The 140,000-nt window shown below is 41.1% G+C and overlaps 6 protein-coding genes and 2 pseudogenes across 11 annotated transcripts in view; 2 read left to right on the top strand and 6 right to left on the bottom strand.

The window, feature by feature from the left end:
• Window positions 1-481, bottom strand: part of nacad (NAC alpha domain containing) — a 19,216-nt gene extending 18,735 nt beyond the window's left edge. Inside the window, exon 1 of the mRNA XM_048261971.1 lies at window positions 1-481. This exon is cut by the window's left edge and continues 8 nt beyond it. Coding sequence (XP_048117928.1) covers window positions 1-83 — 83 coding nt within the window. The 5' untranslated portion in view covers window positions 84-481.
• A 4,463-nt stretch (window positions 482-4,944) lies between these two features.
• Window positions 4,945-19,866, bottom strand: tbrg4 (transforming growth factor beta regulator 4). 5 transcript variants are annotated; one of them, XM_048261970.1, is made up of 11 exons: window positions 19,776-19,866; window positions 18,500-19,043; window positions 17,828-18,181; window positions 17,062-17,236; window positions 15,506-15,663; window positions 14,824-14,934; window positions 14,082-14,226; window positions 10,463-10,690; window positions 9,766-9,877; window positions 9,364-9,478; window positions 4,945-5,980 (listed from the first exon to the last, which is right to left on the bottom strand). In XM_048261970.1, exons 2-11 carry the CDS (start codon window positions 18,914-18,916, stop codon window positions 5,879-5,881), a joined length of 1,917 nt encoding a protein of 638 aa, XP_048117927.1. In that variant the 5' UTR covers window positions 18,917-19,043; window positions 19,776-19,866; the 3' UTR covers window positions 4,945-5,878. The 5 variants fall into 5 exon arrangements, with proteins under 5 accessions (XP_048117927.1, XP_048117922.1, XP_048117925.1 ...); XM_048261965.1 differs by having other exon boundaries at window positions 10,463-10,693; window positions 19,776-19,865; XM_048261968.1 differs by having other exon boundaries at window positions 10,463-10,693; window positions 18,500-18,984; window positions 19,776-19,849.
• Window positions 19,867-22,338: 2,472 nt separating this feature from the next.
• LOC125305702 lies at window positions 22,339-33,729 on the bottom strand (annotated as a pseudogene).
• Window positions 33,730-36,338: 2,609 nt separating this feature from the next.
• On the bottom strand, window positions 36,339-43,767 carry LOC125306549 (annotated as a pseudogene).
• A 5,793-nt stretch (window positions 43,768-49,560) lies between these two features.
• Window positions 49,561-85,096, bottom strand: ces2b (carboxylesterase 2b). The gene is made up of 25 exons (XM_048260611.1): window positions 84,915-85,096; window positions 79,116-79,305; window positions 70,088-70,226; window positions 69,790-69,923; window positions 69,300-69,453; window positions 69,044-69,148; window positions 68,847-68,945; window positions 68,054-68,197; window positions 67,794-67,871; window positions 67,448-67,595; window positions 64,818-64,967; window positions 64,635-64,707; window positions 61,724-61,882; window positions 59,884-60,075; window positions 58,802-58,940; window positions 58,571-58,704; window positions 58,192-58,345; window positions 53,405-53,509; window positions 53,206-53,304; window positions 52,925-53,068; window positions 52,310-52,387; window positions 51,640-51,784; window positions 51,121-51,270; window positions 49,950-50,025; window positions 49,561-49,750 (listed from the first exon to the last, which is right to left on the bottom strand). Exons 1-25 carry the CDS (start codon window positions 85,021-85,023, stop codon window positions 49,561-49,563), a joined length of 3,288 nt encoding a protein of 1,095 aa, XP_048116568.1. The 5' UTR covers window positions 85,024-85,096.
• A 4,971-nt stretch (window positions 85,097-90,067) lies between these two features.
• LOC125306548 (fatty acyl-CoA hydrolase precursor, medium chain-like) lies at window positions 90,068-100,700 on the bottom strand. The gene is made up of 13 exons (XM_048261964.1): window positions 100,417-100,700; window positions 99,370-99,559; window positions 96,915-97,053; window positions 96,648-96,781; window positions 96,190-96,343; window positions 95,791-95,892; window positions 95,593-95,691; window positions 94,537-94,680; window positions 94,027-94,104; window positions 93,793-93,937; window positions 92,727-92,876; window positions 92,535-92,607; window positions 90,068-90,811 (listed from the first exon to the last, which is right to left on the bottom strand). The coding sequence occupies exons 1-13, from the start codon at window positions 100,481-100,483 to the stop codon at window positions 90,631-90,633; spliced, it is 1,656 nt and encodes a 551-aa protein (XP_048117921.1). The 5' UTR covers window positions 100,484-100,700; the 3' UTR covers window positions 90,068-90,630.
• Window positions 100,701-106,595: 5,895 nt separating this feature from the next.
• Window positions 106,596-114,991, top strand: LOC125306543 (metalloreductase STEAP4-like). Of its 2 annotated transcripts, none has more exons than XM_048261960.1 (5): window positions 106,596-106,774; window positions 107,601-108,057; window positions 111,590-112,117; window positions 113,720-113,884; window positions 114,342-114,991. In XM_048261960.1, exons 2-5 carry the CDS (start codon window positions 107,602-107,604, stop codon window positions 114,615-114,617), a joined length of 1,425 nt encoding a protein of 474 aa, XP_048117917.1. In that variant the 5' UTR covers window positions 106,596-106,774; window position 107,601; the 3' UTR covers window positions 114,618-114,991. The 2 variants fall into 2 exon arrangements, with proteins under 2 accessions (XP_048117917.1, XP_048117916.1); XM_048261959.1 differs by having other exon boundaries at window positions 106,597-106,790.
• A 21,798-nt stretch (window positions 114,992-136,789) lies between these two features.
• Window positions 136,790-140,000, top strand: part of LOC125306546 (metalloreductase STEAP4-like) — a 6,335-nt gene continuing 3,124 nt past the window's right edge. The window contains exons 1-2 of the mRNA XM_048261963.1: window positions 136,790-137,969; window positions 139,595-140,000. The exon at window positions 139,595-140,000 is cut by the window's right edge and continues 122 nt beyond it. Coding sequence (XP_048117920.1) covers window positions 137,550-137,969; window positions 139,595-140,000 — 826 coding nt within the window. The 5' untranslated portion in view covers window positions 136,790-137,549. The remainder of the gene's footprint in view (window positions 137,970-139,594) is intronic.

Genomic DNA, 140,000 nt, shown 5'->3' with positions numbered 1-140,000 from the left:
GGCAACCCCGTGTGTGTGTCCGTGTGTGTGTTGTGCAGAAGTCCAGTAGACGGGCTGTCTCTATGTGCCGTTTCCCCCGGCATGGCACCGTCTCCTCCCAAACAAGGACAAATATCACCGGCAGAAAAACAAGGGATGGAAAAACAGAGCCACGCAGAGGAACAAAGGAGAGCGCATTAATGAAGGTCCCTCAGATAGCATGTGCCTCTCTCTCTCTCTCTTCTGCGGAGTATCTCAGTGGCACTGCACTCAGCTCAGCAAGTGCGTGTGTGTGTGTGTGTGTGAGGCGTGCGCGCGTCTATGTGTGTGTGTAAGGCGTGCCGCTGACAGCGTGTGGAATCTGAGAGAGAGCTGCAGTATGCACTCTCATTACAGGACCTCTTGCCTCTGCCTCTCCTTCTCTCTCCTTCTCTCTCTCTCTCTCTCTCTCTCTCTTTCGTTCTCTCCCCTCCCTCTTTTGCCCTTTCTACATGTCTTTCTTTTTCTCTCTCTTCCCCCAGACTCTTGCCTCTTCTCTCCCTCACTCCCTCTCTTCCCCTCCCTTATATTGCTCCCTGCTCTGTCATTGGCCTGCTTCCTTTCTTTTCTCCTGCTTCCACTCTCCTCTCTCTCTCTCCCTCCCTCCCTCCATCCTCTCTTCCTCCCTGCATCCTCTCTCTCTCCCTCCCTCCTCTCTCCCTCCCTCGCTCCCTCCCTCCCTCGCTCCCTCCCTCCTCTCTCTCTCCCTCTCTTCCTCTCTTCCTCCTCTCTCTCTCTCTCTCTCTCTCCTGCCTCCTCCCTCTTCCTCTTTCGTTCTCAGGCAGTGAGAGGCTTCAGGAGATGATGTCAGCAGATTTCATGCTGTATCTCCGTGCTGCCCCTTTAATTGCAGCAGCTCCAGCACTCCTGCGGGGTGATGAGGGGAGGGGAGGGGAGGGGAGGGGAGCAGAGGATATAAGTATAAGTATATATACTCTTTTGATCCCGTGAGGGAAATTTGGTCTCTGTATTTATCCCAATCCGTGAATTAGTGAAACACACTCAGCACACAGTGAAGTGAAGCACACACTAATCCCGACGCAGTGAGCTGCCTGCTTCAACAGCGGTGCTCGGGGAGCAGTGAGGGGTTAGGTGCCTTGCTCAAGGGCACTTCAGCCGTGCCTACTGGTCGGGGTTTGAACCGGCAACCCTCCGGTTACAAGTCCGAATCGCTAACCAGTAGGCCACGGCTGCCCTAAGGAGGATGGGGGGTGAGGAGGGTGCACCATGCACACTAGCTAGCTGCTAAATAAAATAGTTAGGTGCTTGCTGCACTGCTGAGTCAGAGATGGAATCAGAGAGCACAAAAGAGAAAGATAAAATCTCCCTTTCTCTTTCTCTCCATCTTTCACTCTGTATAGTCTTATGGCCTGGCCATTAGCCTTGGAAATGAACAGACACACAACAGCTACAAACAAAAACAATAGAAAAGCTTGTTCAAATCAATCTTTGTTATCTTTACCAACCTTTCTCTCCTGCATCCACCTGTACAGTGTTTGGGCTTCTGTACAGTAGGTTAAATACCATATAAATAATAATAAATAGCATATGTTCTGAATTGCAAAAAAAAAAAAAATGACTACCTTCTAATCAACATTCACTATACTTATGCTTGAGATTTACTTGACGTGCTAGAGAGAGAGAAACAGACAGTAGCCTACCAACACTGCAGTGCAGGAGGGGACTGCTTAAGTTTGTCACAGGACCCAAGGAGAGGTTTCCCTGGCAACGGCTCCAGGGAACAATTAGATGTGGATTCGATTCAGCAAGGTTTCCATTCCTGGCAACAGTCGCGGCTTTCCTCTCACTCTCCTTTCCTCTCACTCTCCTTTCCTCTCACTCTTTCCTTTCCTCTCACTCTCCCTCTTTCTCTTTCAGTTCTTACTGTCATTTTCATTGTTCTGCAACTCATGCCCAAATGCAAGGTACTTTCACAGTAAGGCGATTAAACTGCACTTGTATGTTATTAAAGCATCATGACGCCATTAGAAATGAGACTAAATTGTTTAGATATGAGGCAATATGTTAAAGTTAACATCTTCATGGATGGTTTTTCAGTCTACCTGCATACATCAATCAATGTTGACATGGTATTTTAAATATGAAATTCAAATATTACAGGAAATAAATGAACAACTGTACCCAAACTGTCTTGTCTACCCCTAGCCTGGGAATACCCATACTGTGCGAACATTCGGCAAATTTGGGATTTGCTCTGCAGGTCCATCTGGCAGAGGCCTAAAATACGGGCATGTAAATCCAATCGCTAATCTGGCATGGAAGTGTATTTCTTTGGAATTGAACAATTGTGATGGTCTGGGTGTTTTCAGGCTAGTTTACCCCAGCTGTCAGTGGCAGGTGTTATCATGGGCAACAGAAGCAATTTCCACATTTGTAAAGGGGGCAATGTTGAATAATGCATTGACAATGCTGGAGTGGGGGTTTAGTGCGCTGGGTAAGCCTGGACCACCACGCTCGTCTGGATCAGTCTGGATCAGTATAGCCATCTCTAGTTAAGAGGTCATGGTAGGGGGTTGGTAGTGAATTAGTTCATGGGCAGACACTCTTAAGCTCAATGGCTTGGATTTAATTGTCTGACCATCGTGGTCCCTAGCATGTCTGAGAAAGGACTTTGTTATGTGGCTCTAATCACTTAGGCAATGATCCAATTCTGTTTGTCCCATACAGAAACCACTTGCCATTAGCAAGTCATCTTTTGAGGTGTTTGTACTTCAAACAGTATTGTATTGAGAGAGGCTACAAGTCCATCGCCAAAAAAAAAAGACCTCTTCGTCCCCACAAAACTTGCTTTAAAGTGAGGGTCAGTGTTATCTAGTGTGCCCCAGCATTTAGAAAAGCAGTGAGAAATAACAGCAATCAGGAAGAGATCTGAAGAACAAAGGAGACCCTAAAAAGACAAAAGCGGACAGTCTACCCCTCATTCACCTGCCTGTATCAGAGAGAAGCAAGCTCTCTCTTCTCTCTCCCTTTTGTTCATGGAGGCGTTGGCCAGGGCCGCTCAGCAGAGGTTATATAATTAAGCAATATAGCACGAGTGAGAGTGGGGTTGGTCATGGATATTCCCACGGGTGTTGTTCGGCCGTAGCCACGAGGAACGTCTCTCGGCCAATCAGAAACAAATAAATAGTTCCATAGAACCCAATTGTTGTATAATTGTGTCTAGCTATGCTGGTCACTGTTGTCTCCCGCTACAATGGGGACTCATGCAGCCTCAGGACCAGATGAACTCCTCTAAACCCAGCCAGTCTGCGTTTCCCTTAGGACAGCAATATGTGACGCACTTACCTAGGAATAGAATAGAAATGCAGTGAAACCCCTAATGGGACATCTGAGGTCAGGGAGGGTGCCCTTGACAAATGGTTTCACACCTAACTGAGCCTTCAGTGAAGAGGGTCAGATCAAGGGGTGGTCATCTTGAATGTTTCAATCACAAACAGATGGACATGTTTTACAACAGATAACTTATGAAAACCTCTGCAGTGGCTCTTAACAATTATAAAAGTTTTAAATCACAAATGGCAAGTTAGAGTTGAGAAGCAATCAGCTCATTTCCTATTCAAAAAGCAGTAAGTACATAATCACAAGCTTTTATTGTACTTCATCGACATCTTGCAGCCATTTGCTTACTTGAAAAAGCACACAGCAGCCACAGCAACTCAATGCCTACTCCTGTAGCAGCCTCTTAAATCAATTATCACAAGCCAGAGGCACAGACTGCATTATGTTTCAGGCCATATACATTACATCATGATCAGATTAAATACCCACGAGATCACGCTCATACACTAAAACGTTGAAAAAAAAACACCTGTAGAAAAGCCACACATCTCAGTTGTTGAGTTATCCACAAATACAAACTCATGCCATTCAAGGCATTCAATATGTATTCTCTAGGTCAACAGTCTGTGTAGGATTCTTTGATGACAAGATATTTCTTTCCCTCTTTCCACATGTTAGCAGTTCTCCAGAGAGGAGTATTAAGATGGTGATGGATGGCATAGGTTAGGCAGCTGACTGGGAACGCATTTCAGCTTTTGGAAATTCCCAATCCAAATTATCATGACCAAATTATTATTCTTTTTAAACTATGGCCACAGCCATGCATACACCTCAGGGTTAGTCTGTTATGTATCTAAGACAAAAAAGGCAACATAAAAAAAGTTTTGACTCACTCAGAGACCCTGAAGTTCAGAATGGCTTTTGTACCCTGACAGTAAAACTAGCGCTGTATGCTAATCTGGCCCCTTGGTCCTGACAGTACCGGTAATGAGGATGTGAATGTCAAGCCGAGCATACTAGAACCTAGAGTTCCCTGCTGGACATCAGGCCTCAGAAATCAGAAAATGAATTTTAATTTGCTTTCATTTCATTTTCATGACAGATTGAAATGAGACTTTCTTTCATCATCGCCGCTCTACTGGTCATCTGTGATATGCTCAATGTGGGATAGTGCAAGTGTGGGTGGGGTAATTCCTTAAACGTCAATATTAAAGAGAGAAGCTTCTTTCCTTACATATATGCGCGCAGTCGCGCACACACACACACACACACACACACACACATTGGATTTTATACTGCAACAATACTGGTGCACAAGGCTTCTATGGTCACATAACTTGAGTCTTCAAAACACTAACAAAACTCATTACTTTATCCTCAATTTAATAGGCTAGACCAGTTTTGCCAAACAGCCCTGAAACAGACTGTAAGCTCAAGGCTACAGAGAGCGACTTTAGAGTGCTAAAATTCTGCCCGTCAAACCAATTCTGCCTTTTCAGACAAAATTACCTTAAACTACTGAACACACCATCCAATATTGTCTAGTTCTGCATTCAGACCACCACATCCACATCCAACACATGTTAATTTACGCATGTTATCCAACAAATGAGATGAAGGAAAACCTAATGATAAACATTTTATTTACTCTAATTTCCATGTATCATTTTCAGTGAGTAAAATGTCAACATTTTTTTTTAAATACCAAGTACCACAGAGCGCATCCCAATATGAGCATGTGCTGCAGGCCACCAATGCTATTAATTACATATATTCAAATAAAACTGATGGGCACATCGACAGGATGACCAGGCACAACTGCTACCTGTGTAACCAGAACAGGTGCAGTATAAGCCAAAATAGTTCTTGTTCTGCATCAAAATTGTGTGTCCAGTTTAAAAGTCATGTTTCCAACTTTATATTTTCAGAGACCAAAAGCCAGAAGCATCTGACTTTCTCCTCTCCCCAGTCCTCTTCAGTAGTTCTGTTTTTTGTTTTCAGCTCAGTTTCTCCCTGTCTTTGGGTATCCCAACATCCTTCAGCATCTTCATCGAAAGCTTTACAGCAGTCTCCTTGGTAACAGGGAAAGCCCCAGAAGTGTTGTCAAGGCAACAAGATTGAAAAATATATAAGGAGCCTTGTGTGTATCTGAACATTTCTAGAAATGTCTCTGAAATATGAATAACGGCTGTTAGAGCTTTGATAAAGCTGCTTGGGGTGTCCAATAACTTGATTTGTTGATGATAATTTAGAGGCTCTTGGCTCTGATGAGGCTTATGACTGGAATGGTCTCACAGTTATGGTGGTTTGGTTCAATGGGTACATTAATGATGTAACACACAAAAAAAGTCCTGCTTCTGCTTCAGTGCTGTAGTATTTGGCATTCTGTTTGCTTTGTTTTTTAAAAAAAAGAAAGGTTTCTGATGAAACACTGTGGGGTCTTGTGGGCCCCTTCTGTAGATGGGGGCCTTTGATGGCGGTGCTCAGGGTCACTCCTCCGTGCTGAAGCCCTCGGGTCTGATCCCTGGTCAGGTGAAGCAGGCTCTGCGGTCACGTCCGCTCACTTGGCCATCTCTTCAGCCACGGCCTTGCCCATCTTGTCCCTCAGGTAGGCCACCCTCTGCCAATCACTTTTCAACTCCAGCCATTCATAGTATGGCACCTGCAAAATTACAAAAAAGACCCCAGTATAAGTATATATACTCTTTTGATCCCGTGAGGGAAATTTGGTCTCTGCATTTATCCCAATCAGTGAATTAGTGAAACACACTCAGTACACAGTGAACACACAGTGAGGTGAAGCACACTAATCCCGGCGCAGTGAGCTGCCTGCTACAACAGCGGCGCTTGGGGAGCAGTGAGGGGTTAGATGCCTTGCTCAAGGGCACTTCAGCTGCTTCCTACTGGTCGGGGTTCGAACCGGCAACCCTCTGGTTACAAGTCCGAAGCGCTAACCAGTAGGCTACAGCTGCCCCGCATCTCATTTGACAGGATATCCATAACCATCATTTCCACTGATAGAAATCTCCAAACTCTCAACTATCTTGAAATATTCAGTCATCAGATTTAACAACTAATCCTCATAATTCACTTCCTAATCCACTCAATTTAGTTCTTTATTCCGCCACATTTGATAAATGGAATGGTGCGTGTGCGGCACCATGTCTGATGTTTACTGACCCAATCAGCCCTGATGTGGGAAGGGTTTGGGAATTAGCCACGTTTGGGAAATTACAGGCAGTTCTTTCTAAGTGGCCCTGGCTGGGCCCACAGCGTAAGGAGATTGGCCTACTTACAGCAGCAGACATCACAGGGCCCTGCGCAAAAACTGGCTATATATACACACAAGCTCGCCACCAAAATGAGTGTGGGGAAAAAAGCGTCTCGTTTTAGCATGGCTCACGGCTCATCTGCATTAGCAGCAGGGCTAACCAAGCCGGATTAGCAACACAGATCACTAGCATGCAGACAACTCTCCGTGGCTGGCTAAGCTCTTTTGACTATTAACCTAACTAGTAACCAACCAGAGACAGGGAAAAAGTGAAAAAAAATTAGGTGATTGAAACAAATTGCCCAGTAAACATACATTCATCACAAAACAAAAATAGCAACCTCTCCACCTACAGACGACAAATACAAACTGTGGGCAATCACTAACAGATACATAATGCCTGTGTTTGTTAGGTGTATGGTTTGCACTGTTTTTGCTTGACAAAACTTAGTGACTAAGTGCAGTCTTCTCATACCAGCAGTTTTAGAGTATTTAGAACATACTATGGACTGACTAAGCATTAGTGAGACTAAGCTTCTAAGAATACCTGGGCTGCCATCTCAAGAATTAAAGACACTGAGGACTTAAGCCACTCAATTTGATTAACTTAGGAATAACAACACCATGGGGGACAATTGGAAAGTTTCCATTTGCTTAAACGTGCAGTCTACAGAGAAAGCCTATGTGCTGTCTACAGAGAATGCGTTCTTGCATGTTGCGTGCGTCACGCATGTTGTGTGCGTCACGTGTGTGCCGTTATTTTGAGCATTTTCAGCATGCCAGCTCATTGCTAGTGATCTGTGAGCCTTGCAAATTTAAAGGAGAAGTCAGCGATTGCACAAGAAGTCGCAATTGTTTATGTTTATATTTAAATGTATTAGTATACTGCAAAAACTGACGAGACTCCTTAAAATAAATCAAACTCTTCTTAAATGAGGTCAAAATTATCTTTCGAGAGAGCGCTTGGTAAGACTTTTTGTACAAAAAGCAATACCAAATAGATTTTTTTTAAAAATCTTAATGAGATTAATAACACTTAGTTAGATTTGATCTTTTGCAGCGTAGACACTTTAATCCAAAACATACATTATATTTTAACCAAGGACCAAACAAAACACACCAGAGGTAGCTCACCCCTCCCTTCAGTATTCCCAGAGACACTTCACACAGGGTTTTGTTTTTGTTTGGGGGACAGGCTGCCCCCACTTTATTTGTTTCCAGTTTTCGGAGCCTGGGCTGCCTACAGAGACCGTTTTTTTTTTTTTTTGTAGTGTACTCACGGAATGGGAAGCTAGCGAATTGTGAGGAGATGCCATAGTTGCTACCTCCAGTTAACACTATTTCTCACTATTTTTACTCAAACCTATCTCGTCCAGCTCAGAGGACACACAGAGAAGCATTCGATTTAAAGCCTTACTTATGTTCCCCTTTTGTATGAAAATGAGTTTGGGTTTGTTTCAAGCGTTGCTCCATTTTGACCTTATCTGCAGGCTTTCAGAAAACCTAAATACAAGCAAAAATTTGTACCGTAATACTAATAACCAAGGTTTATTAGACTGATTTTTTGCTATACATGGGAATGCATTTCTTTTATTCATGCTTCTTTATGATTAAAGCACAACCTGATTCTAATTCATTGGGCTGTCGGGCACTGTGGTTAAATATTGTTTTTTTTTTCATATTTTAATAAAACAGTGTTCTGCTATTTATACACAATGCGGCTAATACACAGGACATTACTGTATGTACAAAAGGCATTGTCTGTGTCTGTATTTAACATTGGGAATAACGAGTCTTTCGCCATGATGTCATCACACACACACACACACACACACACACACAAGCCAAAAAGAGGTTAGCAAAGACTTATCTCGGTATCTTCTGCAGGTCTCTTTATGTGCGTCTCATCAACAGGAAAGTGTTGATTGTGTGCTAAGTGCAGGCTGTAATAGGCTGTTAAGCTAATTCTATGGACAATCTACTACAGTGCTAACAACATTCGCATAATCAGCATGTCCTGCAATGCACTGAGATCTGCTCCTACTGCTAGCAGCTAATGGGTGAAGAAGCGCAAGCATATATATCATCATATATATATATATATATATATATATATATATATATATATATATATATATATATATATATATATATATATATATACACACACACACACACACACACACACACACACACACACACACACACACACACAACAGCACAGCTGTGGTCTTAAGGTGAAAATGAAAGTCACAGCAGGATACTGACCGCCAGGTGGAAATCAGTGCCCAGTGCTCCCTATAACTTTGAGATCGTAGAAAACAGGCAGCCGCACTAAAAATCTAACTGCAGGCAAAGAATAAGCAAAACTGTGCTGCACAGCAAAGACTGGGTACAATAAACGCAACAGCACTCTGGATCCAAAACAAGGCCTCAGGCTACTTTTTATGACTTTTGTCATTTTTTTTTTTTCACACTAAGGGCCTCCGTGTAACACTGTGGTACTGTGGATGCTACAATGTTGTACTCACTGAAAAATCATTTGCCCACGGGGACAATAAAGAATCTATTATTTTCGGTTAGTATGTGTACAAGTTCCATTGATTAAAGAGGTCATTTAGTGGCACTACAATCCTTCCCATTTTACTATTGCACCATCACCTTCCTATCTGCCCTGGCTGTTTTTAACCCACTCTCTCTTTCTCAATGTTCTATTAAGCCTCCTTCCTCATCTCTTCTTCAATCTGTCATTCTCCCCTCTTCCCCCTACATACCTCGACAACAAGGAAACCCGCTAGCTGGAGGTGTCGTTTCTGCATCGCAAAGCGCCCAAGGAGTTCTTTGCTTCTCAGAATGAAGTTAGGGAACTCCCACGCCACAAACCCCATCCTGTATACATTGACACGAGAACAGACACAGACACAGAAACACACACACACCAAAATTTTTTAAATAACATATGTCATAACATCCCTGTTAATTTCTCATAGAAGAAAGGAGCAACACTATGCACATACAGTTTGTATGAGCAGGATGTGCTTTCATTCACATTACTTTTAAATCTTCATACAGAAAGGATGAAAACAAAAAACATGATGCACGTGTAGTATGTGCCTATTCTGTACTTGCGTTCGTGTGTGTGTGTGTGTTTACTAATTACGATGTGAGCCTCTCACCTTCGTGCTCCATCAGGTAAGGGCTTATCCCCGCCTCCTCCAGGTAAGTGTGGGGCAGTGAGAGCATTCAGCTCGATCGGCTTATTCTCAGAATCTAAAATCAGCTCACCATCTGATCAACACACATAAACACAAACAAGAGGACGTCTTAGTCAAGAGCTAGCATCCATACAACTACACTGTGTTAGCATACACTGTGTTAGCATTATTTGTGATGGCCTACTAGCATCTATAAACGTACTGTACACTGTGTTAACATTATTTGTGATGGCCTACTATTGGGCGCTCCAAGACTGCAGATGAACACAGTCGGTACACTAATGCAGATATCACACTATGACTAACAGGGAGCAGTGATGAGAATCAGTTTGGCAATAATTAATTAATCAAGTAATTTTTACAACAACCAATATACACCTCATTGAAACAAACAAATAGATGTGCTATGTCACATGTCCTATGTTGTCACATCTCATAGGCCAAGCAGACTAGCTACCTTTAAACAAATCCTACACCATAGATACAGACATCCCCCTGACAACTGGATAATATTGCGATATGAATTTAGAGGAGATTTCAAGATGAGCTGCCTATTAAGGCAGAAAAATTACATCTTGAAATGAGACATCCCCATCCATCCTGAGCTTGGCCACTGCCACGATATACCATTGACCTAATTAAATCAAATGACTCTAACCTAGAGTCCAGCCATAGCAGGTGGCGACGGAGGTGCGCAGGGTGTTGGGCTTGGAGTCGGTCAGGCTTGTGAGTGCGGCGTGGAGGGCCGTCTGTAGCGGTGACGGCGGTGACGTGCGGGCGGGCTCAGAGGACGCGGTGGGGACGCAGCAGCCCAGTCCACCCAGGCTCCCCTCCATCATGATGTGCAGCAGCTTCACGCGGTAGCTCTCCACACGGGCCGCACTGCCTTCTGGTGTGTGTGTGTGTGTGTGTGTGTGTGTGTGTGTACACATGTTGAGGGGAGATGCGACAAATGTGGGATGAGTGAAAAAGAGAAAAAAGAATGGGGTCAAAAAATATGTTAAAACAGAATCTGTTGCCATCTGTATACTTATTTTCAGCTAATCTTAAAATGGCTTATCCACAAGATCGGGAAAAACAAAAAATTAAATGGGTTTCATCTACCCAGGCCCACTGAAAACAGATTTATTCAGTTGTGTATTCCTAGGTGTATATTAGACACAATACTGCCGCCCTCTGCTTGACTGATGTACTGCAGATAAAACCTAAAATCTTTTATGACGGCATGCATGTGCTCTCCATCCTTACAAACCACCACATATACTGTATATGAAGGAACATTACTACATTTGTTTTATAAAATATAATTCAAGGAAAGGATTAAGATACATTGTCACAAGGACACAGATATAATGTCACACGCACACATTACTGATGCAAAGGTACAATGTCCACGGTTTGGTCTGTATCACAAACAGTTTTTGGGCCAAGGTAATGGCTTGGTTTCAGTATCTTATTTTTTTATTTTAAATTATAAATTAAATTAACAAAATAAATAAATGCATCTAAAAATTACAACAACATATTTTCCCTATTCAATTATGAAATGAGCTATATGTAAGGGATAATGTATAGAACGCCGGTCATTATGGGGAAAATAAGTCCGACAGGCCGAACCCGGACCCCCGGCACGACCAGCGGAGGGTCTTGTTTCGCCCTGAAGGGACTTATTTTCCCCATGATGACCGGGCGCTCTATACATTATCCCCCACTTATTATGGCTACTTGTCAAAACGAAAAAATAAACTCCATGATATGTCTCCTTACACTTATTTGTTACCGTTTCGTCGTGGCTTTTGCTGAGAAACAAATAGTTCGCAACACACGCTGAACTTGAATCAAACATTCGACGACACAAATGTATCAGTTCAATTTCCATGAAACTTGGGAAGTGGGAAGTAGAATTGTTTCAGTTTTGCTAACTTTATCAAACATGTGGCCTTGGTAGAGGACAAAGTTCCCTTGATTTGTTTTTTGTCACAAATTGTTGATGGAAAGCAGCAGGGAGAGGTTGGAGTGTTTTCTCTGAGTGGACACTCCCTGATGGATACAGTGAATAAAGCTGGACGATAGCTGCATATGAGACATTATGTTAGAAGCTTCCACTTGAGCCGACTGCAGTAGTAATGCTAACTATACTTCATTTGTTTACAGTCTTCTTAGCCTCAGCATTGTAGCACTGAAATCCAAAATGTTGCCTTATAGCAGATAAAGAAGACAGCGGTACCTTTTCAACATTTGCTTTTGTCTCGCTAGTCGCTAAGCTTACGTTGAAGCTTTCAGTCAGCTGTGTTTTAGTTTGTTTTAACTGCTTTTATCTGCTTCTCTAACTCCTGTTAGCAGACAGAGTGCTGATAGGGTGCAGGGAAATGCTAATTGGCTCCAGCGGCGGTCTGTGAATGTAGACCTACAACGTGCATGCAGCTTGCAGCGCAATAACCACGTTTTGACAATAATAAATTAGTGCTGTATTACGGCAATTCACGCCTACGTATCAAACCGTAGGGGGTGTGCCGTTTGGTTCGAGAGTGTACCATGGTGCAATGACATCCCCAACACACACCTAAAAGTTTCTCCTGAAAGGCTGGGCTGTGTGAGGGCGGTGATGTACTCCGGTCTGGCCTGCTGCACCACACCACATCCACACACACACACACACACCAGTGTTTCCCCTACAGTGTATTTAACAGCGGCGCAGCGCCACAGCTGGATTTTCAGCGCCGCTGCAACATAATATCACGAGATTCACTTAACACACTGTAAAAGCACAACGGCCAACGTCATCTCGAAATTGTTTTCTGAAAGTCTTGACTAAGTTAAGTGCATGAAATCCGCACTTAGCCTCTCATTATTCAGGACATATATGCGGCATGATGTGTCAGGTGATTACAAGCCCAAAGACAAGTCTGCAGCCCATATGGCTAGCCTACGTTCTGAACACGGTTACATTGTTTAGCTATCCGACTGATGGGGTCTTGCTCCGCCACAGTGTAGCCTATGGTGTCATCGTTCACTTGTAGGTTACACAATAAATAGCCTACTTATAGGCCTGGTGACAATAAAAATGATATTAGTTATATTTCATCACGGCTGTTTGTATGCCGCGGAATTAAACTTGTAGCCTATGCCATATGTTAAGCTTGAGCAATTCCTCTGATCCAAAGCCTGCTTTGACACATTGACACTAATGTGAAACATGCATCCTCCTCCTAGCCTACATCAAATAAAAGAAACCAATTCATGATTACCCAAAATGAATTTAAGATGGGGGGGAAAAAAAGTTTGTTGCGATTTAGCCTACTGTTGTGATGCGGTTCTTTCTGCTGATTGATTTACGTCCGGTGTCGTCAACTCTGAGAACTCTTGCTCCGGCTGACAATTTTATCCAGAGAGCTGATTTCCCAAAGATGAGCCTCCATCAACATTCAACGACAAATTATTAAAAAACGTAAGTAATGCAATAGAGTAAACCAATGTGCTACAAGGTGTATGGTCTTAACGCTAATTGTAGCCTAGACTTGTAACGTTAGCGTAGGGCTACATGTAATGTTTGCATGGGAAAGCTAGGCGAACACAGTCTAGGCCTGTTTAAACTTTCTGATAGTTAAAGGAAATATGAGCATATGTTGGCATATACATTATAGCCTAAATTCTGTCCACTTAGCTATAATAGGCTATCACAAACAGACCTTTTCTACGCTTGCGGCATTAGACATAGGAGCCTACATTCTCTTATCAGAAAGACGGTTCTCATAACTTCAGCGTTCTCTTGACGGTGAGAGACGACGGTCACACTTCAATCAAGTAGCCTAGGTCCTTTTCGAGTTAATTGTGAGTGAGTTGTATGGTAACTGTGGGAGTGATGTAGAAGAAAAGTGAGTATTTACTTTTTTTTATATTGGGTTTGTTGTTTTGGGACTGAGAAATAGACTACAAGGAGAGCATCTGGCTACGTGCATGCGTGTCAGCATTATTGGCCCCCCAACAATTCAATTACCAAAGAGCCTTAGAGATGTTCTTTGAAAAGCCCAGAAAAATTAAGTGCTCGTAGATTGGTGTGGCCTTTGCCATTAAGACAAATTTAAATAAATTGTAAATAATCTTTTTTTCTGGGTTGTGCCATTTCATTTTTCTTCTATCATTTTTAACCAATAATGTAAAAGAAAGCTGAAAATGTCCACAAAAGAAACACGAAGGTATGATATAAAAAAATAAATTAACCCCAAGTAATAGCACCGCTGCTGGAAAAATTTCTAGGGGAAACACTGCACACACACCTGGTAGTTTCTCCTGGAGGCTGGTCTGTGTGAGGGCGGTGATGTACTCCGGTCTGGCCTGCTGCATCACACACAGGGACCACACCACGTCCACCTGCAGGAAGGGCTCCAGACGGGGCAGGGTCGCCTTCAGAGCAGAGTGCACCTGCACCCACAAACACAAATAAATAAACACAAACATACTCGTACACACTAGAGTTGGGAAAGTGAAATATTACAATCAAGTAGAAGCGATAGGAAAGAACTGGAACCAGGACCGATAAGCAGAACACAAAACTGAAAAGAAAAAAAAAAAAATCTATACAAAAATAACAGAAATTGCAAACAAGGACAAGTAGTTTGCCACCTACATCATACAACAAGGCCTAGCAGTTAACCAGCTGCTCTACAGTATATTGATCTGTACAGTATATGTTAAAGCCTTCATATTTTATTGCACTTCATCAGATCAATACTTCAACTAAATGTTCTCTTTCTGAATTTCCAGTTAAGTCTTAAGAGCATTGACTATTCCTGGAATAAAAAATAAAATATATATTTAACATTGTTGCTTTTACACTCTGGAATCAAAATGAGGAATCAATAGGAACCGGATTCAATACACAGAATCAGAACTGAAATCAGAATTGTAAAACATTTAATGATGCCCATCCCTAACACACACACACCTCAATATTATCACATGATGAAAGAAACGTGCGTAAGAAAGTAACTTGATCCAAGTTTAGAAGTAGACTCTGACCTTGCTGAAGAAGGCCTCTCCTTTGCTTGGCTGGAAGTTGAGCTTCGCTAGAGACATGAGTAGGTTACATAGCTGCAGTGTGCTGTACTTCTCACTGTTGGCCACGTAGTGCTGCAGCAGTGGATAGAAATCAGGAAATAAAGAGCAGGGAAAGATAAGAAAAAACAAAGGAAAATGTTATGACCAACAGATACCAATTTACTCACCACCAAAAAATATTATTGCATATCTTCAACATCTTCACATACATGTACTTATTACTTATAATAATAGTGATGCAATCACACAAATATGACTCTTTTGCTGAAGCTGCTACTCCCTACATTAAATGTCTGTTAGGGTCAATCTTGGGAAAAGTGGTTTATGAACAAACATTCCAACACTATGAGTTTACTTCCTGTTGTATTCTCAGCACACGGTCAGGCCCGGGCTACACCGGGCCTGCAACTGAAGCGCTCCATTCGCATAGCGTAAAAAAAATGTTTTGAGGTCTAGTTTTTTTAGAACGTGCGTGCCGCCATCACACCTGGTGTAGCCAGTTCTTTTGATTACAGTGGACGCTAATTGTTGCAGCAGACACTACGCAAATGGAACACTTCAGTTACATGCCCGCTATAGCCTTTCTATCATAGTGTAGTCTTAGTATCATAGTGTAAATCATGAACAAACATCTGTGAGTCACCTCTGTGAAGGCTTCAAAGAGTGCCAGGTGGAGCCACTTCAGGAAGGCAAAGGACTTGGCGCAGCGTGTCACATCAGTTGAGCTCAGGTCAGGTGTCCTAGGCAACAGCTCGGCCGCAATGCGTTGGAATACCTGAGTTTGGTGAAAGTTGAGTTTACCTGAGACAAGACAAGACAAGACCAGTCAAATTTAGCATACTGCTATTACTGAATAGCACATTACTATTACTGAAATCAAATTTACAAATAAATTATGTTGGGTCCACATTCCACATGCTAAAGTGTATAAAATATCTACAGCTCTGGAACAAATTAAGAGACCACTGCACATTTTTCTATTTCATTCAGCGACCATAGGATGACATCAAAAGAATGTGCAGTGGTCTGGTCTGTTTTTTTTCCAGAGCAGCATGTCTATTTAATTTCATTATTTATTTTGTTTGTTTGTTTATTTATTTGGCTACTTGCTAGTTTATGAAATTAAGCACAGACAAGTTGGAATGCATTAATCAACACTAGAAGTTTCAGCCATCAATCTAAAAGCAGACCAGAACATCCAACAACAACAGTGCAAGAATGACACACATCCAATAATCCCACACATTGTTTGTAACAAAAATGATGGAGATTCTAAAAATAAATCTAGAGGGGAAAGATGGCACTTTCACATTCTGTGAGTATGAGCATAATTAAAAGGTGTATACCTACTCACTTATTGCATTTTATTGAGCAAACTGTTCAGCATTGCAATGATATTAAACGGCAACTACTGTAATAGCCTGGAGACCAGACGAACCATTTGACTTTGCTCTGGTTAGGCCTTCTAGCCACCTCCCCATTCAGGACAATTTCTCGATCACTAAAAACGCCGGAATCAATCACAACCACTTACCCAGCATGGAGTGGGCTTTATACAACAACAGTTGGTAACGCTTTGTACACAACCAATGTCTGACTCTTTGAAATTGATTAAACAACTGGATTTGAAATAAGTATTTGTTTGCTATACTTCTGAAAGGATTCTGTAGTAAATGAAGAGAGAAGGTCCAGACATGGTGTCATTTTAAAATTGGTTCAAATGCCAGCCAGGCTAGTCAGCAAAGTTTAGACGACTATTTCATAAAAGCTGTGAAAATCATTCGACCCCCATGTGTGCACACTCCAGGTGAGAATGTGAAATGCATGTTGGCGTGCGTAGAATCGCTGGCTATACCGTAAGCGTAAGAGAATGTGAAATGCATGTTGGCGTGCGTAGAATCGCTGGCTATACCGTAAGCGTAAGAGAATGTGAAATGCATGTTGGCGTGCGTAGAATCGCTGGCTATACCGTAAGCGTAAGAGAATGTGAAATGCATGTTGGCGTGCGTAGAATCGCTGGCTATACCGTGGTAGTTTGAGAATGTGAAATGCATGTTGGCGTCATTGAGAATCGCTGGCTATACCGTAAAGCGTGAGAGAATGTGAAATGCATGTTGGCGTCATGTGAATCGCTGGCTATACCGTAAGCGTAAGAGAATGTGAAATGCATGTTGGCGTGCGTAGAATCGCTGGCTATACCGTAAGCGTAAGCCGCGTCCAGCAGCAGGGGGGTGCTGAGCTCCTTGGAGGGTCTCTGCAGCAGGTGGTAGGAGAGTGCCCTGAGCAAGGGCACCGTCCGACGGTTCTGAGACGCCAGCGCCTGTGCCACCCTGCGGATGTCCTCCGCCACAAAGTGCTCCGCCAGCTCCAGGGCCTGCCACACCATTGGGCAGGAAGGAAAGGAGTGTTACTCTCTAAACCTCTACTTTCCTTGTGCTTCACAAGACAACACCATTTTAGTAAGGTTCAAAATCCCTGTGCACAGCCCTTCTTCCTCCAGGTGCTGATGGTGTGCAGTATAACTATTGAAAAGTAAAAAAGTAGTATACATCGCACACTGGAGGGTATTTTGCTGACTTTATTTGGCGCCAAATAATGTCAGCAAAATACCCTCCAGTGTGCGATGTATACTACTTTTTAACAACATTTTAGTATCGTTATAGTATTGAGATGTATAGCTAATAAAGATAATAATGGGTTTACTCTTATAGAATTATGTGGATTAAGTGTAGAGGTTTTACTGTGAACATCAGGCAAAATCAGGCAATGGGTGGCATTTTGTCTGTTTGTGCAATGTGGATGTATGTGTGTGAATAAACGTAGTGCATAAATGTGTGCATACTTTTGTGTACATGCTTTCTCTGTGTGTGTGTGCTTCTGTGTGAGAGAGCATATGTGTGTGTGTGTGTGTGTGTGTGTGTGTGTGTGTGTGTGTGTGTGTGTGTGTGGGTGTGTGTGCGTGCACCTTATCCTCCAGTTTCTCGATAAGCGTTGGCGGTAGGTGGGCGGCCCTGCCCATCAGCATACTGACTGTCCTCGGCTCGCTCAGCTCCGTCCAGCGCAGCTCCAGCTGCTTGGCCAGCTCATTGGCCAGCCCCGGGGCCTCTCCCTGGCTCTGGCCCTGGCCCTGCCTCGCCAGCCGCGCCTGCTCCGACACCGCCCACTCCATCAGGAAGGCCAGCTGCTTGTAGGAGAAGCGGCGCACGCGCCACAGCGCCTCCATCTGGAGAGAGCGCAGCACAGCGTCTCCGGGGGGCACGTCCAGCTGGGAGGCGGCACGGAGCGCGCTCACCAGCGTTCCGTTCCACACTGATGGAACCTGATGTAGTCCAAAACCAAAGAAAGGTCAGCGCAGGAACGACAGTTTGACTATTAATATCAATCAACAATCTCCAATCAACAGCCGCTAATATTTACTTCAGATTACAAAATAAAATCAAAGCTACAGGCTAAACTACAAAAACCTTAAAAACGCCCATCGTCTCTTCATTGATTCCCTGATATATAGTTGCAGGTATCCTAACTTTTGAACAGGTTTCCAGATACAACACAATGTAATACAATGGTTGGCAGTAATTAGTGCTAGTGTGTTTGTTTCTCTATTAAAGATAGAGTGAGACGATTCTGAAGCGCTTACCTGAGTGCTAACTGTATTCAGGAGCGCGGCACAGCTAGGGTCATTCACCAGCTGCCTCCTCTCCTCAGCACTCTTCTCCAGAGCCAGCCGGCTAACTTGGGCCAGACACATTGCGGCCTGGTTGGCAGAGCCACTGTGTGCCTTCCACAGTCGCAGCACTTCCTCTGGTGATTTGGCGCTGCTGACCTGCTCGTCGAGCTGGGTGCGCTTGAACGTAAAGCCGCTTTCTTCCTCTCTGGCCAAGCCGTGTCGGTCACACAGGCCTCTTGCTGCCACCAGAGGCCTGGTTCCAGCCTGGGGGAACAGCAGCTCTGCAGGCTGGGCTGTAGAGGCCTGGACGAGGGCAGAGGCAACTGAGGAACCTCTGGAGGAGCGGGGCAATACCCAGGCCAAGCGACACAACATCCTCATTGTCATCTATGCAACCAGTCGGCCTAGCAAACCACTGTCAGCTCACAAGTCTTCAAGCGGCAACCACATCATCACTACTTATGAGAGAGAGAGAAATAGATAGAGCGAGAGAGTGAGTGAGAGAGAGAGAGAGCTAGAGAGAAAGAGAGAGGTTACAATTAGAGCATAAAATTATTTATCTTTCCAGCCTCTCAGAAATGCACATGAAAAAATGAATTATGCCTGAATAGTACTACAGCATCCTGTCTGAAGAAAGTGGTCTAGTTGCTAGGAGGGTAACAACAATCCCTGGCCAGTTGAAAAATTGAACACATATTTAATTTTATTTAACATTGAGTAAGACAATAGCTTTGTGACATCAGCATAGCTCCAGTCCGTGATATCGGTAGTCAACGTTGCAACATGCTCAGTAAATTAGGAATGTTTATTTATGTTTATGATTCTTGATTTATTCTTGAATTTCCCCTGGGGATCAATAAAGTATCTATCTATCTATGATATTTATGATTATGTTAACGTTACACACGCATAGCAAAAAACGCATGTGTTTAGTAACGACAAGATGGCATAGCACATACTCGCTCTTATTACTTATTTCATTTAACGGATAACATTTTTAGCAACATCTTTATACACGTTTCACACGGAAATAATGAAACTATAAATGACAAGTGACCAGCCGTACTGCCTATGACAAGCCTTTCCTGACCTTGCCCTGCAGCTTGAAGCTCTTATGAAACTGTCAACGTAAACATGCAATTCCAACAGTTTTGGCAGTTGATCATTCTATACCTAACTCTTTCCAGGTATCCACGTGGATTTGACTAATACATGCAAAATTCAGTGGATGCAAACATGGTATTACCTTTCAATATTATCTCGCAAGTTGAAAAAGGCGACATTCACATGGATAGCCGGTGGACGTCGCAGAGAATGTGCGTCATGGTCATGTGAGTAAAACAACTATAGTGATTGGCTGCTATTCTGCTCAATGACATTCATCGCTTTTATTTTAACATAACATAGCCTAACCAAGTTTATCTGTGAACAAATAATGTATTTAGGTAGAATAGTATTACTATTGATGTTGAAATACTACACGATGGCATGAATTAAAAACATTAAGAGCCATTGCCAGTGAGAGATAGACTGGCCTATTCAGACAAATGTCTTTTTCTTCATGCCTTTTTTGGTGAATGGCAAAGGAATAATAGAATAATAGAAAAACACACTCAGGGCTAGGCCTACTTCAACAGTGTAGGCCTACACCGTGTTCCAAATTATAATGCAAATTGGATTCAAGTGTCATTTATTTTTTTGTTTTTCAATTAAACTAATGGATGGTATTGTGTAGGGCTCTTTGGATCATTGAAATCAATCTCAGACACCTGTGATAATTAGTTTGCCAGGTGAGCCCAATCAAAGGAAAACTACTTAAGAAGGATGTTCCACATTATTAAGCATGCCACAGTATTCAGAGCACAGGTGGGGTTGTGCAGACAAAGACATAATAAGGAAGATTTCTGCCAGACAAATTCATAGAATTAAGAGCAGCTGCTAAAATGCCATTGCAAAGCAGCAAACAGGTATTTGAAGCTGCTGGTGCCTCTGGAGTCCCGCGAACCTCAAGATGTAAGATCCTCAAGAAGTATGCGTGGGCATAAACCCACTATTCGGCCACCCCTAAACAATGCTTACAAACAGAAACGGTGGCTCAGGAATAGGCCTACTTGAAGACTAATTTTCAAACGGATGAGTGTCATGCAACCTTAGATGGTCCAGTGATGGAGTAATGGATGGTTGGTGAATGGCCACCATGTCCCAACAAGTCTGAGACGTTAGCAAGGAGGTGGTGGAGTCATGTTTTGGGCCAGAATCATAGGGATAGAGCTGGTAGGGTCCCTGACTGTGTGACCCCGGCAAAGTATGTAGAGTTTCTGACTGACCACTTTCTTCCGTGAGGAACCGTCTTTAAGCATGACTATGCACCATCTCATGCTGCAAAGAATACCTCTGGGTCATTGGCTGCTATGGGCATAAAAGGAGAGAAACTCATGGCGTTGCCCCCCATCTTCCCCTGACCTCAACCCTATTGAGAACCTTTGGAGTATCATCAAGCAAAAGATCTATGAGGGTGGGAGGCAGTTCACATCCAAGCAGCAGGGAGGCTATTCTGCAAAGACATTAAAGCAGAAACTCTCCAAGAACTCACAAGTTAAATGGATGTGAGAATTGTGAAGGTGATGTCAATAACGGTGTCCTATGTTAATGTACCGTGGCCTGTTGGATGTTTTTGATTGAGATAAATTAAATCAAAAGTTATATCACCTCCTAATGCTGCAAATTCAACAAAGAGCATTTTTAGTTCTTTACAACCTATAAACTGTCTTGAAACTCTGTTGTTGCATAATAATTTGGAACAGTGCATTTTGAGTTTTTTATTTTTGAAACCAAAAAAAAAAAAATACTGTTATCATTGGGAGGTTTGTTCAATAAACTTTGAATTATACTCTTTTAACGGTTGATGGCTTGAAAATTATGCTGCCTGTCATTTGCATCAACTATTTAGGAAAATCTGAGAAAAATGTATTTTGCACAATTTGGAACGCAGTTTATATGCCCTCCCCACACACTACAACTATTTATGTTCACAATCGATTGTCTCTGTGTAGGCAAACAGTTAGCGACAAAATAGTGATGTCTGAATGTTTTTCTCCCCCAACAGTAACATGAAAGTGGCCACAAAACTATATGCCTAACAAAATGTATTTATCAATGTCATATTTATCATGCCATGATCAGATGACAAAGTTGAGTTACTTTATTCTTTCTTTTCAAGAATCCTTTGTCATAAAAAAAATAACACATTTACCCCTGACAGTAGCCTACCAGGCATATTTTTTCAGTATTCCTAAAAATACTACTGGAAATAGAAGCTGCTTTGATCACATGGTCAATATTTAATTCACTTACAGTATGATCCACATAGACTCTTTTTGGTTTTAGGGAGACTTGATTTCTGCTTTTCTCAGCTAGTATTTTAAATGTTGTGGACGGCATTTTAAAATTCCACCATTACCATTAATGGATTGAACTAAATGCAAGCCATAAATGCACCTCATGCTCATCTTGGATTTTATGTTGACTAAACACTGTTAGCCTGACTATATTGTGCAATGGAATTTGAATGCTAAGCAGATTCAAGGATTTCTGATTTTCAGTGTTAGGCCTACAGTTGACCAACAGGATGGAAATAGGTAGGCCTAGTGTAAAAATAATTGTAAACAGTGTAAACATACTTAAAAGTTAAAAAAGCTATTGAGTTGGAGTGCTGCCTGGAACGATAAGTCTTTCTTGTTGAGACGGTGCTCTTAGGTTGAGGGCTTGATCAATTGTAAAAATAAGAATATACCTAGGCACTCATCAAGTGAAAAAATGTAAAATCCCTTTATTTCATGGGCAGATCAATGTTAAAAAACACTTTAATGCGTTTCGGCTCAAAAGTCTTCGTCAGGAAGTACTTAAGTTATTTGATTAGGACATGTTTTTTTAAAATGTCAATGTTTTAAGATCAACAAACATCAAATAACATCAAATGTTTTAAGAAAATAAAAGTTTCTGAAGTGTTTAGCATTTGTCCACTGAAAAAAGTGCCTTCCTTTAGGCCTTCAAAAGGAGTGTTGATTATAAATAAAATAAATATTTGTTTGTATATTGAAAACTGTAGGCCTAAATTTTATTTTAAAACTTGCAGCTTTCATTTGAAACATTTTCAAGCACATACTGTATACAGTATATCAGACTGTTTAAATCACTAAAAGAGTACAGACTTTTTCATCATAGCAGCTGTTCATCGTACCCATGAACAGAAATCTTAAACAATTCTCTGTTATAAAATTGGTAGAAAAATTGTTGCTGGTTTAAAGTAACAAAGCCAGTCTTCATCATCATTCAACAAGACTGGATTTGATTTCTTTGAGAAGGGAACTGAGCTAAGGCTCAGCCTTCTACAGCTCATCACTGCGCTGCTGCTTCTGCTGTTGGATCTCCTGGATCTTCTTGGGAAGAGTCTCCGTCATGAAGGTGAAGTGGTTGGCCCTCAGGTGGCTTCCCACCTGCTGCTTCAACCCGATCCCCAAGTACTCTTCCCCAGCACCGTACATCGGCCAGTGGGTCAACCCTGGACCATTGGGAGATCTGAAAAAGGACAACACACACACAAACACACACACATAAACACCAGATAAGGTGTATCCAGGTTTCAAAAACTGAAAATGAACTGGGGAATAAATTCTACTAACTCACTGAAAAATACTTAATATTAGAGCTGTGTCAGAAATACCTATAAGCTGTGCTACACTTCACAGTCTCCTTCTCAAACGTGTTAAGTAACATTACCCAGTGCGGGCGAAGTTGCCCCAGTATGACATCATTGTTCTACAAAGCTCGTCTTCTTCCTCTGTGAAGGTGCCTGAATTTAAAGAGACATATGCATGTGTATACTGTAGGTTTACAACATTTTATGTTCCATGAAATAATCATTTTGCACTCAAACAAATAGATGTTTGTGTAAACAGAGCATCAGCATTGCAAATAACTTGACCACTCGTCTGGATTTTTTCCGGATGGTCCGGCTTTTACATGTGCCTGTATGACATGTACAACAGCGATTTTTCTTTTTGGGGGGAGATAGCAATCTTAGTAGGTTTTACATTGATGAAAAGCTCTTTAGCTTGGGTCATATGCATTACCGGTATTCTGAACCAATCAAATCAATTCTCCAACAACACCTTGCCCGATCTTATCATAAACGCTTTTTCACTTATATAGAGAAAAAGTGCCTCTCGTCTGAAAAACGTTATATTTAACGTCATAATTTAACAAAATAAATCTAATGAAAAAGACCTGAACATTTTTACAATATAGGAGTTTGTTAATATTACTTTAGTCACTTCCTCCATAGTATTCCGTAAAAAAACCTATCCTTTGAAGTCCCGAACCTGGCCCGGCTTTTTCTGCGTACGTCCGTACGTTTGAAATCTCCCTTCTCAGATTATCTCTGGTTATGGACACAAAACACTTACCATTAATCTTGACATGACTTTTCATGAATGGGCCTCCAAACACAAATGCAATTTCGTCTGCATGGTTCACCTTTACAAAGCTTGGACGCTTGTCCGTGAGTATGCTTGGAGGATGCTGCAACTCATACATGTAAACTGGTGCTCCAGAATCTGTGGGAGGGATTGTGATAGTCAGGGATTGTGATAGGTAAGTGTTTTGTGTGTGTGTGTGTGTGTGTGTGTGTGTGTGTGTGTGTGTGTGTATGTGTGTGTGTGTGTGAATGCATTGAAAGCACTGGTACTGCTCCAAGTCTGCATTCTCCTCTGGTAGTAGTTACTGTTAGGTAGCCCAGATCTACTTTGCAATGTAGGTTGAATGTTAATCTTCTTTTTGCAATTCCTTACGTTAAATAAAAATATCTGCTAAGTGAATAAATATTAATGTGAACAAAGAGGCTTTTATGTTCAGTATCTGTCACAGTTTAGCCAACAACTCGGTTCTTGCTGGCCTCTCGTCCACTTGATTCTTACTTCTGTGAGCCTTCGACAGCTTGATGGCAGGAATAAGGAAGATTAGATCTGCTAAGAGCTCTGTGAATCCATCTCTGTTTTTGATGCGGTCCTCCCCACTCCATGCCTCCATTCTCTCAAACAAATATAGTTGCACACGAGTCAACTTTGGCGAATTCGCTTCCTTTGAGTATATTGCCCTCACTCTGAAGGCTGACCCAGTTGTACTTCTATTAACCTTATACCGCCCTCCTAAACTATGGACTGGCTTTCTCGACCAGTTTTCTGAACTTATGTCGCTCATCATCACTAGCTATGATCGGATAATTGTAAATGGCGACTTCAATATTCATGTCAATAAGACAACTGATGCTAAAGCCAGTAAGTTCCTTAATGTGTTGGACAGTTTAGAGCTAAAGCAGCATGTTACAGGACCCACCCACAACCTTGGCAACACCCTCGATCTAGTCATTTCCAGAGGGATAGAAGTCACAGACTTATCAGTAAATGATATAAATATGTCTGATCATCATTGTGTATCTTTTAATATTGTACTACATACTCCAAAAATTCATCCCGAAATTGCAATCAAATCAAGACTCTTGGACATTAGAGCAGAACAGCAGTTCATAGCTCTTATAGACTCCATAAATTTAGATATTTTACATCATCCCATTGATCAAATGGTAGAGGCTCTTATTCGTGAATTAGGCGCTCTGCTTGACAGAGTGGCACCCTTAAAGACTAAAAAAAAAAAGGCCCTGTAGCAAACTGACACCTTGATGAACGAAAATATCCATGATCTAAAAAGATCATGTAGGAAAGCTGAGAGAACATGGAGAAAAACTAAGTTACAGGTTCACCGTGCCATTCTAAAAGAAAAAATTGCAAATTATAATAGAGCTATTCGAATGAGAGGAGGAACCACTTCTCTAAGGTAATTGCTGAAAACAGTGGAAACTCTAGGGTGTTGTTCTCTACCATTGATAGGCTATTGCATCAAACACCTTTTGATACACTCAGTCAGGCATCCTCTCTAAGATGCTAAGAATTTGCAGACTTCTTCAAAACAAAGTCATTTCTATAAGGGAGGCTATTGGTAACACAAGTAATATGTTTGATAGTACACCCAAAACAGCCCCCAAAATTAAGGTCCTTTAGCACTATTACTCAATCTGAGCTTGGTAAAATTATAACTCAAACCGCTCCTCAACATGTGTTTTAGATCCAATCCCTACTACATTCCTCAAAAAAGTATATGATGGCTTAGCTCCCTTTTTTCTCAAGGTAATAAATACCTCATTAGAAACAGGTATATTTCCAACTGCTTTTAAAACCGCTGTTGTGAAACCTTTACTTAAAAAAGTCAAAACTTGACCATACCAATCTGAGCAACTACAGGCCTATATCAAATCTATCGTTTTTGAGCAAAGTACTTGAAAAAGTTGTTTGCAATCAGTTAAATACCTTCCTCAACGAAAACAGTATCCTTGAAAAATTCCAATCAGGTTTTAGATCAAATCACAGCACAGAAACGGCTCTAGTAAAGATAGTCAATGATCTCAGACTAGCTACCGACTCAAACAAAGTCTCAATCCTTATTCTTCTGGATTTGAGTGCGGCATTTGACACCATTGATCATAGCATCCTAATTCACCGCCTTATGGTGGGTGGGTCTCTCTGATAATGCTCTAAACTGGTTTCAAACCTACATTACTGGCAGAGATTTTTATATCAGTCTAGGAGATCATGTATCTGAAAAACATGACTTGCCTTTTTGGTGTGGCCCAGGGGAGCTGCCTTGGTCCCCTGCTATTTTCTCTATATATGCTCCCATTGGGAAACGCCATAAGTCAGCATAATGTAAACTTCCACAGCTACGCAGATGATACCCAATTGTATCTTTCTGTGGAGCCAACTAACCCAGATGGCCTTTTGCTCCCTCACTGCATGCCTAACCTCCATTAATCAGTGGATGAGCAAAAAACTTTTGAAACTAAATGATGACAAAACAGAGGTACTTCTGGTTGGACCAAAACTAAAGCGAGATATTATTCTTAGTAATCTGGGGAACTTGGCACACCAGGTCAAACCAAAAGTAACAAGCCTCGTGTCATCTTAGATGCAGAGTTAAGTTTTAAGCCCCATATCAGTAAAGTTACTCAGACAGCCTATTTCCACTTGAGAAACATTGCCAAAGTGCGGCCCTTTTAACTCAACAAGATGCAGAAAAACTAATTCACGCCTTTATCACTAGCAGGTTAGACTACTGCAATGCACTTTTCACTGGTCTTCCCAAAAACATCTAAAGAAATTGGCACTCATACAGAACTCTGCGGCTAGACTTTTAACTAAGACTAAGAAGAGAGAACACATCACCCCTGTGTTGGCTGAACTGCACTGGCTCCCTATTTCCTATAGAATTGATTTTAAGGTTATGTTAATTACTTACAAAGCTCTGAATGGCATAGCACCTTCATATATCTCTGAGCTTTTAATATCTTATCAACCACAAAGGAAACTTAGATCATCCAATTCTAATCTTTTAATCGTACCCAAAGTGCTCCACAAACAAAGTGGAGAAGCTGCGCTTATCCATTATGCCCCAAACTATGGAACACCCTGCCTCTGTACATCAAGCAGGCGAAGTTCAGTAAATATTTTTAAAAAGATCTGAAAACATACCTGTACAGGAAAGCTTTTAGTTAACTCATCTTATCCTGTAGACTACATTTTCAGATTATTCTACATCTGCTGCCATTGGAGGCAGCCCAGCCAGAAGCAGATGGGCTCCCCTATTAAGTCAGGTTCTGCTCAAGGTTTCTTCCTGGAATATGGGAGTTTTTCCTTGCCACAGTTGCCATATGGCGTGCTTGTGGGGGTAAGAGGGTTAAGGCTGCCAGTCTTATGACGCCATTTTCTATATTTTTGATATGTTGCTGAGTATAACATAAACAGCAAAGAAAAGTGATTGATAATGACTGACTGACTATTATTGTGTTACATGCTTCAAATGTAAAGCACTTTGAGCTGCATTCTGTGTATGAAAGGTGCTATACAAATAAAGCTTTATTATTATTATTATTATTATTATTACTCCCCAGGTACTTATCCAAAACCAAGTCAATGGCCCAGTCTTCTGTCTAGAAACAGATATTTGTATCAAGCCCCAAACTATGACACATCAAGTCATTAATGTTCAACAAACAAAGCTGGTTGCATTGGATAATATATATATTGACTTTATACATTGACTTTATTCTTGCACTGTTGCACTGTTGGACTTACTCATTTGCACCATCACCATGACACTCACTCACACAGAGCACCTTACCTTACCTTACTATGCACAGAGAATCACAGGCTCAGTCCCTGCCTCAGTCATTGCAAGCGCCTCTTGATTGATTTAGAATTGATTTAGATTAAGTGTTATTTAGTATAATTTGTATTTTAGTATATTTAGTCTTCTTCTACTTATTCTACACTTCTACTGTCCTTATTGCTTAGTTGTGTTTTTTTCTGCTGTTAGTGAATGTGTGTGTGATGTCTGTATGCTACTGAGACCTTGAATTTCCCCTGGGGATCAATATCTATCTATCTATCTATCTATCTATCTATCTATCTATATATCTATCTATCTATCTATCTATCTAATGATGAGTATAACAAGTAAATGCTTACGTTTGGGAAGAAGGCGGCTATTAACTTTTGGACTGTCTCAAAATCCATTCCCTCTTCCCAACCAGGTGGAGCCATTGACTGATAAGAAAATACAATTACAAAACACAAATGACAACCTTAATTCAATCTACACATTAAAACAAGACAATATTCTCAATATAATGCAGATCAAAACAGACCAAATGATGCACATAGTTAAGCAATAAGCCCCGAGAGGCTCGCTTTGTGCCTAACAACACCCCTTAGCTGTGCTATATTCACCATATCGAACAGCCTCAAGGGGCTTAGTGTTTTTATAAAACGGCTACCACATATAGGACATTAAAATTTATACAAAATAAACAAATACCGGTACTCATGAAATTTAAAAGCCATTTCATCTACAAATGTCCATTCTTCCACGGAGTCCCCATATAATAGATTCTTATCGGAATTGTTGCTCAGCAACTTTGAACTTGCTGTTAACCGTTATGCATTCTAAACACATTAATATAGAACGAAATGCAGTCTCAGCCGTGCTATATCAGGGAAATATACAACGGCATTGAAAACGATTCAACCAATCATAATCAATGACCTATATCTGCAATGTAAAAGGTGTATATGCCTACTCACCGAAACCACTGACCACCCACATTCATCATTGTTGATACCATTAATTAATGGCACTTTGTTGAATTCCTGAGACTCAAAAATGTCCCCCACTTTCTTTGGTAAAAAATGTCCATCCAGGGCCGGCCCATAGATCCAACCTGTATTCTGAGTTTGGGTCATTGCAAACAATGTTTTAGAGGCATGTGGAGATTACAGCAAGATCTTGGTTTGTTCTAATTGACTGGAAGTGCCCAATGAAGTTAAAGAAAAATGCTCGAAAAAAAAGTGACTTAATGCTCACCATCGTAACATTTAAAACATCCTCAGTCGACATTTGCATTACACAGTCAACAATTTGCTGTGGTTTGGTGCCAATACAGTTCGATATGTCTGCCACAGTCTAAGGAAAAATAATCCAAAGTACATGGGTGAAATTTTAGTCAACTACCAAACACTTTGGCCTAATGCAAAACAGGGTGAAGATGGTGCAAGATGACAACCTTGGCTGTGCCCATAGGCTGAATGCCAGTGAGGAGATCCATGGCTGCAGTACCACTTTCTGCAATGGCACGGTGGAAAAGCCCAGTGCTCAGTGGGGAGAGAATCTAAATCAGAAGAGGACAGATAATGTTAAGGTCTTATTATGGTTATTAGTGTGAAATGTTTATATCCCATTTAGCATACATACATTTAAGCCTAGTCCTAGACTAGCTTTTTTCAAAGGAGATGTTCACTAAAGCTTTCTTTTACTCTAGGCCTAAGCTAAATCCATATGGGAAACCAGGTCGCTGAGTACACAGTTTACTAAAAGAAAGGTTTTGGACAACTCACTCACTGACTGGCAAGATGGCCGCGAGAGGAAAAATCAAATGAGCTGTTCTTTTCTTTTAGTAAACTCTGTGTACTCAGCGACCTGGTTTCCCGTATGGACAAACACACGGGAATACATGTTTCTAATGATATAATGTTTCTATAGTACAAAATGTTATTTTACTCTGTTTTACGTGGGTAAGGCCACCGCACATCCAAATAACTGCCCTTCATGACCCACAGGCCGTCACTCTAGGTTAACATGGCAAAACTCATTTTTCTAAAACTACACTTCCATGTCTCACCTGCAATAAGTATAGTAGGCTATAAACACAGATATGTGTGCATTTACTTAGAATACATAGAGTTGCCTGGTCAGGAGGACAGCTTCATTCGTCCCTAGACATTCAGCAATAGCCTAGGCTGTTTTGCATCCATTAGCCTACAAACAAACATGCAACGTGAAAGTCTGGGATTGGGGAGAGCACTTAGTTAGTAGCCTATAGTCTAGTGCATAAGCATGAATTTGAATCTTTAGATGAAAAACACTCTTTAATAATAGGCCTACAATAAATAAATAAACCGCTAATGATGTTTACTTTTGATCATCGCATTTATCGCCTGTAACTTGGCTGAGCAACGGAGTTTAATATGTTCTATGTTTTGTCCACATGCTGTAGGCCTACTGTATGTCTATCGTTGTTGCACTCGAAGAAAACTGAAATGTTTAATTCGTCCTCCTTTTCAATCGTCCCAAGCGGTCGTTCTCTCTCCAAACTAACTTTATTCTCAAAATGTTGAGTTTAATGTTGACATGGCAACTTTAAAATCGACACGTCGAGATTAAAGTCGACATGACATTTCAACTTTATTCTCGAAATGTCGAGTTTAATGTCGACATAGCGACTTTAAAGTTGACATGTCGAGTTTAATCTCGTCATGGCAAAAATATTTTTTTATTCATGTGTGGCCCTAATACTCGTAATCTTGCCAGTCAAAGAGTGAGTTGTCCAAAACCTTTCTTTTTAGTAAACTATGTGTACACAAACAAAGTTCTCAATGCTCGAGTTCATGTGTAGACACTGATGATACTTTGATCAAAGTTTAATGTTGTGTCGAGCCCTCTTAGTGTTTTAAATTTGCTTTAATTTAATTAAATTAAATTTAAATTTTAATGCTTGAATTTCCCCTTGGGGATCAATAAAGTATCTATCTATCTATCTATCTTCTAAAAACAGCGATTTTGACGCAATCATGTGTCAAAATAGTAGTGCCCCTAATGATTCTTATTCAAAGGCCATTTGACCTAAAAAAAAACAACACAGTCAAGCTTAAAAAGTGGCGCCCCGACGTAATTATGTTTTTAAACTAAAAGTTTGACTTCGGGTACATTTACACCCTATTATGCATTTTGGCGAGAGTTACGCTTTAAAGGCTCCTCTAAATGAGACTCAGGTTTTTGTTGCAAATACCGAACACTGGAATACAGAAGCCCACCTGCAGTGACACGCTCACCCCCCCCTACGGACTCTCCAAATATGGTGACAGACGAGGGGTCCCCTCCAAAGCTCTGGATGTTCTCCTGGACCCACCGCAGTGCAGCCACCTGGTCCAAGAGTCCCCAGTTTCCAGGGGCGTTATCATCCCCAGTGCTTACAGGAGACAGAAGTGGAAAACATGTTATGTCTGTGAAATAACTGCACAAATCATAGATCACAGCATTGTTATATTACATTAATGGTCTGGGATCTGTAGATTTTGTGGCACAAAGTGATCTGGGCTCTTTCAGATTCCTGGCAATTAATTGTATTCTGTGACAACAACAAAATGAAGGTACTGTATATCTATATGTCATAACTGCAATCTCACCTGAAGAAGCCTAGCAATCCAAGCCTGTACTGAATCAGCACCACCACCACATTCTGATAGGCTGCCAGGACAGATCCATCATAAAAAGGAGGCGGAGCCCATGACTAAGCTCCACCATGGATCCACACCATGACCTAATTGACGGTAAGCCATAGGCATAAAATATGGAGGTGTGGGTGGATTTGTACCGTAAAGCTATGGATTGTGTGTCCACGCCACACTGGAACTTACAGGTAATTTTGCATCATCAGCAGGTTTCGCTGGAGTGTAAACATTCAGATAGAGACAATCCTCAGACACCTCAGGAATCTCCATAACCATGTTGTATTCTTTTGCAAAGAACAGAGATATCTGTCGATCTTGTAGACACCTAAAAGACAACTGGATATTAGGCTGTGCTCATCATGGGCCAGTTTGGACATAATAAATAATAATAATAACAAAAGACTCTGTACGGCCAAATTAGAGTAAGAACTTAATACTGTATCATAGTTCCACACATAATTCAATGATCCCCCTTAGATTGTTCATTAGGTGTTTAGGCCTATGGCCCCACAGCTGACATGATGGACTTTAATAAAGGCATCCAGTGAAGTTTCGGGTTTTATGGGCTCCCCCTACAGTCACGGAGTACTTATAAGGTATATTTACATTTACCTTGCCATTTTAAATACTTTTAAATACTTCTTATGGCTTGAGCCATTCCCATAATACTTGTATTTGTTTTGGAGCCGAGTGACTATCAACAGGGGATGACAATCACCAAAGAGATATCTGACCAGGTAATGTTTCACGATTCTCACAGGATGTCACTGGCGCGCCAGGCAAAATCGCAAGGCTGGTTCTCTACCTGGGGGTGTTGCCAGCTATGCTAGGTGCACGATTCTCCCTTTTACAAGTGTGCTCACAGTCAAAATGACTTTAAAGCTGTTATATACAGTAAGGTCAGATATGTGCATGGGGCTGCATGACGCACAGGAAATTGCTTTTGTATGCACATTGCACTCCTGTAAAGGGATGTTTTTCTTCCGATTCTGATTCGTCTTCTCAAGCCATTGGATTAGTTTAGATGTCATTTCAATCTGGTCTCATGAGACCTTGTATTATAGATTCTTGTATTATATCTATAGATCTGCACCACTATTCCTGTTGCAACTAGGATTATGTCCTATACTGCATAGTTTATAAAGCTGTAATTAGAGGCAAAAACTTAGGGTCTAAAACATTAAAATAAAATCATTACAGGCAAAATTCAATACCCTACTTTGGCCCCTGAGAAGTAGGCTACTAAGAGTGTAACATGATGATCTTACATGGGTGGTTGCTTGGTGGCATCCCTGACTCCCTCCCATCCCTGGACAGGTTGGGGTGGGGCCAACCTGAGGGGTCCCACAGGTGGCTTAGCAAAGGGCACGCCCAGGTACGAGTGCACCACTGTCGTCTTTCCCCTCACTCGCAAGTACTCGCCTCTGAGGGCTCCCAGCTTGGTGTGGATCAGTGGTCCTGTAGTTGTCCAGACCACAACAGGGCAGGCAAATATCGGTTATACTCTCACAAACTACAAAGTTATATTATGATAAATATCAGAGAAATGATTTGCATGTATTATACACTTATTTGTAGAAATGGGTGCGCACATCCAAAATATGTTTTAACAGGTGCCAGACAAAACATCTCAGAGAGAGAGAAGGAGATGGTCTGCACACTGTGGACTTCAAGAAATACTTAATTTGCTCTCAAAAGGCAACGTTTCAATGTCAACAGATGACACATGACCATATAGGCCTATCAGACACCTGCCTTAGTCAGGCAGGGTGCACCCATGGGTGGCAATCAGCACAGACATTCAAGTCACTAGGCCCAAATATCTCATTACATTGAAAGCTTTTTTTTTGCAGAAACAACATTATACAAAATATGTGGAATAGCAATACAGAAACAACATTATGCAAAATACATGAAATAGCAATACTTAAAAACAGTTTCCCATACAGTGTGCAGACCATCTCCTTCTCTCATACTGTATATACACTTCCATCCTTTCTTTTTCTCTTTTAGGCTTAAATGAATGTGGCATGTTAGTCAGAGAAAGCAACACAATCTTGCTGTGGGGCCGTAATAAGCATTTTCAAAACAAATGCGATCAGAATTTCCTACAGTTTATTTTTTTTCTCCACCTTCCAGGCCACACTTACCATCATGAGCGGTCGATGAACTTGTATATACAACACTTGCAGAGAAAAGTAGTAGTAAGACGCATTTCAGCATGGTAACTAGCCTACCAAGCGTCAATGCACTGCAGTCGACGGTCGTACTGTAAGTGTGCTCGCCTAGGAAGTGGAAACATGAATAGTGCTCCGCCCTTTACTCTTTAACCTACATAATGTGCATTCAACTGTTGGGAAAATTCGACGTGCACAGTCATAGTGAATAAGGTTAAAACACCAATCGAAATCCCTTCAGTCCGATATGCGTCCGTCGGATTGCGGATTGGTCAAGTTCTCAAGCCAATTTGCGCACCACCTTTTTACGTACAACCACTGTCACTAACTGTAGCCTAGCCTATAACCTAAAAAAGCTTGTTGTATTCTACAAGCCTACGAATAACAGTTGCACTATTAGCTACATCAAAAGTTGTCAACCTGTTTACTTTCATTAATTTGTTTAGTCTTTTATTAATAGACTGAATCACTGAAATCTATAATAACTACACTAGAACAGTTACACTTTCATGTGACAGGCCTATCAAAATTGTCATTACAATATAAAAGCAAACCTGTAGGCCTAAAAGCGGTTCATGTATGATATTTTATGTGCTAGTATACCTCTCATAGGGAGCATAAGATATAAAAAAAATATGTTAATATATTAATTTATCATTAATCCAGTGGTTATGATTAGAAGTCTACAACTTGTTGTCAATATGTTTCAAGAAACTGTTTATCAACTATACAGCTGTTTAATCCTCAATAACATCACAAAATATTTTTTGTATATGATAGGTCTATTTTCTGAATATACAGAATGTAACTCCTTTAAAAACATACATCTTCATTAAATCATTCATCAGACACTGAAGACTAATGGAAGCATTGGTTTAATGTGAGGAGAGAGGGGATCTGAGGCTCAGCCTTCTACAGCTCATCACTGCGCTGCTGCTTCTGCTGTTGTATCTTCTTGGGAAGAGTCTCCGTCATGAAGGTGAAGCGGTTGGTCCTCAGGTGGCTTCCCACCTGCTGCTTCAGCCCGATCCCCAAGTACTCTTCCCCTGCACCGTACATCGGCCAGTGGGTCAACCCAGGACCATTGGGAGATCTGAAATAGGACAACACACGTACCAGAATAATTATACACATATCCATACAATCCAAAATTGTAATCCTTTTTTTTTTGTCAAATTCAGCAAATTACTCTTCATTACAGTTGCAATAGGAGCAAACAAGGGTCATTTCATGTCATGACTCTCATTGTGTTCTAGTCACCACCTCTTCTTTACTGGCTAATGCTTAGGTACAGATTCTATTTTTTCTCAGCGGTGACACCTAGGGCAAGTTCAAAATTAAAAGGTTTTGCACCATTTTGCTATGTTTTCCTGATTGAACAACATGTGGGGGTAGTTATCTCTTTATTGTCTAGGAGATATGCTGTCTCAATCACACTGAGTAGACTAGACAGAGACACTTGAGTTCTCTGTCTGGTTTGCAGTGTATCTATTCTATTCCATAGAAAGTAACTAAGGTTTGTCTAAAAAATAATTAGATTAGTTGCTAGCCAAAATGTAATAGAGGTCTTTACTGTTATACAAGGAATGTCCTCCTTAAACAGAGCAGAAACATTACCCAGTTCGAGCAAAGTTTCCCCAGTATGACATAACTCTTCTACAAAGCTCATCTTCCTCTTCCGTGAAGGTGGCTGCAAGAAAACAGAAATAACTACAAAGATACCAAAGAATCTTTACATACATAACTTAACTTAATAAACACATATTTAAATGTGGTACTGTTAAACAATGCTAAAGTAATTTACATTCACAATGATAAAGTCTGCTGTAAGCAATGTAGGCTACTGTATGCATGAAAATAATGGGATTATCTAAGAGCCAGTTAAGCATAGGGCAACAGCACTACATAGCTGTAGCTGTAATAGAGTATTACCGTTAATCTTGGCTTTTCATGAAGCAGCTCCCAAAGACATACACAATGTCATCTCCATGGTCCACTTTAACGAAACTTGGACGTCTGTCATACACTGTGCTTGGACGGTGCTGCAACTCGTACATGTAAACTGGTGCACCAGAGTCTTTGGGAAAAAATAAGAGATGAGTATGACATATATCTCTGTGTCTCTCACTGAGGCACAGATCCATCTCCAAATACTTAATTTCTTAAGAAACTGTCCCTTTCAAAATAAAGCCCTCTAATATTGAAATGAAGATGCAGCACAGCCCTTCACTGTTATCTGCCTTGATCATCCAGATTCGGGGAATGAATACAGCTCTTGCAATCCTTCTGTTAACTTCTTTGGAAAAGAAAAAGAAAACACAGCCCATAGACATGCTAAGAGGCTAGCACACATGGATGAGACATGCTAAGAGGCTAGCACACATGGATGAGAGTCTCATACCCGGTCTACACCGGCTCCTCGACTGAAGTGCTCCGTTTGCGTAGTGTGAAAGTAGTTTTAGAAGACTGGACAAATCCGCCGCTATTACGCCTGGTGTAGCCAGTTCTATTGGTTACAGTGGAAGCTAATTGTTGCAGCAGACGCGACGCTACGTCAGTTACGTGCCAGGTGTAGCACCCCTGTCAGTGATTGTATAGGATCCCTGTAAGCTGCCCAGGTCAGTACTCCCTGGCCTATATATTCCTTTATGTCTTACCTCTGTGAAAATTTGATAGCTTGATGATAGGAATGATGAAGAGAACTCCACAGAGCTCTAAGAATCCATCTCTGTTTTTGATCCGATTCTCTCCACTACCCAAATACTCATTTACAATCAAGTCGATAATCCAGTCTTCTGTCTGTAAACACAAATTTGCATTGTTCACAAAGCATCTAAGGACATCAGGGTAGAGTCACGGTGTCATCAATAATAGATTAGGCAAGTTGGTATCAGTGCGCTCACACTGGGGAAGAAGTGGCCACCTCACGATCCATTCCCTCCACCCACCCAGGTGGAGCATTAAACTGAGAACAAATATACAGTGTGCACAGTATATTCATTTTTAATTCATTAAATTCATTCAATTAATTTAATTCACTGATGAACACCCAGCCAACCCCACACACACAGACAGACTACACAATCCCTGTCTTAAAATGCACATACAGTTAAATATCACAGTGAGTTTACTCACAAAAGGCACCATCCAACCACACTCATCATTGGTCACACCACTGATTAATGGGACTTTGCTGAACTCATTAGACTCAAAAAGGTCCTTCACATTTTTTGGCATGAAATTTCCATCTTTAGTCACTCCAAAGAGCCATCCCTTAATCTGTGAAATAGAGAATATAATAAAATATATTTTGTAAATATATATTTTTTTCTGAATATGAATATATGAATGTTAGGTGTTCAGAGATGTAGGTGTTTATGGCTACACAATGTAAACCATAGTTCTGGTGTTGTTGTTGTTGCTGTTACTGCCTACACTTCTTATATTGTTTTAGTCTATTTGTCATCAAATCTCTCCTAAATACATCATGTCTATGTATCTGTAGCTAAGGTATTTAGCACCTGTGGACAAGTTTAAATCAACAATCAAGCAATATGTTGAGATCATCACTTGAAACGATGTGATTTTCAAAGTGCTTGAAAAATCCACTGGAGAAAAAAAATGAGATATGGATCTTCTGTCAGATACCTCTCAACCTGTCTCACCTCTGCAACCTTTAAGATGTCTTCTGTCGACATCTTCATCACACAGTCAGCAATCTGGTGTGGCTTGGTGCCAGTACATTTCACAGCATTGGCCACAATCTAACGGAACAGTGAAACACATCTAGGGGTATTATAACCACTCAACATTTCAGAATAGAAAACAGATGATATGATATAATGTGAGGAGATGACCTTAGCTGTTCGCATAGGCTCTAGGCTAACGAAGGTTTCTATTGTGGCGGCACCACTCCCTGTAATTGCACGGTGGAAAAGGCCATTGCTCAATGGTGAAAGGACCTATGGAATGACAATAAAGCATCGAGGTAATGAATCATGAGTTCAGTTAAATAGTACAGCTGCAGCATTGGCATACAGATGAGCAGAAATACAGTACAGTATAACAGTAAACAGTTGAGGAAAGCATCAGTTAAATGAAAAGGTTAACCAGCTTGTATGAAATGCAAGAGTTCACAGGAAAGACTGTGCTTCAAATTGGGGTGTGCCACTGCTCCCCCCAAAGTCTATGTTTTTGTTGTATGAAGTCTGTCCTCTTTTCGCACATGGCTGGGAATGATATTCCCTAGTATTAGGGTTAGCTCAGAACCCCACCTGCATTGAGACGCTCACTGCTCCTGCCGACTCTCCGAATATGGTGACAGAAGAGGGGTCCCCTCCAAAGCTCTGGATGTTCTCCTGGACCCACCGCAGTGCAGCCACCTGGTCCAGGAAACCCATGTTTCCAGGGGCGTCATCATCGCCAGTGCTTATAGGAGACAGAAGTGGAGAGCATAAAGAGTCTGGACAAGTCCCCAAGACTGCATACTATACACAGCTGACTATCACCAACATGCCTTTCTATTTATACTGTAGCATAGTTGGGTCTGCCCCTCTGATTGGTCAGTGTGGTGAGAGCAATTCGGTCCACATTTCCATAAACTTCACATTGATCATATTCATATTCACAATGAACACAATGTAAATAGTGAGTATGTCTTGTAAATCGCGATAAATAGCAATAGTAAGAGTGTCAGGGATGATGAAAGCACAAACCACAATCTAACCTGAAAAAGCCCATCAATCCCAGCCTATACTGAATCAGCACCACCACCAAGTTCTGATGGACAGATCCAGGACAGATCCATCATAGAAGGAGGCAGAGCCCATGATTAACGCTCCCCCATGGATCCACACCATGACCTGCATGACAGCAGCACATGACCTCAGACAAACTGAAAATCTGACTCATTTGCAATAGTGCAAAAACAAATTACACAGTCCAAACCACATGTAGCACATTTAAGCCAAACCTCCACAGATTTATTATTCAGATGGTATTCAGTACATCTCTTCTATGATTACTGTTTCTGCTTAGGATTGTGTTCCTCAGTTAAATTAAACTATAACTTTCCAGTAGGCCTGAAAGTAACAGTGGAGTGGTCTGTCAGTATACAGTGGAGTGGTCTGTCAGTAGTGGTCTGTACGTAACAGTCAAGTAAGTGGTTGAACTCACCGGTAACTTGGCATCTTCAGCAGGTTTGGCAGGAGTGTAAACATTCAGATAGAGACAGTCCTCAGACACTTCAGGAAGCTCCATAACCATGTTAAGCATTGCTGCAAAGTCTATAGATATCTGTCGATTCTGTAGACACCTAAAAACAAACAGGCTCATTACCTCAAACAGGCTGCACTCCCTCAGGGTGTTATGATGATAATAATATTGTACATAACTTTAGTTGCAACTTCACAGTTAGCACATGACTGTCCTATCATAAGCATTATAATGCACATACAGGTTAAATACTGTATATATCACACACCCTTATGGCAAGCCCACTTAGAGCATGTGCACTGATAGTAACACAAGTCTTTAAAGGTGCAATCAGGGATTTCGTAGGAAGTCACATTTGTTTGTGTTTATGTTTATATTTAAATTTATTAGCAGACGCTTTTGTGCAAAAACAAATTACATTATGCTTTAACCAAGGACCAAACTAAACACACCAGAGAGGCAACTCATCCCTTCCTTCAGTATTCCCAGAGAAATTCCACGCAGGGTTTCATTTTTGTTTGGGCCCCTGTAGGGTGCCTGCTGCCATATATATATATATATATATATATATATATATATATATATATATATATATAAAGGCTAGATGTCTCGTCCGTGCTGCTGGCCAATGCAGGTCTACGTCCGCACCTCGCGGCCATCTTGCCACCGTCAGCTCGCTAGTTCAACATTGTGTCAATGGTGCACTGTAATGACAGGTAGTGACCTGAAGGTGTCATTGTCATAGCGCGGGAGGAGAAGAGATATACCTTACATCAGGTACCACAGAACCCACCAGATGGCTTGCCTGTGACAAGATGGCAGCCGGTGATGCCGTTAGAGACTCCGCCATAAGACATCTAGCCTTTATTATGTATATCTATGCCTGCTGCCACTACTCGGTCTGTAGTGTTCCACCAGGCCACTAGGGGTCGCTGAGTTGCGTTGTGCTGCGTGTGTATGTCTTGCAGGGCTGCTTGCAGGGCTGCTTGCAGCAGTACTCAGCCGGATGGGTTACACCTAGGCCCGGTGTAACCTACCTTTAAGAACTCCACCTGTAGCAGCATTTTTTTCTCTCTTTTTGAGCTGGCTTGGAGCTCGGGGCACTTCCTGTGTACTCGTTCTGTCTGGCTGTTCACAGTTAAGAGCCAAACTGTGACATTTGTTTCAAGTTTTCGGAGCCTGGGCTGCCTACAGAGAGTTTTTTACAGTGTACTCACGGAAAGGGCAGCTAGCGGTTGTGATGAGATGATTGCTGAATGTGACAAAAAATGTTATGGACTTGAAACTGCATAAAATCCCTGACTGCACCTTTAACTCTGGTCTCATGGATGTTATACCCTTTGAGCATACATGCTGATACCCTTACACAACATGATATCATATCTGTTATCTTGCTATCACATGACTCTACTATGCATAAGAGTCAGTGTTATGGCTGGGTGATCTCATTAATCTGCTTATTAGACGTTTACACTCGGTTCACAATGGACACTGCAGTGGACTTTCTCACTTTGGGCCAAGACTACAAACAACATGGGCAAGACTTTGACCCTCCCAAACAAGTGTTGGCTGTTACTGTTTGCAGTTGACTCCTTCTCATAATGGATGTTACCCATTGAGCATACATCAGTGTTTCCCATACATTGACTTATTTGTGGCGGCCCACCACAATATCAACATTGACCACCACACAATGATTTAGGTTGTACTAAATTGTGCTTAAATCTGGTTAGTATCATAACCACGCTGCGGTAATTTGTTAAAAACTGTTGCATTCAAGTTAATTCTGCAAACTACCACCACAAATAGAATTCAATTTTGTGGGAAACACTGCTGATACCCTTACACAACATGATATCATATCTGTTATCTTGCTATCACATGACTCTACTATGCATAAGGGTCAGTTATGGCTGGGTGATCTCATTAATCTGCTTATTAGACATTTACACTCTCCTAGGTTCACAACGGACACTGCAGTGGACTGCAATGACCCAAGACTTTGACCCTCCCAAACAAGTATTGGCTACTGTTTGCAGTTGACTCCTACTCATAATTCAGTTTGCTTTATGCCACACCCCGAGTGAACCAGAGTGCTAAAGGTAACAATTACAGTTAAGTCAAATCAAGTTAAAGGTGCTCTAAGCGATGTCATACATTTTTTAGGCTTTTCAATGTGCTTTACATAAACAAAAGCAAACAGTAATAGCAAATAATCATAGAAGGGCAATAGTCAAAGAATAGTTTAAAAAGTAAAAATCATAATAAAAAAGAAAACATAAAATACACAAGGTAAAATCATTATTATTATCATTATAATATATTATAATTATAATCATTATTATTCAGATGTATAATGCCTCTATGATGGATTGTGCTCCTCAGTTGAATTGAACTACAATAACTTTCCAGTAGGAAAATTAGGGAGCATTTCAGAAGGAACTTTTTGCGCCTAATAATGATTGAGAGTATGACCTGATGATCTTACATAGGTGGTTGCTTGGTGGCATCCCTGACTCCCTCCAGGTTGGGGTGGGGCCAACCTGAAGAGTCCCACAGGTGGCTTAGCAAAGGGCACGCCCAGGTACGAGTGCACCACTGTCGTCTTTCCCCTCACTCGCAAGTACTCGCCTCTGAGGGCTCCCAGCTTGGTGTGGATCAGTGGTCCTGTAGTTGTCCAGACCACGAGATAGAGGTGTTTACTCATATGGGCATAAATCCATTATTCTAAAGCACACACAAGTTAATTCACTATTGAATGCTGTGGCAATAGATCTATTGCTGGTGCTGAGGTTTCCTTCACTTCCTTTTCTTCTATAGCCAACAAGTCACCTGCAGATCGCTCTAAAAACATCCTCCATTGTAATAGATATTTAATTGTAGACGAGGCGTCTTCATAAGTTAGGAAGGTGTTGGTGATTGCTACCTAATTGTCCACTGAAATCAGAACTTAAACAGCCTCTGAATTCTTAAAGGAATTATCCGGAGTAAAATGCACTTTAGATCAATTTACGGATGATTGGGAGTACATACGTTGAGTTGACATCCAAATCATGTTATTCGGATGTGTTTTGAGAAAGTTCGATTTTACCGTTTTTAGTCAAAACTCGTTAGCCTGGAAGTGACCGAGGCATGTCATTTCGCCGCTACAAAACGCTATTTTTATACCTCTTCTACAGTTCCAAACAACATTACACTTACGTGGTAGTGAGTAGAGGGTCCCTAAAGCCAAACCGAAGTATCCCTAAAAAAAAAAACATAGTCCAGTATTTCTTTCGAAATTGAAATTAAGTTGTATGGACTGGACTATGTTTAAAAAAAAAAAAAAAAAAAAAAACGGCGACGAAATTGTGAATTTCCAGAGCGTGTTACTCCACACTCAGCAATCGACTCCTACGGACTTTCCCCTGAAGATGCTCACTTCCAGGCTAACAAGTTTTGACTAAAAACGGTAAAATCGAACTTTCTCAAAACACATCCAAATAACATGATTTGGATGTCAACTCAACGTATGTACTCCCAATCATCCGTAAATTGATCTAAAGATAATTCCTTTAATGGTGGGTAATGCTTAAAATTGTAACCTAAATTATTAATTGCACATTTTTTTTTAACATAGATTAGATTCCCCATGCAAACTTTTAAATGAACAAACTGAACAAAAGTGTGTGTATTGCATATTGATATTGAAGTATTGAAGAATCAGACGACAATACCGTTGCTTAAAGGCTTGTAGGCCTACATAATATTGATAATTTAAATGTAAAAATCACATAGGCCTATTATTTAGGAGGATTACCCTCGGAAAAAAGGGGTGAGGGTCTGTTTCAAATGAGCAGCCTTCCATATGATTTCGGGTCCTTCAGGTAGCCCTCATTCCAAAAAAGGTTGGAGACCCCTGTTCCATAGCCTACATAAAATGTATGGGTTTTATGCATAATAGAACCATATATGTCCCATATAGGAAGATAATGATTCTGCATTGATTTGGAATCAGTAGGTCACACGTCAAAGCTATTGACCAAAAAAATACTTTTCTATACATAGGCTACTATTAAGGCAATTCAGAAACTAACTTCACCGCAAAAATAAAATTAACGTTTTGGTCACGTGTTTGGAACCATATGTAAGATTGTGGCCAAAACTGGTACTGCAATGACTTTCAAATTACTGTAGAGCGGTGTATCCCCTCCCCTCCCCCTGACTGGCAGAGCTGGCAACCCAGATGCCGAAACACTACTGACTTTGTGAGTAGATAGGTGGAGGGTGGCGCATCAGGCCAAAACATAACATGACAACATCAACATCAGTTGAGGGCTGCAACTTCACTTTTTAAATGACAATATCCTGGCCGGACTACTGTTGTCAGTGATAAAGGTATTTGAAATGAAAATGATTTCTTAATGTCTAGTGACATATCATGGCCATTTTATGATTAAATGAAATACATTTCTTACATACGGTTCCTTTAAGTAATATGTGCACATTTTATAGTCCCACATAGTGAACTCAAAACAAACAAACAAAACAACGTGCGCACATTTAGGCTACAGCCTAGGCTAACTTACTTGTGGGCTTGTAAACAATATGCCCAATACCCTGAGGTGAAGACTTGCAGCCTAATAACACGATATATTTCACCACACATGCAACAAGGAGTTAGCGCTGCCAGAGGCTACAATGAAGAAAGTTGAGCTTAACTTACCATCGTGCAAAGCAGACGAAGTTAAATAAGTAACACTTGCCACGAAAATGAGCTGAATCAAGGGTGCTGCCATTGTCCGTTATGGAATGACATTGCGCACCTGAATGGAAATGTATGGCTAAGGGAAACTTTATCAATCTCCTTACTTTTCCAGTAGCTGAGTGGTAGCATACGAATTAGCAGTGGACGAATTGGGGCTGAGCTGATGACAGTGAGATATTTGCTGCGCACTCTAGCAGTCTATTTTAATCATAGCCGTAATAATATTTAGCCGACCTGCCCATTGCCCACGGTCCCTCCTCACACAGCCCTGGAAATAAACTAGATGTACCGCATAGCGGTACAAAATATGACCGCCGCTCAGTCCTGTACATCCGTTCCGCGAAAAATAAATCACACTTCAATTTGTCTCCATATTTTACTCCATCCCCACTCTTGAAACTTTTGTGTATGCTTGTTTGGCATGCCTGAGTGTGTGTGTGCGGCTGCACAGAAAGTACCCTACTGGTGCTGAAAAGGTGAATAGATTGTAGAATAGCCAAAGAAGATGTAGAATTGTTATAAAACCTTTAAAATCTCTAAACAATCACAAGTAGGGCAGTTCATCACAGTTCATCCATTGCAACTGGATTGATGAAAGGTCACTTACACCTGTAGGCTACATTGTATTTGGGAAAAGCAAAAGGTATCAGCATAATGTTATTTATTTATTTATTTTTTATGTATTTATAAACAAAACCATCTCTGTCAGTTCCATGCCGTTTTCAACAGCTATCAAAAACAAAGGTCATTTTGGATGGATGGATTTTTTGTGAATGTTTCTTCTTCTACATAAGATTTTAGTCATCTTTAGTTCATGTAATACTTTATTGTCAATGCACAAATTAAGTAACAGTAGTCTGAAACGTTATTGTTAATGCACAAATTAAGTAACAGTAGCCTAGTCTGAAACGAAGTGCTGTTTTACATCTAACCAGTGGTGCAAATAACTGACATGTCCAAATGGGCCTTGATGAAATGCGTTAAGCTAGACTGTTCATACACATTTTAACGGGCCAACGTTGAAGAGCTTTTGTCCGTTATTGTTAGTGCAAATATAGGCTGATTCATGTTCCCTTGCATTGTTTAACTGAGGTCCATGGCTAGTCTGGCTTTCATCAGACCAAGCTCAATCTTTTAAGAAATCAAAAAATAAATAGCGGGCAGATCAGGCTGGGTTCACCCAGCCTAGTCCATAGGCACCCGATATTGTTTAATTTTCCGATTGAGATATACACGCTCTGGCTATTCTAAATGCAAAAATGCATCAGGGAGTTATGACAAAACGGTAACTAACAAACTAGATCCTAATAGAAAGTTGTTAGCTTCCCTAAGCTACAGGTAGGATTATAAGGTAGGCCTATTGACAACATAAATTGTCAATAGGCTATGCTAGCGACACAAATAAAATCTCCTTTGAAACCAATGGCTTACCTTACAGTATCAAGCCGGACTTAAACTGTCATATCGTGGCGAAAAGTTGTAATAACATTCACGCAGCTCCATGAGTCAATGAAAGCGCAAATGAAGTAGCCACTTCTAAATGGGACCTACTACACAGTAGCTTAAGGTGTTTTGCTAAAACAGCCATAATGAAATGAAGGTGTCATTGTTTGGATACTTCACACACACGTGCTTTTTAATTTCACAGACTACAACTACCAAGCTGTAATCAAAGCACATCGATTCCCCTCTCACACCCTGCACGCACTTAAAACAAAATAAACAGGCGCCTCAGTCTCACGCATGTATAGGCAAAACTGCATCAGACCGGGTGTAACGTTGGTAAATCTTCCATTGCACAGAATGATTTTGTAGCACGTGCAATAAATGACAGTCGAAAGATACAAACAGTGCTGCTATACATTTGCTTGGTATAACCGCATTTATAGTTTTCTACAAATGCAATAAATCAAATGCCTCCATCACTCAACCAACGCTAACGGTAACATTACCTAGGTCCTTATTGATATTACAAGATTAACGCATTCCTGCAGTAAAACCAAGCATGTCCGATAAACATCCTCAGATTTATTTCGGCTTCAAGAAGAAATGGGAATTACACTTCATGTGAACATCGTCCTATCCTTATTAGATGTTCGCTGCGGTAAATTACAGTCCTTGTATGAAGCGTCCATTGTTTTTCCAACCCCTTTTAACTTCCAACAAAATTACGCCTCACTGCAACGATCGCCATCTAGTGGACAAACGACTACTTCTCGCCAATACTGAAAATGCAGCCATGATGATGATGATGAATATTTATTTTGGCTTTCTTTTAATCCTACTGATTTTCATTTTTTTTTTACGGGGGAATCACAAATGAGTGATTATGAGCCAGGTTTATGTGGGCCCTTGAGACCAACATACCATAAAAGATTCACAGAGAACTGTGTCTGCCCTACCCTCCTTTCGGGGGGTCCAGTCCAGCGGGGGGGCTGCAGATGAAAACGAAAAATGACGGTTCCATGCTATCCATATGGGGGTACATGCTCACCAAGTTTTGTGTACCCGGTCTTTCAGTGTCCCGGGAATCCTTGTTGGTGTAATGCCACTAAATGTACACATAAATTATTTTATTGTAAGGCCCCCCATGAACGAAAGTACACAAAACTTGGCATGCATTCAGAGGGTGTCATAATGATCCTACACTTTTAATTTTGTGCAGTTTTGACCTTGTCAGCCAGAGATATTGAGATGAAAACACCTAATTTTATGCTTTTTAATTTTTAACTAGGTGGCGCTATACATGAAATAAGTGGTAATGGGATGGGTTGACATGCCCCCTTAAGACCAACATACAAAAAAAAAGGGACCTCCTAGGCCCTACACGGTTCTCGAGATATTCACAGAAAACTGTCTCCGGCCACCTACAGGCCAGTTGGTGTATAGTAACATAAATTAATTTATTGTGTGGCCCCCATGAACGGAATTCCACAAAACTTGGCGTGCATACAGAGGGTGTCATAATGATCCTACACTTCCAATTTTGTGCAGTTTTGACTATGTTAGGTCACAGATACCTTCAATTACACCACCTCATTTTTACTTTTTGTGTTTAACTAGGTGGCGCTATACATGAAATGAGTGGTTATGGAATGCGTTGACATGGCCCCTTGAGATCAACATACAAAAAATAATGGTCCTCCTAAACCTTACGGTTCTCGAGATATTCACAGAAAACTGTGTCTGCCCTACCCTCCTTTTTGGGTGCAGTCCAGCGTGGGGCTACAGATCAAAACGAAAAAACGATGGTTCCATGCTATCCATATGGGGTTACATGCCCACCAAGTTTTGTCTACCCCGGGTCTTTCAGTGTCCCGGGAATCATTGACGGAAATTTGGACATGCGAAAAAAAAAAAAAAAAAAAAAAAAAAAAAAAAAAAAAAAAAAAAAAATCTGACTAAACCTATATGACCGCCGCTTCGCTGCGCGGCGGTCATAATAACCTGACAAGCAGGACAAACACAAAGGAGGACAGTCTGCAGAGTCGTCACTATAATCACTTCGTTATTCCCAGTAAACTAATATCGTTTACAGTTGTATTTCTTTTTAAACAAACAGAACAGAAACGTGTGTAGCTGGACATCTTTTGTAATGTGCGGTGTAAAGTACGGAGCCCATGCAGGAGGTCGCAAGATATTTTTGTGTATTGAGAGAATGTGCGCTCATTTTAGTAAATTGTGCACTCATTTCACTAAATTGTGGTCTAATTTTAGGCTACTAGATTGTACGGAGCTCAGGAGGTGTCATTGCAAGATATTTTTGTGTATCGAGAGGATGTGCACTCATTTTACTCAATTGTGATCTCAAATTGTGATTTCACGTGATAGCACGTTTTACTAAATTGTGTTACATTTATAAGAATTAAAATGAGAGTACAATTTTGTAAAATGAGTGCACGATTTAGTAAAATGTGCACACATTTTAGTAAAATGAGCGCTGTTTTCTTGATATATACCAAAAAATATCTTGGAATGACCCCTCTAGGGTTCTATAGAGCTTTCAATTTAGTAAAACGTGCACACGTTTTACTAAATTGTGCGCTCAATTTACAACAATTAAAATGAGAGCACAATTTAGTAAAATGAGCGCACAATTTAGTAAAATGAGCACACAATTTAGTAAAATGAGTGCACATTTTCTGGATATACAGTATACCAAAAATATCTGCCAATTACCCCTCCAGGTTTTTGTAGTTATTGTACAAGGTTCATTTTAAAAAGTGGTTAGTAGTTAAAAACATTCACCATTAAATCCATTTTAAAACAATAACAACTGAATACATAATATATTCACTTATAATGCATATGTGCAATATATGTGCGATGATAAATATTTTTCTCATAAGTGATAAGTAGGCTAGTAATTTGAGGAATTAATTTGGTCACATTTAGAAGCTACATTTTATCCTCTTAACATTATGAATTTGTATTAATACATTGTCACACTTATTATTAAAATATTACATTCTTTCCACATGGTGCTACTTTATGAGACCACAGTGAGGCATGGTGAGAGGCCTGGTCTCTGATTACTACAGGTCAATGTAATGCTGGAATTAAATGTGATACAATCTTCTAAACAAGCAAACAAACAAACAAATAAATCTGTGGTTGGCATGACTTAGCAAGCCTGCCACGTTAATATTTACTATTCCCCATGGCAAATGCTGCTGCTTGAGTGTTTGTAGGCCTACTGATATTCAATTCAATTCAATTCAATTCAATTCAATTCAATTCACTTTAATCTTTATTTCAGACTCACAGGGGGGTCCATAGGATATACAATATTTAAGTAAATAGATAAAAATGAAATAAAATAAATCATCTCATTAAAGTGAAACATACATGATCGATGTATCAATCAATCAATCAATCATTCACTCAACAGTGTAGATTCTCCTGCCAGTGTTTTCTAAGCCTGGATGAGTACCACACACAGCTAGAACTGGTTAAGGCCTCTATGATACTGTTCTCAGATTCGTCCAGGTGACACATAAGCCCCTATTTTGCACCCTGGCGCATGGTGTAAAACTCGTTTTCCACCCAGCACAACATTTATTTTCTTTTTTGTTGCTACATATTGCCCTGCACTAGTGGCAGGTTCTGGCTGGCTTGTCATTGTTTATAATTGATAGCTACTTTTAAATATAAGAAACTTTTAAAAGGAAGTCACAAGGCAACAAAGACAAGGCTGGAGGAGATTGTGGAGTTATCCTTTTCACTTTAGCCCGTGGGCAAACTATGGCCCGCCACACACTTTAAACCAACTCACTGGGCATTTAATTAGGTTATCATAGGCTGCTCGCTCTTTTTTTCCTGCGATAGATGACGTTGTGGTTAGTTTTACTGCAAACTGGTTTTCACCCTTCCTAGAGAATGTTTACAATGTCAACATTAAAACAGCATGTTACATGAGGATGATACTTTTTTTACATGATTAGGCTACAATGGCTCCGCGCAGTTAAAGGGAATGACATATGTCATTCTCATTGGTTTAAATGATGTTACGCCCAAAACACACTCATGACTGATTAAGAAACATAAGGCCCACCTTCTTGTGACGTTTCATAACGTTTTATAACTAAACCACACCCAATATGGACTGGACAAACCCCGAAATTTGTTTAACCTATTCGCCAGTGACCATGCGCTTTAGACTGTCATGATAGGGCCCATAAACTTCTATATTTAAGGTTTCTGAGGGTGGCCTCACATTTACACACACACGAGAACACAAACCAGGCTGTGATAGAACTTTCATTCCATGATTTTTCATTCCATCCCTCCATCAATAGCACTAGATATTGGTTTCACTTTTATGATTCCATATAAATTCCTATGTCCATTAAAATAGTCTATCTAGTTCTAATAACATTAATCCATGCGGTGAATCAATGGGAGTGTTGTTCTCATGTGAAGAGAGATTGTAGTGTCCCTCTACAGCTCATCACTGCGCTGCTGCTTCTGCTGTTGTATCTCCTGGATCTTCTTGGGAAGAGTCTCCGTCATGAAGGTGAAGCGGTTGGCCCTCAGGTGGCTTCCCACCTGCTGCTTCAGCCCGATCCCCAAGTACTCTTCCCCAGCACCGTACATCGGCCAGTGGGTCAACCCTGGACCATTGGGGGATCTGAAAAAGGACAACACACAAACACACACACACATAAACACCAGATAAGGTGTATCCAGGTTTCAAAAACTGAAAATGAACTGGGGAATAAATTCTACTAACTCACTGAAAAATACTTAATATTAGAGCTGTGTCAGAAATACCTATAAGCTGTGCTACACTTCACAGTCTCCTTCTCAAACGTGTTAAGTAACATTACCCAGTCTTGGGGCTGAAGTTGCCCCAGTATGACATCATTGTTCTACAAAGCTCGTCTTCTTCCTCTGTGAAGGTGCCTGAATTTAAAGAGACATATGCATGTGTATACTGTAGGTTTACAACATTTTATGTTCCATGAAATAATCATTTTGCACTCAAACAAATAGATGTTTGTGTAAACAGAGCATCAGCATTGCAAATAACTTGACCACTCGTCTGGATTTTTTCCGGATGGTCCGGCTTTTACATGTGCCTGTATGACATGTACAACAGCGAACAACACCTAATTATGAATACATTGTTTTGTCCACTGGGTTTTAGAACAACATAAACTCTTAAAACAAATGTGTTGAATAAAACAGAACTCGCGTTGTTTTTATGTAACACATCTCCGTGTCCAGGAAGGGACAACACAGTATGTGTTGCTTCCTTTTTTCATTTGTTACACAATATGTGTTGAATAGAATTTCCGTTGTTTTTTTAACACATCTCTATGTCCAGAATCAGATAGGGATAACACATTCAATTTAAGAGTGTAGGCAACACTAAGCACCCAACAACCCCTCTGCCCCTCAACATCTTTTTGGAGAAATTGAGTTTGGGGTGTCCAGCTTTTTGCCCCTTTGCCCTCCTATTTTGGAGTCTCGTCCGTGATCAACTAACTACTAATGAACAATTTATATCATTTTCCAAAGAGGGGGCTACCCATTACATAACAGCAATATATTTCCAATGCCATGGCAGAGATTTTTCGTTTTGGGGGGAGATAGCAATCTTAGCAGGTTTTACATTGATGAAAAGCTCTTTAGCTTGGGTCATATGCATTACCGGTATTCTGAACCAATCAAATAATTTCTCCAACAACACCTTGCCCGATCTTATCATAAACGCTTATCATAAACGGCATTCACTTACATGGAGAAAAAGTGCCTCTCGTCTGAAAAACCTTATATTTAACGTCATAATTTAACAAAATAAATCTAATGAAAAGACCTGAACATTTTTACAATATAGGAGTTTGTTAATATTACTTTAGCCACTTCCTCCATAGTATTCCGTAAAAAAACCTATCCTTTGAAGTCCCGAACCTGGCCCGGCTTTTTCTGCGTACGTCCGTACGATTGAAATCTCCCTTCTCAGATTATCTCTGGTTATGGACACAAAACACTTACCATTAATCTTGACATGACTTTTCATGAATGGGCCTCCAAACACAAATGCAATATCGTCTCCATGGTTCACCTTTACAAAGCTTGGACGCTTGTCCGTGAGTATGCTTGGAGGATGCTGCAACTCATACATGTAAACTGGTGCTCCAGAATCTGTGGGAGGGATTGTGATAGTCAGGGATTGTGATAGGTAAGTGTTTTGTGTGTGTGTGTGTGTGTGTGTACGTACAGTATGTGTGTGTGTGTGTGTGTGTGTGTGTGTGTGTGTGTGAATGCATTGAAAGCACTGGTACTGCTCCAAGTCTGCATTCTCCTCTGGTAGTAGTTACTGTTAGGTAGCCCAGATCTACTTTGCAATGTAGGTTGAATGTTAATCTTCTTTTTGCAATTCCTTACGTCAAATAAAAATATCTGCTAAGTGAATAAATATTAATGTGAACAAAGAGGCTTTTATGTTCAGTATCTGTCACAGTTTAGCCAACAACTCGGTCCTTGCTGGCCTCTCGTCCACTTGATTCTTACCTCTGTGAGCCTTCGACAGCTTGATGGCAGGAATAAGGAAGATTAGATCTGCTAAGAGCTCTGTGAATCCATCTCTGTTTTTGATGCGGTCCTCCCCACTCCCCAGGTACTTATCCAAAACCAAGTCAATGGCCCAGTCTTCTGTCTAGAAACAGATATTTGTATCAAGCCCAAAACTATGACATCAAGTCATTAATGTTCAACAAACAAAGCTGGTTGCCTTGGATAATATATATATATTGACTTTATACATTGACTTTATTCTTGCACTGTTGCACTGTTGGACTTACTCATTTGCACCATCACCACGACACTCACTCACACAGAGCACCTTACCTTACCTTACTATGCACAGAGAATCACAGGCTCAGTCCCTGCCTCAGTCATTGCAAGCGCCTCATGATTGATTTAGAATTGATTTAGGTTAAGTTTTATTTAGTATAATTTGTATTTTAGTATATTTAGTATATTCTTTATCTTCTACTGTCCTTATTGCATAGTTGTGTTTTTTTCTGCTGTGAATGTGTGTGTGATGTCTGTATGCTACTGAGACCTTGAATTTCCCCTGGGGATCAATATCTATCTATCTATCTATCTATCTATCTATCTATCTATATATCTATCTATCTATCTATCTATCTAATGATGAGTATAACAAGTAAATGCTTACGTTTGGGAAGAAGGCGGCTATTAACTTTTGGACTGTCTCAAAATCCATTCCCTCTTCCCAACCAGGTGGAGCCATTGACTGATAAGAAAATACAATTACAAAACACAAATGACAACCTTAATTCAATCTACACATTAAAACAAGACAATATTCTCAATATAATGCAGATCAAAACAGACCAAATGATGCACATAGTTAAGCAATAAGCCCCGAGAGGCTCGCTTTGTGCCTAACAACACCCCTTAGCTGTGCTATATTCACCATATCGAACAGCCTCAAGGGGCTTAGTGTTTTTATAAAACGGCTACCACATATAGGACATTAAAATTTATACAAAATAAACAAATACCGGTACTCATGAAATTTAAAAGCCATTTCATCTACAAATGTCCATTCTTCCACGGAGTCCCCATATAATAGATTCTTATCGGAATTGTTGCTCAGCAACTTTGAACTTGCTGTTAACCGTTATGCATTCTAAACACATTAATATAGAACGAAATGCAGTCTCAGCCGTGCTATATCAGGGAAATATACAACGGCATTGAAAACGATTCAACCAATCATAATCAATGACCTATATCTGCAATGTAAAAGGTGTATATGCCTACTCACCGAAACCACTGACCACCCACATTCATCATTGTTGATACCATTAATTAATGGCACTTTGTTGAATTCCTGAGACTCAAAAATGTCCCCCACTTTCTTTGGTAAAAAATGTCCATCCAGGGCCGGCCCATAGATCCAACCTGTATTCTGAGTTTGGGTCATTGCAAACAATGTTTTAGAGGCATGTGGAGATTACAGCAAGATCTTGGTTTGTTCTAATTGACTGGAAGTGCCCAATGAAGTTAAAGAAAAAATGCTTTCGAAAAAAGTGACTTAATGCTCACCATCGTAACATTTAAAACATCCTCAGTCGACATTTGCATTACACAGTCAACAATTTGCTGTGGTTTGGTGCCAATACAGTTCGATATGTCTGCCACAGTCTAAGGAAAAATAATCCAAAGTACATGGGTGAAATTTTAGTCAACTACCAAACACTTTGGCCTAATGCAAAACAGGGTGAAGATGGTGCAAGATGACAACCTTGGCTGTGCCCATAGGCTGAATGCCAGTGAGGAGATCCATGGCTGCAGTACCACTTTCTGCAATGGCACGGTGGAAAAGCCCAGTGCTCAGTGGGGAGAGAATCTAAATCAGAAGAGGACAGATAATGTTAAGGTCTTATTATGGTTATTAGTGTGAAATGTTTATATCCCATTTAGCATACATACATTTAAGCCTAGTCCTAGACTAGCTTTTTTCAAAGGAGATGTTCACTAAAGCTTTCTTTTACTCTAGGCCTAAGCTAAATCCATATGGGAAACCAGGTCGCTGAGTACACAGTTTACTAAAAGAAAGGTTTTGGACAACTCACTCACTGACTGGCAAGATGGCCGCGAGAGGAAAAATCAAATGAGCTGTTCTTTTCTTTTAGTAAACTCTGTGTACTCAGCGACCTGGTTTCCTGTATGGATTTAGCTTAGCCCTAGAGTAAAAGAAAGATTTAGTGAACATCTCACTTGGTTTTTCTGCTCGCGGCCATCTTGTACGACGGAGTATTAGGGCCACACATGAAGATAAAAAATATTTTTGCCATGGCGAGATTAACCTCGACATGTTGACTTTAAAGTCGACATGCCGACATTAAACTCGAAATACAGTTTAAACATAGCCTACAGTTTAAGCTGTAGCCTACACTAACACACAATATGTGACATGAATGATAGGCCTACTTCAAATAGGTATTATTTCAGATAGATTGCTAGATTGCAGATATTCAGATAGATTGCATCTTCTGTTAACCCATTTTTCCCAGACATGCAAATATGCAAATCATGTGTTATTAGCAACTCTTTGAAGTAATCAATAATATTTTTTTTTTTTAAATGTAGAAAAGTAGATGAAAAAGTGAGTTTTATTACCGGTCACAATTGTGACCGGTGGGATAATATGCAAATACTCAATTAAAGGTTGCTCAAATTGCTTTTTTGTTAAAATAAAGGTATTCTGACAGGACTTTTCAAACTGATATGAACACTGAGACCAATGGCAATAATAAATATGAAAAATATGCAAACATTGTTTATTTACCAGGAGCTTCGGCTCGATAAAATAGAACCCTGGATGTGTATGTCTGTGTGTGCGTGTGTGATATACGCGCACAAACACACACACACACACACACACACACAATATGCACACTAACTCTTACACCCCATGCAGATACACACACAGACCATATACACTAACTCTCACAACTACATGCAGACACACACGCACGCACAGACATACACATTCAGGGTTCTATTTTAACGAGCCGAAGCTCCTGGTAAATAAACAACACACAGACACAAACACACTCACAGACATACACACTCACACACACACAGACATACACACTCACACATACACACACACACATATATATTAGGGCTGCCAAAATAACTGATTCATTTTGATTAATTAATGTGAGAAAAAATAACTGATTAAAAAAATTAGCGCAGATTAATCCCGAGCCGTTGTAGTCAGTAACCATTAGACTGTAAAATGAAGGAGAGAGAAGAAAACGTGCTGCCTGGATCCTTGATTGGAACATTTACTTTTAAAAAATGGCCTGATGGTGTTGATAAAAAATAAAGTGTTGAAAATAAAGTCCTCTACAAGGAATTGGCATATCACCGGAGTTCATCAACTCTATAGTCTCACATCAATGCAAAGAAATAAATGTTGACATTGAGGGTGAGTGTTAATTCATTTTCATTGTGTCCCCTAGGTTATATCTGTGGCCTGAAATGCCTTGTATGTGAAAAAAAAAACTTCTTCCCGAAGCACATTTGAATTTATTTCCTCAGCATTATTAATGTCACTAATGCTGATTATTCAATGATTCATTTGAATTTAAATATTTAAAATACCTTCACAGCAAAAATTATATATGCGATTAATTTAGAATAATTAATCACAGAGTATGTAATTAATTAGATTCTTTTTTTTAATCGATTGACAGCCCTACTTTTGAATTTATTTCCTCAGCATATTAGGTCATATCATAGATTATTATGGCCATTATTAAAATAATAATAAAGAGTTTTTGAACTTTAATGTCACTAATGCTGATTATTCAATGATTCATTTGAATTTAAATATTTAAAATACTTTCAAAGCAAAAATCATATATGCGATTAATTTAGATTAATTAATCACAGAGTATGTAATTAATTAGATTATTTTTTTTAATAGTTTGACAGCCCTAATATATATATATAGGCAAAGTGCATGTCGCGTGCAATGTAAAGTCCCCTTGAGTGTGTATGTCTGTGTGTGTGTGTGTGTTTGTGTGTGTGTGAGTGTGTATGTCTGTGTGTGTCTGAGTGTGTATATCTGTGTGCGTGAGTGTATATCTGTGTGTGTATGTGTATTTGTGTGTGTGGTAGTGTTTATCTGTGTGTGTGAGTGTGTATGTCTGTGTGTGTGTTTGTGTCTGTGTGTGTGTGAGTGTGTATGTCTGAGTGTGTATATCTGTGTATGTGAGTGTATGTGTGTATTTGTGTGCGTATGTGTGAGTGTGTATGTCTGTGTGTATGTGTGTGTGTGTGTGTCTGTGTCTGTGTGTGTGAGTGTGTATATTTGTGTGTGTGTGAGTGTGTATGTGAGTGTGTGTGTATGTCTGTGTGTGTGAATATGTGTATGTGTGTGTGTGTGTGTGTGCATGTGTGTGTTTGTGTGTGTATGTCTGTGAGTGTGTGTGTCTGTGTGTGTGAATATGTGAATATGTGTATGTATGTGAGTGTATGTCTGTGTGTGTGTGTGTGTGAGTGTGTATATCTGTGTGTATGTGTGTGTGAGTATGTATGTGTGTGTGTATCTGTGTGTGAGTGTGTGTGTGTGTGTGTGTATGTCTCTGTATGTGTGTATGTATGAGTATGTGTATGTGTGTGTGTTTGTAGGTGTAGAAGTATGTGTGCATCTAGATACAACATTCTATCCCACCGGTCACTATTGTGACCGTTAACATGTTTACTCATTCTGCAAACACACCAAAGACATTTAAATAATAATACATTTATATATCATAACTAGACACATTAAAGACCATGTGTACAAAAAATATTTGTCCTATGTTTATTTTAACATACTTTAAAAACCTTTTATTTGGGAGCTGTGAGGCATGTGTGTGTGGTCATGTGACAATTTACTCAAAACATTTGACACTGCACACATTTTATTGAAACACTCTATTGTTTCAATATTTACCAAAAGAGTATTGGGATATTCCCCAGTTACAGTTTTAGAGGCTCATTTAGAGACTCATTGCCGTCAACGTGAAGCGCTGTATCTCGCGATTATGGAAATATCATGCACTATGCCATTTATATAGCTAGAATGTTTCTAATGATATAATGTTTCTATAGTACAAAATGTTATTTTACTCTGTTTTACGTGGGTAAGGCCACCGCACATCCAAATAAATGCCCTTCATGACCCACAGGCCATCACTCTAGGTTAACATGGCAAAACTCATTTTTCTAAAACTACACTTCCATGTCTCACCTGCAATAAGTATAGTAGGCTATAAACACAGATATGTGTGCATTTACTTAGAATACATAGAGTTGCCTGGTCAGGAGGACAGCTTCATTAGATCCCTAGACATTCAGCAATAGCCTAGGCTGTTTTGCATCCATTAGCCTACAAACAAACATGCAACGTGAAAGTCTGGGATTGGGGAGAGCACTTAGTTAGTAGCCTATAGTCTAGTGCATAAGCATGAATTTGAATCTTTAGATGAAAAACACTCTTTAATAATAGGCCTACAATAAATAAATAAACCGCTAATGATGTTTACTTTTGATCATCGCATTTATCGCCTGTAACTCCGTGAAAAATGGACCTAACAAGTATTGGCTGAGCAACGGAGGTTAATATGTTCTATGTTTTGTCCACATGCTGTAGGCCTACTGTATGTCTATTGTTGTTGCACTCGAAGAAAATTAAATGTTTCATTCGTCCTCCTTTTCAATCGTCCCAAGCGGTCGTTCTCTCTCCAAACTAACTTTATTCTCAAAATGTTGAGTTTAATGTCGACACGTCGAGATTAAAGTCGACATGATATTTCAACTTTATTCTCGAAATGTCGAGTTTAATGTTGACATGGCGACTTTAAAATCGACACGTCGAGATTAAAGTCGACATGACATTTCAACTTTATTCTCGAAATGTCGAGTTTAATGTCGACATAGCGACTTTAAAGTTGACATGTCGAGTTTAATCTCGTCATGGCAAAAATATTTTTTTATTCATGTGTGGGCCTAATACTCGTAATCTTGACAGTCAAAGTGTGAGTTGTCCAAAACCTTTCTTTTTAGTAAACTATGTGTACACAAACAATGTTCTCAATGCTCGAGTTTATGTGTAGACACTGATGATACTTTGATCAAAGTTTAATGTTGTGTCGAGCCCTCTTAGTGTTTTAAATTTGCTTTAATTTAATTAAATTACATTTAAATTTTAATGCTTGAATTTCCCCTTGGGGATCAATAAAGTATCTATCTATCTATCTATCTTCTAAAAATAGCGATTTTGACGCAATCATGTGTCAAAATAGTAGTGCCCCTACGATTCTTATTCAAAAGGCCATTTGACCTAAAAATGACAACACGGTCAAGCTTATAAGTGGCGCTTCCGACGTAATTATGTTTTTAAACGAAAGTTTGACTCGGGTACATTTACACCCTATTATGCATTTTGGCGAGAGTTACGCTTTAAAGGCTCCTCTACATGAGCCTCAGGTTTTTGTTGCAAATACCGAACACTGGAATACAGAAGCCCACCTGCAGTGACACGCTCACCCCCCCTGCGGACTCTCCAAATATGGTGACAGACGAGGGGTCCCCTCCAAAGCTCTGGATGTTCTCCTGGACCCACCGCAGTGCAGCCACCTGGTCCAAGAGTCCCCAGTTTCCAGGGGCGTTATCATCCCCAGTGCTTACAGGAGACAGAAGTGGAAAACATGTTATGTCTGTGAAATAACTGCACAAATCATAGATCACAGCATTGTGCAGATGTTATATTACATTAATGGTCTGGGATCTGTAGATTTTGTGGCACAAAGTGATCTGGGCTCTTTCAGATTCCTGGCAATTAATTGTATTCTGTGACAACAACAAAATGAAGGTACTGTATATCTATATGTCATAACTGCAATCTCACCTGAAGAAGCCTAGCAATCCAAGCCTGTACTGAATCAGCACCACCACCACATTCTGATAGGCTGCCAGGACAGATCCATCATAAAAGGAGGCGGAGCCCATGACTAGCGCTCCACCATGGATCCACACCATGACCTAATTGACGGTAAGCCATAGGCATAAAATATGGAGGTGTGAGTGGATTTGTACCGTAAAGCTATGGATTGTGTGTCCACGCCACACTGGAACTTACAGGTAATTTTGCATCATCAGCAGGTTTCGCTGGAGTGTAAACATTCAGATAGAGACAATCCTCAGACACCTCAGGAATCTCCATAACCATGTTGTATTCTTTTGCAAAGAACAGAGATATCTGTCGATCTTGTAGACACCTAAAAGACAACTGGATATTAGGCTGTGCTCATCATGGGCCAGTTTGGACATAATAAATAATAATAATAACAAAAGACTCTGTACGGCCAAATTAGAGTAAGAACTTAATACTGTATCATAGTTCCACACATAATTCAATGATCCCCCTTAGATTGTTCATTAGGTGTTTAGGCCTATGGCCCCACAGCTGACATGATGGACTTTAATAAAGGCATCCACTGAAGTTTCGGGTTTTATGGGCTCCCCCTACAGTCACGGAGTACTTATAAGATATATTTACATTTACCTTGCCATTTTAAATACTTTTAAATACTTCTTATGGCTTGAGCCATTCCCATAATACATGTATTTGTTTTGGAGCCGAGTGACTATCAACAGGGGATGACAATCACCAAAGAGATATCTGACCAGGTAATGTTTCACGATTCTCACAGGATGTCACTGGCGCGCCAGGCAAAATCGCAAGGCTGGTTCTCTACCTGGGGGTGTTGCCAGCTATGCTAAGTGCACGATTCTCCCTTTTACAAGTGTGCTCACAGTCAAAATTACTTTAAAGCTGTTATATACAGTAAGGTCAAATATGTGCATGGGGCTGCATGACGCACAGGAAATTGCTTTTGTATGCACATTGCACTCCTGTAAAGGGATGTTTTTCTTCCGATTCTGATTCGTCTTCTCAAGCCATTGGATTAGTTTAGATGTCATTTCAATCTGGTCTCATGAGACCTTGTATTATAGATTCTTGTATTATATCTATAGATCTGCACCACTATTCCTGTTGCAACTAGGATTATGTCCTATACTGCATAGTTTATAAAGCTGTAATTAGAGGCAAAAACTTAGGGTCTAAAACATTAAAATAAAATCATTACAGGCAAAATTCAATACCCTACTTTGGCCCCTGAGAAGTAGGCTACTAAGAGTGTAACATGATGCTCTTACATGGGTGGTTGCTTGGTGGCATCCCTGACTCCCTCCCATCCCTGGACAGGTTGGGGTGGGGCCAACCTGAGGGGTCCCACAGGTGGCTTAGCAAAGGGCACGCCCAGGTACGAGTGCACCACTGTCGTCTTTCCCCTCACTCGCAAGTACTCGCCTCTGAGGGCTCCCAGCTTGGTGTGGATCAGTGGTCCTGTAGTTGTCCAGACCACAACAGGGCAGGCAAATATCGGTTATACTTCCACAAACTACAAAGTTATATTATGATAAATATCAGAGAAATGATTTGCATGTATTATACACTTATTTGTAGAAATGGGTGCGCACATCCAAAATATGTTTTAACAGGTGCCAGACAAAACATCTCAGAGAGAGAGGAGATGGTCTGCACACTGTGGACTTCAAGAAATACTTCATTTGTTCTCAAAAGGCAACGTTTCAATGTCAACAGATGACACATGACCATATAGGCCTATCAGACACCTGCCTTAGTCAGGCAGGGTGCACCCATGGGTGGCAATCAGCACAGACATGCAAGTCACTAGGCCCAAATATCTCATTACATTGAAAGCTTTTTTTTTGCAGAAACAACATTATACAAAATATGTGGAATAGCAATACAGAAACAACATTATGCAAAATACATGAAATAGCAATACTTAAAAACAGTTTCCCATACAGTGTGCAGACCATCTCCTTCTCTCATACTGTATATACACTTCCATCCTTTCTTTTTCTCTTTTAGGCTTAAATGAATGTGGCATGTTAGTCAGAGAAAGCAACACAATCTTGCTGTGGGGCCGTAATAAGCATTTTCAAAACAAATGCGATCAGAATTTCCTAGTTTATTTTTTTCTCCACCTTCCAGGCCACACTTACCATCATGAGCGGTCGATGAACTTGTATAAACAACACTTGCAGAGAAAAGTAGTAGTAAGACGCATTTCATCATGGTAACTAGCCTACCAAGCGTCAATGCACTGCAGTCGACTACGGTCGTACTGTAAGTGTGCTCGCCTAGGAAGTGGAAACATGAATAGTGCTCCGCCCTTTACCCTTTAACCTACATAATGTGCATTCAACTGATGGGAAAATTCGACGTGCACAGTCATAGTGAATAAGGTTAAAACACCAATCGAAATCCCTTCAGTCCGATATGCGTCTGTCGGATTGCGGATTGGTCAAGTTCTCAAGCCAATTTGCCCACCACCTTTTTATTTACAACCACTGTCACTAACTGTAGCCTAGCCTATAACCTAAAAAAGCTTGTTGTATTCTACAAGCCTACGAATAACAGTTGCACTATTAGCTACATCAAAAGTTGTCAACCTGTTTACTTTCATTAATTTGTTTAGTCTTTTATTAATAGACTGAATCACTGAAATCTATAATAACTACACTAGAACAGTTACACTTTCATGTGACAGGCCTATCAAAATTGTCATTACAATATAAAAGCAAACCTGTAGGCCTAAAAGTGGTTCATGTATGATATTTTATGTGCTAGTATACCTCTCATAGGGAGCATAAGATATAAAAAAAATATGTTAATATATTAATTTATCATTAATCCAGTGGTTATGATTAGAAGTCTACAACTTGTTGTCAATATGTTTCAAGAAACTGTTTATCAACTATACAACTGTTTAATCCTCAATAACATCACAAAATATTTTTTGTATATGATAGGTCTCTTGTCTGAATATACAGAATGTAACTCCTTTAAAAACATATATCTTCATTAAATCATTCATCAGACACTGAAGACTAATGGAAGCATTGGTTTAATGTGAGGAGAGAGGGGATCTGAGGCTCAGCCTTCTACAGCTCATCACTGCGCTGCTGCTTCTGCTGTTGTATTTTCTTGGGAAGAGTCTCCGTCATGAAGGTGAAGCGGTTGGCCCTCAGGTGGCTTCCCACCTGCTGCTTCAGCCCGATCCCCAAGTACTCTTCCCCAGCACCGTACATCGGCCAGTGGGTCAACCCAGGACCATTGGGAGATCTGAAAAAGGACAACACACACACAAACACACATACGTACCACATTAAGAATATATTAAAGCAGGGAATACACATATACACACACATCTAGGACTTTTAGCACTAAAAAGGGAAGGTAACATTATGCCAAGTCACTGATAGCATCACACAGTCATTCTGCAAGGTAGCTAAAAGTAATGTTTCCCACAGTTTCTGACTAGGAAAAGGTAGACAGATTTTCAGTTAAGGGTGCTGTTATAGCAATATATGTCATATTGCTTGTTTTAAACTCACAAAAGCACGTTGAATATTGTTAAATGTAATTATTATACGACTCTTCAAAATGCAGCAGGGGGGTGAGGCCCGCCGGCCAACTTTCAAAACCCAATGTGGCCCTTGAGCCAAAAAGTTTGCCCACCCCTGTTCTAGGCTGTATGGTTCTCGAGATATTCACAGAAAACTGTGTCCAGCCATCCTTAGGCCGATTTGGTGTACAGTAGTGATGCATGGGTCGGGGTTTTTTATAACTTGCTCCCGCCCGACCCATTTTGGAGATCCAATCCACCCCGCCCGACCCGACAATATATGCGTTTAACATCGACCCGAACCCGACCCGCAAATTACTAATTTTAAGTAAGTAGGCCTAGGTAAGTGGTTGCATCAATATCATGTAGCCATGATAATGTTACTTTACTTCACAAGACATTCATGTAGGCTAGCAAATAAATAAATGCAGTCAATGTAGTCTTGTCTAAAACAGTATAGGCTATGTTAAACTGCCTATTGCAATGGGAAACATCTGAACAAAGTAGCCTAAGACAACCCTTCATCTCTCTTTCTCTCTCTCTCTCTCTCCCTCCCTCGTATATTAATAAAAAGACCGGGATGATTTTGGCTGCACAATATTAAGCCATGCTATACACTAATTAAACTAAACTTAATTAGCCTACAGGCTGTGGAGTGTAAAAAAAAACATGCGTGGAAATCAGGCTTGTGCAAAATTCCGAATTTTAGAATGGGTCTCCATTTAATTAATGAATTGGAATTTGAATTGAGTCGGCTCCGCCCCACCGGAAGTTGAATTTGAATTTGAATTGGAATGGCAGTGTAGTAAAAGTTATTTGTAAGAACATACTGTATACAAATGTGACTAACTTCATCAGTCTGTCTGCCTCATATTTTGCATTGACCGATGATTGTGCCTGGTGAAGACACGCCTCGACCATTTGCAAATCAAGTCTTTTGTCATGTACAACGGCCCAGCTTTTGTCTTATGCCAGACTTCACCATAGGTGGTCGGCACCAATTAAGCATGCATATGTCCGGGGCGTGTCTGAACTTTTCCACTGGAGCAGACAAAGAACCTGCTAACAGAATAAAAGGCAGTACCTTACGACAATCGAGAGGTGACTTGAGGCAACTTGTTTCATGTTTCTCCTCCGAGCCGGCTTGTAATAAACCTGGGAGGGTTCCCTTTCTTAACACATCTCAGTTCGGTTTTGCTTCCACGTCATTTGTAATTCTCACCACAGCAGGAAGTGGAATAAAATTCATGGCAATTCAAAGCAATTCCACAGTCACACAACAGAAAGAATGTGTTGAATCTCATATACATTCAGTTTTGGGAAGGTTACTTTGGAAATGTAATTTGTTAGTGTTTTAAGTTATAAGTTGTGTGTTTGATGCAATCATATCTGACATATACTGTGAAGCTTAATTTTTAAACACACCGTTTGCTTACATCGGGTGTTTTATGAAATAGAAGCTAATTTAGGCTATCATTCGGATAATTACAAAACAACAATTTAAGTTTATTATATGGATAGGCGTTGTCCCCTCCAATGGGAGGAGAGAGGAACAGAAGAGGGGAAATCTCACTTTCGCCTACCGCAAACGCACATGAATATGTTAACCCATAGCGTTGTTATCTAGCGAATTTGACCCGACCCACCTGCAACCCACAATCACCTGTAAATCTCACCCAAACCCACCCGACCCACGGGTGCCCTCAGGTCATAAGCCCGCAACACTAGTGTACAGTCACTAAATATTCATTTATTGTATGGCCTCCCATGAACGGAAATTCACAAAACTTGGCATGCCTTCAGAGGGTGTTATAATGATCCTGCACTTCAAATTTTGTGTAGTTTTGAACATGTCAGCCAGAGATACCTGCGATTACAACGCCTCAGTTTTACTTTTACATTTTTAACTAGGTGGCGCTATACCTCAAATGACTGGATATGGGATGGGTTGACATGGACCCTTGAGACCAACATACGAAAAAAGTTAGTCATCCTAGACCCTACGGTTCTTGGTTCCGTGTCATCCTTGTGTGGCTACATGTCCACCAAGTTTTGTGCAGCCCTGTCTTTCAGTGTCCGGGGAATTGTTGACACAAGATTACTGAAGAAAAAAACTAAACCTATATCATCTGGACTACCCCTTTTTTTATGTTGTGCGTTGTACTCATTGTCATTTAATGTACTTGTATCTACATTTGCAAGCATTTGCAGTTTCATCATAATCTTGGCATCAGTTGTAGCCTAGAAATCTAGACGCACCCTAGCGGCAGCAAGTAATTTGAAGCCAGGGTAGTCTAGCAACTCTCCGTTGGCTTGCGAGCTGGAAAAATTAAAAGAGTTCCCAGACCCTACATCTTGATGTGGGTCTGGCTCGTCAGGCTACATCAGTTGGTCATACAGAGTGCCTTTTATTTCTTAAAGAAATATTTGACACATAAATATTTGACTGAAAATCTTTTGCTGACATACCCAGTGCGAGCGAAGTTGCCCCAGTATGACATCACTGTTGTACAAAGCTCGTCTTCCTCCTCAGTGAACGAGCCTGATACAGCACAAAGAAGACCAAAAGTTTGTGTGAACGTTTTGAAGATGAACCTGAGACAAAACGGTCAAGCGGCAAGTGTGGCAAGTGTCAGAATGAATATATCTTACCATTTATCTTGACATGGGCTTTCATGAAGCAGCCTCCAAAGACAAAGGCAAGTTCGTCTCCGTGGTCCACTTTGACAAAGCTTGGGCGTTTGTACGAAAGGAATCTTGGAGGATGCTGGAACTCATACATGTAAACAGGTGCACCAGAATCTGTAGACAATAATATGATGACATAAGGGATTATGTGTGTGTGTGTGTGTGGGGGGGGGAGAGAGAGAGAGAGAGAGAGATCGGTCATATTCTCAGCACTACATGACTGAAGCCACTAGATGATGCCAATGAGATGCAACTATTCTTTGTCAAATCCTTCACTGATTATTTAAAGAAGCCCTATGCAGGTCTGGTTATTCCTTCGCTGTTTCTGGGTTTTCGCCTGATTTGGGCTCGCATTTTTCATGACATAGCTCCCCCTGCAGCTTCGGTAGCAAGTGACTGCTACGCTAAACCCCCACTAGCTAACGAGCTAGCCATCAATAAACCAAGCTAAACACATAGGGCTCAAGGTTGCATATTCGGTTTTTCCACGGAGAAGCACTAGGGGGAGACGAAGCACCCTCCAAACGACCCAAAAAGTGTTGTAGAACCATCAGAACGACTCTCAACCTGCATAATTAAGGTCATTTTTGCTAAAATTGTTGCATAGGGCCTCTTTAAGGCTAAATACACACTTTTCATACATTTTAGATATGTTAATTTATATAAGTGCCATGGTTTCATAGGCAACGACAATACAAAGTCTTACACTTAGTTATTCACGTAGCCTGAAAAAAGCAGCACTTGCTCTAATAATATTCGTATGACTGAATAAAAATCCTAAGTATATCCACGCAGACCAGTCGTATTGCCCGGGATGTGTTGCGGTCTAGCAAATTCTTACATTTTGTGACAGTGCGCCATTTACAGTAGATACTGTAGCTGGATTAGATACGCCTTTCACTTTAGACCAGGTTTGTCTTAGTCAGTGGTGTCAGTGTAGTGCAAATTAATTGCAAAATAGCTATGCACCTGACCACCACACCTTTTTTTCAATGTTCAATCGACAACTGGTGAACTAGAGTGCATGGGTGAACTAGAGTGCATGGCGAAACTGACTTGGGTGTAAGATAGGAACACGACTTGCGTCGCGCTTGGTAGGGAGGCTGAAAAGCCAATGTCATTTTGTGATGAATGAATGTCATTTCATTTTTAAATGACACAGACCCCCCCCCCCCCCCAAGTTCCTGTTTTAGGTATGATCTGAATTCATTTTGAACGTTGAATATGCTTCAGAACCAGATGTTCAGAAGACGTCATTAAAAAGATGTCAGAAAACTTAAATTCTGGCTCTTCAGGGGATGTCTTTTCAACATCTGACCAAGACGTACAATGGACGTTGTTTGGATGTATGTTTGCTCAGTGGGGTATTGGAGATAGTTGTTAGCAGTGCTGATCTCCAAGCAGGTGTCCTGGGTTTGATTCACCCTCTTGCCCAGTTTTATTTAATTGATTATGGTCAGTCATTTTAACATCATAGGGGGGCATGGTGGTAGCAGGCCACTTGACTAACAAACACCATTTTCCCTAATGCCTCCCTAATCAATGAAAACATGTATCAGCATAAACAGTTGAACCGGTAGGATCATGGTGATAACATTCAAACTATTGGTATGGAATTTATTTCCATAGCAATACTGCAGTTAGGGTTTAATGGCCTTTGAGGTTGATTTTTAGGCAGTGCTTAAACCACAACATGACAGTATGACACACAACAACTTTCTTGAAGGAAGCACATATGCTGGACATGCTGGATGCTAACAGATAAACCCAGTGCACTAGAAGCCTCAGGGTTGTACCATCATGCTATTCAACAACGAGAGAAAATTTCCCTTGTGTGTGTGTAATGTGTATTCACTCCAAACTGGCCCACCATACCTTCCCAACTATGCACAGTATCCCATTAGCTGCATGCCATCAGGCTATTTACAATTTTCTATTATGTAACTTGAACGTGAACATTTATCAAAATTAACGCACGCACATTTTGATGAGCCGGAGACAGAATACGCACGCAGGCACGCAACTAGGCTGGGCTACTTGTTATTTTCTTTTACTCGGCTATATATGGTTATCAGCACACAATGTTGAGCTAATTCACTAACTCAATTCTGATCATGGATATCACAAGTTTAAACAACGAAAACAGAAAGTATGGAGGCATCAAAGCTAGAGGAGTTATTCCAGATGGGCAAGAACAAGGTAGGCAATTGGTGTACTTGTCAGAACATTAGACTGTATTGCAGCTGTTTAAAGCCAGACGTCAGGGTACGCTAGAACAAAACAAGGTACATTTAGCCTGTATAGGGCTGTATATGATGAAATGAATAGGTCATTGTAGACGTTGTTATTACTATTGCATGTGGATGTTGTTATGCTATGACAAATATTGTCCACGCGTGAATTTTTTTTTGGTTGATGGGCATACCATAGCATTAATTCCTGGCTGCAGGCACCCCTGTGTCTCCCAACATATGAGACCACGCGTTAATAACACACATAGGAGTATGCCACCTCCATCAGTCATAATCTTTTCAGAGAGTGAAGTTGTAGAGTGAAGAGTGGTATGTGTTGCATGGCCTAGGTTGCACTCTTACTTCTGTGAGCTTTTGATAGCTTGATGGCAGCCATATTGAAGACTATATCCGCAGCGAGTTCTGTATATGCGTCCCTGTTTTTCAACATGTCCTCTCCATTCCCCAGATACTCTTCCAAAATGAAGTCAACAACGTCGCTGTCTACAAACTACAAAGACACATTTGAATTATTTCAGTTTCAGTCTTCAATAAAAAATTTTTTAGATAATAGACTTTCAAAGTCATCACCACTGCAGTTGCCTGATTTAGAGGTTCATGATGACAAAATAACAAAATGAATAATTAAATAATAATTTGGACAAAAGCGTCTGCCAAATCCCATAACCATAACCATGATGAGGCATACATAAAGGAGGAAGGGGGTGATCATCTGTTTGGCAGTCTCTAGATCCATCCCATCTATCCAGCCAGGTGGTGCCATGCTCTTGAAGAATAAATTAACAAAAAGCATGTCAACAAAGACCACCTTCCTCTCCCAAGACAACAGTTATAATGCAAATTAGCAACACAGTGAATGATGAGCGTGTGCAAACTGTGTTACGTTTTGTTTTGTATGTAATATAATTGGCCACACTATCTACAGTAGGCCTATCAGACTCTACTCACCGCGGGCATTAACCATCCACATTCATCATTGGTAATGCCATTAATTAATGGCACTTTGCTGAATTCGTGAGATTTAAAAAGGTCCTTCACAGGTTTGGGTAAAAAATGTCCATCAACTGTCACCATGAATATGAATTCTTGACTCTGTGAAATTTGGAATATTATACATTTTTTTAGTAAAACCCATTTTTTGTGAATTCCGGCAAAGGCTTTTAGGTAACACAATGTAGCCTATCCATCTAACTGAGCCACGCTTAATATATTATTAATATTTAATTTACTGTAATATTCTTGTAATTATTGTGTTTACTTGGCTACATTGCTTTAATTCATGCTCTTCCAATGTTACTGTTATTGTTATTATAATGTTTCGGTCATTTATCTTTTGATTTTTTATGTAAAGCATATGTTGTTTTGTAGGCTTGATGCATATTTTGCATAGAAACATCAACAACTGTTCTACTGTTCCTTCTCTGTGAAGTAGGCTAGGCCTCTCTTATGGATTATTTATCTTCTCTTTCTAATAAAAAGACATGCAGAATGCAAACAGTGCATTTCCCCACTATAACCTAATTGGCTATTATGCATTATATAGCAGATTGAAAAGTAAAGCCACAATGAGCCTGTATCCTATCACAGTAGATCAGTACGATAGTCGTGGTTATACATTATGTAGCCTAATATTCAGAATATATTCTAATTGTCCTGTTGATTCGTGAAATCAACCAGCACGACATGACATCAATGGTTTTTATTTTTGCCTCTATAAGAGTAAAGGGCCATAATGTCTCACCCTTGCAATCTTCAAAATGTCCTCAGTTGACATCTGCATGACACAGTCCACAATCTCGTGTGGCTTGGTGCCAGCACAGCTTGATGCATTGGCCACCATCTAAAGTCACAATAAAAAGCAAGCAGAGAGATAATGTGACCACCCAACACCTCAGTATCATAATGCAAAACAAGGTGCAGATGTTGGAAGGTAATCACCATGGCTACGGCCAAAGGCTCTGAGGTGACGAGGGGATCCGAGGCTGCAGTGCCACTCTCAGCAATGGCTCGATGGAACAGCCCAGAGCTCAAGGGTGAAAGAACCTATAAGGAGCAATGCACTGACAAAGTAAATATTGTATACCCTCAATGCTAAACACTAGTATATAGAAAGTGAAACATTTCTTAGACAATGGTTGGGAGTAGGATTCAGGTTTTCATGGCAAACACACAGCATCTTAGCACAGAAGCCCACCTGCAGTGATACGCTCGCCCCCCCCGCGGACTCTCCAAATATGGTGACAGACGAGGGGTCCCCTCCAAAGCTCTGGATGTTCTCCTGGACCCACTGTAGTGCGGCCACCTGGTCCAAGAGTCCCCAGTTTCCAGGGGCGTTATCATCCCCAGTGCTTGGTAGCAGACAAAACAAGAAACTGTGCTGTGACTCCAGCTGTGCTATTCCATACACAGAATCATCACCAGAATGAAGTGTAAACAAAAAGCAAGTGTAAACATAAAAGTGGTGTTGTTGTGAAGAAAACTATTTTTATTATACAAGTAAGGCTGCTAAATAGACAATATTTTACCAAGAGTTGTTAGGGATTAAAAGGAAGGAGGAGAATATAGTTGCATATAGTGTAAAGAACTATATACACATCTATTATGATCACCACACCATACATGGCACATTCTGTTAATTTACTGACTAAAGGTGTAAAGGACCATGACACTGACTTCAGGCTCACCTGAAGAAGCCAAGCATTCCCAATCTGTACTGAATCAGCACCACCACCACATTCTGATAGGCTGCCAGGACAGATCCATCATAAAAGGAGGCGGAGCCCATGTAAAACCCTCCCCCATGGATCCACACCATGACCTGGATGACAGCAGCACATGACCTTAGACAAACACTGAGGACCATGACCAGTCATGGCAATTAATTGAAATGTAGTTGCAACAATTAATTGATTACATAACTGAACAAAACTTCTAAAACACAGATTAATGCAACCGCTTATACTGTCATTCTATCTAACTCACTGATAACTTAGCATCTTCAGAAGGTTTGACAGGAGTGTAAACATTGAGATAGAGGCAATCCTCAGACACCTCAGGAATTTCCATAATCATGCCAACCAATTCCGACACATTTAAAGACATCTGTCGATCTTGTATACACCTGAGAACAAATCAGACATTAGACTGCCCTCACTCATATTGGGTGATTGTGGACACACAGTAGAAGTATTTGGGGGTTCTTATAGACAATAAACTGGATTGGAGGTACAACACTGAGGCTGTATACAAGAAGGGTCAGAGCAGACTCTATTTCTTGAGAAAGCTTAGGTCATTTAATGTGTGCAGCAAAATGTTGCAGATGTTTTATCAGAGTGTTGTTGCAAGTGCAATTTTCTTTTCTGCCATCATCTATAATCATAAGGAAGGCTGGCTTTGTGTTGGGGACAGCTCTAGAGCCCCTGGAGTTGGTAGTGGAGGGAAGGATGCTGTACAAACTGTCAAATATATTGGACAATACCTCTCACATCCACTACACAACTTACTGGTCAAACAAAAAAGTGTTTTTTTAGTTAGGAGGCTACACCAACTAAGCTGTAAGAAGGACAGATACAGAAAGACTTTTTGACCCACTGCAATAGCACATTATAATGACTCCCCCTTAACGGAGAGAGAGAAATAATGTTTTTTGAATAATTTATGTATGTATGTATGTATTTGTGAATGCTGTGTTTGTCTGTGCTGCTGGAACACTGTAATTTCCCTTTGGGGATGGACAAAGTATATCTATCTATCTGTCTTATCTATCTATCTATCTATCTATCTATCTATCTAATAGGTAGAGTTTGTATAGTTTGGTCATTAAAGGTGCAGTCAGTGATTGTGCATGGCGTTGCATTCGTTTAACAGTCACGTGACAATTTTAGCACACCCATACTAAAGTTGACTAAAAAGAGGAATAAAAAAATCATATTTTAGAAATTGATCTTAATGCCTTAATTAAAACCTTTAAGGAAACCAATTTTCTTTGTGAATGAATAACGCATCGTAAATAAATAAATGTTCTTCCTTAAAATACAGGGGGCATAAGTGAGATAGATAGATAGATAGATAGATAGATAGATAGATACTTTATTGATCCCCAAGGGGAAATTCAAGAAGTAAGCACACCCCTATGTTAAATTCCCATAGAGGCAGGCAGATTTTTATTTTTAAAGGCCAGTTATTTCATGGATCAAGGATACTAATGCATCCTGATAAAGTTATCTTGGCCTTTGGAATTAAAATAGCCCCACATCATCACATAATCTTCACTATACCTAGAGATTGGCATGGGGTACTTTCCATAAGATCATCTCTCAAATGAAATTAAACCAGCTATTAGGCTAACTGAAATAAACCATGCCAATCTCTGGGTATGGTGAAGGGTATGTGATGATGTGGGACTATTTTAATTCCAAAGGTTTTTTTGGAATTAAATTCCAGTTTTTGAAGCCTGGGCTGCCTACAGAGACCGGATTTTTTTTTTTTACTGACGGGGTGGGCAGCTAGCAGACCCTGGAGTTGTTTGCTGAATGTAACAAAAAATTATAGGGCCTTGAAATTGCTAATTGCGCATTTAAAGGGGAATTCCAGTGATTTTTCACATAGATCTCCGTTAGGGTGGTTCACAAAATTAATTTTCACCAAATTTTGCCAAATCGCTTTTTGCCTGGTTTCAATTGCCATTGTAAGCATCTGTACCAAAAATGGAGTCAATTGCTGCACATAAGGGGTGGCACACTTTTTCACAATGTTGACATACACAGAATGCATAATGTATTAGTGATTTGGTCAGTATCCTGGGTCAGCTCAAGGGGACGGCTGAAAGCAAATTAGAGAAAATGGGAGACATTATTTATAGCTATGGTAAGGAAAGATTTGGGACTATTGAGAGAAGGACAAAACGGCAACATGAGGTAGTTAAATCTAGGCGCCAGCAGGAGATAGATAAACTTATCAAGGAGAGGAGGCAGCTTAAGAAGCAGTGGAGAAAAGCTACAGATGATGAGAAGGAAGGTATTGACTGTCTACAGGCAGATGTGAGGGAGCGGTTGGTAGTGCTAAGAAGAGCTGAAAATATTAGGAAAAATAGGAAGAAGAAATCACGAGCTTGACTAGCATTCTATAAAGACCCATTTAAGTTTGTTAAGTCTTTATTCGTAATGCAGAAGAGTGGTAGTCTTTTGGAACCTAAGCAGAAGCTTGAGGAGTATTTAGAGGGAGTGCACAAAGATGGGGAGAGGTTCAGAGAGATGGTACTTCCTGCTGATATCCCACCTATTGGTGAATTAAGTAGCCAATGCGACGATAGTCCACCAAGGTGGAAAGAGGTGCAAGAAGTAATAAAACGTGCAAGGGCCTCTTCAGCCCCGGGACCTAATGGAGTGCCCTACCGGTTGTATAAGAATGCACCAGATGTTTTAAGATTTTTATGGCAATTAATGAAGATAGTTTGGAAAAAGCAGAGTATTCCCAAGGCTTGGCGGAGGGCTGGGGGAATATTTATTCCCAAAGAAAAGGACGCAGTGGAGATTAATCAATTTAGGCCAATTAGTCTACTGAATGTTGAAGGGAAGGTTTTCTTCAGTGTGGTGGCACGGAGACTGACAAATTACCTTGAGAGGAATAAACTAATTGATACCACGGTGCAAAAAGCTGGAATTCCTGGCTTCTCCGGGAGCTTAGAGCATACCAGCATGATTTGGCACCAAATTCAATTAGCAAAGCGTGAGAAGAGAGACCTGCACGTTGTGTTCTTGGATTTGGCTAATGATTTTGGGTCTGTGCCGCATAGTCTGTTGTGGGAGGCCTTTGATTTTTTCAGAATCCCAGGTAGCATTAAAAGCCTAGTAAAAGCATACTTTCTGGATATTCAATTATGTTTTACTACAGCTGATTATACCACAGGGTGGCAACAACTTGAGATAGGAATCATGGCAGGATGTACCATCTCCCCACTTGCTTTTACAATGGCAATGGAGGTCATCATTAGGGCCTCAAAATGGGTAGTGGGTGGGGAGAAGTTGCAGGGAGGGCCACGCCTCCCCCCGATTCGGGCTTTCATGGACGACATGACAACCTTGACGACAACCGTTCCATGCACCAACAGGTTGCTGGGTAAGTTAAATAGTAATCTGCAATGGGCCAGAATGAAGGTGAAACCAAGTAAGTCGAGGAGTCTCTCAATTGTTAAAGGGAAGGTAACAGATAAGAAGTTTGCTATAAATGAGGAGGTGATTCCCACAGTTCTGGAGAAGCCAGTGAAGAGTCTGGGAAGGTGGTATGATGCAAGCCTTAGTGATAAATCACAGGTTGAAGACTTGAGACAGGTCACTAGGCAAGGTATTGCAAAAATTGATAAGTCGGGGCTGCCAGGTAAGCTCAAGCTGTGGTGTTTGCAGTTTGGTTTGTTGCCTCGGCTAATGTGGCCATTGACAGTTTATGAAGTTCCTCTGTCAAAGGTAGAGAGGTTGGAAAAAATGATCAACTCCTTTGTCAGAAAATGGCTCGGAGACCCACGCTGCTTAAGCAGTGTAGCCTTGTATGGGAAGGGTATTGTAGAGTTGCCAATATCTAGTCTGACAGAGGAATTTAAGTGTGCTAAGGCTAGATTGGAATTGACTCTTACTCAGTCCAAGGACCTAGTGGTGAGGAAAGTTGCACCCACAGTTAATGCAGGGAGGAAGTGGAACCCAGAGCAGGCAGTTAAGCAAGCTCAATCAGCATTGAAGCATAGGGATATAATGGGCCATGTGCAGCACGGGCGGGAGGGTCTAGGGTGGGTGCAAGTAAAACCCTTGTGGAGTAAGGCTTCTGCAGGAGAAAAGAGGAAAATGGTAGTGGAGGAAATGCATAGACAGGAGGAGGCTGTAAGATGTACTAAGGCAGTGTCGCAGGCAAAACAAGGGCAGTGGGTGAACTGGGAAGGGGTGGAAAAAAGACGGATTAAATGGAAAGATCTATGGGGCATGGAAGCTGGTAAGATCAAATTTATGTTAGGTGCTACATATGATGTGCTCCCATCTCCCAAGAATTTAAGTCAATGGTTTGGTGAGGATGATAAATGCATACTTTGCTCGTGTGTGGGCAGTCTCCACCATATCCTATCAGGATGCAAGGTAAGTCTCACCCAGGGGCGGTATACGTGGCGTCATAACCAGGTATTGAAATGTGTGGCAGCGGCAATAGAGGATAAAAGGAGAGAAGTCAATTCATTAGCAGCTAGTAAAGGGGTAAGGCAAATTAACTTTGTACGTCAGGGGGATAAACCTTGTTCTGCGAAGGCCAGTTGAAAAATGGGGCGGGCTGGGAAATGAAGGTTGATCTTGGCCAGCAGATGGCGGTACCTCCACATATAGTGAGTACTAAGCTACGACCCGACGTGATTCTATGGTCGGATTCAGAGAAGATAGTTTACTTCATTGAACTCACTGTTCCTTGGGAAGACAGAGTGGAAGTGGCCAATGAGCTGAAGAGAGCTAAATACACTGAGATAGCAGAGGAGGCAACTAAGCGAGGTTGGAGTGCACGATTAAGGCCTATTGAAATCGGTGCACGTGGGTTTGTGGCCAGATCTGCTATCGGCTTGCTGTCTGAATTGGGCATTTGTGGTCGAAGTCTAAGGCAGGTGGTTAGTAACATGTCTTTAGCAGCAGAGCGGGCAGCAATGGTTGTGGGTAAGGAGAAGTTACCCTTCCTGGGGCGCAAGCTAAGGTAAGCTAACTGGCTCATTTGACTTGGTTGCGGGTAAGGAGAAGTTACCCTTCCTGAGGCGCAAGCTAAGGTAAGCTAACTGTTTAACCTTTAACTTAACGAAACAGGTTTTTGGCAGCATGGGGCGTAAGCTAACTGGCTAATTTGTTTTGTGTTTGGGATGGGGCCTAAGCTAACGGGCTAAGCTAACTGGCTAATTAGTTTTGTGTTTGTGATGGGCTGTGCCTAGGTTGATGGTTGGTTGGCCAAGGTTTTTTATGGTTATGGTTTAGTCCACATCAACGGGACAGACCAACCTAGCCAACTTAGACCATGCCTAGGTTGGTTAAGGGTATTTGGGTAAGGGTATTTGGATGTTTGTTGTGGTAATATGGTGGCAGCATGGGGCGTAAGCTAACTGGCTAATTTGTTTTGTGTTTGGGATGGGGCCTAAGCTAACGGGCCAAGCTAACTGGCTAATTTGTTTTGTGTTTGTGATGGGCTGTGCCTAGGTTGATGGTTGGTTGGCCAAGGTTTTTTATGGTTATGGTTCAGTCCACATCAACGGGACGGACCAACCTAGCCAACCTTGACCATGCCTGGGCTGGTTAAGAGTATTTTGGGTATTGGATATTTCAATGTGGTAATATGGTGGCAGCATGGAGGGGAGTGTCTCAGGGCGCTGGTTTCACTGTTAAGCCTTCATGAGGTGTCGTGGGCCTAACTTAACGAAACATCGGTGAATGAGGGTGCCCACTTGATAACCCCAATGACATGCCGCATACTATATAGGCCACTGCTGTTGGATGGGCCATTTGTATTGTGCTTGTGACCATTTGTTGGCGGATTTGTGGGTAGTGTGCTTTTTAAAGTTAAACTTGAGCAGGGGCTTCTGAATGTGTTTTTTACCTTGGATTTTGGCACAAGGGATTTTAACATCTAATCCTGTGTATTAATGTAATGTACCAAAAATCAGTCAATTGCTGCACATAAGGGGTGGCACACTTTTTCACAATGTTGACATACACAGAATGCATAATGTATTGGCATGAGGCTTCCCTGGCAACACATGCTCCAAAGAATTATTTGCATTTGATCCAGAGTTTGCATCTGTATCCGGATAAAACCATAGCAGATGCCGCATTGAAGAACAAAGGACGACATTTGTGGTATCATTTATGGTATGTGGTGTCGGAAGAACTCGTCACCCTGCCATTTTTTGATGCCCGCATTGACACTGAAGAAAAGGAGACATTGCTGAGAAATCTTGAAAGACGCCCTGGAAAGATGCTTGAAAGACTTGTCAAGTCTTTCTTCCACAAGACAAATACAGCTACTATCTCTAGCCTCGTCACTCGCCGCTCAATCCACTTCTTTGAGGTTCTTATGGTTGATGATGGTTGAAGTAACCCTGATGATGTGAGGTCCATTCTCACAGATGAGAATCTGCGTCAGAAAGTTAATTCCTTGTAGGTCATCAATGACAGCGCAGAGAGAGGCATTGCCCTTATTAAACGCTGTCAACAATCTGTGCGAAACGAAGACCAAAATAAATTTTTGCTCCATGTTATGCAAGGACACAGAGATAAAGTATCAAAGAGAACAAAGTCATCATACAGCGAATAGTGTTTGAACTGTTCTAATGTTCTTACTCATTTAGTATAAGTACAGGGAGAGATTATTAATGACCATACTTATCTTTTATATCATTCAAGCAGTGGTGGAGGAAGTACTGAACCTCAGTACTTAAGTAAAAGTACAAATACACAGAGAAATATTTACTTTAGTAAAAGTAAAAGTACCACAATGACAACCCTACTTAAGTAAAAGTAAAAAGTACCTGCTTTTAAATGTACTTTAAGTATTAAAAGTAAAAGTATTTGCATAATGATTTATTCTCTTAATATCTATATTCTAAAAGGAAAAATCAGTATGGGCTGTGGCATTTTAATTAAGCTAGTTTTAGGTTATACTCGACTAGATAGTTTTAAGTTAATGCAATTGTGCTTACCATCTGTGGCCCAGTTTACATTCTGACCTACAATTCTAGAGACTGTAATTCTGGTTATCTACTAGGGTGATCTGCTGAGTAATATCATTCAGCAAAACACGAGAGCCTGAAGTTTAACGGGTAGACAAAGGGAAGCGTCGGGTGGATCGTAAATGCCAATTATGCTGATTGAAACAGAAAAGTTGCTGAGAAAGGTGTCTTTATGGTTAAGTTCAGTTTCACTTGCGCAGGCGCATAGACATTGAATGGCTCGTTACTACCCCCAATTGTAGGCTATGCATCTTTATTTAATCACACACAATTAAGGAATATTTCCTAATCTGGAAAATGTTACGTTTTTCCGACCACCGGTTCATTAATAGTCTACCATTAATTTGTGCATAAATGATCAGGCGTGTGACAGAAGCATGGGCATAGCCTGTAACCCCAGCTGATCCGCGGATAGCAATCTCATCGGAGAGGAGGCCCTAACGCTGCAGATAACAGACAGAAAGGCACAGAACACAGTTGCATGTACAGTGTAGCCATGGGTCTGGTGAATATAGCCTACCGAATGCAGATGGCTACAAGCTCCGCGCTTTGCCTGGTCTAGACTAGAAGCTTTTGTTTCTAAGAATGCGTAAGCGCTCCAGAATCTTTGGTAGCAACCCCGGTAAAACAAAGCGTGTTTGTCAGAGAGAAAAAAAACTGATCATAAAATGTATGCATAAAAGGAACGATGGTGTTGTAGAAATGTAGCGGAGTAAAAGTACAGATAATTGCTGTAAAATGTAACGAAGTAAAAGTCAAAAGTATGCACTATAAATTTTACTTAAGTAAAGTACAAATACGTGGGAAATTTACTTAAGTACAGTAACGAAGTATTTGTACTTCGTTACATTCCACCACTGCATTCAAGTTTCTGGTTCTTGCGAAAGTTATGCATTCTTAGGTTGAGCAGTTGTGAAAAAGTGTGCCACCCTTTACTGGCGTCCTATTGGCTCACTTTTTGATACAGATGTTCAAAATGTCAATAGGAACAGGGCAAAATGCGATCTAGCAAAATTTGGAAAACTTTTTTCAACATATTGTCAACCAACCTAATCTCTGTTTCTCGTGGTCACCGAGTAGGCCTACTGTCAGTACGAAAAAAACAAAGAAACAATCGGTTTTACCTAGCTCGAGTTGCTGCAGCCAACACCTAAAGTAGTGTTTACAAATGTGCTTCACATGAGCCTGCATTGACTTGCAGCCAGACATGGGCAGCATTTTAATTAGATGTATTTGAAATACGTAGGCTATTTAATTAGTGCATTTTGTCAATTGTATTTTGAAGGATTGGAAAAAAAATCAAATGTACTTTGTAACAAAATACTTTGAGGGATTGTATTTAGAGTATTCCTTATATCGGGACACCTTACAGGATTTTATTCTGTTTGTCCCCCATGTTGCCAGTCATGTATGTAGGCATAGGTATGCATTTATAGCACAAAAAGGGAAAATTTATGTAAAAAACGATGGTGGGTATAGCTTGCCTTGTTACAGTTGATTCCACTTTTGCGAAGCCTGCTTGTTGTCAGTTCAATCATCGTTTACATTGATATGGGATGGTAATTACATTTTTGTACCAAACCTACTTCATAGTAGCCACAATGTACAGAATTAGTAGCCCCCTGCCAGCCAATCAGAAAATAGTAGTTCTAATATCTTGTGTCTTAAGAAAATAGTTTTGGATGTATTTGTGCCCACCTCTGCTTGCAGCAGCCATGGGATACATTTGGGAAAAGAATGGTGATGAACTTATTCAATGTATGGGTACAACACTTCTGTTGGAATCATACTTTCAACTGTAATGTCCCCCAAATTTTTGTCCCCCAAACAAAACGAAACCATGTGGAATTTCTCTGGGAATACTGAAGGGAGGGTTGAGAAACCTCTGTGTGTTTCGTTTGGTCCTTAGTTAAAATATAATTTGCATTGTTTTGGACAAATGTGTCTGTTGATAAATATAAATATAAATATAAACATAAAAATTAACAAACATGACTTTCTGCACAGTCACTGACTTCTTTCTGCACAATCACTGACTTTAACACATTCGGTTAATTAATCTTTCTTAAGCTTGACAAAAACAATTACACTGATCAGTGTTAAAAACACATTAATGAATGACAGGACATGTTTTCTGGAAAACCTGTCTTACTGTTTGGCCGCTGTGTGAAGCACACCTCTCCTATCTGAAATTATTATAACAATCAAGCACCTAATAGAAATTGACTAGTCCAAGGGCATCTAATCAGCATTATAAGTGTGGCCTGATTAACTTACATGGGTGGTTGCTTGGTGGCATCCCTGACTCCCTCCCATCCCTGCACAGGTTGGGGTGGGGCCAACCTGAGGGGTCCCACAGGTGGCTTAGCAAAGGGCACGCCCAGGTAGGAGTGCACCACTGTCGTCTTTCCCCTCACTCGCAAGTACTCGCCTCTGAGTGCTCCCAGCTTGGTGTGGATCAGTGGTCCTGTAGTTGTCCAGACCACAAGAACATTGGCAGGATCATGTTTAGCCTAGTCTAGATACTGAAGTGACATAATATGGGCAAACATCTACCTTTGCTTGACTTCTTGCCCAAGCCGTAGCTAAGATTTTTAAAATACTGCTGAGGGCCAGAGACAAAGCCTACAGAGCTGGGGATGAAGCTGGCATGAGAACAGCGAGAGCCAACCTGTCCTGTGGCATCAATGAAGCAAAAAAGGAATACACTCACAAGATAACCACCCACTTCAAAGACAGCAGGAACGCACAAAGCCTATGGCAGGGCATTCAGGCCCTCACGGACTACAAGCCCGCGCCACAGAGCTGTGAGAGCAACATCCCTCTGCTCAACAATCTAAACCGCTTCTTTGCTCGCTTTGAAGCACAAAACAGCACTTGCCCACAGAAGACCCCTCCCCCTCTACACGAGCAGCCCCTGTGCCTCTCTGCCGACAGCGTGAAGAGGACACTTGCTATCAACACCCGTAAGGCAACAGGTTCAGACAACATCCCAGGTGGGTGTCGCTGAGCGACTGCGCCAGAGGAGCTTAAGGATGTCTTCACAGACATCTTTAACACTTCCCTGAAGCAAGCCATCGTCCCATCATGTTTCAAAGCTGCCACCATCATACCTGTGCCGAAGAAAACTGCTCCATCCTGCTTCAATGACTACCGCCCTGTGGCACTGACACCCATCATCATGAAGTGCTTTGAGCGGCTTGTCATGTCATACATCAAATCCATTCTCCACCCCACCTTGGACCCCTTCCAGTTTGCATACCGAGCCAAATGGTCCACAGAGGATGCAATCTGCTCTGCCCTCCACCCAGCCCTCACCCACCTGGAAAAAAGAGATTCATATGTGAGATTGCTGTTTATAGACTTCAGTTCTGCATTCAACACCATAATACCACAACAACTCATCTGCAAACTTGACAAACTGGGACTCAGTACCTACCTCTGCAACTGGCTACTGGACTTCCTCTGTCAGAGGCCTCAAGTAGTACGTGTTGGCAACAATATCTCAAGCTGCATCACACTAAGCACAGGGGGCCCCCAAGGCTGCGTGCTCAGTCCGCTGCTCTTCACCCTGCTGACGCATGACTGCACTGCAACCTACAGCAACAATCACATAGTGAAATTTGCAGACGACCAGGCCCGGGGTGGGTAATCGGGAGAATCAGAGTATTCCCGGTGGGAGAAATTTTCGAGGAATTTTTTTTTTGACATTTGTCACGTTAGTCTAGTTAGCAAGGGCGTTGTAGTGGGGGGGACAAGTGCGAATAAATTACCCGGGCCCCAAGTGGGGGAGGGCCCCTAAGGAGTTGAATTTTATTTAATAAATAATTTCCTTAATTTAAAGATCTTAATAAATGTTGTTAACTAATATAGATGCAAATATTTCGGGTAAATGCATCAGTTGATTGATGTATTAAATTGTGTCCAAGCCAACATTGTTTGAGGGCAGGCACCCTCTCCCCTGCACGAAATGGTTCAGTCCGCCTTCCCCTGCTAGGCATTTTTTGAAGTAACGTTCATTCTGCGGCGGCAATGCAGACTTTCACGGTGTGAAGATGTCTAAGTCTAAGAAAGCTAAATCCGGTTCCCAGAAAAGAAAAGAGAGGCAAGAAAGGGAGAAAAAAAGAAATGAGGGAAAACAAGTGTTAACAGCCTTCTTTCCCTGAAGGTTACAAAACACTTCAATACCTCCGCGATTATCAGTGCTAAAACAGCATTAACACAAAATTAGAAATAACATGATGCCTGATTTATAGCCTACCACAACATTTCAATAGCCTACTAATTCGAAAATTATTATGAGCTAATATCTTATCTTAGTAGGCTCAATGTTATATAGGTTCATGAGGAAAGGCTGTCAAATTAGTAGCAAAGCTAACTTGTGAAACGCATCACACTCAGTTAGCTATAGATAGCTGTTCTCTCAGCCAAAAGTGTTCAATTTATATAGATAGCTGTTCTCTCAGCCAAAAGTGTTTTCATTCATTTCATGTTCTAGCTTTTAAACATTCTTCAAATAAAACAGAAATTCAGTGAAGTCTTGGGTAATAAGATTATTTTCTGTTATACAGTACATATAAGAGTTATTAGATTAATTCAATGTGTGATTAGATAATAGTTAGTTGTGAACCTCATGCTTCATGCTTACAGCCGGTGGTTGGTTAGTTGGTTGGTTGGGGGGGGCCCATGGCCACCACTTGTGCATAGGGCCCAGAATTTGGTGCTACGCCCCTGCTAGTTAGTAGGCTATACACGTTCCGCATTCTGTGCATGACACCGTTGCCTCTGCATGGGTTGTAGCCTGACGTGAGGGAGTTCTCCCCTCCCAAAAAGAGTTGGTTGGGTCCATATAGCCCGTCTTTTCCAAAAAGTTTTCTCAGCCGGGCCGGGCCTACAGTAGCCATAAGCGTCAGGAAGGATGGATGGTAGAAAGAGGCCAGGAGGGACTGAAACGGCCAGGTAGAATGCTGCTAAATGTGCAATAGCTTCCAGATTACAGACAAAAGTGGCAACTGGTAAAGAGAGATAGCCTATAGGCAATGATTATTAGCAATGTAATTATTGGGCTAATATTGGACGTTGTTGTCAAGCTATTCGTAAGCAACATATTAAATTACTTAAAATATAGCTTTTTGTATCCGATTCATAGACTTTGCAGTATGCAAATAACAAAACTGAAGCTTGATCTGTGTAGGCCTTTGCGGTAAAAATTGTAGCCTCTGAACAGCAGATCAACCAGTCGACCATTGAAAATGATGAGCCCTAAATTAGTGATGAGGAGGCCATGACTACAGGGACAAGTAGAGAGGATAAATTAAAGTTATTTAATGTAAGAAAAAGCAATTACATGATAAACCTATATGCCTTGCTTGCTCAGAAGGGTGTAGTAAAGGAGTAGCCTAGGCTAAATCACCAAACAATATAGCCTACCCATGCATGTGGCCTAAACATTAGTTCAATATTCCTCTTTGTGGAAGCGTGGGATAGGCTACATTTCAAAGGGTTTCTTTCTTTCTTTCTTTCTTTATTTCTTTCTTTCTTTCTGTTTTTGTTAACTTGTGGAATAGTGGAATATTTTTTGTTAACTTCTCAGTTGAAGTGAATTATTATATAACCTTTACACATTTGTTGAACCATACTAATAAAAACTACATTCATTTATCCAATTTCCACCACTATAGAAAAATTGGGCCGGTCTTGGGCCTGAAATTCCCGGGCTGAAAAGTGGCCCCACTAAGGCCCTGCTGACGACACAACTCTGGTGGGTCTCATCACCAAGGGCGACGAGACTCAATACAGGTTGGAGGTCGACCTTCTGACCACGTGGTGCAGGGACAACAACCTCCTGCTGAACGTCAGCAAGACCAAGGAGATTGTTGTTGACTTCCGGAGAGGTCACACCCAACACCTGCCACTGACCATCGACGGTGCTGTGGTGGAGAGAGCGAGCAGCACCAAATTCCTGGGGGTGCACATCAGTGAAGACCTCTCCTGGACCACCAACACTGCATCACTGGCGAAGAAAGCTCAGCGCCGCCTCTACTTCCTGCAGAAACTCAGGCGAGCAAGTGCTCCACCAGCCATCATGACCACATTCTACCGAGGCACCATTGAGAGCATCCTCTCCAGCTGTATCGCTGTGTGGGGCGGAAGCTGCACTGAATACAACAGGAAAGCCCTGCAGCGCATAGTGAACACAGCTGCAAGGAAGTGCTTCACTCTAGTGAACACAGCTGGAAGGAAGTGCTTCACTCCCCTCCCTGAAGGACATTTACACCACCCACCTCACCCGCAAGGCGACCACAATTGTGAGTGATGCAAGTCACCCCGCTCACAATCTGTTTGATCTACTGCCCTCTGGGAAGAGGTACAGAAGCCTGCGCTCCCGCACCACCAGACTCACCAACAGCTTCATACACCAGGCTGTTAGGATGCTGAACTCTCTCCCCCCTCTCCCCCCTCCACCCTCAGCTACATAACATCCTGGACTTTGGACCCACAATGGCTGCCTTGCACTACTCCACTTGTACACTTGTACACTTTGCAACTTGTTGTTGTTGTCCTGTTGTCCTGAAAACACAACACTTCTGCTGCTCTTACATAACTTGCACCACTATGCCACTTGCTTACTTAGGTCAAACAGAACTACCTCAGCCATTTATTGGCCTGACTTTGCACTATTATATTGACTGTCTATGCACAATTTCAACTCAATTTTGCTGCTCTTATTTCTTCATTGTATGTGCCTTTCTTATTTACTTATTTTTTGTTTACTTGAATGTTATGTTTGTCTGTGGACTTAATTAGTAAAATATGTCTTGTCTTCACCGTGGGATAGTGAGAAACGTAATTTTGATCTCTTTGTATGTCTGGCGCATGTGAAGAAATTGACAGTAAAGCAGACTTTGACTTTGACTTTGAAATACCGAGGTCAGGGGAGTCACTAAAAATGTTGGGCATCCCGAAATGCTATGAGGTTCTTTTGAGCCCTCTGATCATTTTGTATAGGTTTGTTTGTTTTATAACATGTTTTGTTTATAACTTTTCCACAATTTATTTTATATGCACCTGTATATCTCAAGAGCCTTTTCCCAAATTGGCTTTGGATATTTATACTGGACCCTGCTCCACCTGTTATTAAGAATGCTCTGCTTCTCCTCATCAGCGTAGGGAATGTTGCAATTAATTGCAGTAATAGGCTGCAGAGCTTGTAGGCTACCTTCTGACATAGTGAGTGTCACATCTTAACTCTCACTCACTTGGGAGGGCCCTTCATCTATCTTTTTCCTCTATTATCCTCTTTCTCAACTGCCTGATTTCTATCTCCTGTGCTGAATTTCTTAAAACAACAAATCTCTAAATTACTGACCAATAATTTATAGAATTTGAATTCTGAATTTCAACTGAACTGAATTTCAACCTAACATGTTCATTACAGGTTAGCATCTCATTGTGGAGCTATTACATCTTTGTTGTATTCAACCATTACCTTTCTCAACTTCCCTTCTTGTCTTTGTCCTCTCAGTTTCTGCTGGCTTTCCAAACGTTAATTTTGTTGCAGCCTTTGCTCAGGTCAGGTGAATTAAGATTAGGCCTATATACCACCCGAAATTAACAAACCGTCAAGTTTTATTTATTTTGTATATTGGATTTGTGGGTATTGAAGTTTGTGAGCTGCGATGCGTTCGTTAAATAGTAGCCTAGTTAAGTAGGCCTAGCCTATACAGTCCGCGATAGCCGAATCGACTCTACTTTCGTTTTGACATGTCAGAGGTAGCCAATCAGCAACGACGTGTGGCCTAGGCTACTTAATAAGTGAAACGAAACTTGAAGGGGAAAAAATACCGATGACCTCGGTGTCCTCAATTACGGCCAAGGATTCCAAACCAACGGATTCTTACACATCACTCATGCTGCATGGATACTATTGTAGCCTAAACACACACAATTTACAATATGGACAGTCACTCATGCTGCATTAATTGGGCATGGCCCCCCTACACCCTACTACACAATTCGAAGAAGGGAGTGACAACAATACGTTTTATGACAGTTCACCTGACTTACTGAACTTACCATCGTGCGCTGTTGAAGTTAAATATGCAACACTTGCTAGGAAAATTATCCTTAGCACGAGAGCCATCGTTGTCGGTGTCTGTTGTGGACCGAAAGTAAGCAACTGCATGGACTTATATTTGCTGTAGTGACGTAGGCTAATTTTCAAGTAGAGTCTACCACCAAGTCACCCACCCTTTGCTCTACTTCTCCCGTGTTGTAAAAGTGGAGGGGCACGGCACGCACAACAAAATGTGGGCATGGCAATGAGCTCATGTAGTTTCTCAACCTTACTGTATATGTCCACGCCACGGCGCCCAGGGAGATCAGTGAATAGCCAGCAGAGGAAGTTTTGTTTGAGGCTACCTCTTTGTGAACACATAGGTCAGCCTAACCTTAACACTTTCAAGAAAGGGCCTTAATTTTGTCCTTTTCCCCCGAAATTCTCCCTACTTTAGAGGGCACTGTTCCCACCTCTTTCGGTCAAACGCTGATTGGACGTTCGTTTGGCAAACTGCTCCAAATTTTCTCTATCGGAGAGATATCAGACTGATCTGCGAGTGAAAATCTGAAGCTCACAAGATCAGGATGGTCTCACGAGGCTACTGGCATAGAGTAACAGAGGCTAGAATATTGTGTTTTCTTTCTGCCGGATAACAAGAATCTCTGAACTGACCTCTAGGTAACTTGATAGGACTTTAGAAACATAAATGAGCCCTAGCACCAGGTCTTGTGAAGCTGTGTGCAAAAGTAAATCAATATAGAATGAGAACATTTGTACTTTAGACCATTATTTGCCAAGGTATGCTCATGCATTTTGTAAAATGTCCTATAGAAACTCCCTATAAGACTTTTGGTTACCCAAATTGCATACTGCCAATACTGTGTGGCAACCTCTGGGTTTAGAAGCATAATTCTCGTCTCAAATGAAAGGTAACACTCTGAGGCTTCTTTAAGACTATTTGGTCAGGTTCTGAGAATGACTACACAAAATATGTAATAATTACACAAAAGTATTTTGGCATGTTTTGTTAGTTCAATGGGTGTGTATAAGATGGACTATACATCTACACAACTAATAGTAGTATATTATAGTAGTAAAAAGTATGTACTTTTTTGATCCCGTGAGGGAAATTTGGTCTCTGCATTTAACCCAATCGGTGAATTAGCACAAACAGCACACAGTGAACACACAGTGAGGTGAAGCACACACTAATCCCGGCCAGTGAGCTGCCTGCTACAACGGGCTTCGAGGGGACAGTGAGGGGTTAGGTGCCTTGCTCAAGGGCACTTAAGCCGCGGCCCACTGGTCGGGGCCCGAACCGGCAACCCACCAGTTACAAGTCCAGAGGCTGCCCAGCCACGGCTGCCCTTTTCTTTTTTTTTCCTTTTTTTTAAGTATATATAAAATTGGATAAACAACATTAATATTCAATTTCTATGATTCCTGTGAATATTTCAATACCCAATATGCTGCACCTTCCTATTGCTAAGGATACACACTGCAGCGAGAAGGTAGGGATACACACTGCAGCGAGAAGGTAGGGGCGGACCAAAGGCGGAGGAGGGCATTTAAAAAAAATAGGGAGAAAAGTCACACTTTTGTCATAGTTTGGCTGGTCCTGCAACTTATAGTGAAAGCGATTTCTATATCAAAATATATATATATAATTTAACATTTAAATGTTAATTTCTGCTAACTGACATGAATCGCTGCATGAACCAAGGTTAAAACACACACATACACACACACACACACACACACACACAAAACATGTATTCGACTTTGTATCACAATTTGATGAATTTGATCTAGTATCACAAATTATCACACATTATAGGTAAAAATGTTTTACTCAGTATGTCAACACATTTTAAAGGTATTTATTTTTTTGGTGGCATATTCATTGTCCAGTGCATGTAGTGTACTACAGACAATTTTGACATTTAAATATGTCATGTATATTTGTATTTGTTCGTCTCTAGTTTCCATCAGAAAGTGACAAATCTGCAAGTGGCCACATCTGTCGAAGAAATGTCATCAATCGTGAAACGTCATCAACGCAGCCAGTTAACATAGGAGGCAGTTGCCATGTAACACCGGGTTTCTTGATGACACTTTTCTAGCTGTCAAAATGAACAAGGTTCAGGTGGATTTTCAACGTCACTCCGGCTCATGTTTCTCTTTTGGACGTATAATGCTACTACTTCTAGTACTACTTCAACTCAACTTCTACTTCAACACCGAGTCATGGCACATGCAGAAGTTTTCTGACGATACTGTAATTATGGGGTGTATCAGGGACGAGCAAGAGGAGGAGTACAGGAGCCTGGTGGAGGACTTTGTGCAATGGTGCAAACTCAATCACCTTCAACTCAGTACTTCAAAGACCAAGGAGATGGTGGTGGATATCCGCAGGTCTAAGACCGCTCTGCTACCAGTCTCCATTGATGGGGTCAATGTGGAGGTGGTAAGCACCTACAAGTATCTGGGTCTCCACCTGGACAATAAACTGGACTGGTCAGCCAACACTGACGCACTCTACAAGAAAGGGCAGAGCAGGCTGTACTTCCTGAGGAGGCTGCTGTCCTTCAATGTGTGCAGCAAGCTCCTCAGGATGTTCTACCAGTCTGTTGTTGCCAGCATCCTCTTCTATGCAGTGGTATGCTGGGGAGGAAGCACAAAGAAGAAGGATGCTGGGCGACTTGACAGGCTGGTAAGGAAAGCTGGCTTTGTAGTGGGAGCTGAACTGGAGTGCATCACTTCAATATCTGACAAAAGGACCCTGAACAAACTTATCAACATCTTGGAGCAGTATTAGCAATATTAAAAAGCAAAAGAGCTTGATCAGCTGGAGACTTCGCTCACTGCCTTGCACAACAGACAGACTGAGGAAGTCATTCATCCCCAGGGCCATTGAACTGTTCAATGCATCACTTAAGGGAAGAGGAGAAATAGACTTCTCCGCATAGTCTGTCTGCCTCTTCACCACCTCCATGTCTTGAACTGTCTGTCCATTAGCCACTTTACCACTGTCTTCTGCCTCACTGTTTGCGTGCTTTATTAGCACATATGCACCACCCCTCCCTCCATGCCACAGCCGAACTGTGACCACACTTATACCTTTCTTAATATAGTTATTTATACATTGATATATAGACTTTATTCTTGCACTGTTGCACCATCACCATGACACTCATTCACAAAGAGCACCTTACCTTACCTATGCACAGAGGACCACAGGCTCAGTCCCTGCTTCAGTCATTGCAAGCGCACCTGATTGATTAATCACCCACTATGTGGATACTGTTTTTTAGAATTGATTTAGATTAAGTTTTATTTAGTATAATTTGTATTTTAGTATATTCTGTATCTTCTACAGTCTTACAGTGCTTAGTTGTGTTTTTTTTATATTATATACTTTTAATTACTTTTTCTGCTGTTAGTGAATGTGTGTGTGTATGTCTGGATGCTACTGTGACCTTGAATTTCCCCTAGGGATCAATAAAGTATCTATCTATCTATCTATCTATCTATCTCTCTCTATCTCTATCTCTATCTCTATCTCTATCTCTCTCTCTCTCTCTCTCTCTCTCTCTCTCTCTCTCTCTCTCTCTCTCTCTCTCTCTCTCTCTCTCTCATGACACTCACTCTCTTGAGCACCTCACCGAACTACAGGCTAGTCACGGCCCTGTCACTGCAAGCGTCTCATGCTTAATCACCCTCAAGCACACTGGATTTAAAAAAAATAAATAATTTATATAGTATATTTAGTTTTGTTAGTTTTTCTTATCTTCTACTGTCTCTATTGTACAGTGGAGTTTGGTTATATGTTTATACTTATACTTACCATTTCTGATGTAAGTGCATGTTGTGTGTGATGTCTGTATGCTACTGAGACCTTGAATTTCCCCTGGGGATCAATAAAGTATCTATATATATATACTGTATGGGTGTGATACACTCGCTGCCTCATGAAATCCCTGTTTAGCAGAGAGCTCATAAACACTTAACAAAACCACTCACCCACTCAGTCCTGTGGAACTACAAGTCCGCCTACCTGGACACATCTCCACACCTCTTTATTGCCCCAGTTATTGCCCAAATGGGGCAACATATATAGAGCGCCTCTGGTATGGATACATTGCCTACACAATCAAGCATTGGACAGGCCTACAGAAGGATCAATTCTATCAAGGTATGTGTAATCTGAATATTGCAGAGGCTTCTTACTAATAAGGTCCAGTGATTGTGGGCACAAACTGCTCCCACTATGACTTCATAATCCAAATCCAAAAAACCTGAAATTATTCAATAAATTGACAAACAGTAGGCCTAGGCCTCACCTTATTGTCCTGCTACATGGTTTCATGACTTACCTTTTTCAAACCTTTGTTTTTCCCTTGGTAGGAATCAATCAACAACACCCTTTTCCCTGCTTGAGTGCAATCACTTACAGTTATCTGGAGATATGCGTTTAAATGGAATGTAAATACAGCTGATTAGATTTAGGCGCAGTAAATATCCATTTCCAAAGACCAAAAGTTCCCAGGTCCTATGTTCTCATAAGTTGCGGGAGAACAGCTTGTAGGGCCCCACCTTACCGTACAAATCTCTCCCTTCTCCTTAGCCCAAATTTGATGTACCACTGTGGGGAGAAATTGTCAGATGTCTAGCAAAAAGGCCTACCCACTGTCGTCAAAGTAGACCAGGAGTGGGTAAATAACTCGGAGAAAATAATCTTCATGAGTCATTTTTTGACTTACACATCCGTACGCACATGGGAGAATTCCCCCCTTAAGAAGTAGTGAATATTCACTGATTTTATACAAATATCACCAGTTAACATGATCACCAGCCAAACTGGCACCCCGGAGTCTGCTTATTGAGTACCTCTGGCCTAGGGGGCCCCTCGTAGCCTACTAAACTGCAGTGTTTCCCATACATTGACTTATTTGTTGTGGCCCACCACAATATCAACATTGACCACCACACAATGATTTTCCAGGTTGTACTAAATTGTGCTTAAATCTTTCATCATAACGACGTTAATTCTGCAAACCTTGCCCCACAAATAGAATTCAGTTCTGTGGGAAACACTGATATTGTGGAATGTACATTTGTAAACTGCTGCTTGAGTGATTGCACTGATATTAAAGTCAACTCAATTAAATTAAATTAAATTAAATTAATCTTTATTTCAGACTCACAGGAGGGCATATAAAAGTAAATAGATTAAAATGAAATAAAATAAATCATCTCATAAAAGTGAAACATATATGATCAATGTATCAATCAATCATTCACTCTAGAGTACAGTTTCTCTCACCAGTGTTTTCTAAGCCTGGATGAGTATCACACACAGCTCTTTCTAGGGCTGGTTAAGGCCTCGATCATACTGTTCTCAGATTTGTCCAGGTGACACATAGACTTATACATAAGGTTTCTGAGGGTTGCCTCACACAGAGAACACAAACAGATGACTGCAACTGGCCATGATAGAACTCTGATTAAAGAATTGTGTTTTTCCATTCCATCCTTCCATCAACAATGGCATTAAGATATTGGTTTCACTTTTATGTTTTCATAACAAATTCCTATGTCCTTTGACATGGGAGTGTTGTTCTCATGTGAAGAGAGATTGGAGTTGACGATGTCCCTCTACAGCTCATCACTGTGCTGCTGCTTCTGCTGTTGGATCTCCTGGATCTTCTTGGGGATCTGAGGCTCAGCCTTCTACAGCTCGTCACTGCGCTGCTCCTTCTTCTCCTGGATCTTCTTGGGAAGAGTCTCCGTCATGAAGGTGAAGCGGTTGGCCCTCAGGTGGCTTCCCACCTGCTGCTTCAGCCCGATCCCCAAGTACTCTTCCCCAGCACCGTACATCGGCCAGTGGGTCAACCCTGGACCATTGGGGGATCTGAAATAGGACAACACACACACATACACACACACAAACACACACACACACACACACACACAAACACACACAAATGCCACATTAAGCATATATTTAAGCAGGGAATACACACACATCTAGGACCTTTAGCACTAAAAAGGGAAAGTATGCCAAGTCACTGATAGCGTCACACTGTCATTCTGCAAATTAACTAAAATAAATATTCCTGCAGCACCTGACTAGGAAAAGGAAGACAGATTTTCAGTTAATGGTACTGTTAGCAATATCTGTCATATCGCTTGCATTCTGCTGAATATTGTTAAATGTAATTATTATACGGCTCTTCAGAATGCAGCAGAACATTAACATGAATCAGCCTTCCCAAGGTTTGAAGGTCTGATAACTCCATATAATGTGTGTGTGTGTGTGTGTGTGTGCGCATGCATGGGTGTGTGAGGGTGTGCGTGCATGTGTGTGTAGCGGATATGGTCATCCATGAACAGAATTCCATGAAACTTGGCATGCATTCAGAGGGTGTCATAATGATCCTATACTTCAAATTGTGTGCAGTTTTGAACCTGTCAGCCAATTTGCAAATTTCAAACTTAATTTTTAAATCACTAATCCATTCTTTTTTTTTTTTGGTTAGTCTGATATTTCCCAGGTTGCCTGATTGTGTATGAAATACACCCTACACATACAAAATTACTTACTTTCAATTTAAACTTTTTTGTTTGAAAATCTGGCAACCCAAAACCCAAAAAAGGAAATGGGTGCACACTGCAGCTACGGAGTCTCGCAAGCAAGCGGGTTAGTTGAATAGCCTATATCACAACTAGCTGTTGTCAAGTTGCTAGGGAAGAAATTTTGTGATTAGCACATCACATAAACTGTTATTGAGTATTGTTGATACACAATAGGAAACTTGTATCTCTAGAACATCATAATCTGACAGCAGTTTTGGTGTTTTGGAGGTGGTGGATACATAACTGGCATGCATATCTGTTTCTGTACAAATTCTGATTCTATGCAAACACTGAACCATTCGCTTACATCAGATGTTTTATGAAACACAAGCTAATTTAGGCTATCATCTGGATAATTAGAAACAATTTATTTACCGGTATATGGATAGACTTTGTCCCCTCCAATGGGGTATTTTTGTATCCAATCAACTGTGGTGTGCATGTGCATTTGAGACACAGACAGAGATGAAGAAGGAGAGAGGAAGGGAGAGGGGGAAATCTCACTAGCCTACCACAAACACACATGGATATGTTAACCCTAGGTAGCACTATACCTCAAATGAGTGGATATGGGATGGGTTGACATGGCCCCTTGAGACCAACATCCGAAAAAAGTTAGTCACCCTAGGCCCTCGGTTCTTGAGATATTCACAGAAAACTGTCCGGCCCACCTTACTTTCGGGTGGCCCGGTGCGGCGAGTGGGAGAAGGATCAAAACGAAAAACCAAGTTTCGTGCAGCCCTGTCTTTCAGTGCCCCGGGAATTGTTGACACAAGATTAAAACTCTGACTAAACCTAAAACTATATGACCTGGACAATACATTATCCCTTTTTTAAAGTTGTGTGTTGTACTCTGTCATTTAATGTACTTATGTGCCTCTAGCATTTGCAGTTTCATCATAATCTTGGCCATAAAGTTGGTCATACAGAGTGGCTTTTATTTCTTAAAGAAATATTTGATACATAAATATTTGACTGAAAATCTTTTGTTGACATACCCAGTGCGAGCGAAGTTGCCCCAGTATGACATCACTGTCGTACAAAGCTTGTCTTCCTCTTCAGTGAACGAACCTGAAGCACAAAGCACAAAAAAATAGCAAAAGTTTGTGTGAACGTTTTGAAGATGAACCTGAGACAAAGCAGTCAAGTGGTACATGTATGTGGCAAGTGTCAGAATAAATATATCTTACCATTTATCTTGACATGGCCTTTCGTGAAGCAGCCTCCAAAGACAAAGGCAAGTTCATCTCCATGGTCCACTTTGACAAAGCTTGGGCGCTTGTACGAAAGGAATCTTGGAGGATGCTGGAACTCATACATGTATATAGGTGCACCAGAATCTGTGTGTGTTTGCGAAAGAGAGAGAGAAAGAGAGAGAGACAGAGAGAGAGAGAGAGACATGACTGACGCCACTAGATGATGCCAATGAGCTGCAACTATTCTTTGTCTGGAATTCCCCCAGCTTTGACCCAAGCACTTCAACTTCTCTGCAAATCCTTCACTAATTATTTAAGGCTAAATACACACTATTCGTAAATGAGTGCATGTCATTTTGTGACAAATAAGACGTTGAAAATATGTCCATATCTGAATTAATTTTGAACGTTGAATGTGCTTCAGAACCAGATGACCGGTGATACTCGAGCAGTGACCCAGTTGACCCAGTGGTGCACCACATTGATGGAGACAGTCTTTCTACTGACCCTTCACTGACAAACACCACCTTCCCTAATGCCTCCCTAATCAATGAAAACATGTATCAGCATAAACAGTTGAACCGGTAGGATCATTGTGATTATATTCAAACTATTGGTATGGAATTTATTTCCATAGCAATACTGCAGTTAGGGTTTCATGGCCTTTGAGGTTGAACTGCATTTTTAGGCAGTGCTTAAACCACAACATGACAGTATGACACACAACAACTTCCTTCAAGGAAGCACATACAGTATGCTGGACTCACACCTAAAGACATTTGCATGGGAGCCAAGCAAGCTAACAGATAAACCCAGTGCACTAGAAGCCTCAGGGCCTGAATATAGTCCTGTGTCTGTGTCCCGCGTACACGGCACGTGACGAGAATTACGTAATCAACACGGCATGCGGGGGGTGTCGTGTGTCTCCCAACATATAAGACCATGCGTCAATGACACACATAGGAGTATGCCACTTCCATCAGTTATAATGTCTTCGGTGAGTGAAGTTAACCCTCTGCACAGCTTGGTATGTGTTGCATGGCCTAGGTTGCACTCTTACCTCTGTGAGCTTTTGATAGCTTGATGGCAGGTATATTGAACACTACATCTGCAAAGACCTCTGTAAATGCATCCCTGTTTTTCAACATGTCCTCTCCATTCCCCAGATACTCTTCCAAAATGAAGTCAATCTCACTGGCTCCTGACTACAAAGACACATTTGAATTATTTCAGTTTCAGTCTTGAAACAGTTTCACTGTTGTTGCCTGATTCAGAGGATCATGATGAGGCATACATGTAGGAGGAAGGGGGTGACGATCTGTTTGGCAGTCTCTAGATCAATCCCATCTGTCCAGCCAGGTGGTGCCATGAACTTGAAGAATAAATCAACAAAAAGCATGTCAACAAAGACCACCTTTCTCTCCCAAGACAACAGTTTAGAATAATGCAAATTAGCAACACAGTGAATGATGAGTGTGGGCAAACTACATTACATTTTTTTGTATGAGTTTGAAAAAAAAATTGACCACACTATCTTCAAAAAACATACCAGTGTTTCCCATACATTGACTTATTTGTGGCGGCCCACCACAATATCAAGATTGACCACCACACAATGATTTTCCAGGTTGTACTAAACTGTGCTTAAATCTGGTTAGCATCATAACCACGCTGCTCTAATTTGTTAAAAACTGTTGCATTCAAGATAATTCTGCAAACCTACCACCACAAATAGAACTCAGTTCTGTGGGAAACACTGCATACACAATCCATTTTTACAGTAGGCCTATCAGACTCTACTCACCGCGGGCATTAACCATCCACATTCATCATTGGTAATGCCATTAATTAATGGCACTTTGCTGAATTCGTGAGATTTGAAAAGCTCCTCCAGAGGTTTGCGTAAAAAATGTCCATCAATTGTCACCAAGAACATAAATTCTGGACTCTGTGAAATTTGGAATATTATAAAGAAATGTTAGAAAACCCATTATTTGTGCATTCTGGCCAAGGCTTTTAGGTAACAAAATGTAGCCTATCCACCTGAGCCACACTTCATAAATGACACCCTAATACATTATATTTATATAAAAAAATATTTAATTTACTGTAATATTATTGTTATTATTGTTCTAGTATTATTCACTTGGCTACATTGCTTTAATTAATGCTCTTCCAATGTTAGTGTTTTGTTTACTACTATTGTTATTATGATGTTTGTAAGGGACAATTGCTCTGTTGCCAGCTTGGCCACTTTTTAGAGTTTGGCACGTGATTCTCCCCATCGTTATGTAATCGGTATCTCTGGTTTTATTTGGTAATATCTATATGCCTGGCATCATCTCTGGTCATATCTATCTTACTGTGTTTTACCAGAGAGCGTTGACGTGGTCAGTAATCAAGGATCTTTGGTTTTTGATCTCAGTTGCTGTCTTCCAAATGTTTTGTATCAGCCACTAGAGGGCACATTCATCATATGATTCTTTATCCATGTGAAGCTTATGTTGTTTTGTAGGCCTAATGCATATGTTGCATGGAAACATCAACAATTGTTCTGCTGTTCCTTCTCTGTGAAGTAGGCTAGGGCTCTCTTACAGGTTATTTATCTTCTCTTTCTCATAAAAAGACATTTCCCCACTATAACCTAATTGGCTATTATGCATTATATAGCGGATTGAAAAGTAAAGCCACAATGTATCCCTAGATCAGTAGGATAGTCGTGATTATACTTTATGTAGCCTAATATTTAGAATATATTTTAATAGTCCTGTTGATTTGTGAAATGAACCAGTATGACACGACATCAATGGTACGACAGTTACAGTCTGTGTCTGTAGAGTAAAGGGCCATAATATCTCACCCTAGCAATCTTCAAAATGTCCTCAGTTGACATCTGCATGACACAGTCCACAATCTCGTGTGGCTTGGTGCCAGCACAGCTTGATGCGTTGGCCACCATCTAAAAGGAACAATAAAAAGCAAGCAGAGAGATAATGTGACCACCCAACACCTCAGTATCATAATGCAAAACAAAGTGTAGATGTTGGAAGGTAATCACCATGGCTACGGCCAAAGGCTCTGAGCTGACGAGATCCATGGCTGCAGTGCCACTCTCAGCAATGGCTCGATGGAACAGCCCAGAGCTCAAGGGTGAAAAAAGCTATGAGGAGCAATGCAACAAATATTATTAATGCAAAGATTATCTAACAGTCCAACGCTATATAGGTAGCATGAGTTAATGCATAAATTGACATTAATGGAAAGTAAAAGAAACACAAATACAATGGCAAAATACATGCAGTGACAAAAGTAAATATTGTATACACTCTTGTAAACAAAAGTAAACAATGTTAAACACCAGTTTATATGTAGAAAGTGAAACCTTTCTTAGACAATGGTTGGGAGTGGGATTCAGGTTTTCATGGCAAACACACAGCATCTTAGCACAGAAGCCCACCTGCAGTGACACGCTCGCCCCCCCTGCAGACTGTCCGAATATGGTGACAGACGAGGGGTCCCCTCCAAAGCTCTGGATGTTCTCCTGGACCCACTGCAGTGCAGCCACCTGGTCCAAGAGTCCCCAGTTTCCAGGGGCGTTATCATCCCCAGTGCTTGGTAGCAGACAAAACAAGAAACTGTGCTACTGACTCCAGCTGTGCTATTCCATACACAGAATCATCACCAGAATGAAGTGTAAACAAAAAGCAACCAACATTAAAAAGAGGTTATTGTAGAGTATTTTCGTTACAGGTAAGGCTGCTGATTACACAATTTTACCAGGAGTTTGTTATGTATTAAAGGAAGTGTAAAGAACTATATACACAAATGCATTATGATCACCACACCATACAGGGCACATTCTGTTAATTTACTGACTAAAGGTGTAAAGGACCATGACACTGACTACAGGCTCACCTGAAGAAGCCAAGCATTCCCAATCTGTACTGAATCAGCACCACCACCACATTCTGATAGGCTGCCAGGACAGATCCATCATAAAAGGAGGCGGAGCCCATGGCTAACCCTCCCCCATGGACCCACACCATGACCTGGATGACAGCAGCACATGAACTTAGACAGACACGCCAATGACCATGGCAATGAATTGATTACATAACTGAACAAAACTTCTAAAACACAGATTAAACTGTGCTTATACTGTCACTCTATGATTAAACTCACCGGTAACTTGGCATCTTCAGCAGGATAGGCAGGAGTGTAAACATTGAGATAGAGACAATCCTCAGACACCTCAGGAATCTCCATAATCATGCCAACAGATTCTGACAAATTTACAGACATCTGTCGGTCTTGTATACACCTGAGAACAAATCAGACATTAGACTGCCCTCACTCATATTGGGTGATTGTGGACACATCGTTTGTGTAGTTCAGTCACTAAAGGTGCAGTCAGTGATTGCACATGACGTCACATTCGTTTATATTTATGTTTATATTGAATTGTATTAGCAGACGCTAGGACAGTATTAACATCACTTAATGAATTTGACATGGGGATTAATGTAAGGGATAGCAGGTGGTAGTGGGTGTCCAAGGTGTCCTGATATGCGGAAATAATGGAGACGGAGATGAAGACACCTCTCATGCGAAACAGAGTGGAGTTTTCTCCACCAAGTTCATTAATTGACCTTTTTCACAGCAGCCATTTTGACATGAAATAGTAAGGCAAGCACAGGTGTTACTAATTACAATAATGAAGTCTCTGTTCAATATAAGTGCGGGAGAATTAGAACCTTAATTAATATCATTAGTGTTAATATCATTAACTCCTAGGCCTGTGTCAAAAATGGCTGCTGTGAAAAAGGTCCATTCTGTATATAGGGACAGCGATGTTATTTTCTTTGTCCCTCATGTTGCCAGTCATGTACTGTATGTAGGCAATAGGCATGCATTATAGGCAATAGGCATGCATTATAGCACAAAAAGGGAAATGCAGTTCAGTTTAAACAGAGGCCGACCTGTTCAATTTGTTGTACTACTTTCATTGGTTACGGAAAATGATGGTGGGTAGTTACAGTTGATTCCACTGTTGCAAAGCCATCATTGTTTATATTGAAATGGGTAATTACATTTTTGTACCAGATCTACTTCATAGGAGCCCCAATGTACAGAATTAACAGCCCCCTGCCAGCCAATCAGAAAATAGTTCTTGTCTCTTGGGGATATGTTTTTAATAATATGCCTTGCTGTTTCTTTTAAAAGTATATCATGATTATTGTGTTTGTATTTTTGTATTTTCAAATGACTAATTACTTGTATTTTAATTAAATAAATTTTTTACATCAGTATTTTGTATTTTATTTTGTTAAATTTCATGAGCCAGTATTTGTAGTTTGTAACAAAATAGTTTTGGATGTATTTGTTCCCACCTCTGCTTTGTTTACATTTGGGAAATGAATGGTGATGAACTTCAACGATGAACTTCAATTTATGGGTACACCACTTCTGTTGGAATCATACTTTCAGCTCTAATGTCACAATTTAACAGGTGAAAAAATGTCAAGCCAAGTCGGTCATTTAGTCCTTCCTACCCACAATTCAGCAAAAGTCACCAATAACATTTTTTGTCACATTCAGCAATCATCTCCTCACGTCCGCTAGCTTCCCATTCCATGAGTGTAAAAAAAACGATCTCTGTAGGCAGCCCAGGCTGGAAACAAACAAAGTGGGTGGGGGCAGCCCGTCCCCCAAACAAAAACAAAACTATGTGGAGTTTCTCTGGGAATACTGAAGGGAGGGGTGAGCTACCTGGTGTGTTTTGTACAAAAGTGTCTGCTAATAAATCTAAATCTAAACATAAAAATTAACAAACGTGACTTCCTGGACAATCACTGACTTTAACACATTCGGTTAATTAATCTTTCTTTGACAAAATTTGACAAAAACAATTAGACTGATCAGCGTTAAAAAGACATTAATGAATGACAGGACATGTTTTCTGGAAAACCTCTGTCTTACTGTCTGGAAAACCTTTGTCTTACTTACTGCTGTGCGAAATCCTTTACCTAGACTAATAGCACACCTCTCCTATCTGAAATTACTATAGCAATCAAGCACCTAATAGAAATTGACTATTGCTAGTCCAAGGGCATCTAATCAGCATTATAATTGAGTGACTCACTCACTCTCTTGAGCACCTTACCATGCACACATAACTAAAGGACTACTGTTGGACTACTTTTTGCACCTTCACCATGACACTCACTCTCTTGAGCACCTTACCATACACACAGAACTACAGGACTACTGTTGGACTACTTTTGCACCTTCACCATGACACTCACTCTCTTGAGCACCTCACCATGCACACAGAAATACAGGTCCTGTCACTACAAGCGTCTCATGCTTGATCACCCTCAAGCACACTGGATTTTTTACATTTAATTTATATAGTATATTTAGTATTTAGTTTTGTTAGTTTTTCTTATCTTCTCCTGTCTCTATTGTACAGTGGAGTTTGGTTATATGTTTATACTTATATTTACCATTTCTGCTGTAAGTGCATGTTGTGTGTGATGTCTGTATGCTACTGAGACCCCCTGAATTTCCCCTTGGGGATCAATAAAGTATCTATCTATCTATCTATCTATCTATAAGTGTGGCCTGATTAACTTACATAAATGGTTGCTTGGTGGCATCCCTGACTCCCTCCCATCCCTGCACAGGTTGGGGTGGGGCCAACCTGAGGGGTCCCACAGGTGGCTTAGCAAAGGGCACGCCCAGGTAGGAGTGCACCACTGTCGTCTTTCCCCTCACTCGCAAGTACTCGCCTCTGAGGGCTCCCAGCTTGGTGTGGATCAGTGGTCCTGTAGTTGTCCAGACAACACAACAACATTGGCAGGATCATGTTTAGCCTAGTCTAGCCTATTGAATAGACATAATATGGGCAAACATCTACCTTTGCTTGAATTCTTACATACAGTATTAGGTCAACCTTGTTTTCCAGCATGTTGCTGTGCGTTCAGTGTGTTATCCCATATCCCATTTGCATGTAAATCACATGTAAGCCCTTTATACGCCCTTTTTTACATAACGTTTCAGTTACACACATTTTCCCATTCCAACTGATGTCAAACCCACAGCGTGCAAGTTTGAAATCAAGGCATTCTTATGAAAAAGGCGTGATTTAAAATAGAACCAGACCGATCCACCACATCGTTAATTTAGGTTGATATAAAAACACTAAACGTTCTCATTGACCATCTGAATGACATTTAAATCCAGAAAGAACACAAACCAGTCTTTGGTTTTGAAAACGTTTGCATGGTGAACTGAAAAGTTCGGCCTACTGTAAATGGGAGAATTGGAGAATTAAAGGGTGAAGTAAGGGGAGAATTTGCACAGGCTAAAAAGCGCTTAGTACAGTAGGCTATACGCGCTTTTTACGCACCCTTACGCACATTGGAGAATTCGCCCCTACTGAATACGTAGCCTATTTTGCGATACTGACAGTTACACATCACTCATGCTGTATTGGGTATGGATACTATTGTAAACACACACACGCTTAAAACGAATGTGTTGAAATCAACACAACTTGCATTGTTAACACATCTATGTGTCCAGATAGGGACAATACATTAAGAGTGCACCATTCGACGAAGGGAGTGACATTTAACAACAATACGTTTTACGACAGTTCACCTGAACTTACTGAACTTACCATCGTGCGCTGTTGAAGTTAAATACGCAACACTTGCTAGGAAAATTATCCTTATCACGAGAGCCATAGTTGTCAGTGTCTGTTGTGGACCGAAAGTAAACAACTGCACGGACTTTTATAGTGACGTAGGCTACTTTTCAAGTAGTCAGTAACCTGTCACACGCACAGCGAAATGTGGGCATGGCAATGAGCTCATTTAGTTTCTCAACCTAGGATGTCCACGGCGCCAAGGGATTTAACATTTAGGAAGGGCGCCCATTTTTAGACAATGCTCCATTCCTCTAGAAACTTAGTATTGCGTACACATTGAAAAACCAAAAGTAATTAATCAGAAATAATAATAGAGGAGAAAAAAAAAACACTTGCATGTCTATGACTCAAAGCCCTGCAAATTCACTGTGACTAAGCATGTGAGCATTGCCTTATTGGGTAAACCTGATGCCATACCCAGAGCAATAGTCCGAGCGAATTAGGATTGAGGGTGGCGCTAAATACAGCGAAGCTATATTTGGTATTGTTGGAATCGTAATTTACTGTAATGTAGATTAACAATTTCCCAGATAGCAAAATCAGATTGGCAGATAGCGCACCGCTGGTGGATTGCCGTTGGACCACCATCTCTTTAAATTTAACTTGTCATGAATATTAAGAAAAGTTAATAAAATCATATTTGGAGTATAACTGAACAAATGAAAAAGGTTTTAGACCAATTGTGGCAAAATATTGGGCAATTTGTCTGCAACCCGCTAGCGGACTGCCAGAGAACCGATGAGCAAAATGCCAGCGGACCGCCAGCTATGCCCCCAATGGACCGACAGTGGTCCGCCAGCCTCTTGCTATCTGGGTGACGTGCCTACAGTAGCCTACCAATCCTCTCAAAATAATTAGAGGCCATTGAATGTACCACATTTCAATGCATGTTAGGCTAAAAATGATATGTTATTACATCATGATATTAGGAAATATCTCCTCAATTGGTTGAAGAATCTTTATCAAACTGTCAAGTGTAAAGGGCTTAACGAGCTTAATGAGCTGAATGGGCAGTGCACGTCTTGGGGTCAAAGGTCAAGGTCATATTGGGTCATATTCAAATTACAGCAAAGCGAAACACAGGATTGTCAGCAAACGTAAAGGAGAATTCCGGTGTGATATTGACCTAAAGTGTGTTGAAACATGATACCGAGTGTGAACGTGTGTCTCATAGCTCATCTCGGCTTGTCCCCTGCACTCCGAAATCTGGCGCTAGTTAGCTGATGCTACCAACAGGTTTTCAATGGGGGTGCCTCAGGCTAGCCATGCAAATAAATCACTGTTTTACACCATTTACGAGGCTCAAACTATCTCCACACTTCATTGGTAGACTAAGGGCCTTGACATTTAAAACGAGACATTGAGAACTTTGAGAAAGCACTGGTAGTTTATTTACAAGACGATTTATACAGACAGTACCTTCAGGAAGTTTACCGTTCACGCCATCTTGAATTTAGTCACGACAAGTTGAGCGACGAGTACGAATGAACAGGTATGATAATGGATCAGATTTCAAAAATAATTCCATGAAAATGCATGGATTCCAGTTGCTGCTACTTGGAAATCTACCAATGTCTACCGTGGTTCCTTCATAAATTGTGTAGCAAATTATCAGACGAGTGACAGAAGCACCGGGCATAATTTGACCAGCAAACTCCGCGTCCATAGTTTGAGAAACGCTATGCTGCATCCGGGCAAAGATTCTAGAAGCCCAGCGCAACTCCAAAAAGGAGGACAAATGAGTGTCCAGCTTGAGGCTGCACCGGACGCCAAGCGACTATCCGACCTAAATCCGGATGTATGGCCACCCCTGAACGTAATGTAACGCCTGCTTTCACTGACACTGACACCAAAACCTAGCCTTTGCGCGCAGCCAGTGCCCATTATTTCGCCTCATGCTGGTAATATAAGGAGCTGCAACCTAATTTCAGTGGCCATAAGCTCTCAGAGACAGCTGTAGGCCTAGTGGTTCTCATAGGCTATTGCAAATGAAACTTGAGATCTCGCAAAACAAAGTCAAGATCTTGCAATTCAAAGTCAAGATCTCGCAAATCAAAGTCAAGATCTCGCAATTCAAAGTCAAGATCAAGATCTAGCAAATCAAAGTCAAGATCTAGCAATTCAAGTCAAGATCTAGCAAATCAAAGTCAAGATCTAGCAATTCAAAGTCAAGATCTAGCAAATCAAAGTCAAGATCTCGCAATTCAAAGTCAAGATCTCGCAAATCAAAGTCAAGATCTCGCAATTCAAAGTCAAGATCAAGATCTAGCAAATCAAAGTCAAGATCTAGCAATTCAAGTCAAGATCTAGCAAATCAAAGTCAAGATCTAGCAATTCAAAGTCAAGATCTAGCAATTCAAAGTCAAGATCTAGCAAATCAAAGTCAAGATCTAGCAATTCTATAGTCAGTGTTTGTCCCCAGTACATGCTTTTCCCCCTTTTTTTTTCTTTCTTTCTTTTCTTTCATGTCACTTCGGGGGCTCCGTGCGCACTGTCATTTGGACTGTGATAGAATATGAAGAGTGGCCTTTGCCTTTGTGTAATGGAATTGGTGAGTCTTGAAATCTTCAATAATCTGCTTCCCTTAAACTAAGCATTTACATGAAGCACATGATATACCAATTGAAACACATTCCACTCAGATAGCTAGGTGGCTACCAGGTTCATAATTCACTTTTAATTGCAAACAGAAAATATCTAGCTAGCATCATGTCATTACATGCTTCTATTTCCAAAGGAATGAAGGTTGTTTATACCAACTTAACAGTATGCTTATCATTGTTAATATTGTGCCATAATTGTGGCACAAACAATGTTTGAGTTTGTGGACTAGCCATAGGCTATATTTGAAAGGAGCTGGCAAAATATTATGAGTAGGCCTACCGTGTAGACCAGTAGTTCTCAACCTTTTTTCAGTGATGTACCCCCTGTGAAATATTTTTTCAGCCAAGTACCCCCTAACCAGCGCAAAGCATTTTTAGTTGAGAAAAAAAGACTTAATTACAAGAATTACCGCTATGCTTCAACCACGGCTCCATCATTTGAGTTTTGACATGTGACAGGGTGGGTCGAACCATCCTGGTATGGGGGGGACTGTGGGTTTTTAGGATAATGAAATTGAATAGCCTAGTGAAATATAAAATTCATTTTATGAACTTATATTTTCCTGAAATATTTATTAAATAATTGTTTTTAAAGTATTTTTGCATGGATTCTACTTTAAATATATGTATATTTTAAAATCTCACGTACCCCCTGGAGTGCCTTTACGTACCCCCAGGGGTACCCCCATTTGAGAACCACTGGTGTAGACAATGCTCTTAAAGTGACAGTGCACCATTTGTAAATGAGTTAAGCAGCATCAAATTGGTAGTATTTCTTAAGAAATGTATATTTTAAAACAAAATTACTTTGTCATTATTACCATTTTAATAATATACAAAAAATAATTTGGAGGGGGGGGTATGGGGAGTGTCCCTCATTTTGGGGTTGAGAAATTTGGCAACCCTAAGCACATCTCCACATCTGTGCATGCTGTGTATCCATGTGGCAATCACAGTCTCAGTCATGCCTCTTCCTGTGGTGAGTCCACCCCTACTCCTAACTGAACGCATCATCATTTGGGGCAGTCGTGGCCTACTGGTTAGGGCTTCAGGCTTAGAACCGAAGGGTTGCTGGTTCGATCCCCGACCAGTGGGAATGGCTAAAGTGCCCTTGAGCAAGGCACCTAACCCCTCACTGCTCCCTGAGCACCGCTATTGCAAGGCAGCTCACTGCTCCGAGTTAGTGTGTGCTTCACCTCACTGTGTGTTCACTAATTCACAGATGGGATAAATGCAGAGACCAAATTCCTTGTATGCGCAAGTATACTTGGCCTAGAAACCTGATTTACATTTTACATCACTTGCTCAATCACAAGATCTAACCATAGACCTGCCCAAATCAGTTGCTTCGTCGAATTGTAAAGTAACTTCATCGAACATCTTAAACACCCATGGATGTGTTGTTGCCAATGCTGTTGTCATCTATTGCAATACTGTAATCAATTAATAATTCCAAGCCACTGCTGCAAGATCTTAGCTCACCTCCACCTTGGCAGATAACACAAAGATTTTCTGAAATTCCATTTTCATCTTCAAGCGCTATTCCATCCATAGCAATCAGTCCGAGTAATGAAATCTAGACTGTTGCACATGAATAAATACTGATACTCAACTCCAATGTATAAATTGTGTGGGAAATATGTTTTGTTTTTACTCTGGAACCAAAGACCCAAAGGAGACCACAAAGACAGAGGTCTTCAACTGCACGACTGCAAACTGCGCGGAGCCAATGGGCGTATGAAATGTCATCACATAGCATTACGGCACAGTGTTTATGAGAAATGTAGGAAGTACTGCCACAAATGACCAAGAACAGAGCCTTATGTATCATGTAATGCCTCATGCATCACCGGCCAAACTGGCTAGTACATTTTTATTAACACCCGCCAAAATGAATTTTAATCCGCATTTGGCGGGTTGGCGGGTGTTAATTTAGAACCCTGTAGGCCATACTTGGTCTGTCTGGAACATTTATTTCCCTTCCTCGGCCATATATGGTTATTTTCCCTTCCTTATACATATGGTCTAGCTGGTGTTCATCTGCCCTTTGCTCCGACAGCTAGTCTGCTGATTTACAATGACTTGCTGACAATAAATGCAGCAATACATGGCTATTCCCTTACACAGTACATATGGTCTAGCTGATTTACAATGACCTGCTATTCATAGGATCTTTTTTCCAGAAAGGATTGGTACTGTAAGCACGTTAAATTCATAATCTACAGAAAATAACGATTCCAGCGATACCAAGCTTCTCTGTATTTAGTGCCACCTTAGACCCCTTTTTGAGCTAATTCGCTCGGACTAAAGGGTTTGTTTATTTTTGTTCAGGCCTGTCGCTCTGAGGCCTGTCCCACTGTACTGCTTCTCCTCTGGGTGCCCGATGGATTATTGATATGCATTTGAATATGTTTCCTGTTTGTGGGGTTAACTATTTAAAAATAAGAAAAATGTCAAACTGTCTATTTGCTGTCAATTCCCATACTGTCTGTAATATGGTGTAAGGTTTGACCAATAACCACATTTAATACTACTACTACTACTACTACTACTAATAATAATAATAATACATTTGAAATACCTTAATATGCTGTCTATCTGAATATTGTGTGGATAGTAATATGTATGATGACAGGAAGTTCTCATGTCTCTATTGAAACCGATGAATCTCTGATGCTCTGCTGTCAGAGAGACTATGCAGAACGGTGAAATGCTTGCATGGGCAAATCCATGACAAACTCAAACATAATAAATGCCACTGTACTCTGAGGAGTCAATTGTAGGTCAGAAATATAGTATTTTACATAATGAATGAATGAATGAATGAATGAATGAATATCTTTATTGTCATTGCATGTGTACAACGTACAATGAAATTTGAAAGTGTATAACTTGTATCTGCGCAAAAAAATTCAATAAAAAATAACTTATAAAAATTGGTAATCTTAGAAAATAAGGGCCTCTAAAATAGATAAATGTTAAATAATAATAAACTAAAACTCTAAAAGGAAAAAGTGAAAATTAAGCCAACACACAAACAATATATTCTACATTCTGCTGGTATTCTTATTCTATATGTAAAATCACGTCTTAGCAGAACGTTTTTAAGTTTGTTTGTCTGTGTTTTTTATAAAGTGAATGACATAGAAAAAACTTCTTACTATCAAAATAATAAAAAGAATCACATCACACATGTGTTTATGTGTGTTTCAAGAAACATCTGGCAACATAGCAATACACAAATATCCCACAATGAATGCAAAGTGAGGCTACTTACTGCCAGGTTGAGATTGCACTGTTGCAGTAGGCAGTATTTTTGATGCTTTGGTCTGATCATGTAAAATTTATATGGAGCAGCAACATTCAACATTCATAAATATATAAACACTGGACTCTGCCCTCTTATTATCTAATTTTACACAGGCAACATTGTAAATGTAATGGGAATAGCCTTTTATCACTTTGTCACGCCTGCACACACACACACACACACTTACATAGTTATCAGAAAACAATAACCACGTGCAATATGCTCAGTTTACAACACCATGAAATACAACAAATACAACACCGTGAAAATGTCTGCAAGCTCAAGCACCGACTCTCAGTAATTAGGATCCAAACACTGCCGGTGGCTTGTCATATAAATGCAGATCGGTGTGAAGTTTAGAGCTAGAGAACGTCTTAAGTTGGATTACGGTAACCACAAAAGGACTCCAATCTAGGTACACTGAACACACTGTAAGTCTTTTTGACTATAAAGTAAATTTGCTAGTTAAATTCACAACCTTAGTTTATAGTTGTATTTAACAGATACTATTATAATAACTATTGATTGAACTACGCTAACACTAATTCAAAAGATATTATGTGTAGAATATGAATAACTACAGAATCACGTTAAAGCTATTTGATTGAGAATAATTCAAAGATAAAATATCAACTGATTGAGAATAATTCAAAGACAAAATATCAACTGTTGAAGGAGATGAATTCTATTGTTTTTTCTTTGGAAAATATATGTTCATTTTGAATTTGATGCCAGCAATGTCACCTCCTCATTTATCAACATTACAGTAAATGTTTAGGAACTGAGGAGACCAGTTGCTAGAGTTTTGGGAATGAAATGTTGCCCCATTCTTGCCCGATGTAGGATATTTACTGAAATATTCAAGGTATCGTCTGGATGGCCTGAAGTACAGTACAAGTGGAAACTGTAATATTTTGCACTGCTCATTTTCACTACTGCTTTTATAAACACAAAGAAAATATTTGACTATTTCAAATGGTTTTCTGATGGAGAGAAACAGGGGTTCAGCATATTGGACAAGGGCATATTTTCTACAAGATTTACTCAAATTATAGAAACTGTGAAGTGTAAAAATTCCAATTCTCTATGGAAGCCCATTTCTGCCACTTGAAAAGAAAAATGTGTTTACATACTGAGTAAGTTTAACATTTTGACCTACTGAGGAATGTGTGATACTAAGTTGAATATATGTGTGTGTGTGTGTGTGTGTGTGTGTGTGTGTGTGTGTGTGTGTGTGTCAGTATGTCCATGAAGTCTGATTCTGTTGCCATGACGTCTCTTGCTGGGGAGCGTAAGCAGGGGACGGTGGGCATCTTTGGCACAGGAGACTTTGGACGCTCTCTGGGGCTTCGTCTGCTCCAGGCAGGATATGAGGTCGTGTTTGGGTCACGTGACCCCAAGAACTCGGCACTGGTGCCCAAGGGTTCAAAGGTCATGACCCACACAGAGGCAGCTCAGATGACTCAGGTAATCTTTATAGCCGTGCAGCGCAATTACTATCACTTCCTGACCTCGCTGACCCCTGCTCTGGAGGGCAAGGTGCTGGTGGACATCAGCAACAACCTGAAAAGGGGCCAGTTCCCACAATCCAACGCTGAGTACCTGAGCAGCCTGGTGCCGGGAGCGTCTGTGGTGAAAGGCTTCAACACAGTGTCAGCCTGGGCCCTGCAGTCAGGGGCGCTGGACGCCAGCCGACAGGTGAGGGGAAGTGACATCACATAGACCTAAATAATTCTATTCTTATCCAGTTGTTAAGTTGTGGTGCAATAATGTGCCGCTAATACTTTTTCCGGGTCCAACTGCTCTCAGAGCCGCTTGTCTATGGCCGCTTATAGCACGATTGTCTGCTCACAGCCAGAGGTGGGCACAAATACATCAAAAACTATTTTGTTACAAATTACACATACTGGCTCATGAAATGTAACAAAATAAAATACAAAATACTGATGTGAAAAATGTATTTAATTAAAATACAAGTAATTAGTAATTTGGAAATACAAAAATACCCACACAATAATCATGGTATACTAACAAGGCATATTATTGAAAATGTATCCCCAAGAGACAAGAAATACTATTTTTGATTGGCTGGCAGGGGGCTATTAATTCTATACTGTACATTGGGGCACCTATGAAATAGACCTGGTAAAAAATGTAATCACCATCCAAATGTAAACAATTATTGAACTGACAAGCAGGCTTCGCAACAGTGGAATCAACTGTAACAAAGCAAACTACCCACCATAATTTTCCGTAACCAATGAAAGTAGTACAACAAATTGAACCTTGTTGTGCTATAAATGCATGCCTACTGGCAACATGAGGGATAAACAGAATAACAACATATAAGGTGTCCCAATATACGGAATGAATTAACTTGGGAGAGAATTCCACTCCGGGAGGTCTTAGTCTCCGTCTCCTCCGTTATTTCTGCATCAGGACACCAGTGGATGTTACTCCTTTTACATAAATCCTCACGTCAAATCCAAGTTTTAATACTGTCCTGTAGTAAATGCGGATGTTACTCCTTTTACATAACTCCTCATGCCAAATCCAAGTTTTAATACTGTCCTGTAGTAAGAATGAACATCAGCTATTAGGTACTCAAGGTCATGGGGTCAAAGGCTGTGGTCCTAATATTTTCCCTCAGTATCTTATCTGTATCATTTTCAAATTTTAGTCTTGTAGCGCTTAACACACCTGACAATTCAAGCTCCTAGTTACTTTTTTAATTTCTTTCAACTTCCTGACATGTTCTAAGGGGTTCTAAGGGGCTTTAAGTTGTCTACAGGGTGACAAAAATTGACATAAACAAACAAATTGGGCTTACACCCCATGTTGTCCTTACAGAAGGGTGATAAAGTTGACCATTTTGGCTCCCACAATTGACTTTTCTTTTAATTTTTTTCAAATTTACACATGTTCAGAGGGGATCGTAATAGAAGAGAGTTGGATCTAACACTTTTTAGTTGGACACAATGTGGCATACCACAGCAAGAAAAATGGAAAATGGGTAAACATTTCATGCTTTTCTTCCAAAAAGGTGAGGAAATGTTTAGGTCAACTTTACAGTTGAATATAGGGAATTGCCCAAAGGATATCTGCAGGCACCCAGCCTATTCTTAAAACCAGATTCACCAAGATTCTGGCCTTTGGCTTTATGATAAGCATTGCCTGTTGTCATGGTTATAGCGGGTAGTTTATTTGATTGAGTGATGACATTTTGGCTTATTTGAGAAGTATTTAAGTAGTTGAAATACTCAAATACAATCCCTCAAAGTATTTTGTTACAAACTACATTTGAGTTTTTCCAATCCTGTAAAATACAAATGACAAAATACGCTAAAGTAATTAAATACGTATTTTAAATACATATAATTGAAATACTGCCCATGTCTGCTCACAGCGTTACCTCTAATACATGACTTTGCATTGATCAAACTTGCATTTAACAGAGAAGGAGGGGTGTGACTTTTTCACGCACAGTGCGTAAATCGGGCTCATAGGGTTAAATGATTTAGAAGACAATAGGTATTAGACCTCTCTATGTAGGCAAACTCACATAAACACTCAGATACTGTACGCATGCACACACAAACACACACACACACACACACACACACACACACACACACACACACACACACACACTGCCTGTTTTTCTTTTCATTTGTTCAGCTGACTCAACGTGACTTATCTGCACCTCACATAGAAAACCCAGACACTACAGAAAATTGCATTTGATGGACCCTGTCAGCTAGAGTAATGGCGTCTTTAGCTCCTCCTCACAGTGAGGTGCCTTTGTCACCCCCTAGTAGAACTTTGTACTTTGTGTTTGAAAGTGCATTTTGCCTCTGACAATGGAACGCCATGTAGCTTACCTCATCCACAACTGAATACAAATGCCTTACTATTTAATGCGTGGAATTACGAGTCTGACACTGTCTTTTAGGCTAAAAGATGATTTATTTTATTTTCTGATCAAACTTCAGAGCATTTAATTTTTGACAAAAGGGAAGGTCTACCTTTTATCTCATGGAAGAAACAAACTCACATCATAGGCCACGGGACACCTATGTTTTCCAGTCTGTGCCACTTTTACATTTATTAATTTAGCAGACACTTTTGATTTATCCACACAGCGACTGACATACGTCACTTTCATTACAAGGATTATTGTCCCCAGAGCTCAAGTGCACCACAGTGGAAGCCGAAAATGGAGCCCACAACTTGTCAGGCTACCGCAAGCTAGCCTAGCTCTGTAGCCGCTACACTACCACCGCCCTTTTACAGTTTTATTGTATCAATTGTAGAGGTCACAATGTACTTCAATAAAGCATAAAATGCTTATCATTTTCATCTAACATTATGGTCTGATTTGATGAGCAGGAAATTAGGGACATTTATCGTTTTGGTCCTTGAGTATGTGACTTGGTAACTAGGCTTGGCAACCATTCCGTAAAAATGGAATGGAATATATATGAAAGGAAAAAAATGTGTTTCATATTGAACTGATATGGAACGCATTTTGGTCCGTATTTCTGAGAATCAACTCAGTGCAAATACATGACAGAGCAGTATTATAAATTACACTATGAACGAAGACTGCACAATTTGTATGAAATAAAGGGCCTTTCATACCTCTCGGTTTGTCTGTCATCACTATCCCAACAGAGAATGCACTTTCCGTTTGAGCCACTGTGAATCACGTAGGCTGTATTACGCTGATAGCAGCGTGAGATGAAATGTCTTGTTCTGAGTTTTACAGTGCATTCGGGCTAGCCTACTTGCTGCTGAGACAGAAACAAGCCAGAGAAAATATAAGCCTCCACCAAACTCAGAGTTGTGCTTCTGGAGCTGCTTATTATAATGTTCACAAGATGTTTTTTTGTGTGATATAGTAATTTTATAGTACGGCCATTTGGCTAAATCGTGTGCTCGTTTTACACAAATTAAAATGACAGCACAACAGTAAACATGCTCACATTTTCTTGATACTGGTATACACGTGTGTGTGTGTGTGTGTTTGTGAATGCCCCCACTTGTATAATAACTGAAGTGGAAGCCGGTGTATGGAATGTGTAGACCCCCCACCCCCGTTCCTTATTATCATATCAGAAAGTTGGCAACCCTATTGGTAACCCCTATGAGTGAATAGCACCAAGGCTATGAAGTCAATACACTTGGCAGTATCACTGGGCCATCAGCAAAACGTCTCTCTCTCTCGCAGGTGTTGGTGTGCGGGGATGACCCTAAAGCTAAGCAAGCAGTAGTGGACATTGCCCACAGTCTGGGGCTGAGTGCCCAGGACAGGGGCTCCCTTGGTGCTGCTGGGGAGTTGGAGGACATCCCCCTGCAGCTCTTCCCCAACTGGAGGCTCCCGCTCTGGGTCGCCACGGGGCTGACCGCCTTCTTCTTCTTCTACCTGCTCATCCGCGACGTCATCTACGCGTACGCCGAGAAGGGACAGGACATTTCCTATCGCATCATGATCACCCTGGCCAATAAGGTCTTCCCCATTGTTGCCCTGGTAATGCTGTCTTTGTGTTACCTGCCAGGAGCAGTGGCGGCCATCTTGCAGCTGTATAACGGCACCAAGTACAAGCGCTTCCCTGATTGGCTGGATCGCTGGATGCTGTGCAGGAAGCAGCTGGGACTGTTGGCCTTGTTCTCTGCTGTTCTTCATGTGGTCTACACATTTATCATCTCCATCAGATACAATGTCATTCACACAAGTGACACAGAGGTCATAACACAGGTATGACATCTCAATGTAATTAAATACTGTAAGGACCAGCCTTTTAGCTAAACCTTTTGCTTTTCTAAAGAATGCCTATTGCAGGTCTACCCCACAAAGGAAATTCCTAACCCCACAAGATTCTAGGCCAAGCTAATTATCATACAGTAATGGTTACCTCTGAAATCACTGTCAATCTCTGTAAATGTGTGTTGTAAGAATAATACATTTATGTTTGGTCTTGAATTAATACTTGTAATGTGGGCAACAGTCTGATCATGGTTTCATTACAATGTAATGTATCTGTGCATAGTGCACACTACCAACTACACCATGCCTACCAATCGTATACTTCAATTCTTGTAGTAGCCTATGCCATGCCATGCTCTTCCATAACTGATAAACTAGTAACTTGGTAATTGAATGGTGATACAAATTATGAATTAAATGGAGTCAGATTAATTGAGTTTGTAATAATAAGAGTTACCAGTGAACTCTTCACCAGCGTGTCTATTGTTCACGCGATCAACAGAAGAACGGCCCAACGTACTTCTCATTCCACATGAGAGGCGCTGTGGGCCTGTTCTCTCTTTCAAGTGAGGATAGCCCGACATGTCTCCATGTTTGGGGCTATTTTCTTCCTTTCAATTCCCCATGACAAAAAAGACACCCCAAAATATTTAAAAGGTAATTGTCAAGATTAAAAACTCAGCTTCAAAAAGTAAAAGCTCTACCATGTTCAGCCTAAGATATTAGCTAAATTACTACCGGTAATGACCTCTTTTAAGTCTTCAGGTATAATAGTAGGACTTTTGGTAACACTTTACTTGACGCGTGAGTTCATAACACATTCATAGCAGCTGTCATAAACTGCACATAAAGCATTCATGACTGTTTCATGAGACATGACTCAACATTTATACCAAACCTTTCATGAATGTGGAAGACAGAACGACAACAATTTGTCAAAATAAAAGTCCAACATCGTATTTGTGTAACCTGGATACCATTAATTTAATCTCTCCAGCCTTTGTAAATATTTCATGAATATCTTATGAAGTCTACATCGAATGTCACTTTACTATACAAGTTGTGAAGTATTCGTAATCACTGAGTTTAACACTGGGAGGTAAACTAGCCTACATTCAGCTGACCCGTATTTGTGTAACCTGGAACGGTTGGACATTCCCAGTAGCAAAAGATGAAAAATCATCTGCAAAGGTTACATCATAAAACAAATACATTTTTATGAAGCAAAAATTATTTGCTTGACCATGTTCTCTCTTTTTGGCACTGGAGTAGCCCATTGACTCAGATGTGACATGATCAGGTAGCCTAAGAGGTTTGGACCAAAAACGGCTGTTTTGCGACTTTGGACTTTAATTTTGACAAGTTATCGTCGTTCTGTCTTCCACATTCATGAAAGGTTTGGTATAAATGTTGAGTCATGTCTCATGAAACAGTCATGAATGCTTTATGTGCAGTTTATGACAGCTGCTATGAATGTGTTATGAACTCACCCGTCAAGTAAAGTGTTACCGGACTTTTATTCACTGACGTCAGCATTTCCCATCTAGGGCTGTCAACACTAGCTGACTGTCGTCTCCAACTGTCCTGTTTCAGATCAAGAAGAACCAATCGGTGCCCTTTGACAATGCTGAGGCCTGGGCGACAGATGCCTTCCTGTCTCTGGGCGTTCTGGGCTTCGCCATGTTTCTGCTGCTGGGGATCACCTCTCTCCCCTCAGTTAGTAATGCACTCAACTGGAGGGAGTTCCACTTCGTACAGGTAGGCCTACAATTTGCATGTGTGTGTGTGTGTGTGTGTGTGTGTGTGTGTGCATCCACATCAGCAGGAAATATATATTGTTACACATACACTAGAATCAAGTGATTGCTTTAACATTTGCACTTCTGCATCCTTCATGGTAAAGGCTAACATGTTTTTCTCCACCAGCTGGTCAATAGCATTATCAGGAATTTCTCAACGTTTACCTCTAACAAGCCGTACATGGAAAATGGTGTCATAATTGTTGCTAAACATTTTGGTAGTGGTGGGGTGTGTGTGTGTGCGTGCGTGCGTGCGTGCGTGCGTGCGTGCGTGTGTGTGTGTGTGATGCGTGCGTGCGTGCGTGCGTGCGTGTGTGTGTGTGTGTGTGAGTGTGTGTGTGTGTGCGTGTGTGTGTGTGTGTGTGTGTGTAAATAAGAAACTATCCTTACCCTGGTGTTTACTCTCTTCTTCACAGTCTAAACTAGGCTACCTCACCCTGACAGTGTGCACTACTCACTGCCTCCTCTACGGATGGAACAAGTTTCTGAAGCCGTCCACCTACAAGTGGTTTACCCCTCCTGGGTTTATGCTGTGCCTGGTGGTCCCCTGCATTGTGCTGATTTTGAAGCTGATCTTGTCCATCCCCTGCATTGACCACAGAATCACTCTGATCCGGAATGGTTGGGAGAGGCCGACCAAGGTGCAAAGCAGCAAAATGGATGCATTCCTGGAGAGAGGAACAACTCTTTGACATTAAACTGACCATTGTATTGCCAATGAATGTAACTTATACAACTGTAGTTTAATGCACCTGCAGTGTCATACCAAAAAAGTGTTCCTATTATGATGCAGATCAGTGAACTAAATTTACTGCATTTAATAACTTAAGACATACTTGTGATTGTACCATATAGTCAAAAGAATATGCATATGCAAAATGTTGATGTTTATGGAGTGCATGACAAGATGCCTATATAAACACGAGGAAGTGGATTTTCAGACAATAACCCATTCAAAACAATAACTCACAATGACTCACAATAACTTGGTTGATTGATGTACAACCCCAAATCAGAAAAAGTTGGAACACTGTGTAAAACGCAAATAAAAACAGAATGTGATAATCTATAATTCTTGTAAAACCATAATATTTAACTGCAAAAACGACTTAAACAACATCAAATGCTAAAAATTGGAAAAATAGAAAATATACAGTATGTTCTTTTTGAATTTGATACTTTCCTACCAGTGGGAATGGGGCAACAAAATGCTAGCCTGGCCCCGCCCACCTAGATCTTCTTTCAGGGAGATCTAGTCTGGAACACCATAGTTCATAACCGTTTCCCTCAGATCTAGTCTGGAACACCATAGTTCATAACCTTTTCCCTCAGATCTAGTCTGGAACTAACCTGGCAATAGCCAGATGAATTTCGCTCCGCCTAGCTCCACTCATCCATCTGGAACCGATCCATTGAAGTGTTGCTTCAGAAGGCTGGGCCTAATCAAAAAATGCTTGCATATGATTGAATAAGCCACTTGTCCGTCATCTATTGACGTGCTACTTCAACCACTCACATCGAAGCCAACCTGTGACGCTAATAACAGACTCACAGTCGCTTCTACGCTATGTCACATCTATGAAACTCCCGCCCTGCGTCCTGATTGGCTAAACCATAAAGTTGGTTGGAGAAATCACTCTCAATGGAAGAGGTCCCAGATGGATGTGAGTGAAGCTAGGCGGAGCTAAGCGGAACGACATTCATCTGGCTAGGGTCAGGTTAGTCTGGAACACCATAGTTCATAACCGTTTCCCTCAGACAAGAGAAACGTCAGGCCAATCAGCGACGAGAGGGGAAGACGAGACCGAAACTTTTTGTGATAAAAAACAGAAGCAGCAACACCTGCAAACGTCAAAAAATGCAGTTGGAAAAAAGCAGAACTAGCCAGAGCCTCCATGGGGCCTTATAGGCAAGGGACCCTCCTACCTGAACACTGAGGGCCAAATGAGGGTTGCCTCCGCCCGAGTCCATTCATTTCGTATAACTGGACACACCTCGCCAGTTTCCCGGTTGCCACTGTAAAGCAAAGGAAACACGTGGTTCTGTTTAAAAAGAAGCTCACTAGTTCTTGTTGTACAATTTCCGTTGGCCCTATAGCAGCGATAGCATGGACAGTTAGCTTGTTTACAGTTGATTCCATTGTTGCAAAGCCTGCCTCCAGGCTCAACCGTCGTCCTGCTATTGTTGTTATAGTTACCATTCATAAGCATTGATATGGAACGGCGATTAAACTTTTTTTTCCCAGATCTACTTCATAGGTGTCCCGTTATTCAGAAATAAAAGCCACGCTGCCAGCCAATCAGAAAGGTGTATTTCTTCTCTCTGGGTGATAAATTATTTTACACCTCAGTGTTCCCAATACAATCATCCCACCCCATTTTGGATGTCAACCAAATATAGTGTTTTCCCCCATAAAGGACCTTCACAGCTATAAATGCCCAGTTTAGGGTCTGGGCTGCTTTTGATGCTTGCTGTACATATCCCCTTACAAAAAAAACTGCAGTTTTTTCGAAGTACAGTTCAGTTATAGTATAAGTATAAGTATATATACTCTTTTGATCCCGTGAGGGAAATTTGGTCTCTGCATTTAACCCAATCCGTGAATTAGTGAAACACACTCAGCACACAGTGAACACACAGTGAGGTGAAGCACACACTAATCCCGGCGCAGTGAGCTGCCTGCAACAACAGTGGCACTCGGGGAGCAGTGAGGGGTTAGGTGCCTTGCTCAAGGGCGAATTACCATTTAGGGCATGAAAAACGGAAACTTTTTCATGAAACTTCATGAGAATGAACAGTGGGAACAGCAGTCGGGTAAACTTCAGGTGAATCCCCTGATCTGCAAACAGGGAAGTGAATCCCCTGATCTGTCTGCGGCTTGCTTTCCCAGTCAAGGTACTTAACAAAGTTGTGAAATATAATCGCATATTCCGTTTTTGAATGCTGGTGACTGGTTACATTAAAAAAAAAAAAAACTCATCTTTAAATGCGCTTTATGTATGTGTGTGTGTGTGTGTGAGAGAGAGAAAGTGAGAGAGAGAGTGAGAGAGAGAGAGAGAGAGATAGACAGTCCTGCCCTGTAGAAATGTAATAAGCACATTTCATCATTGGCAATCCTTCGCCCAACACCGCCATCTACAGGCCAATGGGTGTACAGTCACTAAATGTACACATCAATTAATTTATTTTATGCCCCCATGATGAAATTTCACGAAACTTAGCATAACCCCAAAGGGTGTCAGGATAGTCCTATAAATGCAATTTGGTGCAGTTTAGAACATCTCAACTGAAGATAAGGGCGATTAAAGTACTAGTATAATGTTACATTTTATTTTTTTATTGGGGGGGGGGGGGTGAGTGCACCTTGAGTGAGTGGTTATGGGCTTGGTGAAGTTGATGATGGGGGGCGCTAGAAATAGAAGAATTTAAGGTCTACATGTTGGCCAACCTCCGACCTTCAATGAGCTGTTGTGCAGGGGATGCCCACAGACATGCGAAGGTACAGGGGAGGAATGCACCATGTACACAACGAGGGGTCAGGTTTAGTCCAGTAATTTACAAATGTGGATAACATGAAGAAGAACACCTCAAATGAACAAGACAGATGAATGAGCTTTCTCTGACCATGGAGCCATTTTACGTAACCTTCTATTAAAGGAGTAAAAGAGAAGGTCACTAAGTTCTTATTAAGACCCAAGGGTTTCTGTTCAGGCTGGCCTTTCAGGAAGGTCACACCTGGACGAAATCCACCTTTACTGTAAGTGCAAAGCTTTATGTCAGTGCCTAATGTTTAATGACTTAGCATTTAAAGCTTGATGTTCATTTCATAGTGCCTTTGGGTAATGATTCTCCATTTTCACATCAATTTATAGAAGTTACTCTAAAGACCTTTAAAACTTGTAAGGCTTTGTACAAAAAAATGAAAGAAATAAAGAACTTTGGTGTAAGTTTTCTCTCCCACTGTCTGCAGGAAACACTTGCCCTGTCGTCTTGAAATAAATATAACGGAATCGTTGTGTAATTTCTCTTTCTAATCTCTCATCTCTGCAGCAACACTCTGTTTTCAGCTTCCTCTGGAGTGTTTCTGTGCACAGGCAGATCCGTTATTGTAGGCCAGGATTGTGACCTAGGGACCTCCATTCTGACTAAGGAAGGAACACAAGCACCACCACTGAATAAAAATGACACTTTCCCACAGTGAAACTACATTATCTAATGTACGGTCCAGTATTATCTCATGTAACACAATGCCTTTATAGAGCACAGACTCCTGGGGGGTATTCCAAGTATGTGGTTTAGTGACAAACCTGGGTAAGTTAACTCAGAGTAAGTGGTAAACCTCCTAATAGAAGAGCTGTATGGCTTCATTCTTCTAACGAAACAATGCCATAGGGCTTTTGTTGTTGGAGGTTTACTACTTACTCAGAATTAATTTACCCAGGTTCAAGTACTTGCTCAGGAAAGGTAGGTTTTATATAGGCCTGTAGTTACTCAGGATACTATGGTCAAGATTTGGCTTTTTAAGTAAAGGTTTTATGACTTATCGAAGTAACTTTGTTTTTGAAGAAATTCTTCACATCTTCAAGAAGATGCCTGACTGAGTGTCTCAATGGGTGTTTGATGGGAGTTTGATATGACTATATTTGTTTGAGAAAATGGTGGCAATTCCACCCCCTCGTTTACCCTGCCTAATTGAGTGGAAGAAATTATAATTTGGGGGACAGTTTTTTTTTAGGTTTTTCACTGATAAAATCATTGATTTAGTAGACCCATGTTAGCTGAAAATGCATCTGGTTTTAGAGGAATGAGGTATGGAAAGAATATTAGGTTTCTAGTATTAAAATTGGCTTTTCTTTTCACTATACGTTGGGTAGAAATCAACGTTGGAATAAAATTATAAGCATATGTCATGCTATATTGCAAGAAGCAGCTTGATCTATGGTAGTAGAAGTATATGTTACCCCGTAGAAAACATTTTCAGATCCATCCACATGTACAATGTCATTTGAATCGATATCTGGGGGGCATGAATCTGTGATATTTTCTACAGAAGGTCAATGCCTCAGTGTGGTCATTATGCTGTTAGAGAGCGGCCCGGCTCCATGTCAGTTTGGGTGGAGACCATCATGCTTCAGCAGGCTGAGCCTTTCCCAGAACAAGTCAAAGTTGTTGACATAGGGGATACTTAGGGAAGCGCAGTAGCGTTTCAGTCAGGTGTGAAGACCGAACAGTCTGGACCAGAGATGAGGATCTGTTTTCCTGTGCCCATCAGGGTGGTGATGAGAGTTGTAGTTTTCCAGCAGTGACATTGAACAACAGCTTTCACCTCATGTAACCCTTAAGAAGAACAGGCACTTTGTGAAAGCCTTACCTGTAGTTTGCTTTAGGATTCAGTAGGCCTTAAGAAAAGCAGCAGCTCTGTGGAGGGAGATCTGGACAGGGCGAACCAGTTGGCAGTGGTCTGTCCACCATCCCTCCCTGCTGACTCAGACAATGCTCTTGCTTGCTTGCCTGCCCAACCCACCCCCCCTCACTCCCAGTGCAACACTCACCCCCACCATCACAGGCTATCGCACCCCTCCCCCACATGGTGACCACGAACAGTGCGCCAACAATGGCTTCAGTCAACAGCCATCAGTCTCCAGCCCCACAACAACCCCCTCAGACGCACCTGTGCTTTCTCCCGTCCTGTTCACCTGTACACATCTGACTTGTGCTACAATACTGAGTCATGCCACATGCAGAAGTTTTCTGACGATACTGCAATTGTGGGGTGTATCAGGTACGAGCAAGAGGAGGAGTACAGGAGCCTGGTGGAGGACTTTGTGCAATGGTACAAACTCAACCACCTTCAACTCAACACTTCGAAGACCAAGGAGGTGGTGGTGGATTTCTGCAGGTCTAAGCCCGCTCTGCTACAATGTCTCCATTGATGGGGTCAATGTGGAGGTGGTAAACACCTACAAGTATCTGGGCTTACAACTGGACAATAAACTGGACTGGTCAGCAAATACTGAAGCACTCTAGAAAGGGCAGAGCAGGCTGTACTTCCCGAGGAGGCTGCGGTCCTTCAATGTCTGCAGTAAGCTCCTCAGGATGTTTTACCAGTCTGTTGTTGCTAGCGTCCTCTTCTATGCAGTGGAGGCTGGAGGAGGGCGCTCACCCCTGTTTGTTACCTATGTGAAGTCGGCTGGTGAATTGAGTAGCATGTGATAGAGGCCTTTCTCAGTATAGACCCTTTCTCAGTATCTGCCGATCGCTGTGGATTACCTTTTTTTAGAGTCACTGGATTACAGCAAGTAAAGGGAACAACTTCTCAACAGACTAAGATCAACCTCTCTTTCCTATTCCGGGAGATCTTAATGAAGAAGATCTTAATGAATCTTCTGAACTTTGGGGGGGCCCCCCACAGCCCCTGCCCGATGCCTCATTGCATGTGCCTGTTGAGGTGTCCACGATCATGGCAACCTTGACATGGACAACAATTTTACAAATGCATATACTGTAAATGCACTTACCTTTCCTTCCTAGGACAGACAACCATATAATCATATAACATCTCTCCTCCAAAACAGAAACTCTAACACTAAAGAACAAACTAAACTCTTGGTGTTCCTTACTAAACTGTGTTTGCACATAGAGAACTATCACTTTAAAATGAGACCCATTTCTACCAGGGTGTATCACAGGAATACACATATCCAGCTCTGGAAAAAAAATTAAGAGATCACTGCACATTCTTCTGATGTCATCATCCGGTTGCGGAGTGACGTTCAAATGACGGTATCTTAGTTTTGAATATGATGACCGTCAATTCATTTGAATGTCACTCAGCAACCGTAGGATGACATCGGAAAAAAATGTCCTGTGGTCTCTTAATTTTTTCTAAATATTTAGAAAGAAATTAAGAGACCACAGCACATTTTTTATATATATACAGCTTTGGAAAAATTACAAAAAAGGACAGGATTGATAAATACCTGCTGATTATACCAATTCCAGAGCACGTGTGCTTACAGCCATCAAAAACCTGCTATCCACCAGGTGGCGCCACTTCCTCAAATGCTCTCAAAATCTTTTACTTACAGTAATTACTGTACTTCATGAGTGGCTTTGAGTGTATCACACATCTTCAAGACCCACCTCAACTAATTTATACACCAGCCCCATTAATAGAGGGTGTCCAAGTCATTGATTCAACCTTTAGGCATGTGATTTATGGTATAGGCTCTCGCTGTCTTGGTCATTTCCTACTCTTCATGATACCGTACCGTAATGACATGATTCTCGTATGGTCATATAAAGCACTCTCCACAGTGTCAGTGGCTTTCAAATGGGATTCATCAGGGCTCACTAGTAGAGAAGCTTCTGACTGTCCTATTATCAGAACAGGCTGGGGAGACAGTACGTCTTATTGACTCACCCTGAATGTTTTTCATTAAATGCGGAAAGCTGCTTTGACATTTCCAGTTTTCAAACTATGAGCAGTTTAAAATCCTCATCACATAAGCAAGCCTATTATTAGGTGACTTGCAAAATGCACCCACCATAAGCGGGGGAAGGAACTAAAAAAAAGTGCAGGTTAAGCATAGTTAAGTACCTGCCAATCTGATTAGGTAAATTACTCAGCAATATGTTGAGATCTCATCTTTTTTTAATATATTTTAATGCAGATTATAATATGTCTTATTTTTCAAAATCCCCCTGAGTAACACTCAGTTATTGAGAGCATTACAGCACATGAGCTTCTGCTGCAAGATGTTTGACATCTTCCGAAAAGGACCAAATAGATAATAAATTAAGAAGCTGCATGGCGGCGAAGTTTCTAATCTCTTTCCCAAGAGGGGGTCAGAGAGCATATGTGCAAAATTAACCCCACTGACCACTCTTGCATCTCCAAGGGCAAATTAAATTATCCCGCTGACATATTCACAACTGCATGTCTAGTGGATATTTGAACGAACATTTGGAAAGCTGAAGACAACAAGGGGCCTCAGAGAAGGAATTCACATCCCAGGAAAATGCTAATCTGTGTTTACAGACCACGTGCCGATCTGGTGTAAATAACAGCTTTTGCTCAGGTCATAGATTTAGCTGTGCCAAGGGATTTGTCTGAATCAGGATATTGACTGTTAATTTTAGGACAGTGTTTGTGTGCACGCACAAATCCACCCAACCATCCATCCATCCTTCTACTGTATCTATTCATCCATCCATCCTTCCTTCTACTGTATCTATTCATCCATCCATCCTTCCTTCTACTGTATCTATTCATCCATCCATTCTTCTACTGATCCATCCAGCCGTTTATTTTAGCTAATCTGCCTCTCTTTCTTGCCAATAAATTATGCTACGCAGCTGGGTAGTTACTTTGAAGGAAAGATAAACTCGTCGCTCGTGTAGCAGTGAGGGGTTAGGTGCCTTGCTCAAGGGCACTTCAGCCGTGCCTACTGGTTGGGGTTCGAACCGGCAAACCTCCAATTACAAGTCCGAAGCGCTAATCAGTAGGCCACGGCTGCCCGAAGACCAGGAGACCTTAGACACACTTACTGTATTTCAGATTGTGCTAGTGTTAGTTCATAATGTTTCACACACATTGACATGCAAAGTGAATATAAGTAGTTAAAGTGAAAACAAGTGTTAAAGTACTGAAATTAGCTCGACATTTGTCTTATCATGTCAAAACTGCAATAAATCCAAGGAGCTTGTGTGTGCTCTTCTTTCAAAATGAACAAATTATAAGGCTATCCAGGTGAATGCAGTATTTATGCAGTGTGAGTGTGCCACCACTTGAGGCCTGGAGCAGTTCATTCTCAATAATCACACACCTCAGCTCCATAATCCCTTTTCTGATTCTGGAGAGACAAATGCACCCACCTCCACCTTACCGAGGTGTTTGAGTGTGTGTGTGTGTGTGTGGGTGTGTGTGTGTGTGTGAGAGAGAGAGAGAGAAAGACTTGTGTTAGACTTAACACAAAGACTTGTGTTCTTAGACTTGTGTTTTTGGCTTACACCCCTTGTCTACGTTTCTTGGCTGACTCAGTCCACTGACAAGCTGATTTCAAACAATTGCAAATTTTTCCATAGCACCTCATGAACAGATGGCCTGCACAGAAATGCATGGGGGTGTAATCGGTTATTTTAATGGCCTGTTGTCTCCCGTCGGCTGGAGCGTATACAAACTCCTCACTCACACTTTGTGTGGAAATGGTCAGAGTGCACGACAGGAAATGTCAACAAACACTCTCTATTATGTCTCCCTGCCATGCTCACGCTCACTTCCTCTCTCTCTCTCTCTCTCTCTCTCTCTCACACACACACACCCACACACACTCAAACACCTCGGTAAGGTGGAGGTGGGTGCATTTGTCTCTCCAGAATCAGAAAAGGGATTATGGAGCTGAGGTGTGTGATTATTGAGAGTGAACTGCTCCAGGCCTCCATCTCCACACAAACACACACACACACATACACACACACACACTCTCACTTTCACTCTCATACATACACTTACACTTACACACACACACACACACACACACACACACGTGCACACACACACACACACACACACACACACACACACACACACACACACACACACATATTCACAAGGGACCTTCACAACTCAAGACAGGTGGCTCAAAGAGAAGGATATAGATGGAGGGTGGGGAGGAGACAGAGGCCAGGCCTACAATGACCACTCACCTGAAGGATATAGATGGAGGAAGAGGAGACAGAGGCCAGGCCTACAATGACCACTCACCTGAAGGATATAGATGGAGGAAGAGGAGACAGAGGCCAGGCCTACAATGACCACTCACCTGAAGGAGAACATGGATCAGAGCTTAATCCTACCACAATGCTTTACACAAAGTTGACTGCGTGTTTGTGTGTGTGTGTGTGTGTTAATATGTTTGTGTGTAGTAGCGCTAAAATCAATTAATCTGTTTTTTTAAAACATTCAAAAGATGATATAGAAATAATTCAGGATGTGAAGACATAATTGACGTAATGTCAAACCAGCTATCAACGAAAGTTAACAACCTGTTATTATTATTATTATTATTATTATTATTATTATTATTATTATTATTATTATTATTATTCATTGTGTTTAATTACATATATTATATGGGGGGGGGGGGGGGGGGGCTATAAATATAAAAAAATACAACTTCTAAATATTGTTGTCTTTTTGCACTAGAGAATCTTTAGATGTTACACCTTACAGTTACTGGATTTTTACCTACATGATCAGACACCTTAAAATAGTATTATCATTGATGTTATTGTTTGTATTGCTCTAATCTTTCTTTTAAAAAAATATCTGCCTCATTTTGTGTAGTTTTCCCGTGGTATTGAGTATTGAGTATTTACCAGGGTATTGGTGTCGAGTTTTAAATTCTAGTATAGTGATAACCCTACCTGCTGAGACATAACAAACTGTTCCAGCCAATCACTGATGAGATGCGCGTTTAGGAGAGTTTCAATTGCATGGGAGGAATGAGGAGGGAGCAGCGAACTAGCTCTCTGTTTTGTTTGAAACCAACATTGCTTAGAGCACCTTTAAAGGAGAATTAAACCAACATTGCTTAGAGCACCTTTAAGGAGCATTATTCATATTGTTTTATTATTCCCCCACACAGGTTTACACTCTAAGAGACTCTGAAAGACTGCTTCTCTGGGATGCTCTTTTTAGACCTAATCATGGTGTCAGTTAACCTAATTAGTTGTGAAATGTCCCTCCTTTTGTCATCGTCATCATAACACAACTTTTTCAGCCTTTTATTTCGCCTCGTCCCAATTTTTTTGAGATGTGTCGCTGGCATCAAACTTGAAATGTGCTTATTTTTCATGAAATAGTCAAATTTGTCATTTTCAACATTTGATATGTTGTCTGTCCTTTTATTTGTCCTCATCCCAACTTTTTCGAGATGTGTTGCTGGCATCAAATTTGAAATGTGCTTATTTTCCATGAAATAATTAAATGTGTCACTATCAACATTTGATATGTTGTCTATATGTCATTTTTGCAGCTAAATATGGATTTACGAGATTTGTAGGAATGACTGTAGGAATGAGACACACTCATGAATCCTGTCTGAAAATGAGCAAACATATAATACATATGCTCACCACCAACAGTGATGACATCTGCCTGATACAATGTCCACTCTCTCACAATGTGCATATTCTTTACTCAGATGCGATATTTAAGGATCCATAAGAAGAAGTTACCGCAATGACACCCATGCACTCTCACGGTTCCCTTTACCACTGAACTTTCTTCCTTCCGAAAGAGGTAGTAGAGATTCAGCAGAAGAGATGAGACACACTCACATTCTCAAGTCAAGTCATTCCTGTGTGTGTGTGTGTGTGTGTGTGTGTGTGTGTGTGTGTGTGTGTGTGTGTTGTATGTCCTCTCTGTTTTGTCAATAACTGAAGATCCCCCTGTGTAAACAATAGTAATTGTGTCAGTCTAGGGCAGTGCTTCGACTTGGCCAGCTTCCCTCGCGGTCCGCGCGCGGGATCACGCGGCATCACGCTACTTTAATTTGTATTTTTCCAGTGACGCTGCAACAACCGGCAGAGGTCTCAAGTGAGCAGGGTGTCTCGTAAAATGAAATGGAGCTGGAAAACCCTACACAGACTTCACTACAGACTTTAGCAGACTGGTTTAGAAATAATTTAATAGCCAGAAATATGCCTGCCCTGCCCTAATAAAGAAATATTTGGTTAATGGCGAGTGAATCCCGTTTGCAGCCGTATAAGAAACGCTGGACAAATGAAACATTCCGGTTTTCTCCAAGTGCAACGATGATAGACAGACATCATTTGGACAAAATATAGAGCATATTAACCTCCGTTGCTCAGCCAAATGCCTTCCTGTTACGTCCTGTTATCACGGAGTTACAGGCGATAAACTATTTTTGATGGTCACAAGTTTACTTCATTAGCGTTTATTTCTTTGAGTAATGTCAAGGAATTTACCTCAACATATAGACACAAGAACCACAACACGTAGTATTGGTTTGCTCACAGACTCTCGGCGCCACGAGGAGAGAGTGCTAGTGAAACCACAGCACGTAGTATTGGTTTGCTCACAGACTCTCGGCGCCACGAGGAGAGAGTGCTAGTGAAAGGTATGAAACCCCTCACCATCAGTCTCTGAACCTGCAGCCCAAAAGCAGTGTCTTTATTGTACAGATACACAAAGAAACAGGATGCCAGACATCTGTCTCCTTCAGCGTGACTTTCCTCAAAACCTACGCACAGACACACTCAGATGTGGGAGGCCTTTTCCTGTGTGTCCCAACTCGAACTCTGTGTCCTTGAAACTCAGCATAATATTTTTGATCAGAGATGATTTATATATCTGTTTACACAGGTGTTTTATACAATGATAATAATAATTCCTTTACAATTATTAAAGAGTGTTTTTTATTTAAAGGCTTGACTTCGTGGTTATTCAGAAGAGCATTTAGTGCTCTCCCCAATCCCAGACGTTCACATTGCATGTTTGTTTGTAATGAATGCAATCGCAAGATACGCTTGTCATAGGCGCCGATTCTCCGTCTCTCGGGCACCCACTGAAAACATCGAGCACCCACGTGAGCCAGCTTACAGTCCCGGCTAAATTTACATTAATTTAAAATCAAACATCGCAGTTTATGTTAAATTCAGCATCTCTCATAATGTGATTGGATATGTTGCTGTCAATTTCCTACTTCATATACTAACTACCAATGAGAGCGTCTCTTGTATGAAAATTCCTGACACTTCCCACCTGAAGAATTAACGCAAGGCTTTGTTGGGTCTTCAGCCACGAATGTTTAAAATGTATATAGCCCTAAATATCATTTTAAAAGTAGTCTGACAAAGCTTATTGTTTTGTGACACAGCTAAAGACTGGTACTTCATAGAACGTCTATAACATAGCCTAGGTGGTCGCAACTCACAAAAGTAAAGCAGATAGAAAGAACTCACGCAAATCTAGCCTACAACACGCAGACAGCTTCATGCGCAGGGGAGAGCTAGCCACAAGACACTGTGCTTTATGATTGTCGCCTTCTGATGGTATCTTGCTAATTCACTGAACTGCATTAGGTGACACAAATGGTATTGCCTTTATCTTATAACTCCTTGTCTTAGCGACTACCAGGCCTATGGTTTTTAAAAGTCAGATGTTCCCTGACAAAGACATTCGAAAATTAAGAATGTTTATTGACTTGAAAAATACACTGACGACTGTAGCAGCCAAAGGTAACCAGTTGTTGTAGATGAGAGGCAACCCCTTTGTTTCAGATAGCCTGGACATGTTATCTGGGTGTTGCCAATGTCAGTACAACCTTAGGCACTGGAGCACTAAAAATTAATTGTTTAAAGGATTCTATGGTCCAGGAACCCGGGGGCAGATGTACTAACATCCGATGATGGCATAATTTCAGATGTACTAACATCCGATGATGGCATAATTTCAAAGCAAAGCAAAGTGCTCCGTAAAAACATGCCACAGAGTGTAGGAACAGCCTGGCAGATGGCTAACAGCATTCTGCCTGCTGCAGGAGTGCAGAATAATAACGTTTTCTGACTATAGCATGTGTTCTCATCGGAGGGCTGTGGGAGAAAGTGGGAGTTTTTGGGCACAACTGGAAAGGAAGGGATTGCGCGAGTATAGACCAATAATGTATTCCGTTGTATATGTGTGAGAACGACAGGGGACATGCAGAGCATGTCTGTTTTGAGATGAAAATATTCCGCCTTACTGCATGTTTGATTCATGTATAAAGGAAGTCGTTTTGTCAACATCAGTTTTGCTGTTTAGAGAAACCTTTACTGTAGTTTACTCTACTTCTATTTATGTTTCTTCATTACAGTAGGTGTGGCTGCAACCTTCACTATTGCAGCACAAATAGTCTTAGTAATGCAGATGTATTAACACATCTTGTTAGCGGATATGTCTATTTCCTGATCAGTTTGCTCAATAACACCTCCATTTAAAAGTACCCACAGTTGAATGACTGACCGATTCTTTTGAGTTCCGGGTGCTACAAGTCATGGCTATAGAGAACAGTGACATGCATTGACAAGAGTTTTTGTACATTCAAGGTGAAATGTAACCTGACTCTCGCCAGATGAATTTCGTTCCGCCTAGCTCCACTCATCCATCTGGGATCGCTCCATTGGAGAGGTGTTTCAGAAGGCTGGGCCTTATCAAAAATCCTTGCATATGATTGGATAAGCTACTTGTCCGTCATCTTTATTGACATGCTACTTCAACCACTCACATCGAAGCCAACCCGTGACACTGATGACGCTTGCCTTATCTATAAAACTCTCGCCCTGCGTCCTGATTGGCTCTACCATAAAATCTGGTGCCTAAATCACTCCCAATGGAAGCGATCCCAGATGGATGTGAGTGGAGCTAGGCGCAACGAAATTCATCTGGCGAGAGTCTGGTTTGGTGAAATGAAAAGACACACACAACATGCACTTTCTGCAGACTGGCCAAATCGCTGTTTGTGCTGCAGTGCCCATATATTTAATGCAAATTTGGCCTTAGGTGTTTAATTGCTATGCCAAATATTGGGACTTGTATGCAATGATACATGCCTTTCTTTTCTCTGTGCATCCAGTAACTCAGTCGGACGCACCCACCGATAGCCTAGCTTAGCATAGCTCGTTCAGAGGTGGTGTGTGTGTATACATGACTTGTATAGTTTTAACATAGGCTACAAATAAGGTAAAATGAAACAGTGATTTTCTAAGCACATACTTGGAACTATATTCTCATTCAGGCAAAGCACTACTTGGGCAGAATGAGTTGCACACTGTACCTGCATGGAAAGCTCTTGTGTTACTTCTGCAAATCCAAAGTAGAAAATCACTGTGTCTCATTTTGCATTGGATTTTTTACACATTGTAATCATAGTCACAATGTGTGAATTAGACCATGTTGGAGTTATTTTGCAAGGGCGTAGGTTTGGTCTCAGCTTTGGTGGGGACACATCCACAACTCCTGTTGTCACGATACCAACATTATTGTTTCAATATTAATAGCAAGTGAAGAATCTCGATTTCGATACTATTGCGATTTTGTAAAATTTTATTTGGTTTGTGTGATTTGTGAGATCATTCACATCAGTGGCAATCATAGAATTTGATTGACCCTCCACACACACACACATGATGGTTGTCATAGGTTTTTTCATATTTTGGAATTCATATAAACTATACATTTATATTGATAATTATTTATAGTATTTTATGATCTGCATGATTACTAATAGCTAAACATATTTAGTAATTTGATTACATCATATTGATATTTAAATTATTAGGCTACACTTGTCTATATCATCATATTTGGTGTGTAAATCTAATTGAGTGCCTGTCACTTTAAGAGGAACGTGAATGCTGAAAAATAGTTTCGCAAGTGCAAGGATATGCGAATTCAGTCATGTTTGCTATGTCATTAGATAAAATAAATGTTAAAAAACTAACTAGTCAAAGAAAGTCTTTCTGGGATGAGATCATAGAAGAGATAAGTGTCTCGCAATGTTCATTTCTATGAGTATGGAAATGCACCAGTTTATCTTTTATTTCTTTGCATTGTGCAGGCTACATTCACAAATACATTAGCCTACATAAACAGAATATAGGAACAGGAAAATGCAAACAAGTAGCCAGCCTGTGCTTTGACACTCTCCGTGCATGTAGGCCTACTGTAGCGTGCATGTCAGATAACCCTTCCCCCTCCCCCTCTGTTTTTCACCAAATCATGACGACGTTTCTTGTACTGTTGTGCTGGCTGTCGGAATGATCAGCAGCACAAATAAGTTCGCTATAATGTTGGTGGGGACAATTTTCTCATCTTAAAATATTGATTAGGACTTAGCGTCCCACCCTAAATCTACGCCCATGTTATTTTGTCACTTATGTAGGCTAGTTGGTTTTGCCCACCTCAATAAGCTATGCTAAGCTAGGCTAACGGTGTGTGTGTCAGACCGAGTTACTGCACGCACAGAGGCGAGAAGGGTATGTATCATCATTCAAGGGGAGACGGGGAATAAGCTCATTTCCCAATAAGTTGCCATTTTCCTTCTACGCTAGTTTATAATTGAATTAAGAGAATAACGAAGAATAAATATAATAAAGCAACATCTCCTCGTGACACAGCCATTTTAATGGTATCAGGTGTTACACTGCACAAGGAACATGGTGTACTATGGGTGCTGCTTGGCAAGAAAGTTCGTAGGTGTCATGTCCTTAAGACTAATGTTCTTGAGTTTCCATTAAAATGTAGATGAAGGTTAAGCTCTCTTGAACTCTGCAGGAGTTTGGCCTCCTGATGATTCGCCACAGAGATCAGATCTCCCTGTACAACACCAGCGTGTCTTTCATCACAGTACATTGGCAGCTATGGCCCTGATGTGTGTGTGTGTGTGTGTGTGTGAGAGAGAGAGAGAGAGCGAGAGAGAGAGAGAGAGAGAGAGAGAGAGAGAGAGAGAGAGAGAGAGAGAGAGAGAGATGAACTCTACTCCTATTAAATCATGCAAGAAGAGTTCAAAACCAAAAAACTGCAGTAATACAAAGTTAATGTTACAGTCACACTTCACTTTTCCCCACTGAGGGAATTTGTTAGCTTGCCTGAACACAAAGAACAACTCACAAGCAGATCTCTGTTCCGAGCAGTACACACATTCCTCTTGTGCCATGACAGAGAAGGCTGAAGGAAAAGGGGAATTGCCACAGCCTTGAAGTAAGGGTGGGGTGACAGCGGATGAGAAGCCGAGGTGAGAAGGCAGTCTGATACAACAAAATAGAGAGAGAGAGAGGGAGGGAGAGAGGGAGAGAGAGAAGGAGGGAGAGAGAGGGGGAAGCAGAGAGAGAGAGAGAGAAAAGGCACAGTATCCTTTCTAAGGGAGAATGCGATCTCTGTAATAGAAGACAGTGTCCTGAAATGAGAGGGGATTTTTTTTTGTCCTTTGGCTCCCCCGCTGAAGTGATAAAGTGTAAAAAAAAATCTATTTGAGAAGGGAGAGCGAGACACATGCTTCTAACCCTGAGCAGATGACAGGAGGAAGACAAACAGAAAACTTTCCATGAAGAAATGAAAAAGGGAGACAGAGAGAAAAGAAAAAAAACAATGAAAAAACAAGCAGCGCCTGCATGTGGACTGCTGCTGAGAATTCTGATAACCACACGCAGACGCACTCCCTACCGCCCTCCCTCTCTCTCTCTCTCATACACACGCACTCCCTACCGCCCTCCCTCTCTCTCTCTCTCACATACACACGCACTCCCTCCCTCCCTCCCTCTCTCTCTCACATACACACGCACTCTCTCTCTCTCTCTTTCTCACTCTCTCTCTCTCTCTCTCTGACTCTCTCTCACACTCTCTCTCTCTCTCTCTGACTCTCTCTCTCCCTCCCTCTCTCTCTCTCTTACTCTCTCTCACACTCTCTCTCTCTGACTCTCCCTCCCTCTCTCTCTCTCTCTCTCCTGTCTAACTTTTTTATGTTCTCTTGAGATCGACTGTCATATTTTTAGATTGGGTGATACAAACAACAGATGAATATTTTAGGGATGCAAAAAGTTTATTCTTTGAGCCTGCCCATGTGTAAGTGTGTTGTGTATAAAAAATGTTGAACACTAAAGATAGGCTAGGTTATACAATTTCAAGCACATTATTTGTACTGTAAATATATTGGTACTTTTTGGTATATGGATATTGAAAGGGAGGGAAGATGACCACAGTGAGACATGCATGCAAGCCCTAAAGGCATAAGGAGATCTTTGATGATATATTTAAGGATCCATAAGAAGAAGTTACCGCAATGACACCCATGCACTCTCACGGTTCCCTTTACCACTGAACTTTCTTCCTTCCGAAAGAGGTAGTAGAGATTCAGCAGAAGAGATGAGACACACTCACATTCTCAAGTCAAGTCATTCCTGTGTGTGTGTGTGCGTGTGTGTGTGTGCGTGTGTTTCGGATTCAAACAACAAACCAAGCAACACAAGAATTCTCGTAATCAACAATCAACAGTGAGGGAATTAATAGCCATCACTTATTCAGTCCTCACACACAAACACACACGCACCACACACACACACACACACACACACACACACACACACACACACACACACACACACACACACACACACACACACACACATAAACAGTAGAAGGTAATTGACATGGATATGCCAGCTATACCAGGCTCCAAGCCCAGCTTAAATCAACATTTCTGGGGGAAAATCTGTCTTTGCCTGTGTTTGTGTGTTAAGCTTGTCGGCAGTTTGAGATGACACTGTTGAAATCTTTCATGACAAATACCTTTACAACTTGACTGTTGGAACTAAGAGGAACTGAAATGAGCTGGGAATTGTTTCGCGTCTGATTGCCTGTCATGTTTTGTTTGACTCTCATTCTCTCATCCACGAACACACACTGTGGTCTCTGCATAATCGTTTCTGTGTGTGTGTGTGTGTGTGTGTGTGTGTGTGTGTGTGTGTGTGTGAGTGTTAATGTAAGCTAATGTGCACACCAGTGACACACATTATTCCAGCATGACAGCTTGTCTAACCACAGAGAAAGAGATCTGTGTGTGTGTGTGTGTGTGTGTGTGTGTATGTGTGTCCAACAGTTCCCCTGCATGTTATGAGAAAAAAACCCTGTATCTCATACAATATAAAAAGCAACTGTCACACTTGCGGAGGTCTCTGCATTATACATAAGACTTCATCAATGCTTCACATGGCTGTCATATGGTGTTTAAGTACACCCTCTGAACCAGCTCTGGCTTTATGGCACAGGAGGGATGTCTTAAAGTGTGACATACTCCTCCTTAATGAAGTCCCTGAGAAACCTTAATCAGTGCAGTGGCTGTGGAAGAGGTGGTGAACTTTATGAAACATGTGCCCTCCAAGACCTCTGCTTATTTATATATTACATCATATGAAGATACATGTGAAAAATGTGTGTAGTTGTGTGACAACCACATGCAGTGCAGTAACTGTACATAGAACTGATAGAATTGGTGGGGTAGGCCAGGAATTGGGCTAGCAGTTGCGAGTTTTGGGTTCAATTCCTGCACTGCAAAAAATGAATTCTAACCAAGTGTTATTGATTTTATATTAAGATTAAAAAATCTATTTGGTATTGTTTTTAGTATGAAAAGACTTACCTAGCGCCCTCTCAAAAGATCATTTTGACTTAATTTAAGAAGACTTTAACTTATTTTAAGGAGTCTTATCAAGACAAATTTGCTCAACGCGACTGGCAGACAAATTTGCTTGTTTTAGGACAAATTTGCTTAACGCTCTGACAGACAAATTTGCTTGTTTTCAAGATGAGATGTCTTAAAATAAGTCAATTTTTTAAAAAATCAAGTCAAATGATTTCACAAGAAAGCGCTAGGTAAGTCTCTTTATACTGAAAACAATACCAACTAGTTTTTTTTTATCTTGATATAAGATTAATAACACTTGGTTAGATTTTGTTAGATAAGCAGTTTTTGCAGTGTGAGTGCCTCTGAGGAAGGCACTTAACCCCAAGTTGCTCTGAGGACACTGGCCCTTGTGATAATTGACATGTGTAAGATGCTTTGGAAGCGTCAGCCGAAAGAATAAGTGCAAGTATATTTGGATGCAAAGATGCTGATAGGTGCAGCCTGGACCAGGCTGTTTTTGTTGCCATTTTTGGAGCCTGGGCTGTCTACAGAGGCCACGTTTTTGAAACCTCGGCTGCCAGTGTGCGGGCAGCCGTGGCCCACTGGTTAGTGCTTCGGACTTGTAACCGGAGGGTTGGCAGTTCGAACCCCGACCAGTAGGCACGGCTGAAGTGCCCTTGAGCAAGGCACCTAACCCCTCACTGCTCCCTGAGCGCCACTGTTGTTGCAGGCAGCTCACTGCGCCGGGATTCGTGTGTGCTTCTGTTCACTGTGTGCTGAGTGTGTTTCGATAATTCACGGATGGGATAAATGCAGAGACCAAATTTCCCTCACGGGATCAAAAGAGTATATATACTTACTTGTACTTATAGAGGCCACGCTTTTCTACAGTGTATTCAGGGAACAGGCAGCTAGTGTATTGTGAGGAAATGTGTGCTGTATGTGACAAAAAATGTTGTAGCTTAGAAACCGTGTAACATCACTTAGAGCACCTTTAATCACTTAGAGCACCTTTAAACACACCAATATCAACTGTCTTTCAACCAATATTTAGTCAGTGCAGGGATTATATGTATATAGCCACAATAGGTAGCATTATTATTCAGCTCTTCAGAGTGCTGTGGAAAGTTCCATTAACATGAACAGACCAATAAATCCAAATAAACAATAAACAAAGCAATAAATCCAATAAATCCAATTCCACTCCACCCTGTGTTGTACTTTATGACTGCTACATTATTTTCCTTCATCCTCGGAGGGTGCAATGACTACAGAGTTTGCATTGTGCATTGTGTGATTTTTCTCGTCACATAAACGTGCATCAGTTTTTCCAGGTAAGGCAGTACGACAAATTAATTATGCTTCTGAAAGACTCTACAGGAATGTAGATTTATGGGATAGTGGATTTATTGTTTGACCGACTTATTCAGCCTGACTGTCCATGTTACAGCCTAATGTTACACATGCTATGACTGGACTGTTCAAGGACATCATGTTGCAGCTCAAGGACACATGTTGCAGCTCAAGGACATCATGTTGCAGCTCAAGGACACATGTTGCAGCTCAAGGACATCATGTTGCAGCTCAAGGACACATGTTGCAGCTCAAGGACATCATGTTTGCAGCTCAAGGACACATGTTGCAGCTCAAGGACACATGTTGCAGCTCAAGGACACATGTTGCAGCTCAAGGACACATGTTGCAGCTCAAGGACACATGTTGCAGCTCAAGGACATCATGTTGCAGCTCAAGGACACATGTTGCAGCTCAAGGACACATGTTGCAGCTCAAGGACACATGTTGCAGCTCAAGGACATCATGTTGCAGCTCAAGGACACATGTTGCAGCTCAAGGACACATGTTGCAGCTCAAGGACACATGTTGCAGCTCAAGGACACATGTTGCAGCTCAAGGACACATGTTGCAGCTCAAAAGGACACATGTTGCAGCTCAAGGACACATGTTGCAGCTCAAGGACACATGTTGCAGCTCAAGGACACATGTTGCAGCTCAAGGACATCATGTTGCAGCTCAAGGACACATGTTGCAGGGTGTTGCAGCTCAAGGACACATGTTGCAGCTCAAGGACACATGTTGCAGCTCAAGGACACATGTTGCAGCTCAAGGACACATGTTGCAGGGTGTTGCAGCTCAAGGACACATGTTGCAGCTCAAGGACACATGTTGCAGCTCAAGGACACATGTTGCAGGGTGTTGCAGCTCAAGGACACATGTTGCAGGGTGTTGCAGGGTGTTGCAGCTCAAGGACACATGTTGCAGCTCAAGGACACATGTTGCAGCTCAAGGACACATGTTGCAGCTCAAGGACACATGTGCAGGGTGTTGCAGGGTGTTGCAGCTCAAGGACTGAATTGTTCTCTTAATTTTGTTTTTGTTTCATTTGTGAAGCGACCTTGGGTATTGTAAAAGGAACTTTATAAAGAAATGTATCATTATTATTATTATTATTATTATTATTATTATTATTATTATTATTACTATATTGTTTACCATCAGAGGTGTTCACAAGCTGCAGGATATTGGGTGTTAGCACTTTTTCTTTCAACCTGAGGCCATTTTTATCGACATTCCTGAATGTGTCAAACAGCTTGAGGAGCCTCTTTCACAGTTGGATGAGTCGGCTCATCCCTGTCTTTCGTCCTGTGTTTCTGTCTAGCTGTCAGTAGTCTGTCACTCGCATTCTTGCTCTCACACTCTTTCTCTTTCTTTTCATTCTCTTTCTGACCGCCCTTCTCAAAGGAGGTTTATGCCATTGTATTGCGGTAACAAAGTGACCTCAAATTTGACCTCAGATTTGCTGTTAGCTTACAGTAAGGAGTCTGATCTTACTTTACTATAAAATGGTGCTCTCTCTCTCTCTCTCTCTCCCTCTCTCTCTCTCTCTCTCTCTCTCTCTCACACACACACACACACACAAACAACTATAGACTGTAGACTGACTATAGACTGACAACACACACACACACACACACACACACACACACACACACACAGGTGAGAACAAGACAAAAATATCAACCAAATATATTAACCCTCTTAAGACAAAGATTCTGAATGGACTCTGTGCTCATATGATCTCATTGTCCTAGTGCAGATATAGGATAGACTTAATGAGACTGGAACTCTCTCCCTCTCTCTCTCTGTCCTCCCTCTCTCCATATCACTCTCCACCCTGTCTTTCCATAGACAACAGACTGTATCTTTATATCCGGAGATACAGTGGGACACACTGTTATCAGAAACAAAATGACATAGACATCACTAAATGTGCCAAACGGTGATCCACTGCATATCTCACCTTCCTGTCATAAATGCTCCACTGTACTGTATAAATGCATGTGTGAGTGTGTGTGTGTGTGTGTGTGTAGACTCATCCACCAACCTCAGGTTGACACAGGTCATTTAGACCATTATAGATCTTTCCATCAGAACGACTGTTGGCAACCAAGGCCCATCTGTTGGAGATTAAGCATAGAGAGCATTCATAAAGACAAGGTAAGTCTATTGAGATGTATTGTAAATCAACATGTAGGGACACTGTAATGCAGTCATGTAAATGCAAAGAGTGTCTGGTCAGTGTTTGGGTACCTTCATGCTTACCTCATAAGTACTTTAGAAGTCTCTTATATTGGCAAAGGGATTGAAGGGTGCCTATCAGATTGCATGTCTGTTCTGTGGTGAAGTGCAAAGCACTGGTGCAAGTACATTATATGAAAAATCAATGAAAGACTTTGAATGAAATCATTTGATCTGTTTTGAAGCACCATATCCCGCCTGAGCACTTTTTTGCATCTCAAACATCATGCTAAGTTACAAATCTACATCACACACCCTTTATGCTTCACAGCACCAAACCCCTCTAAACAATTATCGAGGAAAAATCATGAAAACACTAATTATTGTTCATTGCCATGCAGCTTTATAAGACTTTACAAGAGGGAATCTTAAAAACACTCTAGGAGTCGTACTTAGCATAATAGGATCTGAATTGGGTTTTTTTGAGTGAAGAATCACTAATCCCTCAAGTGAGAACTTCTAAAAGTAACTATAGAATGTGACCTTGATTCTGGCAAAGAAGAGATGCTCATGTATGCACTTGCCGATGGACAGGAATTCTCATTGACGGAACTAAAATATTCATAAACAGAAATGAGGAATATTCATGAGGGGCTTTAGTTTCGCATCCACAACTGCCTTCAAGTGTCTTTTCTGTTGACCAAGGTTTGCTTAATATGACTTTCATCGTTAGCTTCCTTTTGCTCTGTGAGATCTGAGTGTGCGACTGAAGATGCGCAACGTTCCCATTTATACGGAGAGAATCGCTTTGAAGGTGCTCTGCTGGGAGGGATGGCTTTGAGTGCAATCTTCCATCTCACTTGGACTTTGCGTTTGTGTTTTCCTATGCCTGTGTAGGTGATTATGGCTGGGGAGCGTAAGCAGGGGACGGTGGGCATCTTTGGCACAGGAGACTTTGGACGCTCTCTGGGGCTTCGTCTGCTCCAGGCAGGATATGAGGTCGTGTTTGGGTCACGTGACCCCAAGAACTCGGCACTGGTGCCCAAAGGTTCAAAGGTCATGACCCACACAGGGGCAGCTCAGATGGCTCAGGTGATCTTTATAGCCGTGCAGCGCGATCACTATGACTTCCTGACCTCGCTGACCCCTGCTCTGGAGGGCAAGGTGCTAGTGGACATCAGCAACAACCTGAAGAGGGGCCAGTTCCCACAATCCAACGCTGAGTACCTGAGCAGCCTGGTGCCGGGAGCATCTGTGGTGAAAGGCTTCAACACAGTGTCAGCCTGGGCCCTGCAGTCAGGGGCGCTGGACGCCAGCCGACAGGTGAGGGGAAGTGACATCACACGGACACACACTTCCTGAAAAGCATTTAAGATGTATTGATTTAACTAATTTAACTAATAGGACAGTTAACTGCAACAATTACAATGTTAATACTGAACTGAATGAGATCTAAATATATAGATAGATAAATAGCTAAATGAATATTGTTTATTCGTTCATATTGATGTAAATGTATTTTCTTAAGTATTTTAACAAGATTACTCTGATGTTCTTTTAACAAAAGCAACTCAAACTGAACTGAATTATATTGAATTTAATTAAATTGAGTGAATGTACAACATTGTCATGTGGTGCTAATATGACTGATGATAAGTGAAAGGGTAGGTGCTTCATTTAAAAAGCGCCTCTCTTGAGATGAGTTTTTCCCTCATTATTATTGAGAGGTTCCTTTAATGAAATAGACTAAAAACGTCTGGGACATACAGTACTGTATGGGTTGCCCTTACAAGCACTCACTATGAAGAATACTCAGAATGGTTCCTCTGCTAGCCTTTTGTACACTAATCTCTGTTAATCTCTTGAAAGTGCTACTGCTCACTCACTGTGTGTGTGTGTGTGTGTGTGTTCACAAGGACCATTCTGCCTGGCAGAAATGCCGACACGTGCATCTTTGAAGGTTGCTCAGCACTGCTTCAAACAGACTTATTTGTCCTTATCTGCCCGAGACCCTGGACATACTTACATAAGTGAAAAAGGTCTTGTTGATGTGTCCCTTCCCAGTCTTATCTGTGTCCTCCCTGAACTCTTTGCACTCCTCACTGGCGTGATTAACAGAAGCCAGTCACTTGTCTGCCAATTGCAGCAGCAGCAGTGGACTGACATCCAGAGCGGAGTCATTAGGGGACATAAAAACGGCACGGATGTCTAAATTACCGGCAGTGGCTTATCTCGACAATTAGGAGATGAGGGACAATTAAATGGATGGATACCTCTGGAATCAGCAGGATACGATCAGATAAATCATATCTAGGGAATAAGAAGTCCAAAGGAATAGATTGAAACAAAAAAAAGTTTTTTTTGTTTTGCATGCTTGCATGATACCATCATTTATAATTTATAATTTACTCAAAAGTCTTTTTGAGCTTAAGGTATTCATTTCACATAAATCTATGAAATCAGAAGTTGTCTGTCTTTATATAAATACACTGAATGAAATAGACAATTGAGTTGAAGGCATTGAATGAGACAGAGTTACATCTCAGTAAGTTGTTGTCTGAAGGAATGTCTTATCTCTTAACTTTGCAAGTTCCTGTAGCACCCTTGATAAAGTCTAAGGTAAAAAATCAAGGCAATTAGGACAAGAAATAAGAAAGAAATCGTCACCCTTTCTCCCTTGCTCTCTCTCTCTCTCTATCTCTGTTTTCTATCTCCTCTCAGATGTTTGTGTTTTTCTTAACAAGCCATTCATTGAGCAACACACATTTTTGTTTAATGATTTCAGGATTAAGTCAGTCTCATATAATGACAGCTTTGTATAATCCTACCATGACTCAGACTAACCACTACCACGCTCCAGTAACCAAACCTGAGCTTCCAAGGTTTAGATCTCTCTCACACACACACACACACACTCTATTTGTCCTCTCTCTCTCTTTCTCTGCCAGGTGTTGGTGTGCGGGGATGACCCTAAAGCTAAGCAAGCAGTAGTGGACATTGCCCACAGTCTGGGGCTGAGTGCCCAGGACAGGGGCTCCCTTGGTGCTGCTGGGGAGTTGGAGGACATCCCCCTGCAGCTCTTCTCCAACTGGAGGCTCCCGCTCTGGGTCGCCACCGGGCTCACCGCCTTTGTTCTCCTCTACCTGCTCGTGCATGACGTCACCTACTCTTACGTCGAGAAAGGACAAGACAACTTCTACCGCATTATGATCTCGCTGCCCAACAAGGCGTTTCCTATCGTCGCCCTGATCATGCTGGCTCTGTGCTACCTGCCGAGCATTCTGGCGGCCATCTTGCAGCTCCACAACGGCACCAAGTACAAGCGCTTCCCTGATTGGCTGGGCCGCTGGATGC

The sequence above is a fragment of the Alosa alosa genome, chromosome 13, assembly GCF_017589495.1.
Source record: "Alosa alosa isolate M-15738 ecotype Scorff River chromosome 13, AALO_Geno_1.1, whole genome shotgun sequence".
NCBI lineage: Eukaryota > Metazoa > Chordata > Actinopteri > Clupeiformes > Clupeidae > Alosa > Alosa alosa.
This window is presented reverse-complemented; position numbering and strand designations above follow the sequence as displayed.

Bases quoted from the DNA above. Each gene is read 5' to 3' on its own strand.
- tbrg4 (XM_048261965.1), bottom strand. From the start codon at position 18,916: ATGACAATGAGGATGTTGTGTCGCTTGGCCTGGGTATTGCCCCGCTCC. The intron at 14,935-15,505 runs GTGACTCACAGA...CCACTGCTGCAG, and splicing joins TCTTTGAAGCCTTCACAGAG to CACTACGTGGCCAACAGTGA. The intron at 14,227-14,823 runs GTCAGAGTCTAC...TTGTGGGTGCAG, and splicing joins GAGAGGCCTTCTTCAGCAAG to GTGCACTCTGCTCTGAAGGC.
- ces2b (XM_048260611.1), bottom strand. From the start codon at position 85,023: ATGCAGTTGCTTACTTTCGGTCCACAACAGACACCGACAACGATGGCT. The intron at 79,306-84,914 runs GTAAGTTCAGTA...GGACAACTACAG, and splicing joins AACTTCAACAGCGCACGATG to GACCACTGATCCACACCAAG. The intron at 70,227-79,115 runs GTAAGTTAATCA...ATTTGTTCTCAG, and splicing joins GCCACCAAGCAACCACCCAT to GTGTATACAAGATCGACAGA.
- LOC125306548 (XM_048261964.1), bottom strand. From the start codon at position 100,483: ATGGCTCTCGTGATAAGGATAATTTTCCTAGCAAGTGTTGCGTATTTA. The intron at 97,054-99,369 runs GTAAGTTAATCA...ATTTGTTCTCAG, and splicing joins GCCACCAAGCAACCATTTAT to GTGTATACAAGACCGACAGA. The intron at 94,681-95,592 runs GTGAGATATTAT...CAAATTTCACAG, and splicing joins ACATTTTGAAGATTGCTAGG to AGTCCAGAATTTATGTTCTT.
- LOC125306543 (XM_048261960.1), top strand. From the start codon at position 107,602: ATGTCCATGAAGTCTGATTCTGTTGCCATGACGTCTCTTGCTGGGGAG. The intron at 108,058-111,589 runs GTGAGGGGAAGT...TCTCTCTCGCAG, and splicing joins CGCTGGACGCCAGCCGACAG to GTGTTGGTGTGCGGGGATGA. The intron at 113,885-114,341 runs GTAGGCCTACAA...TCTTCTTCACAG, and splicing joins GGGAGTTCCACTTCGTACAG to TCTAAACTAGGCTACCTCAC.